The sequence below is a fragment of the Rattus rattus genome, chromosome 1, assembly GCF_011064425.1.
Source record: "Rattus rattus isolate New Zealand chromosome 1, Rrattus_CSIRO_v1, whole genome shotgun sequence".
In the NCBI taxonomy this organism is placed as follows: Eukaryota; Metazoa; Chordata; class Mammalia; order Rodentia; family Muridae; genus Rattus; species Rattus rattus.
In genome coordinates, this window is record NC_046154.1 from 94623860 (window position 1) to 94742361 (window position 118502).

Below are 118502 nucleotides of genomic sequence, written 5' to 3' on the forward strand. Positions count from 1 at the left end.
TGTGTGTGTGTGTGTGTGTGTGTGTGTGTGTGTGTGCGCGCGCGCTCGCGCGCGTGGACTCACACTATGTCAGGGGCAAGGAGTAAATTGAAACTGCGGAAAGCAATAGGAAAGGTTGAGATGACCTCATTGAAGTGGCACCTGAAGGTGGTGGGGAGCAGGTTGCAGATAGTTGTGGAAGATAGGCCTGGCAGAGGGACTTGCCAGTCCTAGGTTCCTGCACTTGGGCAAGCCTGGCATGATTAAGCAAGACTGGGGGCAGGGTAGTAGTCATGAGAAAAGCTTGAGGAGCCCAGTGACTTGAGACAGTGACAAGAGAAGAAAGAAGGGAGAACTAGAGAAACTGCCTCAAAACAGCCTCTTGGCTCTGGAGAAGTAAGGTGTTAGTGACACGGGGCAGGAATCCTCGGGGGAGACGTGCAAATGAACAGGAGAGACGGGTCGTGTCTTTTCTGGGAACAAGCAGGGCTTTTCCGGCTTTTTGTGCTCCTTTTGTGATCTGCATTTCCAGCCATGGGGGCAGGCAAGTATTTTTAGCCTTAAAGTCAGGAAAAGACTAGGCAAATCTAGGCCAAGTCAACCCTCTATTGTAGTTCTGGACAAAACACTTCTTAAATGATCAGTACGAGAAGCTAAGCAGACGCTGGGCTCAAAGATAAGTCAGTAAAGAGGAGATGACAACCTTTCCATCAGCCAGCCAGTCCCCAGTCAGATGCCTTCAGGCCCACTGAAGTCAGTGTTTCTACCAAGAGAACTTTTTGGGAGTGAGTGCGTGTGTGGTGGGGAGGCATTCCAGAGGGATAAGAGTCCATCCTGGCAGGGCAAGGCACAGCAGCAAGCAACTGTCATGGCAGCGGGAGAAGGAAGCTGAAAGCCCACGTCTTTGTCTTTAATTGGGAGCACAAGCAGAGAGAGCGAATTGGCAATAGGGTGAGAATATGTCTCACCAAGCTTGTCCCCAATAATGGTGACACACTTCCTCCAGCAAGGCTGCACTTGCTAAACCCCCTCAAACAGTGCCACCACCTGGAGACTAAGTGTGCAGTATTTGAGCCCATGGAGGACATTCTCGTTAAAACCGCGACAGCAGAGTATTCAGCAGACCTTGGGACCAAGGAGTCAAAAGCAGCCCCTCGAAGCAGCCAGTTTTTAATGCACCCGGCCTCCCTTTGCCTTTCCATCTTTCCCCTCCCCTTTATTTTACTAATTAAGCACAGCACACTCTTTGTTAAGATATCACTTTGGATATTAACCAACATACACTCTAGAAAAAATTATATAAAATAAGTTTAAAGCACAATTGAAAAGAAATCTAACACTCCCCCACCCCCAGACCACCAGATGGCTCCAGGGATAGGATCAGTTGCCAAGAAAGCCTGGTGACTTCATTTTATTCTTCAGTAGAAAGAGAGAAACAGTTCCTGAAAGCTGACCTTTGACCTTCATATGTGTATAATGGCAAAATGCATCTATGTGGATGCATTTGCTCACACTTGCACACACACTAATAATAATAACGATAATAAAGTGTATGTATATACCTATGTACGTACGTATGTATGTATGTATGTATGTATATGTGTGTGTGTATGTATGTATGTATGTATGTATGTATGTATGTATGTATGTATGTATGTAAACAGGATCTCTCTATGTAGCCCTGGCTCTCCTGGATCTCAGTACATAGACCAGGCTGGTCTCAAACTCACAGAGACCCACTTGTCCCTGATTCTCAAATGCTAGAATTAAAGGCATGTACCACCACACCTACATTTTTTTTAATTTAAAAAGCTTTTTAATCCTTTAAGAGATCTCCACACTCAGCTGTGAGATAGATGAGAGAGATAAATGACAGCAGATGAGTCCCTCAAGGCACGCCCCTGCGAGGTGGGGAGGGAAACCCCTCAGGAGCCAGACAGTTACTCTCACTGTACTGCTAGCCAATGCAGGGCATCCCAAAAGAGCCTAAGAAGGAAAGTCTAGCGTCTGCAAGATGGTGTTTAGGTTCTGTCCACACCTGCAGACACCAAGGCTTTGTCTCACTGCTTTGTTCCTTGTTTTTCAGTGCAGAGACGCTCCGGCAGGAACTGGAGAGAGAGAAGATGATGAAAAGATTGCTGATGACCGAACTGTGACACTCCACCCTTGCTGCCTGGAGATGGCATGGTGCCTTCGTCCGCTTCCTTTCCTCGGGCTCCGTGTGCTCACTGCCGCACGACATAAAGATGTGTGCTCTGTTCGCCCAGGTCTCCAGGGTTAGCGGAAGCCAGCTTCCGGCTTGACTTGGTTGGAAAAGTTATTTTACGTCTCCTGAGCATGAGAGGTTTTTCTACTGCTCAATGCAGTGGAGACAGGGTTTGGTAGGAAGTTTTCAGAAGAAAGGGGATTTCTATTCAGAGGTACCTGTGTGTATCTGTTAGTAACCCCAGGGGCTAATGCAGCACAGAATCCTCCGCTTACACTCTCAACGATGTGACTTTTTCTATGATTGACATTTGCACCAAGCTTTGGCTGTTTGTTAAATGGGTCATTTTATGAGAGAATAATTCTTTACTGCTGGTTTTCCATTTACACTGAATAATACACAGATCTTATAAAGTTATTTATTTTTATTCAGACATGAGTAGATGAATGGGGAAAAGTTACATATTATATAACTGAAAATACTTCACCTTAACCTGAAATACAATGGAATGTGTGAACTCGTTGGATACAAAACAACTTGGGATAAATGGAATTTATCTTTGAGACCCATGTAGGAAATTCTAACTTACGTTGTCTAAAAAAATCTTTACAGGGTCAAGATGATTTAATATCAGGAAGCTTCATTTGGCTTTTCTGTAAAGACAAATTATTTCTAAATTCCATCCACTCTAACCAACGTTGATAGGACCTGGCCCAGAAGAAACTTAACTCCCTTTTTATATGGTTTCAAGAAATGTGTTTTTAAATTTTTATTATGCACTTGAATAACTTTGCAGGAATTAAGGAACCCCTACCCACAGACAGCTCTAAAGTTCTTCCTGCTTCTCACAGCTACACTGTTTTTACATAGCTGTGCTCAGCGCTGACATCCTTTTGTTATATTTCTTTACCTAACACATCTCCTTACTAGACAGATACCTTCACTAACTTAAATGTCTTTATATTCACATGACGCAGTTAACCTCACTTCTCCCCATTAATAGATATTTGAGTTATATGCAAATTTTCACACTTATAAATAGTGCTGCTATGAATGTCTTTGTAAAAAAAAAATATAAATAAATAAATATATATATAAAATCCTTCTCTTGGATTATTCCCCCCTGGAATAGCTCCAAAGAGGGATTACAAGGTCAGAGAGCATGAAGTATTTTATAGCTCTTGTTTTATATTGCCAGATTGCTTTCTAGAAAGATCCAATCTTTGGATTGGAAGGACCTTAAAGGTCATCTCATTTAAACTTCCCCTCCTCTGAATGCTTGAATCCCCTCCACAATTTATAATGCCACCAGCAATGTATAAGCATTTCTATTTACCAATAGCTCTGCCAGTACTGGGTTTTGCTATTCTAATTTATTTTTTGCTAGTTTAATAGATGTGTAGACTTGTTTTTGAGAAGCTGTCTTATTTGATGAACTGCTCGCAAGGCTGAACACTTTTCCGTGGGATGAGTTACAAGCTGCATTCTCTTGTATGTAAACTGTCCCCATCCACTTCTTATGACTGCCTGTTCCATGGAACTGATCTCGTACCTTTGTATCAGAACTGTATTTTTATGTTGTATTATACTTTGCTTTTCCCCCTACCCCTACAAATGAATGGTGCCAATAATTTGATACTAATGACTATAAAAATCGCCTCACTGACTAGCGTTGAGGTATGTAAACAGGTATCCGGATAACCAAGGAGTAACCCTTTAAGTACTGACTCTTTACAATTTAATATTTTTTTGAGGGAGATCTTTATAGGATGAATGGCACATTTCCCTGCCTTAGCACACAGAGTATCCTGGAGGGTCTTCAGCCCTTTCCTGATGAATCCTGGTCGTCAGTACACATATCCGCCCCTCCTGTACCTTTGTAAGGTACAAAAAAGAAAAGGAAAAAAGTCACGGGGAGCTATCAACACGTGCCGGGCTTGCTGGGACCTCATGTAGGCCATGGCCCTCTTCTCACCAACAGCCCTTTATTGTTGTCCTGCTGTTTCCGTGGAGCTGTCCGGTGTTGGGTGGGTGCTTTCCACTCACAGAGCCCTTTGGCTGTTCTCTGTTATGTGCATGTGACATAAACCATGTTCCTATAGAACATGGGAGTTGTCACCTCCTGCCAACCCAGCAGCTGCTTCCTCTTCTGAGCTGCTCTCTGTGGTATGCACTCCCCTCACAGCTCCCCACCCCCGCTCTCGAATGGAAACCTCCAGAACACAGCAGAAGGTTTCCAGAGCGTTCAGGACACAAGTATATCCCATGTGTATGATTTGCTCTGTTTCTAAGGAGGGGTACGGGGTACATGGATGTTTTGGCTGCTGCTTTCAGGAGGCTTACAAGCTCCTTCATTGCCCTCCCACCTCTCCCTTGGGTTCACAAGAGTCTCCAACATGTGGGCGTCACTGCAAGCCTGAGCACACACATGTGGTATATTCTATTGTATATGACCACATATACGTATATATATATATATATATATATATATATATATATATATATATATATGTATGTATGTAACCCGGTACCACTGGCAGTTCACCCCAACCAGTAAAGTCCACAGCAGTGTGTTGCTGCTGTGGCCATTTTCTTTTGCCTACTTAAATGTACGGTGGTGCTTGGCATTGAGACCTACGGTGAAGCTGCCCTGGGTGAACTCACAATGACTATAAGGAGTTGTGCAATTATTACCTTCTTTGTCTACTTTAGACCCAAACAACAGCACTGGAAGGTAACACAACACCCACTGTGGATCCAAGAGGAGAGGGGAGAGTGTGCTAACATAATCAATACAGAGCTAGGACTCCAAACCGTGGCCTGAGACTCCAGGTTGGGAACTCATGGTGTGTCACTGCAGAGGTCTGGTACCCCTCAACCCATAGAGCTGACAGGTTGGGGACAGCACAAATTTTTAGGTGTGAGAAGGGAGGCATTTGGCATTCAGAAACTCCCACCAGGAAGCGTCTGGCATTTAACCCCGAAGAGCACAGGGAGGTTCTTATGCTGTCGTTATTGCTTACCATTTCAAAGATCACAGACCTTTAAAGTCTTTAAATAAAGCCCACCGTTTTAATGAGTTTAAAGTGTGCACCTCAGTGTCTTTCAGCCTGTCCATGATGCTGGGCAAACACAATCTGACTTTCGACTCTGCCCTTCCCCTAGTGACCACTACCCACCCCCTACCCCGGCCTGTAGGTTTCTGATTATGAATTTGCTTGTTCTGGACACTTCGTATATCTGGAATCATATAGTATATGGGCTTCTGTGATCAGCTTCTCTCATGTAACCATGTTTTCAAGGTTCATCTATGTTATAGCATGTATCAGAACTTCATTCTGTCTTTGTGACTGAAAAGTGGAGAAGGCGAGGATTACCATGTTTTGTTTGCAGATATCTGGGTTGCTCCCACTTTGGGGCCATTATGAACGATAATTTTATGAACATTCATGCACAACTTTTTTTTTTTGGTGTGAACATATGTTTTGGGTTCTCTTGGAATTGCCATATCATATGGCAAGTCTGTGTTTAACTTTCCGAGGGACTTCCAAGATCGCAGCTTTTATATCTTATGAAATTCGACGTGAAAAATGACACGCACCAGGCGGTCAGAGGCAGGGCACATCTGTTCCCGGTTGGATACTGAGTGGTAGCACTAATTTGGGGATGTTTTATAACAGAAAAAAAAAAAGGCCTTTTGAGAAATTATTTTGATGAGAAGAGAAATAAAGGTTGTCTGTCTTTTAAAAATGAAAATGAAATTAAATGCTTCTCCATTTGAAAATGACTAACTGGGTCTGGAAGGTTGGTTAGTGGGTGATGTGTTTGCTGCATGAACACGAAGTTTGGACCCTGGGCACCTATGTAAAAATCTGGCATAATAGTATTTCTCTATTACCCTAGTGTTGGGGTAGAGAGCAGAGGAAGGTGAGTCCTAGGGATGGACTCACTAGACAGGCAGTTCCAGCAAGCTCCAGGCTCAGGAGATTGCTCAGTTCGTAGGCTGTGCAAGCATAAGGACCTGAGCTCAAATCCCCAATGCCCACATAAAAGCCGCCTGCGGCAGCATGTGTCTATAATACCAGTGCTGGGAAGACAGAAGGATCCTAAGCTCATTGGCCAGAGTGCATAGCTGAGGTGAGCTTCAGGTTCAGTGAGAGACCCTGGCAGGATTAACATAATTAAATTCTAATTGGACAAGCTGACCTGTCAGCTATGTCCAATAATGAAGAGCTGGCCTTTGGATTTCCCAAGGCATCCCTCCTTCCAACAGCAGCTCATGTGTCTCTCAGCCACTGGGGGTAAAAACCAGTTGAAATGACTGGGTTCTCAGCATTTCATAGTTCTGTGCAATATTGTGACATCAGTGACATTGAACCCTACAAACCTTCCCCTGCATGGTCTTATTTAATATGCACTACATCCCAGGAATTATCGATCACTGGTCGTTACTGATAACCCAAGCAGTCTGACTTCCAGGTCTGCATTTGTAATATTTTTCTGCCTCAGTAGCAATTTCCTTACCTTATGCAATTATTATTATTATTTTTTAAAGAACCAGAAGAAGGGTTTACATACAAGGTTCTGAAGTAGCATCGTGAAGAGATAGTGTCGCTATTTCTCGCAGAAGACTAGTTGTCACCACCCCAACAAGGGTCATTTGAAGATAAACCTGGGATCTGTGTATGTTAATTGAGCAAATGAATGGCCAGGTAAATAATGCAAAGTGTTAAGTGGTACAAAGTGATGGAAAACGTGGAGACTCGGCGTGCTTACCAGACATGGTTGGTTCGCTTAATGTCCGCGCACTTTGCTTCTGGGGAATATGGGTAAGTCAGTTGCCTAGTTTGAAAGGCTCGGGTAATTGCTCCAGCACTTGCGACTTTTGCCAAGGGCGTAAGTTACACTTTTCTCACTGTCTCTGATCTCTGCTTGGGTACCTAGATAGTGGGATTTTGTGATTTCCTCTTCCTTCCATGATGGTCCAGAGAAATTTATGAGTCTAGTAAGTTTTTCTCTGGACGAAAAGTTGCAGGAGCAAGATGTTGGAGATAGTCATTCTAAAAAAGGTGTGAAACTGGATGCTAGGGGTTTGAGTAAGAGAGCAAAGTCCGCTTTGTGTGTCCAGAGTGGGACCTGAAGAGACACAAGCAAGCTCCCAGGTGGTGCTGATGGGCCACACTAGGCACCCAGGAACCAGGAGGGTCAGATCTGGAGGCGACCGGGCGATGGGGAGAACGGGAAGAAGGACGCGAGGAAGGATCGTCAGGCGAGGAGGGGGTGAGGCTGAGCGGACGGGGGCAGGCTGCGGGGCTGGAGCGAGGATGCGCAGAGCGAGGCAGGGAGGCGGCGGGTGCGGGCGCTCCGCGGCTGCGCGGCGCGTGCTGGCGGCGGCTCGGTCCCGGCCCGCGCCCGCGGGGTCCCCGCTGCGGCCGGAGCGGCCTGGCTGTGGGATCCGTGCGCAGCGATGGCGGGGCAATCCCTGCGGCGCCCGGCCTGGGTACCACTGCTCTTGAGGCTGCTGCTGGCGGGGATCGCTGCCTGCGAAGCCAGTCCGGCGGACGACGGCGCGGGCCCGGGGGGCCGGGGACCCCGGGGACGCGCGCGAGGGGACGCGGGCGCCGACGAGGCAGTGCCGCGCCACGACTCCTCCTACGGCACCTTCGCCGGCGAGTTCTATGACCTGCGCTACCTGTCAGAGGAGGGTGAGGCCACCATAGGGTGAGGGGCGACCTGCGGGGTGGGAGATTGAGGGGTGCAGGAGGCGTCCGCAAAGGTGTCGGTGGAGGCAGATGTGCACAGCTGAGACTAGAGTAGGGAGCCGGCGCTCTGACCAGCCTGTAGGAGAAAGTCTGGAGGAGCTGTCAGCGCCTGCTCCCCTCTTTACACGTGGGGAGACTAGGGCCGAGAGACTCAGACTCAAGTCCTGCGAGCCTGTGGATAGGAGGTGCTAAGCTTATGCTCCCCTAGCTCTCAGCGTCTGGCCTCCTCCATCCTCTTGCCACGGAGGAGGCGCCATCTGGACTGGGATTCCGGAGCCCAGGGCAGCAGGCGGGAATTAGAAAACCTAACTTAAAGAGACCCGTTGCCCAGTTACCTCCTGGTTGGTCAGGATTGACCTAAATTTGCGGGTACTGTCGCTCCATCTTTCTGTTGGTCTCATTGCCCAGGCGCCAGAGATGGATCACAGCTCCGTCCCCAGTCCAACCACATCTGCTGCCACCAACCACACTTGTAGTCTCCTAGTGTGAGCCATCATTGTTGGGACCATCTGGGCCCAGAGACTGGGGTTTCTTCGCCAGCTTCCCCGAGGAGCTGTTTCAAAGAGTACAAAAGGCAAAACCATTCTGATAAAAGGAATGGAAACTGGTCTCTTACTTCCGCAGCTTGTGGAAAGCTTGGCAAAGAGGAGCCAAGAATCAAGCTGGGGGTTAAAATGAGGTTATCTGTTCCTGGGTCTCTTAATGAGGATGAGGTTCAGCTGTGTGCAGCGTACAAATGTTAAAATCTTCGATAAGATACGATTTTCTCTCTCCTGTAAAGAGATCTAGAAACCCACCATCTGGAGCTGGCATATAGTCTCCAGTCTTAGGGACACTGGGGCTGGAGCTTCTGCTCCTGCGAAATTCTTAGCTTGTAAGTTAGCGACCCCAAGTAGATGCTTGAACCCTACTCAGTACCTTCACATTCCAGATGGTGAGAAAGACAAAGTGGGGAGAAAATGCTGACTGCCTACTTATTAAGGACGCTACTCAGATAGAAGTTCCATTGAAGGATTTTAGTTTCTTAGCCATGTGGTCACACATAGCTAGCTGTAAAGGAGTCAGGGAAGGGTAATCTTGTAGCTAAAAAAGACAGCCAGGGTTGGGGATTTAGCTCAGCGGTAGAGCGCTTGCCTAGCAAGCTCAAGGCCCTGGGTTCGGTCCCCAGCTCCGAAAAAAAGAAAAAAAAAAGATATAGCCACTTCAAAATGTAATTATTATATTAAGGAAGGTAGAGAGAATGAATTGGGGAACTATATTCATTAAATAGAGGCTGACGAACCACCGCCCCTTGCACACACACACACACACACACACACACACACACACACACACACACACACACACACACACTTAGTGACCTAGACTCTGGTTGTTCAAGGCCTGGTGAGTCAACTCTACTCCAAGTTGTCACTCAGGGACCTATGTGCCTTCCATCTTGTTGCTCTACTATCCTTTAAGACCTTGTCCTCATCTATGTAGTAGAAGATTGGTGGCTTGTATGCCTTTGTTCAAGATTGAGGGCAGGGTGCTGGAGAAATGGCTCAGTGGGTAAAGGTCTCAAATCTGAGGAGACACCTGAGTTCAGAGCATCAGAGTCTGTGTAAAGCTAGGTGCAGTAGCTCCTGTGTCTGCAATCCCAGTGCTCCTGTGGAGCGGTGGGAAATACAGACAATGGGAGCGTGTGGGCCAGCTGAGACGCAGCAGCAAACAAGAGAGCCTATCTCTGGTGGGAGGAGGGACCTGACATCTGAGGTTGTCCTCTGATCTGCACGTGCACATGCATGGCATATGCCCATCCACATCACACAGACACACAGAGACACAGACACAGACACAGACACACACACACACACACACACACACACACAATTAAGGGAACAAAAAAAGAGAAGGTTAGGATAAGTATCCTTTTGGCTGCTTGCACAGCTCATCTCTTCTCATAGTCTTTGGCTTGTTATAAGCATAATTAAGTAATGACCTAGCTGCAAGGGAGGCCAGGCACCTCTGAGCCCAGGAAGAAGGGGCAAACAGTGGGGGAAACAAGAAGCTAAACAGAATCTATCACTCTGCGAAAGAATAAATACTCCTAAGCATGTTCTTCTGAAAGCATGTAGTTCATATTTCTTCCTTACACACACAGCCTATAGTTCCAAATGACTTAAAGGTAGCTTGTGAGTGCATATATTCTCACTTAACTAATGAAGAACAAGCCAGACTTTCTGTATCTGTTTACATATGTGGAAAGAATGAACTGCTGATCGTATAAGCTGGTTTTGTGAAGACCCACATCAGATGGACAGTAGCTACCAAGGAACACTTTACAGTCACTCTGGGAAGGAGGTTTCCAGTCCAGAACATATACATTGCAAACAACAGGAGGGTAGAAAACATTGGATTATGGGTAACTACTCTACTCTGGGTATTCTTAGATGAAGAAAAGCAACAAGAAATGGAGCGTTGCCTTAGTTTCAAACCGTAAGTGAAGCCTTCTGTTCATCTGTCCTGCTGTCAGCTGGCCAGGATAGAGGATCATGAGTCTGAGGATGGTATAGTAGCTGCTTTCCCTTGGACTGATAAGGAAAACACCCGTTTAAGGTTGCTTATCTTTAAAACACAATGATCTGTTCATTTGCAATACATTCGAATCAACAAGAAGCTCACCACTGAGTTTAAGACCAGTTTTTTTTTTTTTTTTCTGTTGTGGCAAAGAGCAGGGTAGGAGGTAGAGAGGACACAAGCATGCGTGGGACATTTTTCATCAGCCCGTGTCCTTCCCATGTCAGTCAGGCACTGCATGAGTCTGGAACTTATTTAATGCCACCTATACATGTCTGACTTTTCCTCTGGGTCCTCTGTAAACATAGTCTTCCATGAATATTTATTGGAGCTATGTTCAAAGTTCTATTTATTTATTTCTACATGCAAGTACGCATGTACATGTGTGTTTGTGTGTGTTCTTATTCATGTGTGTGGAGGCCATAAAACAATCTTGGATGATGTTCCTCAGGCACTACCCACCTTATTTTTTTCTCTTGCTCTCACTGGCCTGGAGTTCATCCATCCTAGAGAGCTCAGGGAATCTGCGTGTCTCTGTCTCCTCTTGCACCGGAATTACAAACATGTATCACCAACAAGCCCAGGTTTTTCATACGACTTCTAGGAAAAAGCTCAAGTGCTCATGCTTGTGTGTCAAGCACTTCACTGATGGGGTTCTCTCCCCAGCCTTCACTGTCCTTTCCTAAGTCCCCTCTGTGTGCCAGGCAGTTCCTCACAGTACTTTATCTACACTGATTTTCATCTGCACAGTGATCCTGTGAGTTAGATACTCCCGTTTCCTCCCATCCTTTAAGAGTTAAGGGGAATTACTCACCCTTTTTTTTTCTTCTCATATCATAGCTAAGGGGCTAGAGAGATGACTCAGTGGTTAAAAGCAATAACTGCTCTTCCAGAGGTCCTGAGTTCAAATCCCAGCAACTACATGGTGGCTCACAACCATCTGGGATGTGATGCCCTCTTCTGGTGTGTCTGAAGACAGCAACAGTGTACTCATATATAATAAATAAATAAATAAATAAATAAATAAATAAATAAATAAATAAATGAATCATATCTTAGCTAAACTCACACAGCTAGAAAGTAGCAGGGAACTGTTAGATCGGTGGATTGACTCTGAAGGGTAGGTGGCACAAGGTGTCCAGCCTGCCTAGGTGTAAGGTCCATGTTGACAAGTGCTAGCAACTGGACTTGAACAGGTAGGAGTGAGGGGTTTTATGAAGGCACTTGAGATGCCGGGTTTCAGAGCGATGCACAAGGCGGTTAAAAGCTGCAGGTCCTGAAGGGGCAGAGCGCTACTGTGAAAGCGCCCGTGTAGGCACTTTACAGTCTGCCACTTCCCTTCCTCAACATCGTCTCTCCATTATATGACCCTGGTACGTAAAAGCAACCGTTCAGGTGGTTGCAGAAAGAGGCCGATGCCGTAGTTCTCAGGGGTGAAGCTGAATGGTATAACCAGCCAATCCTTCACCAAATGGAGGGCTAAATGAATACCTGAAGAATCCGATCCAACCAGTTAATTAGAAGCAATAAATAGCAAAGCAAAAAGCCATTAACCACTCAGTAGAGTATGGCAAAATGGGCTCAAGGGACTGCAGAAGAAGGACACACAGTCCACAAATTAGATGAGAATGGAAGCCACAGAGCCTCAACCAACCAAGAGCGGACAGAGGTAGAGCTCAGGGACAATGGGCTGCTTAGCGTGCACATGGCCGTGGGTTGGCCTCCAACACTGCAGACATAAACAATACATACGTAAATAAAATTAAAAGAGTGAACCAACTTCTTATAGGAATAGCTGACAGGCAGAAATGATAAAATAGAAATTAGAAGGAAAAAGTGTCTGTCGTTCATTTCCAAAACAAAATTACTAGAAAGGTTGGATCCATATGAGAAGGGAGAAAATTTTTTACAATAAAAAACCCTCTAATGTAATATTTTTCCTTTGGGTTTTGTATATCTATGCATGTACAGATGTGTAAGTATGTATATATGTAAGTAAGTATGTATATGCACACACATACCATGACCAGAGGTTAACCTTGGGTGCTGTTCCTCAGGAGTCACCCACCTTATATTTTTATTTTGCTTTGATGGGGCTGGGAGTGATTTATATATGGGAGAGGCCAGAAGAAGAGAGTAGCCATTATGTTTTCTCACTCTCTGCCTGGTTCCGTTGAGGAATGGTCTCTAGCTAATAGTCTGGTACCAGCAAACTCCAGTGATCCTCCTAGACCCCGCCCCCAGCCCATTGCTGAGTTCCAAGCCTGCGCTTGGCTTTTTACATGGGTGCCAGGGATTTGAACTCAGATCCTCTTGATTGTACACCGATTGCTTTTACTTGCTGAGCCATCTTCTCAGCACCACCTGGATTTTTTGAGACCGGGGTTCTCTTACAGGGGCGTGGGACTCACCAATTAGGCTAGCTGACTGGCCAGCTAGCTACAGAGATCTACCTGTCCGCATCTTCCCAGTGTCCCACACCGGCTTAACAACATGGTTGCTAGGGATGGAACTCAGATCCCCATGCTTGTGTGACAAGCACTTTCCCCAGGTCTTCGTTTAGGTTTTCGTTTTGGAGAAAAAGCAGTATCAAGATAGGAAATGGGGGAGAGGAATAAACCAAGTAAACAAACGGATGTAGATGAGGAAATGAATGTTACTTATTAAGAGAGGCCAGGGAGCCATATCTGAGTAGTTCAACCCCTATAGCTCATCACTGAGGGAAACAGGTCAGTATACACAGGGAGTCAGGATGCAGGGAAGGTGAAGAAGTACTTGAAAATACTATGAGAAGAGGATTTTAATTTTTTTTTAAATAGCAAGTGGAGAAGTTGGACCTGTTGTGCATTGTTAATGAGGATGTAAAATATTACAGCTCTTTGGAAAATGACTGGGCAGCTCCTCAAAAAGTAAAATGCACAGTTACCATATAATGTAGCAGTTGTATTCTAAGAGAACTGACAGTGTATCCACATAAGACCTTCTGCACAGGTGCGTGATTCAAAATAGTCCCAAAGTAGGAGCAACCAAAATGCCTACCAACTGATGAACAGATAAACAAATATGGTCTACCAGTACAGTGGGGACGGTATGCTATTACAAAGAGGAATGAGGGCTGGAGAGATGGCTCAGTGGTTAAGAGCACTGACTGCTCTTTCAGAGGTCCTGAGTTCAAATCCCAGCAACCACATGGTGGCTCACAACCATCTGTAATGGGATCCGATGTCCTCTGCTGGTGTGTCTGAAGACAGCTGCTGTGTGTGTGTGTGTGTGTGTGTGTGTGTGTGTGTGTGTGTGTGTGTATAATAAATCTTTTCGAAAGAGGAATGAAGTTCCAATGTGTGTTTCAGGGTAGATGAACCTTGGAATCATTATGCTAAATAAAAGAAACCAGAAACCAGGCCACAGGCTTCTGTCGACAGGCAATGAACAGAATAGGCAATCCATAGGAGCAGAACATAAATTAAAGGATACCAGGGGCTACACAGATGGGACAAGGGAGTGACTGCTGGCTGGCACTAGGCCTCTTTCTGGAACCATGGAAATTTCGTAGGACTAGACAGTAGTAGTAGTGCACCTTGTGGAGGTGTAAAAAGCACTGGTTTGTACTCTTTAACATGGCAAGGTTTATGGTAGGTCAGAGTTCAATAACAGTGGAAACTGAGAAAACCAGTTACTACCAGCTGGTTTCTCTAGTACTTGGGAGGCCGAGGCAGGAAGATTGCAAACTTGAAATCAGACTGGGATTCATAGCAAGACCTTGTCCAAAGTGGGGTGGGGGGATCTGACTGACGAATTAGAAAACCTGGGTAAAAGGAACTTAGATGAATGGGCTAGACCTGAGGGGTGGGTGGTGGTGGTACAGGGACTCAGAAGGTAAAGTGCTTGCCCAGCCCAGAGAAGGTGAGGACATGGACCCCCAGAGTGAGCTGGCTCACCAGACTGAGTCCAGTGAGAGACCCTGAGAAAGTCACCATAGAAAGTGGACAATCTAAGGAGACACCTGATGTCAGCTTCTGGCCTTCACATACACAGTTGTGCACATACGTGTGTGCCTGTAGACATGTGAACATGTATTCACATTCACACCACACACCACATAAGAAAGAAAAAAAGGAAGAAAGAAAAAGGATAGAGTCAACTAAAAACAATTCTTCCAAATAAGAAAGCTCAATTCTACCAAATATTCAAGTGAGAGATAGTGCATACTCTAAATATATATACATTTTTAAACTTTAAAAATCTATAGAGCTGGAGAGGTGGCTCAGCAATTAAGAGCACTGACTGTTTTTCCAGAGGACCTGGGTTCAATTCCCAGCACCTACATGGTGGCTCACAACTGTAACTCCAGACCTAGGTGACCCAATGGCCTCTTCTGGCCTCTATAAGCAATGCATACATTTGGTTTACAGACATGCATTTGGAAAGAGCATCCTTACATCCCTTACATTTAAAAAAAAAAGGTTAATTTTAAAAATTGATCATTTGTGTGTGTGTGTGTGTGTGTGTGTGTGTGTGCATGTGTGTACTTGATGTGGGGATGGGGCTGTACAAATATGAGTGTCATGGTGCAGGTGTGGAGGTGAGGGGACAATCTATAGTTTTATTTTCTCCTTCCACCTAAATTTACATAGGCTATGAGGATCAAACTCAGGCTATGCAAAAGATACCTTTACTGGTGGTGGCACCATTTTGCCAGTGCCCTGAACATATTTCAGGGGGCAGAAAAAGAGGAAACAATCCCAATTCATTTGATGTGACACCATAACTTTGTTAGTGTGGCAGAGACACGATGAGAAAGAGATATTATGGCTGAAGTTTGATCATGCATATAAATATATATTGAATATACAAACATATTGGAAGAAGTAAAAAAAAAAGTGATGTTGTAGGCGAAGATAAGTTTTAAGGGAATTGAGATAGTAACAAAACCTGACACAATATAATTGAAGTTGGACTGTTAAGGACAAATAATGTCAAACAGTGATAAAAGAAACAATAAATCAGGAACCCAGTATGTAAGTTTCCAGGGCTGAGGATGTGGCTCAGTGGTAGAGTGCTTACTCAGCATGAATGAGGTCTGGGTTCATTACTCAGTACTGCAAAAATAACTATCGATACACGATACACACACGATAGTGTGGTGTGTTTATGTATGCATATATCTATAGTAAACACATGCATGGTGTTTCCAAGTACAGGAAGCAGTAATCTGTAATTACATTAACTCTAGAGTATATGTGTATTAATAATAGATAGCAGGGAATACATTCAATATGTAGATAAATAAATGTCAAAAGAAAATGTATCCAGTTCAGCATACTACCCTTAGCATTAGAAAAAAAACAGATTTTAAAAATAAAAGATTGGGCTAGAGAGATGGCTCAGAAGTTAACAGCACTGACTGCTCTTCCAGAGGTCCTGAGTTCAATTCCCAGCAACCACATGGTGGCTCACAACCATCTGTAATGGGATCTGACAGCCTCTTCTGGTGTGTCTGATAGCGACAGTGTACTCATATACCTAAAATAAATACATTAAATTTAAAAAAGATCTATATTGTTTGACCTATATAAATAATATTATCTAAGTGAGTATATAAACAAATACAGAACCATACTTTTTTTTGAACACCCAGGATGAACCTCTAAGATTTGTCATGAAGTAGTCATAGGAAGCCAGTGGATTACTAAGACTCTATTTAGTATGCATAGACATCTTTGATTATAGCCAGATGAAATTTGGAGTCAGCAGAAGCCTGAGGAGGGGTGTTTGGGAGTGTTGCTCAGTGGCAGAGTGCCACCTGCCATATTCACAGCTCTCCGTTTAATTCCCGAGCCCTAGAAAATAAAAAGAAAAGAAAAGGATCATAGGGACAATATTGACCAAAGAGGTAAAGAGGAAATCATAAGGGAAATTATGATGGCCTTCTGTTTAGCTATCAAAATGTTGCATGGCCCACCAAACCCAGCCACTATTGCTGATGCCAAGAAGTGCTTGCTGACAGGAGCCTGATATGGGTGTCTCCTGAGAGGCATAGCCAGAGCCCTACTGATACAGATGAGGATGGTTGCAGCTAACCATTGGGCTGAACAAGGTGCCCCAATGGAGGAATTAGAGAAAAGACTGAAGAAGCTGAAGGGGTTTGCAACACCATAGGAAGAACAACAATATCAACTAACCAGACCCCACCAGAGCTCCCGGGACTAAACCACCAACCAATGAGTACACATGGACAAACCCATGGCTCCAGCCAAGATATGTAGCAGAGGATGGCATTGTCTGGCATCAATAGAGAAGAAGCCCTTGGTTCTGTGAAGGCTAAATTCCCCAGAGTAGGGGAATGCCAAGGCAGTGAGGTGGGAGTGGGTGGGTGGGAGGGGGAGCATCCTTATAGAAACAGGGGAAGGGGGGAGGAGAGGGGGAAACAGGGAAAGGGGATAACATTTGAAATGTAAATACTTAAAATATCCAATTAAAAAAAGAAAAGAAATTATGGACAAAAAGCAAAACAAAACAAAAATGTTGTATGTCAAAATATTGTTATTAAGGATGACACAGCAGCTAACAGCACTGGCCACCAAGCTTGACAACCTGAGTTTGAGCCCCCAAGCTCATGCCCAGAAGCTGTCCTCTGATCCTGGGAGGATACGGGGGCATGCATGTGTTCATGCGCCTATTTCCAGCATGACATGACGTGGTTCTGAAGTATGCTCGCAGGCTTTGTGCAGCCATCGCCAGAGTCACATTTACAACACTCTGCTCACCCTGAAAAGAAGCCATATTTCCCTAGCGCCAACACCGGGCAGGCAGGTGTTTTGTGTTTCCCCTTGGCTCAGCTCTTGGCAACCATGAAGCCTTCTGTCTCAATGTTTGTCTATTGTGGACATCTCACGCTCAGAGGATGATACATTATGTGGTCATTGTTGTTTTTGTTACTTAGTTGGACTTTTTAGGAAAGCTCTTAGAAGATGAAGTAGCTTGGGAACCCAGGCTCTTCCTCAGCAGCAGCAGTGAGCCAAAGAATGTGAAGGAAAAAGATACACCTCAAGGTAGCGACAGAGATCTACAGAGTCTGATTTTATCTATATAGAGAAAAAAAATGAACTATTAAGGGATATAAAGGGTGGGAATAAACAGACGAATCATGATCTTGAAAAGAATAATCTGACTTTATAAATATGCCAACCCTCCATCCGTTCACAGTTCATCTCAAACTTAAGACAGTTCCACACAATCCTGCAGTCCAGTTCTGTAAGGGAACTTCACACATGATTTCGATACGTTGCATGGAAGAATCAAGTCCCGAGAATCGGAGTGATAGTTTGGCCTTGCTAAGTAACTGAGGCACACTTGAAAGCTAAGTAATTAAAATAACATGGTCCTAACTTGCAAACAAATAAACAAACAAACTCAGAAAATCTAGAAATAGACCTAGGTTCATGAAAAAATCGAGGAACTGGGACGAAGGTATCATAAATTACCAGAGAAAGCATGAGTTGTCTCATAAATTATGTTGAGACAAAATTGATTTAATGTAAGGAGAGGTGGGCATGGTGCCTCATACCTCTGAGCCCAGCATTCTGCAGGCAGGAGCAATGGGATCTCTGTGAGTTCCAGGCCAGCTGGATCTGCATGGGGAGTTTCAGGTCAGCCAGGGACACACAGTGAGACTCTTGTCTTACAAAACAAAGCAAAAAGAAACCCAAACAAATCGATATAAGTAGAAAAATACAATTGATTTCTCACCTCACATAAGATAATGAGTAAATTCCCAGTGGGTCAAAGCTCTTGGTGTGTTATCAATATAGTACTACAACATTAATAAGTTAAAAATAAAATGAGAGAAACAGCTCATGCTGATGGGGGTAGAAAATTATTCCTTTAGACTCTGAGAAGCACAAACCAAAAGCGGAGAAATTCTTAGCTTAACCTCATCCAAGTTAAATATTTGGGTCTAAAAAAAAAATCATAGCAAAACAAAATAACAAGGTTGGTGGGAGGGCGGGAGGAAAAATAGCAACATCTGAAGCCAACAATCATGGAATGTGTAAAATAGACATAACCTTCCATGACAACATTTGAACAACATTTACAGAAATCGACCCCACAGATGAGGGAAGCCAAGTGCTTAATACAAATATGAAGGGACATTTGTGTCTGTCAGTGCTTAGGGAAATCCAAATTAAAATAATAATGAGATCATGTGGAGTTTGGATGTGGAGAAACTGGGGCAGTCAATCATACAGCACCCAGGGGACTGTAAGCCAGTGTTGTTCAGAATAGTAATCTGCTCGGGCTTGGCGTCGTTAGAGGGGCAGTCTGCCATGTTTCTCCTGGGTTACAAAATGAAAATCTAGATAACCACCCCCTCCACCCCCATGAAACATGGGTAAAGACATTTATGTTTTCCCAATTGGAGAAAACAAGCAGGCAGAGATGTGTCATTTACTTTTCTGTGATCTACTAGAAACAGCTTAAGGGTGGGAAGATTCATTAACTTCATGGTTTCAACCTATCGCGATAGAAAAGACAGGGTCAGACAGTTCAGCTCACGGCATCAGAAGTGAGTGGCAGAGGCTGCTCATAGCACAGTGGACCCAAATGTGATTCTTCAGAGGCCTGCTCCTGGTAACCTCCTTCTGCCAGCCAGGCCTCACTTCCTGAAAGGTTCCATAGCCTCCCTAAATAGTATCACCAACAGGGACCAAGTGTTTCAAAACAAACAGACAGACAGACAGACCAAAAAAACCCCTAAAGAACCTATGGGGACATTCCAACTCAAGCCACAGCAGGAGGCAATTTACATGTCCCAATCTTGGAGGACATTTAAAGATTTATTTATTTTATGTATGTGAGTACACTGTAGCTGTCTTCTGACAAACCAGAAAAGGGCATCAGATCCCATTACAGATAGCTGTGAGCTACCATATGGTTGCTAGGAATTGAACTCAGGTCCTCTGGAAGAGTAGTCGGTACTCTTAACCACTGAACCATCTCTCCAGCCCCCTTGGAGGACATTAAAGCAAATGTATTTATACACATCCTATCTCTTAGCACAAACTCAGGTGTTCTCTAAGGGGCTCATGATGAGTAAAGACACATCCACTACTACAATTCCAAAACTCTAGAGCAGTGGTTCTCAACCTTCCTAATGCTGCAACCTTTTAATATGGTTCCTTGTGTTGCGGTGACTCCCAATCGTAAAATTATTTTCACCGCTACTTCATAACTGTAATTTTGCCACTGTATAAATTGTGATATAAATATCTGCATGTTCCGATGGTCTTTGGTGACTCCTGAGAAAGGGTTGTTCAACCTCCAAAGGGGTTGCAACCTCCAGGTGAAGCAGGTGTTGCTCTAGAGTGTCTTTTCTAGAAACCAGGAGCCAAGCTTACAGAGCAATAAACAAACAAACAAACAAAAGACTAGGGTCTAGTGTTCTAAGACAGTGATAAAGTATATTCTAAACCTGTCTGTTCAATCCATAGCATTGGGTGGAAATGTTTTTAAATGATGTGCAAGCACGGCTCACAGAATACACATTCTTCTTTGGTTTTGTTTTAGAACACACACAATATACCAGAAAACCAACGTTAGCGAAGGCATTTGCCAACCCAATACACTAGTTCAGAACATGTGCCTAAGCTATGTTCCAAAACTTGCTCTTATTTGGCGTTCAGAAACCCATCTTTCTTAAAAAGACAGTGCTACTCAATGGTTGTTAGTTTTTAGTTAAGTTTGTAACACTTTAGTGCCCACGGATGATAATGACAGCTGGTATTTATTGGACTGGCAATCTAGAATAAGACGATATTCACCTCAGATGCTGGGAATTACGAAGAATTCTGTGATTGAAAGTGGAAGAGGGAGTCTGATGGGGGATGTTCAGTGACAGAGTTTTTTCAAGCTTTTGTGAGGTTCTGTATGTTTCATCATACACACACACACACACACACACACGCACACACATGCACACACACACACACACAGAGACAGAGAGAGGGAGAGAGAGACAGACAGACAGACACACAGAGACAGAGACAGAGAGAGACAGAGACAGAGAGAGACAGAGAGACAGAAACAGAGAGAGAGGCAGAAAGAGAGACAGAGACAGAGAGACAGAGACAGAGAGAGACAGAGGCAGAGAGAGAGAGACAGAGACAGAGAGAGACAGAGACAGAGACAGACACAGAGGCAGATCAAATGAAGAAGATGCAGAACTTGGAAGAAACTGTCACCTCCAGTGTCTTAATGACAGATAAGGAAGTAGCCATTCCACTCCTGGGTGAATACTCTGGAGGAAAAAACTTACGTCTCTTCAGTGACAAATAGAGTATGGGCATAAATGAAGATGCTTAGTTTGATGTGAAACATTGAAAAGCTGCTCAATAAATACAAAGAGAAAAATAAAAGCCCATTCAAGACAGGATGTGGTCAGTGGTAGTGAAACTAAAGTAGGTTTCAGTACAAAATAGGATAAACCTAGAATGAAAGCACTGGAGCCAGTTACTCAGGGTGTTGTTTGACCCAGTGCCCAAACTCTGGGGCATTGGAATCAGACAGAGTTGTGCCAGGAAAGCATGTCCTGGAGACCTTTGTGAGAAGTCTAAAGCTCACAACCAAATAACACTTCGCTGAAGAGAAGTACTGCAAATCAAAGGGCATGTTTCACACTGCCTAGGCCTCTCTGTGGAAGCCCGCATTTCACCATCGATCGTTCACTCGGTGTCCAGTGCCAAACCTCACGCTGGGCAGAGGCTGCAGCACGAGGCACACGTGACTGCTGCACACATGGTGTGAACACCCCAGGGGGAAATGACTTCCCTTGGAACCTGGAGGCCTCTGTGGCCTTACTCTCCAGCACCACTTAAATGCATTGGGGTATGAGCCATCTCAGAGGGACAATGCTAGCCACTGTGTGTCGGAAGGGCTTAGCATATGGGTAAGCGGTGGTCCTGAGAGATGAAATTGTAATATCCAATTCATATACGTGTGGAATCGCCCGACTACCAGGTTAAAAGCTGGGCCTTTGCCATCTGTCTTTCTTCCTGAGTGTGTGCACTGTTGTAAAGTTGAGACTTTCTAACTCCTAGGGGGGACAGTGGTAAGCCAGGGGTTCTGTAGAATGGGGTTTCTATTCAAGGTCCCTGGTTGCTTGCCAGAAAATGAAATAGGAACACACTCATTTCCATCACCCACCTGAGATGCAGTCCAAAGGCATGGATGCCCTCATGAAGGGGATAGTCTGACTTCATCAAAGACCTCTGTCAAATCCCTAAACATCGCTAGCAGCGATGGTAAAAATAGGCACTGCGTTCTTCGTAAGGATCGTGACTGGGTTTCTCTGACACCATCTGTCTTTACTGCCCAGGCTACCCTTTCCCCACTGCTCCTCCTGTGGACCCATTTGCCAAAATCAAGGTGGAAGACTGCGGAAGGACTAAGGGATGCTTCAGGTAGGTAGAGGTGGGAGTCTGACCACTGAGGCTCAGAAATGCACTGAATGTCTCCAGGTAGGATTCAAACTTACGTGCATCGTCTGTGGGCTCATGTGTCTGTCCCCGCTTTCTAACTTCATCAAGGTTCTAGAAAGCTCAAATAAGAATATCCAGTGCTCAGGGGTTTGCTATGTTTCGACAGGCCTTGCTGTCCTTGAATTCTGGGTAATCTCACTGATTCTCTGTGAAACTGGCATTGTATGCATGCACTGTCATGCTTGGTCAGAGTTCAGTTTGGGCATGCTCTTTTTTGAAGACAGTGTTTAGTCACTTTCTGTGGCTGTGATAAGGACATAACCAAGAAGGATTATCTCACTGTCCACCTCTGAGAGAAGCCACAGCATGAAGTCAAGCAAGGCAGGAATGTGGAGGCAGGAACTGAAGCAGAGGCCAGGGAGGAGTTCTTGCTTATTCAACATGCTTTCTTATACTACCTAGAATACCTGACCAGGGCTGATATCACCCATAGTGAGCTGGATCCTCTCCCATCAGCGGTTAATGAAGAAAATGCCATAATGACTTACCTATAGATAAACTGATGGAGGCATTTTCTCAATTGAGGTTTTGACAGGCAGGTTCTCCTATGGCCCAGACCTGCCTTAAATTTGTTGTGCAAACAAGGTTAACCTTAAATTTCAAATCCTGCTTTCCCCTCCCGTGTTCTGGGATGACAGGCATATGCCTGGTTCCTGCAGTGCTGAGGGTGGATCCCAGGGCTATCCCAGCACTCAGGTGGCTGAGGCAAGAGGCTGAAAGGTTTGAGGCTAACCTGGGCTACTTAGTGAAAAGACCCTGTGTCAAAGAAAAGAAGATAGGTAGAGGGGAGGGAGAGATGGAGACGGTCATGGGGAAAATGAATGCATGTGAATTGGCTCAGTAAGAAGCAGTAGTGTAGAAACGCCTCAAATAGAGGCGTTTTGATGAAGATGGCACTAAAGGGCTAATCTTGTTGGTTGCTCAGGGCTCAAGGTTTAAGGAACCAAGCATTGACTCCAGGGGTCTTGAGCTTTATTGACTTACAAGGCTTTTTTGAAGACTTGTGGAAACGTTCCAATACTGTTATCATCCAGCAAGATGATATGTGATCTGGTGGTGATGACTGAGAAGGAATTTTAATGGCCTGCTGGCTTAGTGTGGCCTGGCCTTCACACTGTTCTCTGCTCTTCTTACCTCCCTCACTTGTTAGGTTTCACCCCAGCTCCTGGTGGCCTGGTCCATGTGCCTTTTTCCTGTTAACTTGGGGAATCCCTGCTAACACATGAGCATGATCTTCTCTCTTTCCTCATTCACACTTTAGCACCCTGGGTCTTGTTCTTGCAGACATCTGCCCTCTATGCTTTTATCCTGTCACCCATTGATACAGTTCCCTTTTTCCCCTTTGCCTCCCCTTTCCTTCCTTTCCTTTCCCTCCCTTCCCCTCCCCTTCCCCACCCATCCTTTCCCCACTCCTCTCCCTTCCCCTCCCCTCTCCCTCCCTTTTCTTTCCTGTTCTCTCTTTTATGCTTAGGGTCATGTGCATTACAAACATGTGATTTACCAGTGAGATGCATCCAACTACAACAGTGTGTACCATTCTGACAATGATGGAACACAGTGTCCCTTAACTAGGTGTTTTCAATTACTGGTCCCCACTGGTAAGGGATCCAGAAGTCATTTATAAGGAATTTTGCTACAAACATTGATTGATTGATTGATTGATTATTCATGCCTAAATGTATGTGCATATGCACATATGCACATATGCACATGTAAGTGTGTACACTTATCTTGTGGGACTCATGTGGAGGTCAGAAGACAGCTTGCTGGAGTCTGCTCTTTTTCTAGCATGTAAGCCTCAGGGAGCACACTGGGGTCGCCATGCTTTGTGATGGGTGTTCTTATCTATGGTGCTGTCTCACTTGCTCCTCTGTAAGAAATTGGAAATTTCTGTTTTCTCCTTAGTGGTACCCTTCAAAAAGATGCATGTGTATATAATCTCACCATCTAGAGAACGACCTCACACTGCTATGTTTAGCGTCTGACTATGACTATGTTAACGGCAAGTCAATTTTATAAGTATATCATGTACTTGTGCGCATCAGATACTAGCTGATGTCACATATGAATTGTACAAGTGCGGCTTTTGCAGCAGACCAAAAGATTAAGTTGCAGGAGTTGGGCCATCATTCCTTGTTGGTAATAAAGATATGCTCAACTCAAAAGCCCCCCACGGTACAGTCAGAGGCGCCTCGTGCACCATCGCTGCAGAGAAATCCTTTCAGGAAAATCACACCACTTAGCATCACACAAATGCTGGGGATTTCAGGTCTTCTGCCTTTATTTCTAAGCCTGAGGTATCTTAACTGTGAAAGGTTATAGGGAAAAATAGTCAATGTACATTTTAATTAAGAAAAACTTGACAAGTTTTTAACTTGAAAAGATCCAGTCCAAAGCCTGTTGCAGGCACTGGCTTCACTGTACAACCTAGTTGACCTCCCTTCCGTCTCTGGACTTCAGTTTGCTTATAAAGTGGAGCAGGTTCTGTCAGTGGTCCCTGCCGAGGAGCCTGTGTTTCCAAGATCCCAGGAAGAACAAATGAATGTAGTCAGTAGCATTGTTCAGTGCCCTTGGGTTGCACTCCGGATGTTCTCCTTTTGTGTTTGAATCACGTAGGACTAATGACGTCTCCTTTGGCAAATCCTTTAGGTATGGAAAGCCAGGCTGTAATGCAGAAACCTGCGACTACTTCCTCAGCTACCGGATGATAGGCGCCGATGTGGAGTTTGAGCTCAGTGCAGACACAGATGGTTGGGTTGCGGTTGGATTCTCTTCAGACAAAAAGATGGTAAGGTGTACATCTTGAAGGAAGCTGCTTTCCCTCCTCGATTCCTTGTTCTTCTTTAGATTTCAGAAGCAAACATGTTAATCAAAGAAGCAGAAGCATTGTATTAGTCACAGCTCTCTAATTGCAAGTTTAAAACATTCAGAGGCTTGGGCCCGGTGGTGTCACATGTCTTTAATCCCAGCCAGCACTCGGGAGGCAGAGATGGGTGGAGCCCTGAGAAAAACAACAATAATAACAACCAAACGAACAACATCAGAGGCTGGAGAGACGGCTCGGCTGGTAAGCCCACACACTGCTCTGGAAGAGGACCAGGGATTGGTCTCCAGCACCCACATCAAATGGCCCCCAACTGCCTGTAACTCTAGTTCTAAGGATTCTGCTGCCCTCTGCCCTCTGTGGGCTCATGATGTGCACAGTGCATATAAACTCATGCACCAACACCCACAAATAAGTAAACCTCTTTTCTTTTTAATTCTAGCAAGCTTTAGTAGAAAGATTGGTTATTAGAATATAGGGCATCCATCTGGTGCTACATGTGGTGATCAGCTCTGTCCACATTGTGCTGTAAACTACACATCTTGTGCCAACTGTTGTGTCTCTTGCTCCCATGTGTGAGCATTAGTCGGTGGGCTCGTCTGGGCTTGGCTGTAGTCCATGGGTTGGGTTTGATTTCCTGTGTGTGTGTGTGTGTGTGTGTGTGTGTGTGTGTGTGTGTGTGTTAGTCAGTCTGGGAGGAGGGGACAGCTTTCAGGCAGCTCTTCATAGCATATGTGGCCAGATATCTGCTATTTTTCTCTTCTCTATTTCATTGTGCACGCACGCGTACACACACACACACACACACACACACCACACACACACACACACACACACATGCATGTGCGCATGCCCTCACGGATCAGGCAAATCTCCAATGGATGTCAGCTGGGCTGTCCTCTACCTCAAGCCATTCTGATCGAGTCTATAGGGAGAGAGTGTCAGATGCCACAAAGTAAGCGTTTAGTTCAAGAGTGTTCTACTGTAGATGCCAATGTCAAGCCCCAGGTTGCGATCAGATGAGCTGGCTACACTGGCTACCCTCTTAATGTTTCATTAATTTGCCAGAACTTGGGTAAAACTTAGATTTGCCCACTGTGTTGATCAGCTTCCTGTCACTACTACCTCGTTTTTAAAAAGGCTTCAAGGGCAGAGGATGGAGCTTAGTGAGAGAAAGCGGGGAGAGAGGAGGAACCAGAAACCCAATATCCACTTCCAGGGGCAATCACCAGTATCTAACTTACTTCTATTAGGTTCTGCCAGGGAGCAGCCATTTTTTTTTTTAACCACAAAGGCCTTTGGGAGATGCAGACCAAAGGCACCACAGTGGCCATAGTAAGGAGGGCTTAGTTCTGCAGTGTTTTAAAAGCATCACTTGGGGAAGAGGAGATTGCTCAGTGGTTCAGAGTGCTTGCTACCCTTCCAGAGGACCTGAATTTGGTTCCCAGGACCCAAGGAGGTTGATAACCTCCTTTAACTTGAGCACTGGGAGATCTGATGGCCCTCCTGGCCTTCATGGTTATCTGCATGCACAAGACATAATACACACACACACACACACACACACACACACACACACACACACACACACACTTGTTTTATGATGGTACTAGATTAAGCCTCTGAAACTAAGCCAGTGGAACCAGCACCCCTGACATATGAGCTGCCCTCACTGCATAGGAAGGACTATTTTTCCATGGACTCCCTGGGAAGCCAAGCCTGAAGTCCTCTGTTAGCACCTCAGGATATGGAGTGGCTGCCCAGGAGGCCCTGGGCTTCTCTTACTCTGCTTTGTTATTGTTGTTGTTGTGTTGGAGGTGATGGTGGTGGTGGATGTGTGTGTGTGTGTGTGTGTGTGTGTGTGTGTGTGTGTGTGTGTGTGTGTGGTGTGGGGCAACCGGGGGCCAAAGATGAAGCTGCTCTTAAGATCAGTCTGCCATTCTGGTGGCCAGGGCCTGGGGTGGGTGCTATGGTGAGGGGTGTTGTAGGCAGAGCCCAGCCCCCATCCTGTGAATCACCCCGATAAAGGGATACCCCAATAAAGGAGAGAAAAGGAAAAGAAGAAGAGGAATTCAGGACTAGCAGAGGATACACAGTGAGATCCCGTCTGAAAATAAGGAAGGTAGGGAGGGCTGATTTGAGGGCTCAGATAACAGGCCGTCTGGGGAGCCTTCACAGTGGCACTGTAATATCTGTGACGGTAGAGGCCCCTCCTTTCCTCTCTCCTCTCTCCGCTGAAGCATGCGTTAAATTACAAAACAAAAGCCTGACTTTGCAGAGCAAGAGCGATGTGCATTCCCTTTTTAATAACCTTGAATTTTTATGGCACGGTTTTCAAATTAATTTCTTTTTTAAGAGCATCTTTGGGGTCCTATCTACGTGATATGCCTCACAGGCTGCAGGAACTGCCTCCCCCAGCATCCGTATCCTCCACACAGTGGTGCAATCGGCTCATCGCTAACGCTTTTTAAAATTGTTCCAAAAGAAAAGTCAAACCGCAGACAGACCACGTAGGTAGTCCCTCAAGCCTTCCTCCCTCGTCTCTCTATCTGTGTCTTGTACCAGAGGCATCATCTGTAGCTGTTCTGATATGATAGTGTGCACCTAGAATGTATCATTTCTGGCTGTTTCCCCGTGTTTGTTTCAGTGGCGTCAACCACAATCTCTACCGTGAAGTCACTGCAGTTCCCTAGTCCAGAACTTAGAAACACAAAGAACATTTTGCTGTCCATGTGCTGTTCTCTACTGACGTTGCCTCTGCTGCTACTATGTATGGCTAACATTTTCTGGAAACTTCAATGCTACATCACCGATGTCATGATCCTTTAAACGTTAAATATTTAAGAGGGGTCTCCTAAAATCAAGGACCTTGTCCTTCATTCTAGGGTTTCCCTTTCAAATTCAGAGAGTTTGAGATCCATAGGATAGTACGGTCAACTATATTATTTCCAAATGTCAATGGTCAACACAATTCTGCCTAGAAACGCCATTGCATCATTTAGTGGTCACGTGACTTTAGTCTTCTTCACTTTGTAAGAGCTTCTGGGCCTTTTAAACGAATGGATGGATTAATTAATTGCTTTGGGAAGCTTTTCATGACTGAAGTGTTTGTTTGGCTTGCTTTGTTTTTTATGAGAGAGTCGTTCTCTGTGTAACCTTGGCCGCTGTGGAATTCATTCTGGAGACCAGGCTGGCCTCAAACACAGAGATCCACCTGCCTCTGTCTCCCGAGTCCTGGAATTAAAGGCATGCAACACCACTGCCCCGCCTTAGCTGAAGTTTTATTTTGTTTTGTTAGAATGAGCTTCAAGGGGGATTTGCCTAGCTATGCTAGTCAGGTTGCTTCATGTGGTTTCATGCGGGAATTCATGGGATATGCCCCATGATGCTGACTTTGCTCAGTTGTTTAAGACTTTTTAAAAAGAATTTTTTAAAAGATTTATTTATTTATTTTCTATGAATATACTGTAGCTGTCTTCAGACACACCAGAAGAGGACATCGGATCCCATTACAGATGGTTGTGAGCCACCATGTGGTTGCTGGGAATTGAACTCAGGACCTCTGGAAGAGCAGTCAGTGCTCTTAACCACTGAGCCGTCTCTCCAGCCCCTGAAAAGGATTTTTAAAATGCGTCTGTTTAGTTGTTTATGTGGGAGGCACGCATGCTGTTCTGCGCTTGTGGAGCTCAGAGTGAGACGTTTGCAGAAGACAAACCTTTGCCTTTCCTCTCCTCCACTTTTTTCTCTGCTAGGGTGGTGATGATGTCATGGCCTGCGTCCATGATGACAATGGCAGAGTCCGAATACAGCACTTCTATAACGTGGGACAGTGGGCAAAGGAGGTTCAGAGAAATCCTGCCCGAGATGAAGAAGGCGTTTTCGAGAACAACCGTGTCACCTGCAGGTTTAAGCGCCCTGTGAATGTTCCCAGGGATGAAACAATTGTGGATCTGCACTTGAGTTGGTACTACCTGTTTGCCTGGGGTCCGGCCATTCAGGGTAAGCCTACATTTCAGCCTCTGTTTTAAACACCAGTCCCCACCTCCCCACCGTGCTTGCGTTCACGGTTACGTGGAGTCCCACTGTGTATGCGGGAGAGTCACAACCACACCGAGTTTCTGTAAGGAGAAGAGAATGCGGATCCTCCCTTTGGAAGGTTCTGAGGAACTTACAATGCAAAGGGTCACCTGACAGAGTGCGCACAGGCATAGCCCCATGTGTCACATAGTCATGTGTGTCACAGCATGTGACACAGCATGGGATGGGCAAGCACTTCATGAAGCAGTCATACATCTGCTGTGGAGTGCAAATATTTTTTTTCTTTTTTTTTTTTTTTTTTTTTTTTTTTTTTTTTTTTTTGAGCCGGGACCAACCCAGGGCCTTGCGCTTCCTAGGCAAGCGCCTACCACTGAGCCAAGTCCCCAACCCCAGAGTGCAAATATTTCTATTCGCTCCTCACCCCGGCCTGCAGAAGTCTGGATATCATTGCCCTCGTATTAGAGAGTGTAAGAAACTCACCTGTGGTAGACAACCAGTCAATGGTAGAAATAGATTCTACCATTGACCCACAATTCTGGGTCTTTCGGACTGGAAAGTCAGTGAACAAGAGTGAACCACCATCCTTTTAATAAGAAAATACTAAAAAGAAAAGAGTTTCTAGAGATTTCTCTAGAGCTTGACAGCACGCATTAACTCCTATGGTCCCAAATCAATCAAAACACGATATATTTTAGCCCATCAATCCTCAGATATTAAGGTGGATGACAATTCCCCCAGCTATATTGGTAAGTCAAGGCTTCTGCAGGTTAGAGGTCAGGGCTGAGGCTCTGTATTCCTATCAAGTTCCCCGATGATGATGATGCTGGGCTGTGGATGATGTCACTTCCTCTGCCAAAGCTCTCTGGTCATTTCCCATCAAAGGCCCGAGGGCATCATAAGAAACCTTTCAGAAGTTGCCTAAATCAAGTCATCGTATGAGCCTGCTACCTGGGCAACCCAGTGGCCTTCCACCTAGTGGCCTGACCAAGAGTGAATGCTTCCTTGTCTTTTCTTTTCTTTTTTTTGGATAAAGGGTCTTTTCTTCTTCTTCTTCTTCTTCTTCTTCTTCTTCTTCTTCTTCTTCTTCTTCTTCTTCTTCTTCTTCTCCTCCTTCTCCTTCTCCTTCTCCTTCTCCTTCTCCTTCTCCTTCTCCTTCTTCTTCATCTTTATTAACTTGGGTATTTCTTATTTACATTTCAATTGTTATTCCCTTTCCTGGTTTCCGGGCCAACATCCCCCTAACCCTTTCCCCTCCCCTTCTAGATGGGTGTTCCCCTCCCCATCCTTCCCCCAACAATTCCATTCACTGGGGGTTCATTCTTGGCAGGACCAAGGGCTTCCCCTTCCACTGGTGATCTTACTAGGCTATTCATTGCTACCTATGAGGTTGGAGCCCAGGGTCAGTCCATGTATAGTCTTTGGGTAGTGGCTTAGTCCCTGGAAGCTCTGGTTGGTTGGCATTGTTGTTCATATGGGGTCTCAAGACCCTTCAAGCTCTTTCAGTCCTTTCTAAGATTCCTTCAATGGGGGTCCTATTCTCAGTTCAGTGGTTTGCTGCTGGCATTCACCTATGTATTTGCTGTATTCTGGCTGTGTCTCTCAGGAGAGATCTACATCCGGTTCCTGTCAGTCTGTACTTCTTTGCTTTTGCCCTTTCTTTGAGCAAACCGCCTACTCTGTTGCTCAGGCTAGAGCAATCCCTAGTGTATGGCACCACACCCAGATGACATCTGTCATCTGTGAGTTCAGCAGCTTTATCTGATCTCCCCATCCCACCCCCATTTCTTTCCATTGATTTAGAAAGTACATAATCTCCCCTTGGCCTTCTCCCCTTCCCACCCATCGCCACTGGGTAAAAGCACTGGATGCCTCTACATTGGTAGTACCTTTCCATTAATCTGCTGCTTTCCCAGAGTCACCCCACTGGGTACCTTCAAGCCCTGTTAGTGTCCTGGGAAATAAATGATATTTTAGCTTGGAGAGATGAATTCATTTCAAACAGTAAGATTGCTATCTGAAATTCTGAGTTTTTAGTACCCGTCTGCCCCATGGTAGCTGTGTAGCCTGTTAATCTAAATCTGAACTTCATTTCCTTATACCTAAAGTGGGGGTAATGATAATACCTGCCTCACACAGTTATTAGCTAGTGGGTGAAGATAAGCATAGGGGATTGCTTTAGCAAATTGAAAAATGCTGTACAGTAGTCCCATTCCATCTGTGGGAGATTTTACTGAGACTTCCAGTGTTTACATTCGCCCCTATAGGTAACGCATAAATTAGAATTCAGTGTGAGTTTTATGGTGATACTACTAATAAAGCAATCATAAATAAGAGTACACTGTAGTTAGTCATATAAAATGCCATCTTTTTCTCTTTTTAAAAATATCTTAGTAGGCCAGAGAGATGGCTTGGTGCTTAAGGGCACTGATTGCTCTTCCAGAGGCCAGGTTCAAATCCCAGCACCCACAGGACAGCTTGTGACTGTCTGTAACTCTAAGATCTGACACCTTCACAGACATGCATGCAGGCAAAACATCAAGGCACATAAAATGAAAATAGATAAATTAAAAAATATCTTGCTGTCTCAAACTACATTTTTGAACTGCAGTTGAAAAGCAGTCATTGAAAGCAGAAAGAAACCTTGGATAATGGGGACTGTTATATGTTCAGAAGGTCGTCCTCTTAGAGTCTGGCATCCGAGATTTGGAGGGATCCATGTTCGTCTGGGTTTGCTTGATAAGCTCTCTCCGGGTTCTTTTCTCACTGTTTCCAGACAAAACAGACCTATTCCCACCCACATGCTGGCCGCTGCCTCCTTGTTTCCTGAGAGTTTTAACATCTGTCAGTTCTTTTCCTGTCTCACAGAGGCATAAACTTTGGGCTAAATCTTGAAGGAATAGAAATTCTCTTTCCCTAGAGAAAGCCATGAACTGGAGGTTCATGGCATAGCCTAAGAGGCCAGTCAAGGGCCAGTGGGGAAGGTCCTTAGGCATAAGGTAAGTGGACCCTGTGGGGAGGGACCTCCCTGCCAGTTGGGAGAATTTGTGTAGGAGGAAGCTGGAGTGGATGCTCGGTACCACGTGTCTGGCAGAGCTCCCAGAGAAAGGACTGTAAATGGTGGTACAGACCTATACATTCAGCTGCTCTGGAGGCTGAGGCAGAAGGATCACAAAGTTCAAAGCTTGTTTGGGCTACAGGTGAGTTCAAGACCAGCCTGACAAGTTTATTGAGACCCTATCTCAAAATAAAAGCAAAACTAAAAGAAAGTTGGCAAGCTGGAGTTATATAGCTCAGTGGTAGGTGTTTGCCTAGCATGTTTATGGACTAGACCTGGTCCAAACATTCCAAAAACCTTAATTGAACTCTAATCCCAGGGTAACCTTTCCATTGAACTCTCATGCCTCAGTTTCCCTAACCCAGGCTTAATATGTTTTTTTCAGGAAGTCAGACATGACTAATCAACTTTGCCTCAACAAGAATTTTTTAGCATTTCTTTTTTAAACTTTAATTAATTTATTTATTTTATATCCTGATTGGAGTTTCACCTCTCTCTTCTTCTCCCAGGTCTTTCCCCCCTCCTCCCTTCCCTCAATCCCCTCTCCTTTTCTTCTCAGAGAAGGGGAGGCCTTCAGTGGATATCAACCCACCTTGGCAAATCAAGGTGCAGTAGGACTAGGCTCATCTTCCCCTATTGAGCCTAACTGGGCAAAGCAGACCAGTCCAAAAGGGGTTCAAAGGCAGTCAACAGAGTAAGAGACAGCCTCTGCTCCAGTTGTTAGGGGTCCTACATGAAGATCAAGCTGCACATCTGCTACATAAAGAAAACAAAAATTGGGCTGGAGAGATGGCTCAGCGGTTTAAGAGCACTGACTGCTCTTCCAGAGGTCCTGAGTTCAAATCCCAGCAACCACATGGTGACTCACAACCATCTGTAATGTGATCTGTTGCTCTCTCCTGGTGCATCTGAACACAACTACAGTGTACTCATATAAATACATAAATAAGAAAGAAAGAAAACAAAAATCTTGCTGGGCATGGTGGCACATGCCTTTAATCCCAGGATCAGGAAGGCAGAGGGAGGCAGATCTGAAATCCAGGCTAGCCAGAGCTACACAGAAAAACCTTGTCTCAAAAAAAAAAAAAAAGAAAAGAAAAAAAAAAGAAAAAGAACTCTTGGTTCAAGCAGTTCTCTTGCCTTAATCTTGCTGGAATCTGCAACCACAGATGTGCAGCATAGCAGATAGCTTGAAAAACTTAGCTTCTTACGATTTCTCTTCATCAGTTTACTTCTTTGGTGCTGAGGATTAAACCCTCAGATGGGAGGCGTTCTCCGTGCCTCTGACCCATGCAGTCAGTCCTTAAGCACTGTACACACAGAATCTCCTTCTTCAACTGGTGACCAGGTGGAGAAAAGCCCCGTCCAAGGACTTGTTATATTACTCATTCTTTCCAAACCGTTCTTCCCGGCTCTTCTTGAAAAATCACTGCCATCTGGCATGCCAATCTCGTTTGGTTAGGGAAGTTCCTCCCCTCCCCCCTCTTTTCCCTTCTTTACTCTCTCCCTCATCCCTGTGATTCAGTCATGTGAGTGTATAGATGAGGTCAGAGTAAGATATCAAATGTCTTCCTTTATTATGTTCTGCCTATTCCCCTATTTCTTTCTTTTATCTATCTATCTATCTATCTATCTATCTATCTATCTATCTATCTATCTATCTATCTATCTATCTTTGAGACAGGGTCTCTATACATGGAACTCCCCACTCACTATGGCTCACCTGCCTCCCAAATCCTAGGATTAAAGTGCCCTGCTCGCCTTACTTCTTGAGATAGAGTCCCTTACGGAACTGGAAGCCAGCCTTTTTGGCTACACTGGCCTGCTGGCCCATGAACTCTTAGACTCTTACCTGTCTTTGATCCCCCAATGCTCAGGTTCTGGATACATATCTTTGCTCCCCAATACTCAGGTTATGCATACATATAGCCACGCTTGGCTTCTTACATGCGTGGTGGGGATTCAAACTTAGGGCCTCCTGTCCTCATGCTCGCAGAATAACTAGTCCTCCCTATGATGCCACCTCCCTAGCCAAAGGCTGGCTCACTCATGATAGCCCACAGGCAATGAAAGATGGCTTCCACTTATGTGGGAGACGGGTGCTGTCCAGAGTTGCTGATCTGTGTCTGCAAGACTTGGGGCTGTGGAAGTAACTCAGTGATAGAGCATTTGCTTAGCATGTTTGAAGCCTTGGGTTTACCACTGCCCTAAAGATTTGAAGATGCTGAATCAATAATGTTTGCATTAAAAATATAGCCCGCCCCCTCCAAGGCTGGAGAGATTATTCAGGTTAGGAGCACATACTGCTATGGCAGAGAACACAGGTTCAGTTCTGAGTGCCCATATCAGGTCTCTGCACACACACACACACACACACACACACACACACACACACACACACACACACACAGAGAGAGAGAGAGAGAGAGAGAGAGAGAGAGAGAGAGAGAGAGAGGAGAGAGAGTTAAAACAAAATAAATCAAAAAAAATGAGAAGGTTGGGGATTTAGCTCAGCGGTAGAGCACTTGCCTAGCGAGCGCAAGGCCCTGGGTTCGGTCCCCAGCTCCGAAAAAAAAAAATCTTTTAAAAATATTTTTAAAATGTTTAAAAAAAATAAATGTTTCAAAAAATACATCTTTTTTCTTTTGAAATTGAGACGTTTGAATATATTAGAGACAAGTAGAAATCCATTCAGTTCATGCTAGAAATATTAAAACTGGCCGCCACGGAACAGAGGGAACAGTAAGTTGTCTGATCTTGGGGTGGCTGCAGATCAATAAGAACTCTCTTTGGGTGTAGAGATTTCTGTGCTCTCCGTCATATGTGTAACTGCAGAGGGTTCTGATGATGGCTCTGTACTGGAATGCAGACCTTTTAAACACCGCATATGCATTTAGTGTTTCTACCCTTCCACGCCGTGCTGCTTTTGATGGGTCCTCCCCTACTTCTGTGTTAAAGGCTCCATCACTCGTCATGACATAGACTCTCCGCCGGCCTCAGAGCGCGTTGTCAGTATTTACAAGTACGAAGACATTTTCATGCCGTCGGCTGCCTACCAGACCTTCTCCTCTCCTTTTTGTCTGCTTCTCATTGTTGCCCTGACCTTCTACCTGCTGATGGGAACCCCTTGACCTCCGCTGCAAGCCACAGGCTAGGTGGAGTGAAGCACCTTCCGTATGTGTTTTTCCGCCTGTATAATTTTAGCTTTTATGATCTAAAAACAAGTCATGATTTCAACATTTTTGGGCAAAAAAAAAAGAGCAAGTTTCTCTCCTACTCAGACAGGATTGTCAAGGCAACCCTACTTTCAGGAAGTACTGAAGACATTTGCAAACACTTCCAGATACGTTTTCTATTTGAGCTTTACAATGTCTGTGCATTGGCTTCGTAGAACTGCGAGGGCCGTCATACCAATTGGGATTTAAACCCAGACGAAGGGTGCCTTTTGTTGACCCACATGTCTCACAGCCTTGGCTGACGTGATCAGATGACATACAGGAAAGTAGAGAAAGCCTAGACGTGGAAAGCTTACCTCAAAGCAGTCTTACTTTTGAGTTGTACTGCACGAGAGGGTTACGTAGCACGTTGTCGTGGTGGACTTTATGGGACGTCGCGGTGTGTCATCAGCCTCTTGAGAACATTTCTGTGGCGCAGAAATGCTTTTAGATTGTCACACAGTTGATGGGGAATGTGGGGGAGATTCTAGTAATAAGCCAGTGGTTTGTCTTTATCTAAAATATATCCTCAATTAGTGTGTAGTTATGAGGAAAACAGTTTTATATCCCTGTTAGGAAAGATTAAAAATGTGAATGTTCCTGAAGATGTAAAATTATTTTAATGATAAAAATAGGAGAATTCTTAGTAGTTAGAATTGGCTCTCTTCTGCTACTGCATTCCACCAGCTAAGGTGTTCGTGGGTGGCTATGGCCAATGGTGTTGCTCAGATCAGCACACACTGAGTATGATTAAATATCCATTACAACAAGCAAGTCATCTTATGGAAACAAGGCAATTTAACCATAGGTCAGCATTTTTAAAGGCTGTAGACACCAGGAGCAAAAATAGGGCAGGGGACCCTAAGGTAAACTTCCCAAAAGTTTATGTGAAAAGTGTTCAATTCCACGTTTCCTTTTGTCAAATGAGCCAGATACTCTTTTGGAGGAAATACCTAAGTTAGCAGCCTTCGGAGAGGAGAGCCGCGGCGGGCGCTTACACTGCTGGGTCGGTCCCATCATGGCATTCCAGAATTCTCTGATTCGTTCCCACTGCTTCCGAGCTGGCTCCCACTTTATAGGCGAGCAATAGCAGGTTATGGTTAATAAGGTCATCTCCGAGATTCACGTCGGCGGTGAAGGTCGCCCCGTGGGAAAGTGTTCGGACTCTCCTGGGCTAGAGCCAAAATAAAGTAAGTATTGGGACCCTGCCCACACCACATTTCAAACTCAAGGTTCAAGTCGGAGGCCCCACCTCAGTACAATTATCTTTTCACCAAGCCCTCTGATCTTTGCTCAAGCATGGCGGGTACACCAGCTTCTCAGCACGCGACGCTGGTTGAGAAGCGAAGGTTGGGAGCGTATAGAGACACCTGTGTTGTAAATAAGAAGCCCGCTATTTTTATATGCCTTATGTGTACAACAGTCGACCTATAGCTAGCAGAGCCAGTAGAGACAGACTCCAGTTGCGAGGAGGAGCAGAGCGAGTGGTGTCTCCCTCCCACCTACATTTCCAGTCAAGCAACTGCTTCCCCGAGTCTTTTGACTTTGGTGACCAGTTTTGTCTATTTTTTGCTAGGAACTTTCAGAGTTATCCTTGCCCTTACAGTAACATGCAAGTGACTCTACTAAGCGTCAGTCTTCTCTGATTTAGGACTGCCACTTGTCCCAAGTCTGAGGGGCCTGGAGTTCTTCCAGCCTGCTCTCCTCTCTCAGCTGTGCTGTCTTCCTTCCTGTGGATGATGACCTCATGGAAAAGGCTCTAACTTAAACTCTCTCTTCCTCCAGTCCTCTGAACTAGTTTTAGGACATATTCAAGTGCTCCTGTAGCCCACTGGGCTTCCTCAGCACACAGGTCAAGCTTTAGTGAAATTGCAGGCTTTGGCTGCTAACCCCTCACATAGGACTTATTTCTCAATGCTCACCCTTATGACAGACACTACCTCTTAGGAGGTATACATCAAACTGATGGGCCAGGCTACAAGCCGCCTCGATGTCGTGAGTTTCTTGGAGCCAGAGGAATATCTATATATAATTTACCTGACTAGCTAATGTTTTTATGTCCCTCCTTGTGATCAAACCGTGTCTTCCAAAATCATACAGGACAGAATCCTTAGTGAATGTGTTGGTTTTGCCTTTCCGTGGATATCAGTTGGAGGAATTTTCAACAATAAATCATTTGTCCTGGAACAAGAATTTACAGACTAGGGATGTATCACAACAGTTGACCGTCCTGTCAGAGAGCTAGCCACCAACAGACCTGTTGGAGTTAAAGCCGTGTGAACTCAAACTCCTTTCACTCTTATCTAATGTAAGAGAAAGACCTTTACCCCCTCCACTCATTCCCTCTCTTCCAGCAGGGCCTCACAGGCCTCCTCCCAGCCTCCCGACTCCCAGCTGCTGTTATCTCAAGCCTACGCCACCAGATCCGACAGTTGGTTTTCCTTTCTAATATAGTGTCTGTCCTGAGGGAGACGCCTGTCAATGCTTTTTGGTAAAAATGCCCAAGTGAAATATGAGTGGCAGATAAATGTTCACTAGTTTAATGCACGTATCTTGCAAGAGGCAGCCTGGGCCCAGGGTGGGGATATGACTCCACCTCGTGCAGAGTCTTTCGAACTTTCACTAAACAGAACCTGCTATCCATTCTCAAGTCAATTGTGTGCCTTCACCCGTCTCCTAGTACTTTACAGCAAGCAGAGGACTTCTTACAGCTGTATTTGAGGAAAGGAACACAACTTTTTTTAAAAAACTTTTTCTTTTTTATATTTAAGGTTTATTTTATGCATGTGAGTGCTCTCTGTGCATGTATACCTGCGTGCCAGAAGAGGGCATCAGATCCCATTACAGATGGTTGTGAGCCACCATGTGGTTGCTGGGAATTGAACTCAGGACCTCTGGAAGAGCAGACTGTGCACTTAACCACTGAGCCATCTCTCCAGTCCCCACATTTAACTTTATTTTTTGCTTAAAAACATTTTAGTACCCCCCGACTCTCTCCCTCCCCCCACTTTCTTTTCAGCAATGGGGACATACCCAAGGCCTTGTACACTGAACTACAACCCCAGTTCGTTTTAGGACCATTAATGTTTCTCAAACTAATGTGTAGATTGGACATGATTGGAAGAATGCATTAGTTAATTTTTAAACATGACTCTCTTAAAGGCTTGGTCTATCTTACGACATGGAACCCCATATGCTTTTCTTGTCCCACTATAGTCAAACAAGCATTCAGAGAACATTTGGAAGCTGCATTCAGTTACCTTGTGTTGGTTTTTGCCCTTAAACAAATGACAAGGTTTGACGCCTGAGGGATGGATTTCCGTCCCAGCAGAGTTATACTTTCTTGCAATTCAAGTGTGCTGTCTGTATTCAGGATTTTAGCTTACGTGGCATTAGCGCTGAAGTTGAACAGCATTTTCAGTTCTAGCCCAGGATCTCTTATATCTTCTTCTAAAGGGCCAGGTTGTATAGATTTTAACCTTGAACTTGTGTCGAAGCTGTTCTACTCTGCCACAGACAGCTCCAAAAGAAACAAGCATGGCCGCACACTAGTAAAACAACTGAAATTCGAACTTCATACGCTTTGCAGGTACCAAAATGGTCTGTTAAGTTTCAAAAAGCGATTGGAAAATGTAAAAGAAAAAATGTTTTTAGTTTACAGGCTGAACAGAAACAGGAAGTAGGCTGGGCTTGTGGACTCTGGTTTTTCACAGTGGCTTTAGTCATGGGCATACTATTTATCTGGTCAGTTGTAAATCCTATCAGCAGTAACTTATTAGCTAGTTGTAAAACTATTAAAGTTGAGGAATAATTTATTTAAAAATGATTTACAGTTGGTTTTCTGCTATAAACAAACAACATCGTAGCATCCTTGTGCATTCATGCTATAATGTGTCTGCTGGAGTTGGCACGGCAGAGGAAACAGTGAAGAACCCGTCTGGGTAGGCCGCAGCTTTGTTTTGCCTGAGGTTTGACAGTCATGAACATGTCTCACTGCTGAACTACTCTTTTGGCGAGCATTTCTATGCTTTAAAGTAATGTATTTCCAAGTAGAAATTAAAAAAAAATATCATTAAGGGCACAGAGTGTTTTATACATGTGACGCCTACATCTCATACAATAAAACAATGCGTGAGAGCCAGCATACTAGGTCACGTGCTGAGGTGACTGTAGTTAACTATTGTACATCCGTACTCTACAAACAACTGCATATTTAGTAGACAGGTTGACTATTTTCAGTGTGTTTATATGTATATACACTTTGTACATATGTGACAGATGGGAGTGTATTTATACATAAACATGCACTTGAGTGTGTGCTTGTGAGTGCATGTGTGTGTACACACACACACACACACATACACACACACACACACACACACACACACACACACACCATTAAAGGTTATTGTCAGGGTTAGTTCTTTTTCTGATCTCATATACTTTAAAACCCAGAGATAAAACATTACGTGTTAAAAGCATACTTACCCGTGAATTTTTGGTAATTTAGTTTATAGAAAGAATCCCTAGGTCTTTTATTAAGCCTTGACTCACATATTTAGCATTATATAAAGTATTAGGAGCGTATGTGCATTGTTGCTTAATTTAACTTTTCTATATGAGTAACTGGCATGTTACGAGGCAGCCTAAACATGTTTTAAGTTGCATTAGTTCTCTCGTTCTATTTCATTATTCAGTAAGCAACTTGAATAGTTTCATGTTGTATTTTCTTGTGTCTTTATTTAACAGATGACTTGCATATAATTTCCTTTTCCTGAAAATAGTAGTTAGGGAAATAAGAGCTTAAATATGCCTGGCAATGGAAAAACATAGGTAAATCTAGCCTGGGGGAGGGGGGCGTGTTCTATTTAAGAATACACCAACGACTGGGTAATATTTTCAGTTTTCTCTCAAATATTTGCTATTAGGTGAGAGTGACCACTCAGTCCGATTCTTCTGGAATGTAATCATTCTCTCAGTTTGTTGAATGCTCAGTGGGTGTGGCACTCACCCAGGTCAGTAGACTCTTTGCTGCTTCATCGACTAGAATGCCCTGGCCCCTCAGCCCCGGAAGAGTGAATGCAGCTTCTCCACATGCCTTATTCCCACTGACGCATCGACATGCTGGAACAGTCTGGCCCCACAAGTACTAATGCAGTTTTTTTGAGACTGTCTACAAAATACTATTTTGTTAAAACTATGCCTTTAAATAGACACTGATGGGTTATATTTGTTTTATAAAAAGCTGTGTACCTAATGTTCAACTGTGATTGATTTTGAGATTATATATAAATGTATATTTATAAGCCTGTCTTATGTGGATTTTTACTCTAAGAAGTGTGGCGCATTACTAATAAAGATATGGGTTTCTATTTCTGTAAAGTCATTGTAGCAACACTCCTAACTGCTACCTGAATGATGATTCCACTCACTGGCCACCATACATACTTTTATCTTTAGAATATTAAGTTATACTCAGAATGTATTAACCAGGATGAAACTTTAAGAACGGAAACTCTCAACATAATTTGAAATTCTTCCTGTTGATGTAATTAAAACTAGTTTATAATTCCTTATTGCTTTGTTCTGGCGCACTTTTTAAAAAATTTTCTACTTCTTTTGTTATTTACTTGGAAAGTTTTTCTTTTCTCCGTTCTTCCTGAATCCTTATAGAACTCGGGAAAGATGGCAACCTGTCTTGTCTGACAAAGGAAAGCTGTGTTGCTGAAGTCCCCAAAACTTATGTAAAAATGGGTCTAGGGAAAGCTTCAGTTTGACACCGGATCAAGAAGTAAATGGCAGTCTAGAGTCCCATTTCAAGTCTATCAGCCGTTTTATTGCATATATCTGGCTTTAAGACTTTCGGTTAAAAGGTCCTTATTGGTCACTAAAGCTTAGTGTCACTGAAGAGCAATAGAGGGGTTGCTGAGATGGTTTAGTGGTCAGCACACTGGCTGTCACGCCTCATGACCTGAGTGTGGTCCTCAGAGGCCACCCGGTAGAAAGAGAACTGACTTCCACACGTCATCCTCTGACCTCCATGCGCTTGCCTGTGTGCACACACACTAAGTAATTAGATGTGGTTTTAAGGGGGACGAATAGGTAGAGGCCAGCGAGTCTTGAGGAGGAAGAGAAGTTGCAGTAGCTGAGCTCCTGATTCTCCTGGGACTGATGGTAGCTACGGTGATACGAGAAGCTCTTGTGTTGTTGAAACCCAGAGCAGTGGGTCCTCCCCGAGCTTGCAACCGGGAAAGCAGCCGGGGATACTGCGGTTAAGATTTCAGTGGACTGGATGTGTTCCCTTAGTATTTCCATGCTGAAACTATAAACTCCACTGTGGCAGCAGGGATTTGGCATACGAGGTATGACTGACTGGGTGGTGGCGGGGAAGCCTTTGGGATGAGATTAGTGCCTTTATAGGAAGGGATGAGGAAACCCTTGTCAGAACTTGATCATCCTGGTTTCTTGGTGCCAGACCTCCTAGCTTCTACATCTATTGCACCATCTAGTCAAAAGTTTGGGAGAGCAGCCCAAACTGACAGAGACCAAGTAAGCAGAGGATAAGGGGGATCTCCAAGAAAGGAGAGGACAAAGTAAGGAGAAAGATCAACAGGTTGTGTGCCGGCCGGCCCCACCTGCATTTGACAAGCTGCCGTGTCTGAACGGATTTCTACAAAGGCAGTCACTCTTCCGGTGGCCAGAGATCTCAGCTGAAGCAAGGTGTTGGCAGGGGCTGTTTCTTCTGGAGGTGTCATATAGGAAGCTTCGTTTTTTGTTTTGTTTTGTTTTGTTTTGTTTTTGGTTTCTCTTAGTTGTTCTTAGCTGCCAGCCTTCCTTCATCTGTCATTCCAATGGTCGTCTGAGCGCTGCCTCAATGGTATGGCACGGTGCTTCATTCTGCGTAGTTTAATCTTCTGTTCTTCCTTTGGTAGGTATACTCTGGATTCTATGTAGCCCCTCTCTATCATAATTTACAAGTGATCTCTTCATCTAAAGAGCTTTAGCTTAGCTATAATTGCAAAGTGCTTTTTGCCGTGGCGGGCCACACTCTTTCCACGTTGGAGGTAGTAGGTTCCGAATCCTAAGACTGGAAATAAAGGGCAAGGTGGAGGACAGTAGAGAGATGAGGTAGGGTGAGCTAGCGTTGGGTCACAAAGACCTTGCAAGCCGTAATGATGTGCTCAGATGCCCGTATGTAGGGTCAAGAGGCTTGGAAAGAGGTCAGTTGGGGTCTTAAGAGATGACACTGGCTGCAGCGTGTGGATCGTAGTGCATGAAGGAAGGTAGGTGGAGAGGCCTGTTAGAGGCTGAAGCGACACCATCATAGTGCTGGGTGTACAACTATGCAATCCACAGGATTGAAAGCATCAGGGTTCGAGTCACCTGTAAGTGAGCAGTTCCATTTAGCTGGGTGAGGTGACACCTATTGTCTCAGCAGGAAGGAGGCTGAAGCTGGAGGACCCTGAGTTTGAGATTAGCTGAGCCATTAACAAGACAAACAAATAAACCCACAAACAAACAAGATCGTTCAGCAACAAAAATAGATTAGTCTGGGCATTTGACATACACCCATCACCTTCTGCTTTCAGTTTTATTCAGAGCCACAGCAGAAGGCTGGGTAGCTGCCACTGGGTAGCCTCAACCTTTGGGTGTTGTAGGGCACACAGTCAAGGAAGGGATGGATGGCCCAGCGTTCAAAATCCCAACCCCTAACGTACAAATGTCAGCCATTTCAGAGAAAACTTCAGTCATTCCTCTGAAGCCAGGGGGCCACCAGGTAAGGACATTTATGGTTATTCTGTTTCTGATTGTCTAGTTTCTGACATCCAGTCCACTATTTTATTTTATTTTATTTTATTTATTTTTTTAGTTTTTCTTCTCTTTTTTTTATTTTTTATTTTTTGGAGCTGGGGACCGAACCCAGGGCCTTGCGCTTGCTAGGCAAACGCTCTACCACTGAGCTAAATCCCCAACCCCCATTTTTTTAGTTTTTCGAGACAGGGTTTCTCTGTGTAATAGCCCCAGCTGTCCTGACTTGCTTTGTAAACGAGGCTGGACTTGAACTCACAGAAATCCACCTTCCTTTGCCTCCTGAGTGCTGGGACAGTCCATCATTTTTTTTTTTTATTTTATTCTATTCTATTTTATTTTATTTTATCACTGACTTCATCCTTCAATGCTCCCCACCACCTACTTTCTCTCAATGGAAGGAGGAAAGAGAAAAGCTACATCATTTATCCTTCCCCCTGAGATTACAAAACAAAACAGGGCTGGAGATGACTCAGCAGTTAAGAGCACTTAAGTCTGTGGCTCCTCCTGGCTCATTCAGCCTGCTTTCTCAAAGCACCCCTCTTCCAAGGCCTCTGCTCTAGTTCCTGATTCCAGGCTCCTGCCCTGACTTCCCGCCATATTGGACCATCATATGCATTAAACCCTTTCTTCCCCAAGTTGCTTCTGGTCATGTGTTTGTCACAGCAATAGAGAACTACAGTAGAACAATGAGAAAGAACCCAGTGGTCGATTAGTAATGTCTGCCAGGTGCAGTATGTGCCATGTATTTAGCACTGATTTACAGTAATTGTTCTTAAAGACATTGTGGTAACTATTCTAACATCACTATTTGAATTTCTATGGTAAGGTAATCATTATAATTGGGTCATTTCATGGGAATCAGAGGCTATGGAAGGTGACAGAACCACTTTCTTGCTGTACAACCTTGGATAAGTTGACATAATTGCTGAGCGTCTTTCCTGATTTATTTAATCCAGATGGAAAGCTCCCAGGACAGGGTTTTGTGGGGTTAGAAAAAGTGTGTGTTGGGCTGGAGAGACGGCTCAGTGGTTAAGAGCACTGACTGCTCTTCCAGAGGTCCTGAGTTCAATTCCCAGCAACCACATGGTGGCTCACAACCATCTGTAATGGGATCTGTTGCCCTATTCTGATGTGTCTGAAGACAGCTACAGTGTACTTACATATATATAATAAATAAATAAATCTTAAAAAAAAAAAGAAATAGTATATGTTAGTAACTCTCATGGTACCTGGTCACAGGTTCATCATGCCTTCCCTCCCATGTTCAGAAACACGGCGTCACCTGCTCACAACCATGTAGATAGCAAGTGGTGGCTCAGGAAACTGAATGCATGTGTGATCACGTGAGCCTTCAGTCTCTCCTGCACTGAGCATATGTAGACATGAACATATAACATTCTAACAAAACCAAGTTCTGAGGATTTTCTTCCTGGTTAAGTAAGTGAACAACACCTACTCCTCTCCTTCACATTGAGGTCTCAATGACGAATCAGTTTTCCAGGTCACTAAAGTTCACTCCAGTAAGTAATACATTTATTAGACTTACTTAGCATGGGTGAGGGGTGACACTAAAACAGAGATTCTAGGAGGTCTGAACCCAAAATAAACAATGGCTGTGCAGATGAAGCCCCTCTCAATTAACCTTCCTCAGGTCTCTTGGGAGACTCCAAGCACTTTGAGCAGAATTGCGTACAAATGTCTGGGAAGCTAGACATTCAGTGACCCTTCCATCTTTCTGGGAGGGAATGTCATCAGACAACGAGCCTGGCCAGGACTGTCTCCAAGCAGGCAGAGCAGGTCTTCTGAAGATGGTGGTTGCTCTGCTCGGAGGGTAGTATTGTGCAACACAAGTACTTAGCACAGGTGGAAGGGTTTGTAGACACTCTTGGAGAACTCTATGACAGGCACATTGCTGGGTTAAGACTCTCCCTGCTACTGTTACATTTTGAAGGTTGTATTCATCCAGGGGGAGTGAGTGGGCCACAGATTGTTCAAGAAACAACTCTAGGCAGGGAATCATTTTGAGGGCTCCTGTCAGGGCCTCACCATGTCTTGTTCCCTCCCCACCAAAGTAATTACAACAGATATAAGGATGAGACAATACCTTGATTCATACAACTGGGGTGTCAGGAGTGGTATGCTCTCAGGGTCAGCTTATTGGCCTGACCTATTTTATTTCCACTGTATCCAGGGTGCCTAGGAAGCACCCCTGAGGGATTTGTACTTAGTCATGTGATGTCAACAAAGAGAATCTAAAAGCATGGCACATTAGAAGACACACTAGAGCAGATGCCCCATGAGCTTGAGATTTTCAAATTTAGTTCTTAGGTTGTTATCAACCCCAAACATGCACAGCACTCATCTCAAAAGGAGAAAGAATTGATTATGGCCTAGGACTATGCATGCATCCAGGTTGCTCTAATAGGTATACTTCAGCATGGAAGTGGTTACAAGAGGTTTTATTAAAGAACAAAGAAGGTCACTGGGCAGTGGTGGCACATGCCTTTAATCCCAGCACTCAGGAGGCAGAGGCAGATCTCTGTGAGTTTGAGGCCAGCCTGGTGTATAGTGCAGTTGGTCTTTGCTACTTTTTCGGTTCTTCTCTTTTCCACCCTTTAGCCCCCAGTTTCACACTTAAATAGGAGAGAAAGAAGAGGAGAAGAGAGAGAGAGAGAGATCTCAAAATCGTATTTCTTTCTGTTTCTTCTTTGAGCATGACTACTAACAAACCACGAATAACACCCCCTTGCTTGGATGACCAACAACTACCTGCCCCACCACCTGGGGTACTAACATTTATATACTCTCTGAAAAGTTCCCAGAATTCTAAACGTCACACAATCGCAGAAACTACCTGCAGCTGGCAAAACCATGCCTCTACTAGAGCATGAGGCAAATCATAGTCAGCTGCTGGGAAGTAGCCTCATATCCTCCACACCTGGGATTAAAACAAAAAATATTCTTATATTATTTCTATGTTTTTTTTAAAACCGAAATTCCAAAATTGTCACTAGACTACAGAGTGAGTTACAGGACAGCCAGAGCCACAGAGAGAAACACTGTCTTGGGGGGTGGGGGGTGGGGGACAAAGACATAAATTTAGGCATTAACCAAAAACGTTCATAGGGTACAAGTAGGTAAGTTATATCAAAGAAGGGAAAACTCTACAATGTACTTAGATATTCTCTGATGACATTCTTAGCTTTTAGATGGATAAGAGCTAAAAATATATAGGGTTGCTAAAAATATATTTTAAAGGTTTTACCTTATGGTCAAAGGATGTTAGGTTAGACACAGGGGTGAGTGATAAGTGGCTGTTAAGGGGACTATTAAAACAGCCCAAGTTAATTTGGCTCTGAGTCTGCAGTTCTAACTCTCCACAATTACAAAGTTGTAGTCAAGTTTTCAACTGTGCAGCATCTTCCACACAGGTGTAGACTTTTCTCACTGTGTCTCCCAGCTCCTGCCACTCAAGAGTCAGTACTTTGACGCTGCTAGCAACCAGATGCATGCTTGAAAGTCTCAGTATCATGTAGGAAGCACAAACAGGCCGTTGGGAAAGGAAAGCACACATTCATTCCCTTGCTTGCTATGTTTGGATCTCTTACTCTGGATCATGAATATCCTTTGCTGGGTCAGGTCATAGACACACAGAATGGAAGCAGTTCCAGTCCCTGCTCTCTGGGAGCTCTGTAGGGAGACAGACACATCAACCAGCAACGTTGACAGCAGCATGCTGTCTCCTAGGGGAGGTGAAGAAAAACCCAGGGTACAGGAGGCCATACAAATACTTCTCCGTTTATACTGCCTTGGTTTCTTTTCTGTTAGAGTTCTCTTCTTCAATGGAAATTCTACCCGATGCCTGCCAAACCCTTTTGAGAGGTGCAGCAAGTTCGAGTTCCATTGAGACTTGGGAACAGAGTATAGTACCATGACAGTCTCTTCCATTTGCTGAGCTGGGGCCCCAACACAATTCAGGCAACACTCAGAGAACTTGCATCCTTTGGTAAAGAGTTGCTTAATGTTTACAGGTACTTAGGTTTCATAATTGGAGAGATTTGCTGGCTTTGGGGTGGGGGGTCATTTGGATGTGCTCTGAGGCCATTTTCTTAGGGAAGCTCGAAGTGAAGTAGCCATTCACGGAGGATGCTTCACCATTGGGTACAAGTGACTGGTTCAAGGCCCGAGTGACAAAAGGCACAGGTGCTCTAAGCTGAGCAGAAAGACCTCTTCGTCCCCTCTGGTTCGGCTCTACAGGGATTAGAAATTTGGGGGGACGGAATGTCAGAAGCACTGCTCATCTTGTGACGGGCCCTAGACTCTTGAGCTTTGAGCACCAGGGTGGCATGGGTGGTGGATGCTGACTCATGGCTCTGAACATGTGTCAAGCACCTCCCACTTCCCAAAATGGTGAAGGTGACACCTTGTTATATAAAGAGCAGCTCACGTCAATGAATATGCACACTGACAGCAAATCTGACGACTATAATTTGCGATGGTGATATCAGAGGGTCTGAACAAAGTGGTTAAGTAGCTCAGTAAAACGTAAGCCCAACTGCTGCAAACATTTGCTGACTCCAACTCCAAAGACCCCAGACGCTGGAAACCAGTGGCCCCACACTTATAAGCAAGATGGAAAGGAGAGAGGAATTAATTTTTTTCTGTTTTTTTTTCTTTCTTTTTCCCCACCACTTACTGAATCCTTTTATATCCAGGACATAGTTAGCAATGTTTCTTCATGTGAAAACTACCACATTTACACTAGAACAGAAAGAGAAGACACGCTGGGAGCAATATGATGGAATCCTCTCACACTGAGCTCTCAGTAAAAGTGTAAAGGCCGGTGCCACCCCTTTTCTCCCTCTCTCCGTTTATGTGTCTTCCTTCTGTCTCTTCCTCAAATAAAAATCCTCTTCCGCGTATTTTACAGGAAGCAGGCTTGGATCCCAATACTTTTTCCTTCGGGCAGAAGAATGCTGCACTGCTCAGGGTTTGCTCTTTTCCCATAAGCATCCTGTAGTAAGAACTCTGATTTTCATTATACCTCGTCAGAGAGAACATTGCAGTGGGGAGCTTTGCTGACCTGACTCCAGGTACTAAAAGCGAAGAGTGGCTGTTTAACACTCTGGTATAGGCACTCCGAGATTTTCAGATTGCTCCCATACTGAGTTCCCACGCTGTATGAGGCACAAACGGTTAATAGCCGCGGCACATTATGGTTCTCTAAGGAACTTTACACAGACTTGAAAGGATCCCCTCGAAAGGTTTAGATCAATTAACATAGACAGAACCACAGATTAAAGGGTCCACAGTGTGAACTGGCTTCACCCACTTGATAGCTAGCTGTATGAGTCCAGGTACTCAATTTCTCTGTGGCCCTGATTTCCTGCAAAACATGACTAGGAACATCTCTATAGGGAATATTCAAATGATAAAACGAGTTGATAGGAGCAAAGCACTTAGACCAGAAACTATCAAACGGTAATAGCTATTTAAAATCCGTTCATAAACACGTGAGGACACTTTAAAAAGTATTTGAGAGGGTGTATCAGTCTTCCAAAGGACCTGAGTTCTGTTCCCAGCATCCAGGCCAGGATGCTCACAACCGCCTGTATCTGTGGAGATTAGACACTTCTGGTTTCTTTGACCACCCACACACATTAGTTACATACACACGATTAAAAATAAGTTTTTATCAAATAAATCAGTAAAGCTAAGTCTGTGCCTCAGTGTTTTTAAAAATACTTCCCAAACATAAAGAAAAGCTTGTGTTTTCCATCTCTGAAAGAGTCTCTTATGAGATCCTGTCCCCGGAAAAGTTGACATCAATCAAAGCGTCGGTCTCCCACTCCCACCCCTATTTTCTTGGATCCCCTTAAAACTTGTTACCTGGTCCCTGAGGGACCATTGGGCCCAAGGGCGGAGGCATTTGTGTTCAGCCTCTTGGGAGTTGTAGTTTCCCTGGGTTCTAACGCATGCTCCACCGCCGTCTGGAAACTACAAAACCCACAAACCCTCGCTGCACCGCCCGCCTCCGCCTCGCGTTCCTCGCCAGCTCGCAGCCCCGCCCCTCGGTCCAGGCAGAGGCGCGATGGCCGACTGTGGCGGCCCAGCCGAAGCGCCAAGCCCGCGGGGTTCTCCCCGGTCGGAATCCCGGGCCCCGCGCACGGCCGGGCCGAGCGAGACCCCGCGTACCGCGGCGCTGGCGCTGCGCTTCGATAAGCCCATCAAACAGGCTTTCTACAACACGGGCGCCGTGCTGTTCGTGTGCCTGTGCTGCGGCGCCGCGGTTCTTGTGTACTTCATCCTCGAGGCCTTTCTGCGGCCGCTGCTCTGGGCCGTGCTGTGCGGCACCTTTCTGCACCCGTTCAAGAGCTCGCTCACGCGCCTGGGCCGCCTGTGGCTGCGGCGTCTGCACCGCGCGCACACGCCCATCGTGCTGGCGGCGCTGCTGCTGCCGCTCTGCTTCGCGGACTACGGCGTGGAGGCTCTGGGCGAGCAGGCGCTGCGCCGCCGCCGCCTGTTGCTGCTGCTGGGCGCGGGCGGTCCGCTGCTCTACGGTCTCTACTGCCTCGGCAGCTACCTGGGCGTACAGGTACTGCTAGCGCACGCGGGCGCGCTCATCTGCCGCGGCCTCGACTACTTCAGCAGCTTGTGGGTGAGTGAGTGCGTGCGTGCGGGGTTGGCGGGACCCGGGATACTGCGACAAGGCGGCCAAAGGTCCTCACCCGTGCTCCAGTAAGCGAGGGTGACGGCCGCCTTCCGAGAAACTTGGCACACTTCCTTCAAGAGAGGCGGGTGTGATTTGAAATCTGCCCTCATGTAGGGAAAAGGTCCCTTGGGTGAGTTCAGTTCTTTCCCCCTAGTTGCGTGACTCTGGGTGCTTTTCGATAACTTTTTATTATGTGTGGGCCATTGCGCATCCGCCCCGGTCTACAGTAGTGGACTACGTTAAGCAGAGATAGGCTATGGTTGCATCGCCCAGGTGTCATTCTTAGGAAATCAAGGAACTTCAGAATTGGAAGGAAATTTCAAAGATAATCTTAGAGACATATTTCCCGATTCAGACCATATATCGGGTTGGTTTGACCACGTATTTATTGGGTAAGGTTAAAATGAAGTGGTTATTTAATGCTTAAGAATCTTAAGAATGTTGGTCGATAAACTACCACAGGGGCTAAGAATGCAATGCCAGGAAGAGAGCTATTCCTAGAGAACATGAGACCCAGCATACACACCTCGTACTATTTCACTTTTGTTCACTTTGTTGGTGAAAAAGTGAGTGTGCTCCGAGATTATTAAAGTTACAAAATAGTTACCTTTATTTATTAAAGCAGGTTTCAACTTGCCAAAGGGTGTTGGTAGATTGCTAATTGGTCTCAGGATCATGAGTTCACCACTTGGTTCAGGTTTAAAGTTGATTGGGCACATTGTCAAGTACTTTGTCATATGATTGTATATGAGTACTTTTGAGGGGGTGGGAGCTGCTGGGGGCTTCCTATGTGCTACTGAATTGTACCTTCAGCCTCATATATTATCATAGCCTAATGGAACAGACATATACAGAGGTAAGTGTACACTTCTCACAGTACTGTCCAATCTGTGGGTCACTTTTTAAAAGTTGTGCTGGGTACCAAACCCAGGTGTTAGTGGGCCCTAGGTAAGATAAATACTGACCTATAGATCCAGATCTGTTGTTGATTCTTAAGATGCTAAATTCAGGGACTCAGAGCTTAATCACTTGCTGCTCCTCCAGATGGCCTGAATTCTATCCCCGGCCCCCATGTTGGTTCACTGATAGTCTCCTCTACCTCCAAGGATCCCAGCATCCTCTTCTGATTTCTGCAAGCACCTGCGTACACATGGGTTGTCTCTTACATATCCTTAAATAAAAATGATAAAAATAAATATTTAAAAATAGCTTTACAAAAAGAAGCTAAAATCAGTGTCCCTTTGTTGTTAAGTAAGTCAGTTACATGGATTAAATCCCTCACAGAAAAAAAGACTATAATGTGTATATAAGAAAAGTCCTCAAAAATCCAGCCACCACTATGGATTCTGTAGCATTTTCAGCTGCTGCTAAAACTCAGGTGTTATACATTGAACTCTAGGAAATGAGAAGAGGAAGGCTTGCCTTGTATGAATAGTATTCTTTTCAGCTGGAGTAAGAGGTGGCGTTCAGAGGTACATTAGCAGGGATGGGAGGGAACGGGCCATTTCTACGAGTCCCTCAGAGAGCGAGCGGAAGGGCTTACACACTTAAGAAGCCATGTGAAGCTCAGTATATATACCTTTTAGTATCCTTTTCCTGACATCAACCATCACGTTTGTATTTACATGTGTTGAATTATATGTGACAGTCACATATAATTTTTTACCACTGATCTACACCCATAGCCTTTCAATAAATACCATCAAAGGGCTCCTGACACAGTTGTTTGGTCACAGAGATGGGAGAGAGGGAGCCGAGAAGGGAGTTAAAAAGCACAACAAACCCGTAAGAGACATTTATGAGTTAGAAGAGTGTGGTGAGAATACTAAGCTGAAGTGAGTGCCTGAAGGTTGATCTTTCCAGGAGACAAGTGTCAGGGTTGAGTTCTGCCAACGCTGATAGGGGTAGCAAGTGGATGAAGTGAGGCGTGTTAGCCTTCATCTGACACTGGTCGAAGCTACATGTAACTTCTTTCTCATAGACCACAGTGTTTGGTTTTGTGAGCCCAAGCAGGGCTGCCTGATACAAAACGTTGGCCCTTATGCTTTAAGACAACTTGTAAATGTGAGGCAGCATGGCAGAGGCAGAGAGACAAGTACCAGGTAAGCAGACGCACATTCAGACGGTTCAAGATGGAGCTTATGCGTGTGTACTTCGTGCTAGGCACTGACCTAGCTTCTTTCTTTTTTTTTTTTTTTTTTGAGCTGGGGACCGAACCCAGGGCCTTGCGCTTCCCTAGGCAAGTGCTCTACCACTGAGCTAAATCCTCAACCCCCTTTGACCTAGCTTCTAATACCGGTACAGCTGCACTGTGATAGCAGCCCTGCCCAGTAGGGGGAAGAGACTTCAGATCTGAAAAACTAGAGTAATCAGTTCATACTCTGAACCTGTTGCTGGCAGGCATAGATCTGCTGTCATCGGATCTCTGATGCCCTTCAGTAAGGGCAGAGAACCTTTGTCTAAGCACATGTGTTTAAATCTTTAGCTTAGAAAAAAACGGATTTCAGTTAAAAGGAAAAATCCAAAAGAGCATAAAAATTGGACTGATCACAGCTGTCGCCCTGGACTTAGTTCAGAGCTCATACTGTTTTCTGTTTCTCCTGCTGTCTGTGCAGGTGTGCAGGCCCTATCATTTCTCCTTCCTGTTGCTGCCTCTGTGCACTTCCATTTGTTCGCAGTCTGTCCTCATGCTTTCTTCAAACTCTGTGCCCCACTTGGGATTACTCAAGGTCTTCTTTACCCTGACTCCCTCCCAGCACTGTGTCCTGGTCCCAAGTGAAATGCTAATCTACTTCATGGTTCCAGCAGTTGTTTCGAGTGCGTTAGAATATTGTCTTCACTTAGTGATTTCAGAAGGCTTAAGAAAAAAATTCGTCTGATGCCCTTGCTCAGATTTCCATGTAACTTTCCCGGTGGTGTGTAATCATGCAAGATACATGTGAAAAATTAATAGTGCCCCTGCTTAAGGCCTTTTCTCTGCTAGGAATCTTTTGATCCCCCTTCCCTTTTGTTCAGACTTGTTAAGGAAAAAAACATTTCTAGGTTTTGCAGCAGGAGGTTTGTTTTCTCCATGGCCTGCCTCCCGTTTCTTCTGTTATGAAGAAGTAGTGTTGGAAACAGTGAGGATCAGAGGGCATTGACTTATAAACTCTGCTGTAACTTGCTTTGTGCCTGTGACGAAGGCCTCGTTCTGGGCCACTCAGCTCCCTAGCTGTGCAAATTGAAGGGCTGGCTTGAATGATGTCTAAGTCCCTTCGAGTTCTTAGTTCAGGGTCACAAGAGGCTCTTAGGAAGTTTACCCTGGCCAGCCAGCCTCTCAGAGCTACACCATTCCACTTGGAAACCTTGTGAGGTTTATTGCTGCTTACCTGGCAGCAGCTGAGAGGAAGATCTTTCAGAGTTAAGAGATTTAGCTGGAAAAATTCCTGACTCTTAAGGACCAGATGACCAAGAGAATAGTTTTCAAAATAGAAGAAAGCTGTCTTAAAGGAGAATGAAGTACTTGGAGCAGCTGCTGTCCCAGCAGTGATTAGGGATGGCTGGTGGCTCCTGTCTGAGAGAGACTTAGGAAAAGGGGCCAAGGAGATGGCTCAGCGGGCAAAGTGCTTGCGAACCTGAGTCTGGATCCTTAGAACCCAAATAGAAGCCAGGCGTGCTGGTGCCTAGAATGGGGAGACTGGTGGATCCTGGTGGCTTGCTCTCCAGCCAGTCTAGGCAAAAAGGTGAGCTCCAGGTTCAGTGAGAGACCCGCCTCAGAAAAAGAGAAGGGAACAAGAAGAAAGGAAGAAAAACTGGAGAAATGCTAAAAGGAAGACATCCCAAAGCCAGACTTTGTTCTGACATGGGCAGGTGGGCCTGCATGCACACATACACTTTAAGGCACTGAGACCTAACTGTGCCATTTAACTGAGAAGTGTGCCATGTGTGGTTAATTGTGTCTCCTGAAAGGAAAGTGAGTGCCTTACTTGGAGAGCTAACTAAACGCTGCCAAATTTTATGCCATCTTATGTAATGTCTAGCACGCTGGTGCTAAAAGATGGTTGGATTATGTATTTTGGAGAGGACAGGACATATTTAAGAGAGAATAAATGTAAGTATGTCCTCAGGTCAGAGACTTATGCCTGGAAGGAACTTCCAACGCAAGCAGGTTTGCCTGTAATGTAAGGCTGAATGGATCTGAAGTTAACATCTGGATTAGGGAGTAAAACCCTGTTGCTGGGCAGAGTAGCTCTGTAAACCTAATGCTTAGGAAACCAAGACAGAAGGATTGTGACCTTGAGGTCAGTTGACAGTGAGATCCTGTATCTAAACAAACACTCTTTGGGGTCTGAGGCTAGAAGTTAAAGGTTGGAAAGCCAGCTCAGTTGATAGAGCCTCTGCTGACTTTAATCCCCTTCCCTTCCAAACAAAACAGAGACAAGCCTGATAGAGATCACTGAGGGAGTGTAAATACTTTTCATTGCCATTTTAGAAAAGCTTACCATACTTGTTATGTAAAGAAGTTTTAAGCAGCATAGAAATTTATATGGTAAAAGTAAATTGTTCCTGTCTCTCGTCATCCCCACCCCCCAACTGCCATCGTTAACTGGCTTTGCCTTCTAAATTTTTTTAGAACCTGGGTGAACATATCAAGTATTTTTTTTTGTTTTATTTTCATGTATTTACACATATATACATACAAATGTGTGTGTATGTATGTATACATATATACATATATATATATATGATAACCACTGTACTACAGAAAGCTTTCCCTATCATACGTGTACTGTGTCATGATGATGTATATTAACATGGAATTCCGTGCATACTGCTCTCATCGGGCGGTTGCTGGCCTCCTGTGGACCCTTTGCTGTTACTGCTTGCAGCTATAGTTCTTTCCTTTTCATCCTGCTGTGGAATAAATTCTTTTATCCCGGATGCCTTTTAGGAAATGTTTATGACAGATATTTGTATATTCCAACAAATTTAGAGGTAATAAACACTTTTAACCATTGGTAATTAAGTTATCCAAAAAGTCAAGTGTTTGTAAATGGCTGTCTTATGAAGTAACAGTATTTCTGTGAGTCTCTATGAAGAACTACTTGAGAATGGTTGTAAAACTGAGTAAGACCCAAGGAAGCACATTTTAAAAGGAAACTCCTTTCCTCTTCTACTTAGGAAGGTATTAAATACCTTTAGAAGATTCTGCAAAAGCGAGTGTGAGCACGTGAAGCGCCTCTTGAGATCCAGCTGCCTGATGATGATTATTTTCATTGTTTTTATTGTTGAGTGTATTTTTACCATTATACTTCACATGCATAAATTTACACTGTGCTTCTGAATATAGTCACCACACTCCTCCAGTGCTGAATACATTTCCATTTTTGGAGCAACCGAATATTCTGTATTTATCTGCACACCATGTAGAGTTTCTGTAGAACAGTCCTGAAGGTGGAATTAGGGGAGATATTGAAGAGCTAATTGTTCTAACCTGAAGTAATAATCCATGAGCTTCATGTTTACTGGATAAAAATAACATGCTTTTCTTTAGAACAAAATTTCTTTTTAAAATATCTGAGGTGTGCAGTTGTTTTTTTTTTTTTTTTTAGCAACACAGGTTTCCTTGTAAGTAGGGATAACAGTTTCTCAGACTTCATCTGGATACACATAAGGAGGTAGAAACTTACTCTGTTTTTAGACAGCTATTGATTGCTGGAAAAATTTATACTTATTGTAGTAATATATGTTAATTCATAATTTCCACTAAGCTATTTGCCTCTTCCCAGATGCTCGTTTCCCCCACTGTCCTGGTTCTTTAGTCAACTTGATAGGCTGGAGTTAGCAGAGAAGATAATTGAACCAAGAAAATGCTTCTATCAGATTGCCTGTAGACAAAGTCTATAGTCACTTTCTTTATCAGTGATGAGAAAGGGTCCAGCTCACTGTGGGTGGTGCCACCCCTAGACAGGTGGCCCTGGGCTGTTTAAGAAAGCAAACTAAGCAAATTGATAAGTAGGCTTCCTTCAAGGCTTCAGCTCCTGGCTCCAGGTTCCTGACTTGAGCTCCTCCCCAGACTCCTTTCCGTGATAGACTTTGGTGTGGGATTGAAGACAGACAAACCTTCATCCCCAGGCTGCCTTTAGTCATTGTGTTTTATCACAGTAGCAATAGAAACCTTAAGACGCCCAGTGTCTGAAAACAGCTATCAAATGCCGATGCTCTCTCTACTTGTTCGTAAGCTAGAGTTTACCCACCTAGCCACGTCTATATCAAAGTACAAGTTTCCTTTGCTTTTTAGCCTGAATTTTATGGCTCATGTAGTTTGTTGGTGCCTAGTTGCTTTTTTTATAAATAGCCATTTCTATATCAACTGCTGAATTTAGGTGCTCTCTCTAGTGTCTGTCTGTACATGGGGTTTTGGATCTGAAAGCACAGCATTGTCTTTCTCGTCATTAAATGCAATAATCTTCCTTGAATTAGCACATTGTTCTAGCTGTGGGTTACCTTAGGTCTGTAGGTCAGCAGGTTGTCTCCGATTCTGCTAGTCCCAGTTTTGTGTATTCTGTGGGCTTCACTAGTACTTTCCCAGAGTTTTATAAACTTTCTTCACTCAAGACTTCTATTTACCTAAGAAAATATCATATGACCTTAGTTATGTAGCTATATAAGGCAGGTTCATAATCAAACATTTACTGTTAATATCATAACTATTTAATTTTTTAATTTATTTTTTACTTTGTGTATGAATGTTTTGCCTGTATGTATGTCTGTGTACCACATGTGTGTAGTGTTTGTGGAGACAGAAGAGAGGGTATTAGATCCCCTAGAACTGGAGTTATAGATGATTGTGAGCCCCTATGTGGGTGCTGGGAACTGAACCCAGATCCTCTGGAAGAGCAGCCTCTTAACCACTGAGCCATATCTTCAGTTCCATAAATATATCTTAAAACAATTATTCGGTGTATATATAATTTACTGTTTATTAAAAATTAAAGCAAATTTGCATGCTAATGAGATAAGTGTGCTCATTTTTTTTTTCTCAGAGATTTAAATCTTGGGTGAATTTTAATCCTGTAGGCACAGCATCTTCAGTATTTTTCAGCTCATTGCTAGTTTGATTTTATAATCAATGCTGAGAGCGTTGCTTTGCATAAGTATGTACACAGTACAAAATGGCAAGGCTATTTTTTAAATTTTTTTTTTTTTTTCGGAGCTGGGGACCGAACCCAGGGCCTTGCGCTTGCTAGGCAAGCACTCTACCACTGAGCTAAATCCCCAACCCCGGCAAGGCTATTTTTTAGTGCCATTTCAAAAACTGCTGGGAATTCTGTCATAGACTCAAGCCAAAAAGCACCTGAGGATTTTTTACTTTTTTTATTTTAAAGAAATTGGTCAGCAGCTCAAATAGTAATTTCAAAAATCAACAATTCTAAAAGGGTGCATGCAGACAGAATAGTTGGTACCTACATGCTGTGGAATGATGAGAAAATTCTTAAAATGTTCTTTTTCCACGTCGAGAAGAGGCTAAGTCCAAGAGCTGTGAGTGCAAAGGTTGCCCTTTAGATTAGAACCAAGGCAGTAGTGAAATTCCGTGACTTATGTGTATATGATTTTGGATTACGTTTTCATTATTGCGTGTTCAGAGACTCTACTACTGACAGACTTTTCATGCCCCTCTGATTTATACATACGTCACAGCCCACAGGTTTAGAAGCTGGGTTCTAGTCCTGTTATTGAGTGACCAGCAGGATCTGTGGACTGATGAGCAGTGTGCGGGGTAGGGCAAAGTCCAGCCCTTTCCTAAGGGCCACTGTTTCACCGCTTTGTAATTACTGAAATTGGTTGTGTCTTCCTTTGTGAAAGACTCTATTTGAGTCTCTACTATTTCTTTTCTAGCACCACTTGTTTCCCCTATGGTGAAGAAAACAGACTTTACTAGGGCTAGAATGATGGCTCAGGAGTTAAGAGGACTGACTGTTACTGCAGAGGACTTGGGTAATCACCAGCACCCACATGGCAGGTCACAACTGTCACACCACAGAGGATTCAGTGTCATCTTCTGGCTTCTGAGGGAACCAGGCATGTTCTTGGTACACAGACATATGTGGAGGCTAAATACCCATACACACAAATACAAATTGTTCTTTGTAAGTGTTCTCGTGAAGAGTTGTGCGTATGCAGGCTTGGCTGCTTTAGTGCTGCTTTAGTGAGAGTCGTTTAGCTGTAGGGTGTGGGGATGGACAGGGACCCTGGCTGGTTCTCTTTTCAACTTTTGTTATTTCTTCTTTAACACTTTTTTTCAGATACCCTTTTTAACTGGTGCACATGACTAGGTTACTTAGATTATCAACTGGCTTGTACTTTAGCTAGCTCCTCTTAGTTTAAAATAACAACTCTCCTACTAACATTTTATAGGCTAAAGTATGGGATCTTTTTAGCCTGTTTCTTTTTAGGACCCCTGCCTTTACATTAGTCAACAGAAACTTCTAGGAATTCTACAAAATCAACTGTAATTTAAATATGGTACTTATATAGTAACTATTTTATCTTTAAAAAACATGTTAAATTGGGGTATTAGAACAGTTCCCAAACTAAAAATTGCATGAGTATTTCTGGTAAAAATAAAGCTATATATATATTTGTTTTTTAAAATGTTAAGTGGATTTTGAACTTTTGTATGTCTTAAAACAATGTACTTTATTAAGTATATGAATATCACTGCCTGGGGTTTAGTTGCCGATTTAAACGTATCTAAATGAAGAGGGACGACCCAGGCAGGCCACCCTTAGCATCCGGTCTGTGCGGAGTACTTACACTGTACTGATGCTGCAGCTGTTGCAGATCATAAGCTCTTTGCTGTACTTAGTTACAACTGTGTCTTGTTTATTTAAGATCTGGACCTTGGTAGTGGGCTACGTGCTGCTGGTTTCATTCAAGTGGAATGCAAGCACTCAACACTACTTGAGAGCAGTTTCGATTCCTGTTTGGATGATACTGCTTTTTCATATAGGTGAGTCCTTTCTTCTTCAAAACCAGCCACCCAGTAACTGTAGTTTAAGGTCATCAGAGGCTGACCAGTGGAAGTGGGTCTTTGTATGTTGCACTTAAGAAGCTTTAACATACTCTAGAAAATGTTGAGCTTTGAACTCTCACTAATCTTCAGTGAAAATACTCTGTTCTCAGGTGTTGGTCTCTGAGTTCCTTGCGCATTCTTTAGTAAGTCCTTGAAGAGTTAGTGTGTCTCACACTGCAGTGGTGGTGACCTTCTAGCTCACTTTGTTTATGGAGAGCTTGGGGAGGAAATAGATAAGCACCCCAGGATGACAAGAGGCTTGGGCCATGTTGAAGGGATTGGAGACGCGTTTTGGTCTGGGTGAGAAGAAGGTCCTGGGGCAGGAATGGGGGAGGAGCTTAGACAAGAAGAAAGGATGAAATACAAAACCCTCTTCCCAAGAGGTGAAGGACTGCCTGTCCTGTGAAAGAGTGGCAGATCTGTGGTCACAGGGAGAGGTGCCAGAGCTTCAGGGAGCACCAGGAAGACCGTTCATGGCTGAGCAGATGGCACTTGTCAGGGCTGCTCAGAGCCTTGAGTTTCCCTTAGCTGGGGCGCTGCTGCTGCTGCTGCTGCTGCTGCTGCTGCTGCTGCTGCTGCTGCTGCTGCATGCCCTTGAATGGCTTTTCAGCATGACTCACGTGATTGGGCAAGACTTCTAAGTCTGAATTGATGGAAATAACAAGTTCTACTTTAAAAGAAAATAGTTGGACAACTTAGAGTAGCAGATAACCTAAAGTTGTTTTTATAAATTGCACTGCCCCACCCCCCATACCCAAGAAAGCAGCAGCCAAGTCCAGCCAACTGAAAGTGTCTCTGCCCAGGGTCTGATTTTAAGAGAAGTACTCAGCAGGCTTCTGGAGTCGGAACTATGAGGTTTATCTGCAAGGGCTCCTTATGATGTGACTCAGGCTAAATTTTCAGAAGGCAGAAGAGGACTCAGGGAAGGCGGCAGGTGCTTGGGGACTTAGCTGTGTACTGTGGGAGTTCTGCCTACAGTTTTAGGGTTTGTTGGGTCTTTTTTGAAACTTGAGTTCTACCCTAGTGATATTTCAGAGAACCAGGCTAGTTCCCTGACTTTAGGGTTTGCACCAAACTGTTCGTCGTAGTGTCAGGTGCTCCACAGGGTTGAACTTGGGTTTGGGGTAATGTGAAACCTGTGGGTGTATAGGATGCATATGAAGGACTGGAGATTGATCTCCTAAGGGTAGGTTGGCACATATCTTGATCCTTTGAGAGCAAGGGTGAAATTGTCCTTTAGTTAGCGTCTACCTGTTCAAGGGCCTTTTAAAAATGTTTCTCCCTGTGAAATAATCTCAAATTGATGTGTTAACTAAAATTATGACTTCTTAATACTTTGCAGCATCACTGGCTGGCTCATGGAGAATTCCAGTATTCCTGGTTATTGTTTTCCTGATGTCTGTGGGTACTCTTTATGAAAAACAGAATGAGAAGGAGTCGGCTGGTAAGAAAGTCTTTTATGAGTACATTATTAGCATTTTGAAAGGATAACTGTCTCTATTGCTGTGATAAACACCATGACCAAAAGTGACTTGGGCAGGAGAGGGTTTATTTCCTCTTAAAACTCTCAAGTCAAAGGTCACACTCTTATCAGAGAGAAATCAGGGTAAGAGCTCAAGACAGAAGCTGATCCAGAGGCCATAAAGGACTGGCTTGTTCTTCATGACTTGCTCAGCCAGCTTTCTTACAGCTCCTATGGCTATCTGCTCAGTGATGGCACCACTCACAATGAGCCAGGCTGCCCAATACCAATAATCAATCAGGAGAACGTGCCACAGGCCAGTCTGGTGAGGGAATTCTCTCAGTTATGCTTCTGTCTTCCCAAATGATTCTACTGTATATAACTTACACCAAGCAACTTACCAAACAAAGCATGATAACTTACCAAAAAAATGGTGAGAAGTATTTTAATGTTTAAAAACCTGAAGTGGTTTCTAAACAGAAAATTAAGCTATCTAAAATGTTTTGGGTTTCTTTGGACCATGTTCCTATTTAGTATCTTATTATAGTTAATGTAAAATTGGCTATCGGCTATTCCAAAGTGGCATTTGTATTCCTCAGTCCTGTGTGTGTGCCATCCTCACCTCTCTCATGTTTTACAGTGTTTATCACTCTGAAGGGAAAGCCTGGACATCTCTCAGCACTGTACTGTCTTTTGTTTTAATGGCTGAATAATATTCCAACACAGATATTGCACATTCTGTTAGTCTCCTTTCACAGATGTGTGGGCTGTTTTCATCTTTTGGGTCTTGTGAATAGTGCTGGTATGAAGCATTAGTGTACAAGAAGCTGTTTATTCATTTAAGATTTCAGTCTCCTCAACAGGGAGCTGTTGAGAGGCTTGAGCCCAGGGCCTGTGTGGAAGACTAGAGTGGTGCAGGGCTGGTAGCTTCCATTTGTCTGCTTGGTTTTACTGTGTTCCTTTCCCTAAGTGTCAGCAACTCGGACAGCTCTGGGTGCCCTTCCCCCTCACTCTGGCTGGCGTCCCTTTCAGCAGCTTTGTTATAGGGAAGGTCTGGGCAACCTTGCCTTTCTATAGGATTCTTGTCTGTGGATTCAACCATCTGAAAATGCAAAGTGTTTTGGGAAAATGACATCTATATTGAGCATGTAAAGACCTTTTCTTGTCATTTTCACAAATGCAGTGCAGCATTACAACCATCACGTAGCATTTGCATGTTATTCTACATGATCCAGGGAAGGTATGTGAGGATATGCATAGGTTTTGTGCAAACACTGTCATTTTCTAAGGGACTTAACTTGAACATCTGCAGATTGGTGTACACAAGAGGTAACCAACTGGTCTCTGTGATGTTGAAGGCTCTTTGTATGTGAGTAACATAGATCTCCACCAGAGAGTTTCAGGCCCCTCTTCCTACCCGGCTATGCATTCTAGTTGCCTAGTTAATGGCCTTTAAAGAACTCTTGAGAAGAATAATTTAGGACCAGGTTTTGAGCGTGGCGGGTAAAGAGACTGAGGTCAACTATTGCCAGGCACCAGCCCAGACTAGGGTGTTGCTATGCCAGCCTGTTTTCTGAAGCCTGAGTTAGTGACTCTCAAGGAAAGATGTCACAGAGTCCGAGAATAAATTCAGAGAACAGCTTTGGAAACAATGACTTTCCTGCTTTGTTCTATTTTTTTTCCTGCTTCAAAGCTGGTTACTGTTGACCTTAGACACTCTTCAGTGCTTTTCTAGAGGCCTAAATATATCTTCCTCATATTCCTACATCTTAATTTCTCTGTAAATCAGATGGGAAACCATCTCATCTGTAAGGGGGCAGTCCTCCCATGTGTTCCTTTTCCTCCTGCAGATGATGCTGTGATGTGGTACAGGAATGTTTCAGTGAGCTGCCTCAGCAGGGCCTGTTCTGATCCTTGCCTGTCCTTGAACTTGTGTGAGGTCACCTGGGTGAATGGCCTGTTTTGCATCATTTGGGCTGTCTTAGCTTTGTGATCCACAGTGAACTTACACTTGTAGAATTAAGCTTCTGGATTTCATTAGAATTCAAAGTCTAAGTTTGTTTGGTTGCTGGACCTGGAAACTTGAATTTGTTTTAAAAGTTTACTCTAAATTTAGGGGCTCAACCCTTGGGCCTTGGGAACTCTTGGGTGGTGTTTCCTGGAACTTTAAGTCACGTAGGGGAAAAATGTGTTCAAGGTTCTCCTATGAATAATAACTTTTTGGGATACTTTTAAATTTATGTATTATTATGTGTATAGGTGTTTTGCTTACACACACACACACACACACACACACACACACACACACACACACTTATTGTGCGTGCAGTGCTGAAGAGGTGTCAGATTCCCAAAACCGTAATTATAGATGGAGCTGCAGTTTGGGTGCTGAGAATTGAACCCGGGTCTTCTGGAAGAGCAGCCAGTGCCCTTAATCACTGAGCCATGGCTTCAGCTTTTTGAGGTACTTAATAGGCTGTGTTTAGAAGTCTACAAACAATAGCAAAACAAACAAGCAAAACACCCACCAAGCAAATGAAACTGAATTGATATGACCTCCAGTCACATGAGTGGAGCTATGATTTAAGCCAGGGTCCATGACCCTCAGCCCCATGTTCTTTTCCTTTCGTTGTCCCATTGAGTGAGCAGGCATTATTCATAGTGAAAGTGTCTGCACTAATGTCTTGCCCCAGTTGTAGCTGTCATTACCTTTCTTTTGTTAGCCTGGTTGACTCATCACACGTCCATCACTTCTCTGCCCACTGGATGCTGTCCCATTGGGAGAAACCTACTGTTGTCCTAGTTTATCCTCTGTGGCTAGACTACTTGTTAGTCCTTTGCACAGGCTGGCTGATGTAATTAGATGCCAACAGTGTTCTGAACGGTATGTGTATCCACATCTGGTGGCCCAGCTTCTCTTAATAGTTCCTAGAGGGGCTCTAGTCTAGCTGGAACAGCCAAAATACTACAGTTCTCCACAGGGAAGCTGGGGTAGGGCAGGCTGCTGGTGCGGTTGCAGTCCTGGAGTTAGTGGCCAGAGGTGATGTGCAGCAGGCAGCTAGAAGCTGAAGCTGCTGAGTGAGTGGCAGGATGTGGCTGTGCTTAATTGCAGCAGTGTCAAAAGCTCAATCCAGGCCTGCCGGGTGGGGGTGGGGCCAAAGTCTAGCAACAGAAACTTGAGAGAGAAAACTTCCCTAGAGTGTTACTGCTCTAGTAAATCACCGCCTTCAGACGGCTCTTTATTACTTGTACACAGGGATCCTGTAAACATTTTCCAGTGGGGCGGGATTTAGGGGTAAATGCTTCTCATTGGCTCAGCCTGAGATGTTAGGGATGGATGCTGTCTCTACATGACTAATTGTCCTGGTCCTCCTAGTGTAGGGTGTTGTGTCACATGGTCTGGGACAGTTAGACCCTGGCTAGGAGTTGGTTCTAACGCCTTTTCTCAATTATGAAAATTCCCAGGGTTTTTGAACCAACTTCAACCTTGCTAGATCTTCTGTCTGGTTGACACAGTCCACTGCCCCCCATATACAGATACTGTCTTCCTCCACAACCAAAATTGAAAGAGTAAGAAAAGGGCCTAGAGAGATGGTTCAGCACTTAAGAGCATTGGCTCTTCTTCCAGGGGATCTGAGTTCTAGTCCCAGCACCAACCATCTGTTGCATCCCAGAACTGTGGGTACTGCAGGCATGTTCAAAGACATACATTCAGCCGTAATGCCCTTAAGTGTAAAATAAAGTGAAGGAAAGATAATGTAAATCTTTTTTAAAAACTAGGAAAACTAGGCTTCATCTAGGCCAAGATGGTTGGCCTGGAGCAGTAGTGCGGCACACCTGGCAGCTGTTCTTTTGCTAGTGATGGTTAGAAATATCTTTGCTAGCTAGAAGCTAGTGCTGCACGCTTTTAATCCCACCACTTGGAAGGCAAAAGCAGGCACAACTCTTGGAGTTCAAGGCTAGCCTGTTCTACAGAGTGAGTTCCAGAACAGCCAGGGCTTCTAGTGAGACCCTGTCTCAAAAACAAACAAACCCCCTACCTCCAACAATAACATCAAAAACAAAAAAACAACCCAGGGGGGAAAAACAGAAAGAAAAAGAAAGAAAAATCCCTTTGTGGGGAAGCTCTGGTAGTTGCTTTAGTGGCTTGGGAGAGCATATGTGAAAGAACAAGCTTGGTCCAGTGAAGCCCATGTAGAAATAAATAGGAGAAACAAAGCCAGCTGTTCATCCCTGCCCTGCAGTTATCCCAGTTAGCCTCGTAGCCTAGAGGAGCCTGTTCATACCCAGGTCCTGTGCTCTACTAGAAGCTGCTGAGAGGCAGGTGTGCTTTCCGTGTCCGTGAGAGAGGCCGCCTTCTTACAGGCTAGCAGGCCTCCATGTGTGCAGCACCTTGTGTCAGCAGCAGGCGTTTTCTCTCTCTCATTGCTGCTACTCTGGGAGAACAGCATATCAAGAAGTAGCTTCTTATTTATACTCCTATCATCATGTGTTTTCTCATCAACACTGAAAAGTTAATCTGCTAACTGTGGAATTGTATTAACTCTGACTTTGTGTCTTGTCTGTGGCCTTTGGACTTGAGCAGTGCCCCCATACTGACCCCGACCCTGTGCAGATTGATACTTGAAACCTTGGGTATTCACTTCCCCACCACCAGTCCTTGAGCCCAAGGTCGTGTACCCTTGTTTATATGTCTATTTTTAGCTGCTTTTTAAATCTAGTACCATGACCTTACCTAGAATCTCATTCTTGGCATTCATCTGTTCAGACCTTGGGATTTTTGAAGTACAGAAACATAACATGTAGAATAGAGCTCATTAAAATGTGTATCTGCTTGATAAGTTACCAGGTCTTGGGTCTATAAAGTTCACGTACCTTTTGTTAATTTTCTCTGCATGCTGCTCCTTTGACTTGTCTGAAGTTTGAGGCTCTACTCACTCATGGTCACAGAATGTTACTGCATAATTTTCATTGAATATTTACTACTGCATATTTTATTGACACTGGAAAATTGACTAGTCTATATGCTATAATTTTGATTTAACTTGCTGGTTTTACTTTTCAGATCTTTTAAGTGTCTGATGTGCTGAATGTTACTTAACCCTGAGAGAAGATACAAATATGTCTGCTAGGGATAGTATGACTAGGGAATAACTACTCTTAGGTGAAGGACGGGAGCTACAGAGGAATACTGTAGACCCAGTGGCGCGTGTTTATAGCTGTGCTGCCCACACAGTACTTGTTGATAACCGCTAAGGAGTGTTCAGTATACCTTCAGAACACCAGGGAGGATGCGATTCCACCCAGCTACATCCACGCTGGAATTTATATGGAGCTCACTTTGCTGATGAGGAGACTGGGCTTGTGGTTGTCAAGGATTCTCCTACTGCCATATTAATTGAGCCCAGGTCCTCTTGTTTCCTCACCTGCATCCATCCCCAGCCCTTGAAGTAGCCTTCCTCCATGTATAGAAACTGTGGCTTTCCACTCTGGTCTCTGTCTTCCGAATACCTGAGCACTCCTCTCCTAAGCCTGTGTTCCACCTTATTGGACTGCTTGCAGCCCTTTGCAGAGGACGCCCTTTTCTTTGTGGCATCCTTTGCTTGCACTCCCCCCACCCCCTTTTGTCTTGGAACATGTTTCTGCTGCTCTCATTTAAGCTCCAATCCCTCCTTCTAACCCCAAGATAGACTTGTTCTGTTTCTTTATGTGTCTGGTGTTTAAGTGCATTAAAGAATGCCTGATCTATGATTCATAAGAGAGAAGTCCTTTGGAAACTGTCACCTAGGCTCCTGGGATGGATTAGGCTTCATCATATTGACTGTAACTGATAGTTTTAGCTTTACATTGAATTTGAGGTTAAAGTCCTGGTCGCTTATGTTACTTGTCTTAGATGAGTAAATTTAAAAATCACCATGGAAGTTGTTTTTTAGTGTGTTCCAAGTTAGTCTCCTCTTATAATTAAATTGCCTATGCAGAAGTCTGTTCAGGACTGCGCAGGCTTGCTCACTGCAGAGGAGAGAGAGTACTGGCTTATTTTACATTTTGACTGGAAGTTCCCCCACCCCTTTACTGTTCAAGGTAGGTATCCCCACTGTGATTTTGTTTGGGGCCTTTCAGATATCTCTCCTGGGCACACTCCTGAGACTCTAGTCCTGTCCTTTCTCTGCTGCAGATGGTTTGTGAAATTCCCTCCTCAAGTATCTTCACCTCAGCCCTTACTGTTCCCTGTTGGATAATCTGGAGGGGTCGGCACCTTTGGCTTTGATCTGACAGTTTGTTGTGGAGTTCCTCAGAATCCACCCACTTTCCACACTCTGCAGACCACATCCAGGTTTCCTCTCTCTGTTCCTTCTCCAGAAAAGCAAGATTGAGTTAAGTACATCTCAGAACTGGTCACTTATTTCCAGGGCAGGCGGCCACTGTGTGGATTCTGAAAGGGCAGTGGCAAGGATGTTTGTAGCAAGGACATTGCTGTGTGACTCATGTCCCTGCTACTGGCTTGACTGGAATGCTGCACTATGTTTGCAAGATGTTGCTGTTGTGAGAAACTGAGTAGAAAGCACTAGGTCACTTTTTAGAGCTGCACACAAGTCTATATGTATTGCTTTATATTTCCATAGGGAGGGAGGAGATTACTCTGTTTACAATTCCAGTGCTTTTCTGTTCCTGTTGGATAAAGACTAAAGCATGGTTTCTGCCTAATACCATTTGCTTACTGATCATAGCTGTTTCTTTGGTCCTGGTGTCCCACCAGCTTCTGTGCTCTCCACGCACTGACCTTCTTTGGCTATTGTTTGCATGTTGGCTTCTCTCCATAGCCTTCTGCTAGCTTCCTTCTATCCTAAGGCTATTTTTGGTATTTGTTTAATTCCCTCTCCTCTCTTAAAATATCAATTATATTTTCATGTTTAAAGAAAACTTCCTTTGGGCTTGGAGAAATAACTTTGAGGCTAAGAGCTCTTGCTGCTCTTACAGAGGACCTGTGTTCAATTCTCAGCACCCACATGGTGGCTTACAACCATCTGGATCTCTAGTTCCAGATCTGCACCTTCTTTTGGCCTCTGTGGGCACCGCATACGTGTGGTATACAGACATATAGTGCAGGCTAAGCACCCATGTACAATGAAAATAATCCTTTAAAGAAAGAACCCTTCCCTTATTTTCTGGTTATGTCAGGTTTCTTGTCTTAAAGCTAGTGAAACACCTGCTCCATGTAGGGCAGCTATAATTTGTCACTTACAGTTTTTGTGTTTTTTGTTGTTGCTTGTTTGTTTTTGTTTTTTAACTTATGGTTTTTATGTGCTTTTTATTGTTTGTTTTTGTTTTTAAAATTTGAGTATGTCTCTTCACTACACTCTGGGAATTGGGTTTTTGTCTTTATTCTCCAACACATGGTACCAACACATGACACTAGTGAGCACTGAGGACCTGTCAGACATAGCAGGTACCTCTTTTCTTCTCTGCTGAAGCTTGCCTTTTGCTATAGTTAAAGGGCTTGGGTGTTTATAGGCCAGGAGACCAATATCCCAGCACAGACATGCAGTTTATGTCCTCTTCCCGACTGTGAGTGACAGCTTCTCCCTCAGTGCTTCTTTCATGTGAAATTTACTGGAGCATGGATGGGACATGGTTAAGCTGGTAGCTTTGCATTTTGATGGCTAAATTGAGGCTCCAGCTTTTTATCTCAAGTAGATGACCAGTCTTTAATTCGTTAGATGTATGGGATTAATTGGAGCTGATGGAAGCATTGTAGTCAGGGGAAGTGCTCACTGTCTCCAGGAATGTTTCAGACAGAAGGCCATGGATACTCTGCTTGCCATTCACTTAGAGATCAGCCTTCAGAGACTCTGGAACTTTGAATAAGTTGCTGCAGAAAATCACAGGCCTGCAGAGTAGTGCTTGCTGTGTGGGAGCTTCATGGCTTCCAAATGACAGTGTGTCCTTCTGTTACCCAAATCTTGCACGTCTACTTGCTTGATGGAAACTGCTTCTGCACATGACACTTTGGGGAGCATTGCTAGATAAGCTCTAACTTGTAAGAAAGCCTATTAGAACCTGATGTTGTGAGCTAGTGTGCTCAGTCTGCCGTGCCGTAGCCTGTAAGAGACTGACCATCAAAGACATACCTCACACGCCAGTAGATGTTTGATTCGAATCCAGTGCAAATGAGAGTTCAGTATTTTCCAGCAGAAATTTTACAGTGACCCAAATAATGATGTTCTTTTAGATTTTCCAATGGTATATTTTCTCTTTGCTGATGTTTTATACTTTGTAGATCTGTTTTTGTACAATATCTATATATTTGCATCTTCATTTATGTAATGTTATTACTGTGAACAATAAATGTGGGCTGTCCCATATTGTATTGGAACCTAAGGATACAAGATAGTGTAGGACAGTTCAATCAGCGATCTCTCAAGACTCTATGCAATGTTTTCCAGTGGAAATGTGCATTAAAATCATCTGGTAAAGTGGTTTTCTTTCTTTCTTTCTTTTTTTTTTTTTAAAGCACAGCATTTTGAATTTATTTGCTTGGATGCAGTGTCTGGCTGCTTACCAGCATGAGGGTCTCACATGAAGACAGACTGTCCAGGGATTAGCAGCTGACATTTTGAGGTGCTCTTCCTTGGTAAAGACCCACAGTGCCTGAGAAATCACTAAATTACCATTTTGGTTTGTTGCTACTGAAAATAGTTTTGGTTTAAATTGACAGGAATTCCTGCTTATTTGCTTAAAGGATTTTAAAACTGTGTTTCTTCTCTCCTACCCTGACCCTTTACAGGGGCAGAATTACCAGGACAAGTGATCTCCATGGCTGCTTCTACACTTGCAAACTTGGCCATCTCCATCACTGGGTATGAGTCGAGCAGTGAAGACCAGCCCTCTGACCCGTCAGCAGGTGACTGACCTCATGAGAGCCATGATGAGCTAGAAGGGGAGGGGACAGAGTGAAGATCAGGCTTGCGGTCCTCCGTCACTTTCATTCTGACTGCTGTTTTATTCCACAGCCTCATGTATTTTCCTCATGCTTTCAATTGTTTACCTTCTTAGGCTTCCTGTCTTGGCCCTTTCCCTTGCTGCTTTGTCAAACATGCCCGTCTGATACTTCTCATCCCGTTCTCTTGTTTCACTCCTATTTACCATCCCTCGTTCTACCCAGCTCTGTGCTCTCCTTGTCTTGGTTTTTTATTTTCTCTTCGTTTTCCAGCAGCCAGTTCTACATTATTCTGTTTTTTTATGCTTATTCTTCCCTTCCAAACTCCCATCTGTTTTTGTTTGTTTGTTTGTTTGTTTGTTTGTTTTTCTACCTGGAAAGGTTTGATGAGAGAGTAGAAGAGGGGAGGAGTAAAAGAGGCCAGCCATGGCACATGGAGGGAAGGGGGGGATGAGGAGAGAAGAGACGAAGGGGAGAGCAGGGGAGAGGAAAGAGCGAGAGAGAACGAGAGCCAGACTCCCCATCTGTATCTGATGTTTTTCTTTTACACATTTTCTGCATTCGTTTTTTTTTCCTGAAGTTTTTTTCTGTTTAAGTAAAAGCACAGTTTGAATATATTTCCTGGCTTCCCGATGCAGACCTCTGGTTGCTCTGGGAGGTTTAGCTTCTGTGGATCCAGCTGGTAGATTCATGCCAGGTTCGGAGCCACACTGTACCGTACTCTCAGTTCAGAAGTGTGTGAGTCTGTTCTAATTTGTGCTAAGGCATCCATTAGTGCCATGGGTATTTGGAGGTGGAGAATGTTACAGAAAATGCTGTTTTAAAGTGTATATGGTTAGTATGTGTGTGTGAGTAGAGGCCAGAGGTTGATACCAGTGTTTTTCTTAGCCACTTTCTACCTTATTATTTGAAGTAACATCTTTCATGGCTAAAGCTTATCAGGTTTCCTTGGTTGCTTGCCAGTGAGCTTCAGTGATCTGTCCCTATTTTTCGAGCACTGGGATTGCAGCCCTTTCTATGTTTATGTTGGGGATCCTAACTCAGGTCTTTGTGTTTATGTACCAAATAATTTACCAGTTAAACCTTTTTTCTATCTCCCATATAGCAAGCTTTTCTTGAAGAACTGACTTAAGACATATTTAAAGAAGGAAAACTTTAGGAGAGAACCATGCAGTGAAGTAGGAACTCTTACTTTTCTTGTACATGAAAGTGTGTTTCCAAAGTGGAGCGGGATGATACTTAAGGTTACATAGAATTACTGCTCTGGCGTCTGTCGTTCCCCTGACCTGGAGTCTTCAGATCAGAGCACAGTCAAACAAAAGCATGCTATTGTCTGCTTCACTTTTAGCCTTGACCCATGTGCATAGATACATGTAGGCAAAGCATCCATATAAATAAAGATGAATCTCAGAAAATACCTAACTGTGTACAGGGAAAGGTAGAATATTTGCTGTCTCCCAGCAAACCTGATTCCTCTACACCACAGCCCTGATGGCAGGAGGTTTGTTTCCGTGCAAGCCTTCTGTCTCTTTAACCCAGTGCAGTCCTGCCTCACTTCCAGTGTGGTATGTTTTGTATTGTTGTTTTCTCATGTGAACTAAGACAGTGTGTGACTTTCTGTCTTTGCCGTTTTCTAGAGCCCACAGACAAGGGAGAACCTCCTCCAGCACTGTCTGCTTCTTCTTCCTCCTCCTCTCGTTCCTCACCCTCTTCTCCTTCACCTACTTTGGGCAGACAGAGGCCTGAGATGGGAACATTTCTCAGAAAGAAGAAAACGAGTGACATTTACTTTGTGTCTCTTGTGTGGGCCATCATTGCCGTCCAGCTCTGGCTGAACCTGTGGATCGTACAGCTGCTGCCGGTGCCCGTTGCAGGTTGTCGTTTGGTTAAGTATGGTTTTATCTTTCCCAGACTGTTTCTCTCCTCTTTTAGCAGTGGGATTTGAATATTTGGTATAATTTTATTGCCATCTTAAGGTAGTTGTATTTTTGCATTTAGGTCACAAGAAAAACATTTATTTTATGTGTATGAGTGTTTGCACACATATGTGTGTCCACAGAGGCCAAAAAAGGGTACTAGATCCTATAGAACTTGAGTTTCAGACAGTTATGAGCTGCAGAGTGTTCCAGGACAGCCAGGGATATATGAACAGACCCTGCTTCAAAGACAGACAAACAAAATCTAGTGAAGGAATTACAGAACTGCTCTATCATACTATGTTAGTTACCTTTCTATTGGTGTGAGAAAACACCATGACCAGGACATGTTATAAAAGAAGGCATTAATTAGAGGCTCACTGTCCTGTGACCATCATGGTGGGTAGCATGGCGGCAGGCAGGCAGTCATGAAACTGGAGTAGCAGCTGAGAACTTAGATGTTGATAGAACAGGTCTGAAAGAGTGGAGAAGGCCCAGACACACAGACATGCACACATGCAGGGAATGGCACGGGCTCTTGAAACCTTGGAGCTTTCCACCTAGTCTGCTTCCTCCAGGAAGGCCACACTTCCTTACTTTTCCCAGACAGTTCCACCAGTCGAGGAGCAAGAAGTTAAATCTATGGGAACCATTCTTTTCTTGCTGGTTGTTTTTTTTTTTTTTTTTTTGGGGGGGGGGTTATTTGTTTTGTTTTTGAAGACAGGACTTCTCTGTATAGCCTTGGCTGTCCTGAAACTCACTCTGTAGATCAGGCTGGCCTTCAACTCACAGAGATCCCCTGCTTCTATCTCTTGAATTCTGGGACTAAAGGCCACCACCCAGCAAGCCTATGGGAACCATTCTTACATAAACCACCACTAACATGCAGCTTATAAAGTTGGAATTAAGAATATTGGTCTCAGGAGTTAAAGAAATTCTAGTGGAAAGAAATCATTACCTAGGCCCACCCTCATTAATAAGTAAGTAGCCCTTCTTCTGGCCTCTTCCTCGTTGGCTTTAACAGCTAACTTTCTGCTGAACTCTGACCTTTATTCAGGGCACCATCTCATGAGGAAACAGGAGCACAGTTGGAAATCCTGTCGTGGTAGAAAGCCATGGGGAAGAGCAGCTGTAATGGCCAAGGAAATCAGTACATGTTGGGGCTCAGTTTTCCTTAATCAGGAAGAGGGAAGCCATTGTAGTTCATGTTTGTAGGCTGGACACTGAGCCCTGTCTCATCCTGAGATTCAGCTTCACGAAGGTGATGTTCAGCTAATGGGGCTTCCTTGAAAGTGTGCCTGGCCAGTTTCTTCTTTAGTACTTGTGGTCCTTTCGCTCCCTTCTACCATGGTCTTGTTTTAGTACTAGCTTTACTGTTTAGAATGGAAGCTAGGGAACGTTTTTATGTTCTGCCTTTCAAATCCGTGTTCCTGTGTTTGTTTGCATCTTCTTTATAGTCTGGATCATCAAAAAGCTGGTGATTCACTTTGGAGTGGTGGGCTTCCTGGAGAAACGTTGCCACGCATGGTGGCAGGTGATCGAGAGCTTCCTGAAGGAGCGGCAGGAGGCTTTAGCACCTTGGCCAATTACTGGGCTTGGAAAGTTCTTACTAAAAGTTGATAGCAAGGTATCGTATGATTGGGCTGCTCCAGTGGGGTGTTTGTATTTCGTGGCTTGAACAGTCCATTGATAATGTGCACTGTATCTGATTCTCCATGCAAATTTAAGGCTTAGAATTATGGTTCACATGAGGATAGAGTGGATTTAGATGAAATAAGTCGTTATTTTTCTTGTAAAGCAGAGAAGGTTAGGTAATGGGGTGGTGGCTGAGAGGGGAATGTTTTGGAGTGATTTTTGTTTGTTAGATACTGTGCTAAGTTACAGGGAAACTTAACCAGTCATGGACCCCCAGAGAGTGCAGCGCAGCTTAATGCCAAGGGATAGTAATTTCTGAATACTTGGTAGTTAAAGGACTTGGAATCTAAATCTGCACTCTGCTTTCAGTCCCACATCTGTTATTTACAAACCTTATGACTTGGACAGATGGCTTAACTTCTCTGTCTTAGTTTCATTATCATTAAGATGGGTATAATAGCATTTACCTCACAGTGTGGTTATGTCTGATATATTGAGTGCTAGCTGTCACTCAGTGTTTACAGAGAAGTGTCTGTCTGACCTAGTAGGAGCACTGAGTGAAAATGCCCTTGTAGCCCTGGTGACAGGAATGAGAAGCTTTGGGGAAGTGTCAGCAGAGTGACCTGAGCACAGCAGTTAGGTGGAACTGGCTGTTCAGGGCTCTGCCCTGGAGAGGATGGCGGCTGTGGATTGGGAGTTACAGTAGAGCTTGTAGTTGCCATCCTGCCATCCTGATCATAAAGCAGCATTCTGTGAAAGCTCTGTAATGCACCGTTTCTTGCCCGAGCTCTCCTGACAGCTCCTCCCTGCTCTCAGTGACTGTGCTGTTGTTGCATTCTCTAATGATATCCCACTCTTCTTATCTTCTCTCACCCTCCCTGTCCTCCAGCTCTGGCACTGGCTAAATAAGAAGGTAATAAACGTGTGGGTGTGGTTGTCACTACTGAATTTTACACCCTGCCCCAACCCCTCACTATCTCCTTTCTCATTCTGTGTTTCTGTCCATATACAGTAAACTAAGATTTGTTTTAAAAACTTTAACTATAAGCTATGGAAGGTCGCAAAATATGAGTTCTGTCAGTCATTTACTAAAACTTCCACCACGCTGCTAGGATGTGAATGGATCCCTTTGTCAGGTTTTTAAGAAGTTATATCTTGTAGTCCTTCTGTCCAGAAATGGATTTCCTTGTTTTTTCTCTAGTGTGGCAACTCTGGTCTCTTTCTTTGGGTCAGGGTCCCGCTGTGTAGCCACCTTCTATCCTCCTGCCTCAGTCTCCTGAGTGCCAGGACTACAGACATCTACCGCCAGACCCAGCTGCTGGTTCCTTTGTGTGTGAGACACATTAAGTTACACAGTAAAGAGACTCTATTGCTAGTTTTTCTATAAGCGACACAGAAAGTTTTAAAAACTGGCAAATCTGTAAAAGCACTTGTTGAATTTATCTTATTTCTTGGTTAGTAATTTTTTGCTCTTTTTTTTTTTTTTTTTTTTTTTTTTTATTTTTCTTAGCTTGGACTTCTATTGCTGTGGTAAAGCACAACTTGGGGAGGAAAGGGTTTATTTCCTCTTACATGTCTCAGTAACAGTCCATCATGAAGAGAAATCAAGGTAGGAACTGAAGCAGACATTGTGGAGGAAAATACTGCTTACTGGTTTACTCCTTCCGGCCTGCTCAGCCTGCCTTTTTATTTAACTCAGGACCACCTACCTCCTCAGGGATGGCACCACCCACAGTGGGCCCTCCCACCCCCCAGGTCAACACTAGTCATGAAAATGTTCCACAGGCTTGCCTTCAAACCAGTCCGGTAGCGACATTTTCACAATTGAGGTCCCCTCTTCTCAAATGACTTTAGCTTGTGTCAAGGTGACAAAAATTAACTAGGACTCCTGTGTCGCAGAAACATTTATTTATTTATTTATTTATTTATTTATTTATTTATTTATTTATGAATGACAACCTGTAGTCATGGCCTGCAAAATTGTGTTTCATGAGTCATGTATGAAGTTTTTCTGTAGGAACCATTTTCCATGATTGGCATGGGATTGTAAAAAGCAGATTTCATATAAATTCCTAAAGCCAGTCTATAGGTGTAAGGAATGTTGTGCCTTTGAGATTTAGTCAAGATAGAGCAATATTTGGCTTTCAGATCCTTAGGACATGGTTTGCAAGAGGTGGCATCATGTGTATGTGTTCTGTTTACACACAAGACTCAGGTTCAATAAAAACTGTAACAAACCTTAAAGATGTGGGTATAGGTGAAGGCACATAGTTCAATTTTCAGTTTTTAGTTACTTATTTGTATTTGTTTTTGTGGTACTGAGGGTCAAATTCAGGCCATGAGCATGTCAGACTGTCATACACTGCTAGATGCAGATATGACATTTAAATATGGGGATTAGAATTTACCCTCTTCTTTCCCTTCCTGGCATCACTTGAGATTTTAAACTTATTGCAAGCAAATAATGTATAAAATATACTCTACTCCCACATGTATGTGGTCGTATATGCCTGATTACTTATAAATTAGTGTTTATAGGACATGAGTGTATTTGTCTGTCATCAATCTATGTATAAATGTCGGTATGCCTCTATCATCCATGCCTACTTGTCCACCTATCTTCTATCTATATGTAGAGTCTAGATACATCTATATATCTATATATCGAGAGAGACCGACAGAGACAGAGACCGGCAGAGGGAGGCAGAGAGTCAGACACTGAGACGGAGAGCCAAACACGGGGAGACGGAGAGCCAGACACGGGGAGACGGAGAGCCAGACACGGGGAGACGGACACACTTGGAGAGAGACACACTTGGAGAGAGACACACATGGAGAGAGACACACATGGAGAGAGAGACACACATGGAGAGAGAGAGACACACATGGAGAGAGACACACATGGAGAGAGACACACATGGAGAGAGACACACATGGAGAGAGACACACATGGAGAGAGACACACATGGAGAGAGAGACACACATGGAGAGAGAGACACACATGGAGAGAGAGACACACATGGAGAGAGAGACACACATGGAGAGAGAGACACACATGGAGAGAGACACACATGGAGAGAGACACACATGGAGAGAGACACACATGGAGAGAGACACACATGGAGAGAGACACACATGGAGAGAGACACACATGGAGAGAGACACACATGGAGAGAGACACACATGGAGAGAGACACACATGGAGAGAGACACACATGGAGAGAGACACACATGGAGAGGGAGAGAGACACACACATGGAGAGGGAGAGAGACACACACATGGAGAGGGAGAGAGACACACACATGGAGAGGGAGAGAGACACACACATGGAGAGAGAGAGAGACACACACATGGAGAGAGAGAGAGACACACAGATGGAGAGAGAGAGACAGAGAGACACATGGAGAGAGAGAGACAGAGAGACACATGGAGAAAGAGACAGAGAGACACATGGAGAAAGAGACAGAGAGACACATGGAGAAAGAGACAGACACATGGAGAGAGAGACAGAGACAGAGTGTAACATACATTTTGTTAACTTTAATTGAAGTAAAGTGGTTATGTATGTTTCCCCAGTTGGGGTGTATTGAAATTTTGTGGTGTGAATTTTCTTCAAGATAAGAAAGAAATAAATTCATTAAGTTTAATATGCTCTACCTCAGTGAACTAAAAATAAGTTGGGAAACCTAATTTATGAGCCTTATGTATGCTGAAAAGCAGAGTGTGTGTTCTAGAGCAGTGCATAAGGAATTCTAGTTCCTTAAAGGCTTGATGTGCAAAGCCAGTTGGCTCAGTAGAAGTTTTAGAGTAGAGCTTAGTGTAATTAAGTTTTAAAAGTACATCATCTTTTCATATTTAAAATATTTACCACAGCATTTTAAAGCAGTTTCTTTTAAGAACAAAACCTTAAAGGTTATTAATTGGTCATGGCCTGGAAAGACTGGAGAAATTCCTAGAGACCATGTGTGTTCCACGGCCCAGCAGTATGGTGGTAGTTTGTTGCCTTTGCCCAGTGTGAGCATGGGCAGGGGAAGATCAGCTTCCTTGGAAAGAAATCGTCTCACACTCCAGAGAGACCCAGCCGCCTCTGTCCATGTCTCTCTTGCTCTTTTTCACTCACACACTCAGCAGTTGCTGCTTTTCCTTCATTCACCTCTACTGGCCTGTTTAAGTGTCTGAGTGTTTTGCCTGCATTACATATGTCTGTGTATGTATGTATGTATGCATGGTGTATACATGTGCACTATGTACATGCCTGATGCTGCCAGAAGAGAGCATTGGATTCCCTGAACTGGTTTATAGACAGTGGAGCTACCGTGTGGGTGCTGGGACTGAGCTGGGCCCTCTGCAAGAGCGCCCCCTTCATATTCAGCAGGTCGGGAAGGACAAGAGTCTCCGGAGCCTTCAGCCTCGTTTCTGACTAAGCTGGAGTCAGGAAGACTCTGCTCTAAGCTGTGAAGTCTGAGTTTGAAACTGGTGGGGCTATGAGTGGAATGCCAAGGTTTAAATGTTAATGCCACCTGGCGGGAGGTTAGGGCTCCATGCTTTCTCAGATTATTTTCATTTAAAACCATGCCATTAAGGATGCTGTTTTCTGTACTTTTACAAGCTGTTGTTCCTGGAAACAAATCTGGTTGTGACTCTGAAATAAACTTAGTGTTTATTACACAGCCCATATTCCTGGTTTGTAGAGCTTTAGAGAGGAGTGAGGTAGCCTTTCCCCAGGGACCTGCCTGCCCCAGGAGCCCCCTGATGTGCGAACCTCTCCGTTCATTGATTTTAGAACTTATCTTCACAGTAACACACCTGACCTTCCATACCTTAGAAACCTGTTGTTTGTTTCTTTGTTTTTTTAAATTCTCTGCATTGTCTCTGATGCTTTGATAGCATGCATTGATGCTTAACTTTTCTGTTTGAAGCTCTTGGATGTCAACATCACAGATTAACTTTTTGTGTCTGAGCTCACTGGTGCTAAGTGAGGACCGGTGAGCCTCAGGGGAGACTCGAAGAGTTTAACCTTTGAACAAATAAATAATAAAAGGTGCACTTTTTAAAAAAACTGTCGCTTTTAGCAATTTGACTAACTGTATAGTGAGCATAATTCAATTTAAATTAGGAATAACTTAAGCAGTATCATAGCTCATGCTTGGGTTGAAGGGCACAGTGGCACATTAGCATTGATCTCATTAAGTCTAACTTTGAATTTTAAATGGTGGCTTTGCATGGCAGGAAGTGTAGAAATTATCATTGTTACATATTCTAAAGCCAAAATGTGCTTAAGATGTAGGATTATTGGAGTTGTAAAAAAGTGAGATCTTCCAGTAAAGATAGAATGTCAGTCAAACAACATTTTAAGGAAAGCTTAAACTTAATTATTAGTTAAGGAATAGGGATTATGCTGCGGGTTATATACTTCATTGAGTTAGAATCATGTCACAGAGCCTGTGTTTCCAATAGAATAGAAGCTTCTAGTGGAATAGCAGGACTTCAACATGTATTTTACTGTGAAATATCTAAATCTAAAAGCCCTGGAACTGCAGTAATTGTTTAGCAGGTAAGGGCACCTTTGGCCAAGTGACTTGAGTTCAGTCTGGGAGAGCCACGGCGCAGGGAGAGAACCTATCTTCCGTGCCCTCTGATCCCATACCAGCAGCTGTGTGTACCCCCAAGTAAATAAACACATACACTTAGCTTTTTGAAAATTTAAAGCCTTAAACATACGTTCATTTTAAAAAACAAAACAAATACAAAAAACTACTCACTTGCCCACTATCCACCTCAGTAGAGCGCACCCACCTCCCAAGGTCTGGTGCCTGGGAGCCGTTACTCTGAATCTGCTGTTACCCCTGCCTTAGTATTACATACATCAACACTCACAGTCTTTATGACCCACTGGAATGTAGATGCTGTCTGTTGTTGCTCCTGCTCTCTGTGTCATCTAGGAGATGTTTTACAAGGAACATGCCCTCTGTCAAGCCATCTATGTTGGCTGATAAGAAGACAGCCTCATGAACAAGCTCAACTGAGGGAGTGTCTTAGTTCTGGGAATGTATTTACCAGGCCGCATGAGTTAGAGATTGAAGTGTGAGTGTAGCATAGCGGGAATTCAGGGGTACATGTGGACTGATTGAATTCTGGTTGACTCTCCTTACATAGCCATGACAGTAGTGAACTCCACACATAACAGCAGCAATTAATACTTAACTTTCTAAAGTTGCTTCTAGCTTTACTGCATTAGTCGGTATGTTGTTGCTTGTTTTGCAATGCTGAGTATACTGTATTTGTGATATTTGAGTACACACATGTGTTTATTAAGTGATACTTTGAAAATAAGTAATCCTCCTCTTTTATTTCCATGCAGATGATCATCTGGTTGGAGAAGATGTTAGATAAAATTATTAGCATTTTCATCATATTCTTGCTAGTAATAGGAACCCTTCTTTTAGCCCTTCTCCTGACTGCAAAGGTAAAGTACATTAACCAGTATTCTTTTATAACAAAGTCCTTGTTGCTGGGTTGCGTATGCAGAAGAGGCTAGCAGAAGCAAATGGAAAATATCATTTGGCTTGTCAGAAGTACCTCTGCCTACTTATTTCCATTTTGTACATTTGTAGTTTTTCTGTGAGTCTGCCTAGAATGCTTTCTTTTTAAATCTTATTTGTATACATTTTATTTGGTTATTGAGTCTTAAGCAGAAAGTGCAGTTTTTTTTTATAAAAGGATCCTGAAAATAATCCCTGCTCCCAGCCATAGAATAAGAGGTTTCTGAACTAGTGTGGTAGCTCCTGATCCAGCTAGTACAGTGCCCTTCTTTCTCCTCCCCGGGGTTCTTGTCTTGATGTCTTCTGGTAGCGCTGCAGACACTGGCCTCAGACCCCTGGGTTCAGGTGGCTCTCCCGCCCCAGTCTTCTGCACCTCCATGAAGAGGCGTACATTGCACTGACGTTAGCTCCTTCCCTGCTGCCTCACTGGTCTCCTGTGGGTGTTTAAGTCTGGTGCAGTCCAGGTACCTGCTTTTGTCTTTGCTGCTGTGCTGTGTGTCTGTTTTGAAATGCTGTCCTCTGGGCATGGTGTGGCCATTGCTCTCTCTGCATCAGGACCCAAAGGGGACTCTCAGAAAGCTGTGACCACTAACCTTCCCTCCCGAAGGGAAGGAGGTCGCACTCGGTACGTGTGGCAGCTCACATAGGGTCTTTATTTCTTCCTTTTCAGATTCAGCTGTAGTTTGTTTCCTATTTTGATGTCCTCAAGAAGCACCGCTGTATTGTACCTTTGCTCTGATGCCTTTGCCGAGTGCATCTACATTTTCAGTGCATTCTTATCCTTATTTATCTGTTTGACTCCACTTCAGATTTTGGTGTTCTGTTTCAGAGTATGGTGAAGCTTACATGAAATAATGGCCATCAAAACTTCTCTAACAGTCTTGCAGTGTCGTAGTAACGTCACCAGTAGATGACCGAGGGTAACAGTTGCTAAGGCATTGCATTGCGCTTATCATGAGCTGTCACCACTCGGAAGTTCTGTTCTTCAGTCAGGCAGTTACAGTGTATTTACTTTCTCCCCTGCAGCAGACTCCATTAGCACTTCTGTCTGTCTGTCTGTCTCATTGCTGATCCTGTCTGTTCTCCAGGTAGTAGTCACATGCAGTCACTTCGTGCAACTGCACAGACATGAGCTCTCTGTCTTTTTACCATGTTTACCTGAGGTGGCTGTTACACAGGACTTCTCAGTAATTTTGTCTATTGGCTCTCTTCCTTCTTTGTCCCTTTGTCCATCTGTTCCTTTGCATAGACCTTCTGCCCGTTTCCTCGGTTGTGCTCTTCTGTCAGGCTCCTTACTTGTTCCACGCTGCAGTGCGTTCTGCTTCCCTCAGCTTTATCTGTGGGGATTGAACCATTTCTTGTCTAGGATTTACGTGGACTGAACTTTTGAGGGAGCCCTGTTTGGTCTCTGGCTTTTCTTTTTTCCAGTAAAGGTGCCATTTTCTGGAATACAAGACAGTGTCCACTTGAGTGGCTAATAGGTTCCTCAAATGTAACATCAGAAACTGTTCTTCCCGGATTCCTCTGTTCAGTAAGTGACAGCTCTACTCTCCTGGCTCAGTGAAGAGCTTCACCCCCAGTCTGGAATACACCTTTGTCATACATTTACTTCCTCAGAAAGTCCTTTGGTTTGACCTCGTTAGGATATCCTAGGGGCAACATCAGACTGAGGTTGTCGAGTAATTTCCTCTCCACAGAAAACAAGAGTAAAACTATCAAGTTCTTACCAATGCCACTTAAAGCCATTGGAAAATGATCAGTTAGAGTCATGTTAGCTTTGAGTTATTCTGCAACAAAACTCTGCAGCTTCTTCTGAAGGAATTGTTTGCATGTTTGGTGCAGTCTCTTTTGTCTGCTTTCTCTGTGTGGCCTGTGTTCTTGGTGTGTGCTGTGGAATGCCATCCTTCAGGCGCAGTGTGGCCATTTCTGTTCTGTACTAGGCTAATGAGGCAGCTCCTCAGATGCGCTCAGAGCTCTCTGCCTGCGAATATAGGAGTTCATGACTGAGACAGGGATGCGACCTTTCATGTCGGTGCTGTAGCTGCCTTTATAGTTGCCCATGCTCTTTTAGGGGACCCTCACCCACATGTTAAACTTGCTGGTTCACTAAGCTGGACTTGAGCAGACTCATTTGTCTGTTGTCAGTGTGGAATGTTTAAAAGTCAACAGTGTCATGGTTGTAAAGTAATGGCAAAGTCTAGTTGGAGGTGACCAGAGCCTCAGAGACGCAAGCCAGTCTTCTAGTAGCATGCAGTTGGCATGCCAAGAGCTGAGAAGGGAAAGACGAAAGAAGTAGAGTCTCACAATAGCCAAAGATTTCAACAGCCCCCAGAATGAACACAGACACCCATACCGCAGCACGCTCCAGGGAAGCTGCTGAAAGCCAGAGACAAAGAGGACCCCTTGGTGGAGGTAACCGCAGCACCATGAGAACAAAACAGTTAGGACAAGTTTTCTTACTGAGCAGTCATGAAAAGACGAAGGGGTGAAGTTAAAGACGAAGAACAAGAAGCCCGACAACAGAAATTTTATGTTTAATGAATCTCTTCTTGAAAAATAAAGATTAAGGAGCTGGAAGTATGGCAGTGTTGTCCAAGACACTGGCTTCAGTTTCCATTTGATTCTCTTCCCCTTCAAAAAGTAAAGGCAAAATAAAACTATTCCAGATAAATCACAGCAGACAGAACTAACTGATGGCAGATGTGTTCTGTAGGGAGTTAAAATAAGGTAGTGGGCCCCACCAGTCACCCACCCAGAGTACATAGCCAGACCTTATCTTTAAAACAACTAGACAGACAAATGGCTTCCAGTTGAAGAGACCGAGCTGCAGATTCCTTGGTTCCATAGGAGAGAATAGGCTAATACTTGGGCATATGGAAATGTTACAGATCTTTTCCCCCGTTATTTTAGTTTTTTTTAGTTTTTATTTTATGTATATGACTGTTTTGTGTGCATGTGTATGCACAGTCTTCCTCAGAGGTCAGAGTGGGCGTTGGATCCCCTGGAACCAGCGTTATAGATAGGTATGAGTCTCCACATGAGTGCTGGGAGCTGAACTGGGTCTTCTGCAAGGCTGCATATGTTCTTAACCAGTGAGTCATCTCTCAGCGCCTCCTTTTAGTTTCTCTTTAGATTCTGTAACTATTTAAAGAAAACATGTTGTACATTGTGATAGACAGATGAACTCCTCATGTATGTTATGTGTACATGTATACCACAGCACAAAGAAAGGGCTGGAAATGAAGCTGTATTGATGAGCAGTTACTTCGTGTAAGTCAGTATTAGCTTGAAGTAAATTGTGGTCGATATGTTAAATAGCACCTCGCAGCTTCTAAGAAGTGTAAACTTTAGGAAAACTAAAGTGGTAAAAAACCCATTTTCTTGACTTGGTTTACCCGTCTGTATCCTGCTCATTTGTTAGTTACTGGGCAAGTGCCTTAGTCACTGTCTATTACTGTGAAGACACACCATGGTCATGGCGACTCTTCCAAAGGAGAGCACTTAGTTGGGGGCTTGATTCCAGTTTCAGAGGCTTAGTCCATTGTCTTTATGGTGTGGAGCATAGCTCGTCATGCAGCTGGCATAGTACTGGAGCGCAGAGCTATATCCTGATCCATGACAGCAGAGAAGAGCCTGAGCCCGGGACGGCCGGGGACGCACTTCTCTAACAAGGCCACACCTTCTGATCCTTTCCAAATAGTGCCACTCCCTGATGACTGAGCAGTCAAATCTGTGAGCCTCTGGGGAATTTGAATTCTTATTCAAACCACCAAGCCAGGCCAGCCAGTGGCGGCTTCTCTGTGTAGAACACACAGACCATGCTCTGGCTCGTTTGTCTGCGCATCTGTGGACTCGCTGTGTTTGTGCACAGGGCTGGTGCTGCATATGAAGCTGCAGCACGGACATAATCTGTACTTAGGTCTACACTGGGAACTAGTTGTCTAGGAGTTGTGTTTGGATTTTTTTGTGTTTGGAAGGCAGATTGTTGAGCTTCTTGAAAACAGTGTATAATGTTTAGCAACTTGTAAATACCTACTTCTAAATTAATAAAAGCCAGGATATATAATTATTTGATCCTATAAAAATAATAGAAAAAGACATTTTGAATGACATTTTTTTTCTCTTCATATTATAGGTACATCAAGAGAGTGTACACATGATTGAAGTCACAAGTAGTCTGATTAATGAAACTCTAGCAAATCACCCAGAGTGGGCCAAGTAAGAATACTGTTTTGGAAAAGGATACGCATGGGTGACCTAGTTCCGCATCTGTTTGTATGGACCAGTACTCATTGGTGCAGCTCCAGTAGAAGAGAAGAGTACGGTTTGCCAGAGCCTTGATAAGCTGAAGGCTGTGGTGAGGAAGTACTTAGGATACTGCTGTGAAGGCCAGGCTGACCTAAGCCAGCCTTCACTGAGCAGTGTGACTGTTTTAATCTCTAAGATAGTCTGCCTATCCCCAGCCAACATCCCAGAGATACTTGCACTTTATGGCTTTCTCTGCTCAAGCTGTTTTCTCATGGTATCTCCTGGTTTCTCTACCCATGGCTAATCCCCCACCCCACACCCCGTTTCTATCTCAATCTTCCCGCACCCCCCGTGAGGAAATCCAGCCCTATTCTTTCCCCTGCTCAGTTATTGGCTGATCAGATAGCTTTATCGACCAATCAGGGAATAATTGGGGAGCAATGTTTACACAAAATAGGAGAGTCTCAAAATAAGAATTGGCAACCAGAGGGGTTGGGGATTTAGCTCAGTGGTAGAGTGCTTGCCTAGCAAGCGCAAGGCCCTGGGTTCGGTCCCCAGCTCTGAAAAAAAGAAAAAAGAAAAAAAAAAAGAATTGCAACCAGATATGGGTGCACACAAATGGGCATTTGAAAACTACAAGGATAATCTTTACCCAGGGCATACTAACATTATTCCATAGGTATCTAACACTGATGGACAGCCTGGGGAGTATACAAAGTACTGCTGGGGTTTGGAAAGCATCGAGTATATATATGAAAAGGCTTCTTGACTGAAGTATAGGGGAGGCCTCTTACTGTAGAACAAGTGAAACTCGAAGGCTGCAGTTCTTAATATGGCCAGACTTTTGTGAAGAGACTCTATATAAAGAGATGGGTGGGAAATAGATTGAAAATAATAAGATCACCCTTTTAATTTCTGGATATTTTGGTTCTGCATTACCTTAGGTCTGTGGGTCTCAGACATCTGCAGGGTCTCTTAGGGTACACATTTCTCTTTTAGTAGGTCTGGAACTGGGCTCAAGCATTTTCATCTCTAACAGGCTTCCAGGAAGGTTAGTGCTGGTTGTCCATAACCCATACTTTGAGAATCTTGTTGGATATTGGGTATTTCAGTGTTCCAGAATCATGTCCTCTCAGCTGACTAAGCAGGTGAACTAGGAAATGTGTGACCAGAGGAACCAGACAGAATAGAATGAAAAAGAGGCTGGGAGGTAGGTTGGCAGCATAGGTCTTGATCTTAGCGGGCTATAAAGCAAAGCCGTGAGTCAGGGTCAGGATCTTCAGGCCTGGGCATCATATGTTCTCTGTGGTAGTGATCAATCAATAATTTATTATTGGTAGCTTTAATTCAAAGCATTGTTAGAAGAATATATTGAAAATGGACTCTTTGCTTTTTCTTTTTTCTTCTTTTCTGTCAGTTGGCTTCCTGAGGCTCAGGTGGTCCAAAGAGCTCTTAATTCCGCAGCAAATAATGTATATCAGTATGGACGGGAATGGATAACTCACAAGGTAAGAAATGAGCCTTTCTTGTGCCTTTCTCTGCAGGAGAACTTTTCACAGGAGCAGCTTCTTCCTTTGATAAAAGATATGCAGAGACTCCATTTTTGAGATACATTTACATCTACAGATAGGCAAGTGCCATAGTGGAACAGACTTTCAGGACAGCACTGAGCAGTCTAGAGAAGTTGACTGCTCACTTTCTTTCAAGATAGATCTCATGTATTTGTGCATTAGGATAGGATGATCACGGAACTTAAGTGGTCAGTAGGCTTTGTGGAGGAAAAGGGAGTTGTGCAAACACAGCAATGTATCTGTATCTGCTGCTCACTGTGCTTGGTTCCAGGTTGATTTAACAGCCCAGGCTTCCCTTCCTGTAGTAGTGTGAGGACGTCTCACAGTACAGTTTTATCCCTTCCAGGTGGCCATGTGGTGAATTTGCCCCACACTGGTGACTTGACTTTAAATCCTTGTTTTGCTCTGACGTAGCTTTCTCTCTGTGTATCCGGCTGGAACTAGAGAAAGTGCCTTTGGGTGGTACTTGAGATAAACATAGGAAGAATGGCAGATCAAGGAAGAGTGTATTTTTAAAAAGTTATTTGTGGGGTGAAGATACAGAGGCACGAGTGTGCTCGCGCTTGAGATGAACTTGACTAAAGGGGTGGAGCCTTGTGAAGGGAGAGTGGTAGAGGGAAGACAGTCGTTGGACTTAGAATAACTTTCTCAGTTTGGACTCGGGGTGCATCCCTCTCCTAATACTGCCAAGAGAATACAGTTAATTTTCAACCCTGTTATGATTAAGTGATAGGGTCATACAAGTGTTGACAAGATTGAAGGCTCTGAAATATGTACCCCAAAATTGCATAAGCAATTAATTTCTTGTGTAAAACTCGGAGCAGGATGTTATAGAGGTAGCCAGAGAGGGATAAGCACTTGTGCTCATGTGAGGACCCGAGTCAGGTTCCCAACCCCTGCATACTGGCTTGCAGCCGTCTGTAACTCTGGCTTCAGAAGACTTAACACCTTCTGTCCTCTGCAAGCACCAAACACTCATAAAATAAAACAGTAAAATTGCAGAGCATTGGTGGCCTTTACTCCCAACACTTGGGAGGCAGTTAACATACAAGTGGATCTGAGTTCGAGACCAGCCCGGTCTACAGAGCTAGTTCCAGGATAGCCAGGGCTATACAGAGAAACCCTGTCACACAAAACAACACAAAGTAACACCCCGAATTATGAGAAAGCGGTCATTAAGAGTTGAGAGGAGGCTTGTCAGTGTCATTATTATGTCTGTCCAAGACAGTATGATTAATTGGCACATGATGACGATAATTGGAAAAATTGATCAAGCAAGAGAGAAATGTGTATACAGATCTTTGAGCTGTCATAGGAATAAGAGTCAGCTTCTGCAGAGCTTCTTGTAGCTTTTTATAAATGTGTTATTTTGATAAAATCATAGCATTTTATTCTGATTCATTTATTTGGGAGAAATTTTTATTTTGACATTCTTGGCTTTTAGGTAAGAAGATTAAAGGAATTTTGGTAAATAAATCTTAAATTAACAAATAAATTTCAGACTATTTACAGGAAAGAAATAACTGTGTAACCTCTTGTTCAAGAGTCTAAAAAGTGAAAACATTGGTATCAAAAGTTAAATACTTTTGGTTCTGACTTAGAAGACCGAAGGATAGTATATATTATCCCTCGCATTTCATCAGCTGGTAGGAAGATACCGTCTGAGGTGGTAAATTTGCTTCTAGTGTGAAGTGTGTGAGTGGCATGTGATTGCTTCACTATGTGTGTGCTTGTGTGAAGGGGATAGAGGATAGAGATGGGGAGGGAGAGGTGTAGAGGTCATAGGACAGCTTGTGAGTTTGCCTTGAAGGTGGTAAGTTTGAAGAAATACTGATAAATGTCACAATATGTAAAAATACGTTACGTTAAAAAAAATAGTCATGGGCCGGTGGGGTGGCTCAGTAGTGAAGCTGAAGCACTTGCTGTCCAAGTCTGATGGCCTGGGTTGAGTCCCAGAAGCCCCATGATGGAAGAAGAAAACCAACTCTAAAAGTGTCTGTCATTCCCATGTGTGCGTGGCACTCCTCAGCATGCACAGTAGTGATCGAGGATCTGTCATAGAACACGTCCATATGATTCCTTTTATATGAAATACCCCGAATGGCAAGTCTCTAAACAGAATAGAGCGGTGAGTTCCAGAGACAGGTGCTCTGAGGAGTGAAAGTGATCACTAATGGGTGATGAAAACTGTAATGGCTAAATAACTATAACCATGCATACTGCTGTTGACTTGTCTGCTAAAATGAGTAGCTTGTAAGGTACGAGTTATACCTTAATGTAGTAGTTAAAAATACATTGATACCACATGTGTGACTTCAGTGAGCTTTAAACCTTAACTAGCTTGTGCTCATGAAGTGGTTTACAAGAGCTAATGTCTACAAAGGGTTGAAGGCAGGAAAAACTGCTGTGCCCACAAAGAGAATGTTTATTTTTTAAAATTATGTATGTGTGTGTCTGTCTGCATGTATGCCTGCACACCAGAAGAGGGCATTGGATCCCATTACAGATGGTTGTGAGCCACCATGTGGTTGCTAGGAATTGAATTCAGGACCTCTGGAAGAGCAGGCAGTGCTCTTAACCGCTGAGTCTTTTCAAGGATGGTGCTCTAGTTAAATGTTCAAAGCATTCTCTACAGCAGCGGCGTTTCTACCAGGACACCAAGGAGAGAGTGAAGGTCTTGGAAAGGAGCCTGTCCTGGGCAGATTCCTCCGAGGCTCTGCGTGGTAGTGAGATCGTGTGGTTGAAGGGCAGGAGAGGTAGTGTGAGGACAGGAAGGCTGTGGCAGAGCGGATGGCTCGGTGAGGCAGGGGTCAAACCGTCCTCAGGCCTCGGGGTCTGCGGAGCGGTGCTGAGCACAGGAGGCTCCCTCCAGCCGTCTGGCGTCTTGCAGTGTGTATTGGTGTTCAGCAGGAGGGTGTTCTGGGTAGTGCTTCATTGCATTCTTGGCCACTCTGGGTAATGTCTCTAGAGACTGACTGACCACTTTAGGCCTTTTCTGGTTAGGGGGATCTTAGATGTTGATGTGGAGAGTTGGTGATAGGAGGCCTGTGACATCTGACAGCCATGTGCTAAGAGACAGAAGTAACCAAGGGGAGTGTGGGTGTTTGTGCTCAGCACCTCTGTGAGGTGTTCCTCGTGTGTATCGGTCACACAGGCTATACCTGAAAGAACATCAGAGAACTTCCATTTTGTGAGACAGTCTTATTGTATAGAGTAGCCTGGCCTGAACTCATAATCCTCCTGCCTCAGCCTCCCTAATGGTAGGTTTGCTGGGATAGACTTCCATTCCCTATTTAAACAGTTTTAGTACTGACTCTGCACACTTAGCAGGGACCATAAACTTCATAGACACTTTAAAACTCCTCTTCCCATACTGACACAGTGCCTTTGAGGTACTGGTCTGAGCTGGTTCATGAACTCCATTGAGTTATACCTGCAGCCTACAAAGCCATTTTTTTCTTCACTCTTGGGTGGTTACAAAGATCACATAATGTAGGTAAAAGCCATTTAAAATTGTAAAAATGCTTTCCAGAGATAGGTGGCTTTTATATTTACTATGAATAATTTGTGTCTGGCTTATGAGACTTTAATAAGAGGGTAGATATTTGCAGCAGATATGGAAGAGATAACTAAGGCCAACATGAGGTGGGCAAAGTACCTAAATGCATATTGTAAACCAGTTTGGAGAATTAGCATTTCATCACTAAAGGAATGAAGGACAAATAATGGTCCCTATCTAAAATTCATAATGCCTTGGGGAAAGTGGTGTCCAGTAGTACTCAGACGGGTCACACAACTCCCTAGGGTGTCGGCAGTGCACAGCACCCCTGGCTGGTCTTCACTCCTTCATTTTACACTGGTTATGCGAAGTGTAAACTGTGACGATGCCGACTGCCTTAAGAATAGGACCTGTTTCTGTATCCTCCTGTGAGTGTGACCAAGTACAGTGAATTTAATAGATGAATATGACACTGTTGAATGCAAGATGGTGACAAACACTAGAGATGGAATGCTATGATTCAAAGGACACAGATTTTCTATTTCATCTTTGTAAGTGGATAGGAAGTTACAGAAGAAATGGGAGAAATGGAAACAGTTATTTTAAGGAAATGGAACTACCAACCAATGCTTGTCTTTAAAATTGTTTTGTGGGACTAGAGAGATGGTTTAGTTTGTAAAGTATTTGCCAGGCAAACCTGAAGACCTGAGTTGATCCCTAGCACCTATGTAAATGAAGCCCGACCCACACCTTTAATCCCAGTGCAGGCAGAAGCAGCTGGTCTCTGAGTTGGAGGGCAGCCTAGACTAAAACGAGAAAGATCTTGTCTCAAAATAAATGAACAAAAGGAAAAGCCAGTGCGGTCGCGTTGCAATCCCAGTGCTGAGAGATAGGGGCAGGAGCATTCCTGGGCTGCTGAAGCCAGTCCAGCTGAATCTGGTGAGCTAGCGCCAGGTTAACTGAAACTCCTGTCTCAAAAAGTGAAGTGGAGAGTGACTGGGGGCACCTGGTGTCGCCATTGAGTTACTCATTTGCGAATATGAGTGTGTCTTCCTGCACACTTAAACATACAAAAATCAAATTCTCTTAAATCCTTTTTTTTTTTTTTTTGCTTGTGCTAGGGACTGAACCAAGGTCCTGCACATGCTAGGCAAGTGATCTCCCACTCAGCTCCTTCCTCTGATCTTTAGAAATGTCTCTAATAAGGAAATAAGGTTGAGATAATACAGTGAGTGTAAGTTGCACTGGTCTGTGTCAGATTCCCAGAGTCTGTCCTGCCAGTCCTGGCCTGTTTCAGCAGACTCAGGAAGAGATTTGTGCTCGTTTGTAAGGTCCTAAATTTTACTCAAGCAGCCCTTACTACTAGGAGTAATGCAAGACTTAAACACAGGAGATGAGCTCTAGGCTTGCAGGGACAGGGTTTTCCACTGGGCAGGTAAGCTCAAGGAGGTCACTAAGTGTGTTTGCGTTTGTATTGTTCTTTGGTACCGAGACCTAGGAAGAGAAGCAGTGGGAGGGAGGATGAGAGAGAAGATGGAGGAATTGACCGGAGCTTGGAGGCATAAAAACAAACCACAAAACAAAGACCCAGCATGTATTGCTCATACTAAATCATTTAATATTTTAATCAGATTGTACCTGTATTTTTTTTTTTTTCTAGCTTCACAAAATTCTAGGAGATAAGGTGAACAATACAGCTGTGATTGAGAAGCAAGTTCTAGAGCTGTGGGACAGACTGTATCACTCTTGGTTTGTTAAGGTAAGTTCTCAGGTTGGTTTCCATAGTAATAGGAATGCCATTTTGCTCTAGGACTTTACTAACTTTGGAGTTTTACTTCACTTTCCAGTAGCAAGAACTTAAACCTTTGGTCAGTGTCGGCTTCCATTGGTGGTTAGTCTCTTTGGCAAAACCTGTTAGTCTCCGAGGCATCAGTATTCCATCCTTTGCTCATAATGTATTGTCTTCTTCTGCAGTAACTCTGGGCAATATAGATGGACAAGCCACATCTATTTATTTATGGTGATGGGAATTGAACCTGGCATCTTATGTGTTAGTAAGCACAAAGTCTATCACTGATCTGTTACACTCCAAGCTTCTACGAGCCACATATGTGGTATTTTTCTAGTAACTGCATTAAATAACTAAACACAGATAGGAATATTAAATAACCAAAAATGGATGAGATTAGTTTTAATAATATTTAATTCAGTGTTCCCGCTGTCATTTCAGGATATACCTTATAAAAACAAAATCAGTATGTAACTAAGTCTTGGAACTCTATCGTTGAGTGTGTTTTACACCAGCAGCACAGCTCAGATTTCGTGTGAGCCATATTTTAAGTGTTCAGTGGCCACTTGTGTTTAGTGGCTATTGTTCGGAACTGGTAAATTCTAGACATTGAAAACCCTTCCCTTTGAGGAGACAGAAATAGATCTAAACTTCAGAGACTTTCATTTTCAGTGTTGCTTATGCTATAAGTATGGCCTCCACTATGTATAAACAGTGTCTGGAAAACAGTGGATTCTGCTAAGCTGGTTCTGTACGCCGTGTCTGGTGAGCTGCTGAGAGCCATGTTGTATGAACAGTGGTGGCAGAGCTGCTGATTCCCCAGGGTTAACTTGAGAGGAAGAACATGCCAGGGAGGGTGGCTGAGTTTGAGTGTCTGCTTAGTGACGTGTTCTGCACGTGTGGTCTTGCCCTGCGATGAGTTGAGGGGATAATAACTTTGGTGGAGAAGACGTGAGTGTTAAAGCCAGCATTGGTATGTGAGCTAGAGTACTTCACTCCATCTGAGGAGCTGAGCAGTTAGAAAGGTTTCATTAGTTTTTTCTGCTCACTCTGGGTCTTCTTAACATGTTATAGCTTTTCTTGTCACACACGCTGTTTGAGCCCCATGTTTTTGTTGGCGTGCCAGAGTCTCGAGGACAGATCTGTACATGGGAAAGTTTGGTGTTCTCTGTACCTCCTTGTAGCAGACTGTAGAGCGCCCGTGCTCAGGTGGAAGAAAGGAAGGGCACACAAAATGTTAACTTGCCTCTGAATTTGAACCTCATTTTGTCTGTTCATTTCCATTTCAAATTTACTGTTTCCTGCCCATGTAAATTTTTTCCAGACAGACAAATTAGATACCACATTCCTTCTTGGTTTTTTGTCTCTTCTCTTTGCTCTTACGTTGTTACATTGTGTAGATAATTAAGGAAGGAGAAAGAGGCATAGGTAGGAAACCAAGAAAAGGTAGAGGTACTGAAGGAGGTGAAGGTTTACATGCGTGCTCTGGGTGCTGTGCACACAGGTATTATGAGTTCCTAACTGTTTAGGAGGGAAGCAGTTGTGTCACCCTAGACACACACAGTCCCTGGAGTGTGAATGCAGACATACCAGGCTACCAGCCTTTAGGTGGAACTCTTCCTTAGTGTCCTAAATTTGCAAGGATTTCCATAGATGAGTACTTACTGAATTATTGTAAGCAGGTGTAAAACAAAAGAGGCATTTATCCTTTAGGTGTGTTAAAACAGGAGTTTTACATGTCACCTGCCTTGTTCCATAGAACGTGACACACTCTGGAAGGCACAAAGGGCACAAGATGCACGTGAGTCGTCAGAACAGCTGGCTGGGAGATATTTTAGACTGGCAAGATATTGCCTCCTTCGTTCATGAGAACATCGAGACCTTTCTGTCGGTAAGATGCAGTGGTTACTGTTGGTTGAACTAAACTTGGAAATGAGAACAGAAGGAACCCCAGCCTTTCTTTCCTCAGTGTCTTCAGCTACCCTGCTTCTAGTAGTACCATGGGATGTGCAGGCTGTGATTAAACTAGAGAGCTGTCCAGAAGCTGAGCCTTCATGTCTGGCCCTCTGTTGTTTGCCAGTGCTGACTCCTGAGCACATGAACAAGCCTGTGGTCTCAGGGTCTTGGATGGGTGCCCGCATCCCTCAGGGTCAGCAGAGTGCCCTAGCTGGACATTACGGACAGACCACATTTGCTGGTTTCCACATATCATCCCTTGATACGTGGAAGTAGGGGTGGAGTTACACTAGAGGGACAAGTGTAAAGGCTAGGACCACTCGCTTTCTACCGACTCCATCTGCCTTGCATCCTTACCCCACTGTTGAACCTTAATCACCACCATCATTTCCCAGAGCCACTTTGTCAGGTGTCTTGGCATGTGACTTCACAGAAGATTTTTCTTATGAATAAACATGTGACTCTCATTGAATTAAAATGAGTAGAGACTCACAGTAGTAAGGTTTAAGGAATTGCAGCTGAGCAGAGTGATCCAGGAACATAGTTGAAAGCCGCCCATGTGAGGCTTGGGACTGGCTGTCTGCTGCTGGACGGCCTTCTCGGGTGTTTCCTTCTGGGTTGCCAAAGTGATGTTTATCATGCTCTTTCTTGTTTTGCCATTTTAGATATTATCTTTTGGCTTCCAAATATGGAAGATGAAGGTAAAGACGTGACTTTCTTCCAAGAGTGCTCTCCGACACTCTCTTGGGTTTCTCACCTCTCCCTCAGCCTCTGCCCTGCACTCACGTGCTTCCTTTCCTCTCAGCTGAGGTGCTGCCACAATCTGAGATGAAATCTTAAAAGTGATGTCTTTTCATTTTTTATGTTCTGATTAACAGCTTACTAATTAATAGGGACTCACTATGTTTCCCAGCTGTCTGTGAACTTGAGGCTTCGAGCAATCCTCCTGCCTTAGTCTCCCAAGTACTCCATATTACAGGCACTCGACAGTGTGCCCAACTGTTTTGATAATCCCTTCCCTCTGCTTTTATTAGCCCAAAGTTCTCAAGGATTTTAACATGTATGTTTATCTAGGCACTAAAAAATTTTTATAACATGAACATACTTAAATGTGTTAAAAATACTATTTTCGGGGGCTGAGGAAAATGGCTTAGTTGAAAAAGTCTTTGCTGTACAATCACGAGGACCTACACTCTCAACACTTATGTAAAAGGCAGAGGTGGCAGCATATACCTATAACATACCTGTAACCTCAGTGCTGAGTGGGGGTGGGGTGGGATGCAGAGACTGACAGCTTATCTGGCTGTGCTGGACAACCAGTCTGTCTGATGGATGCGCTCCAGTGCAGTAAGAGGCCTTGTCTTTAAAAATGACGGAGAGAGTGAATGAGGAAGACACCTCTGGCCTCCATTCTCCTGCATACACAGGCACAGGTGTTCCACACATGTATGTCCACACACAAATACCTAGTTTATATCGTGCTAGATGTTTTATAAATATTTTCTAATTTAACTCTCCTCAAGTTCTGTAGAGAAGCAATAAAATTGCTCTTGTTGTAGTTATAAACTCAATGTATTAAAGCAATTAACACTTAGTTTCCTTGTTTGTTTGAGGAACCGGGTTCTTATAGAGCATGCATTATCTTCTAGAACGTGTTTTCCTCCTCAGGAGAGCTCTGGATTTCTTTGTTTCACACTTTTCTTTGTTTCTTTCCTTTGCTTTATTTGTCTCTTATGCTTACTTTTTGAGGCCTGGGTGTTTTTTGTAGCCCTGGCTAGCCTCAATTTCATGGAGATGTACCTGCCTATTGCTCCACACATCTCAGCTCTCCCCAGGGTTCTTCAGAAGACATGGAGGTTTCCCTAGATTCCTCAGATTCCTCCTAGGTCAATGTTTTCACCCTTATTTGCTACTTGAATAGATTTTACCTTTTCCAAGATTGATGTTCAGTCTTTCTAAATGAATGTAATTTTAAAGATTTATTTTTATTGTACTTAGAGTTTTCTCTGCATGCATGTATACAGTGCCTGTGGTGGCCAGAAGAGGGCATCAGATCCTTTGGAGCTGTAGTTATAGGTGCTTGTGAGCCACTTGTGGATGCCGTGAATGGAATCTGGGTCCTGTGTAAGAACACCCAGTGCTCTTAACTGTTGAGCTGTGTCTCCATGTTCTCTGACTAGATTTTAAGTTCTTTATTACTACTTTAGAATACAGCCTAGTGTTAGATTGCCAACTGAACTAATACAAAGAGGTACATTAAAAGCTTCGCTTCACTATTTCTGAACTTAAAGAACAGCGGCAGAGCTGCAGTAGCATCCTGAGACATCTTGTGCAGTCCCCTTTTTATAAGGCTAGAGCAGGAAAATGAACCAGAAAGGATCAGAGCTTGTAGCCAGTGCCTCTAGGCTCCTAGTCTGATAGGAGGTACCCCCATCTTTAGAGGAGAGAGGTGTATTCCTTTGACCCCTGCATCCATGCAGTGTTGTGTTTTTGTGCTTCTTGGGTTCCATAAATCAAGGCTCAGAAGTACCCGAGAGGACAAGTGGGTGAGCAAGGGTGAGTGGATGGTAGTGGACTCGGAAGGGAAGCAGCAAAGCAGGAGGATGCCGAGGCCCCTTGTTCGCTCTAACCGCCATCTGTGGCCAAGTCGCTTAATGCGTGTGAGTCTCTCTGGGCTTACATTTCATGGCCAGGGACTCTGTTCTAGGCATCTTTTGGTTATGTTGCCACTGTTGATTAAACTGATGCCAGCCCTAACTAATGTTTTAGCCTACTTTGCCATTTTTGAGTTGGGAAGCATTTTTACCTCTACAAATCTGTTTTTAAGTTTTCTTACTGATCCTGCCTTTGCTGATGCCCTCCTTTCTAAGCCTGGTGATTAAATTAAAACTCGACTTTGATGATTGAGTTAACATTCCAGAACTGTCCTCTCTGTTGTCTCTAGTTGATTTCTTCAGATAAAAAAGGTTACTTGGTGGTTGTTGGAGCCTCCCGGCCTACAATTGCTGTATTATGGTGGTTTATTAAGAGTTTCAGAAGGGTGTTTTCTATTTGTGTGACTCAGAAACTATGTAAATTTTTTTATTATAAATTCCAGAGTGACTGAGGCCCCAAAAATATGCTTGCCAAATTACAAATACAGGCATTGTCTCTAGAATCAGTGGCTTTGTTCATTCATTCTTTATCCCACAAGGTCAAACAGTTAATCGTGCATATTTTTGTAGGCATAGTGAAGCATTTTCAAGATTTTTTTGTAAGGAGTTTTTGTAAATGAAGCCCGCCTGTTGAATTCTCTTTTAAAGACTGAGCTGAGGCTTGCAAGACATTCTGAAGGCAATAGAATGTCCCTTATAAATGGTGCATTTGAGGTGGGGAAGGAATGGCCAGCCCTTGCATAGACTGCATGTCATAATGTGAGCATGTGACTGGACCAGAGCTGCTGTCTTAAGAAAGGCACCAAAGAGAACTGCAGATGTTAGGGTTCTGGTCCTAGCTGCAGCAGCCCTGTATGACTGAGCTCCTCTGTCTGTAAAGCTGTCCACATCGCTTCCTTCACAGCACTGCTCATGGGACATTCAATAGCTGGGGCAGAACACATCCTCCTGATCCTTTTGCTTTGTGTTTTCATTAGGAGGAAGCACCCACATGCTCAATAATCTTCTGAAGACATACATGTATATTCTATTTTTATAGTTAAAATTCATAGAATATATAATAACTCTGTTTTAAAAATAGCACAATAGAAGCTGGGCGTGGTTGTGCACACCTTTAACCCCAGCATGTGGGAAGCAGAGGCAGAGGCAGGTAGATCGCTATAAGTTCAAGGCCAGCCTGGTCTATAAAGGGAGTCCCAAGGTAGCCAGGACTGCTACACAGAGAAACTCTGTTTTGAGAAACCAAACTAACCAAATAAAACTAGCATAATAGATTGAAATAGAATGAAATGTTTGGTAGTTGCGGTACTATTTTAAGTGTTATTTGGAGTAAATTCATTATAACTACTTAGTCATTTTCTTTACTATTGAACATAAATGTTTGTGGATGTTTTTTCTGTCTTTAAAGTTTTTACCTTTTCCATGGCTAGTAAGACAGTGCACTGAAAGCCGTGGCTGTAGCTGTCCCCTATATGAGGATTAGTGTTGACCCTGCTCTCCCTCTCCATCAGATCCTGGAGTCTCTGTGGATTGTTATGAGCCGGAACGTGAGCCTGCTGTTTACCACAGTCACCACCCTGCTGACCATCCTCTTCTACAGTGGCACTGCTCTTCTCAACTTCGTGCTTTCTCTGGTATGTGTGTTTAGAGACCACACATTGTATTTCACATTGTATATTGCAGCATTTTCTGGGCTCTGCTTTTGCGCATGTATATCTTCTATAGGTTTATAAAAGTGATTTTCAGGAGATCTGTCCTTTGTTTTGCAGATAATTTTCCTGACCACACTGTTTTATCTGTTAAGTTCCAGTGATGAGTACTACAAGCCAGTGAAGTGGGTGATAAGCCTGACACCACTCTCTCAGCCAGGCCCTTCTTCTAACATTATCGGCCAGTCTGTGGAAGAGGCCATCAGGTAGGGACAAGGGTTATGCTGCTCTTACTACCTTCCAGTGGCATCCAGTTACCTTCCTTGTAGTTCATAGACACATTCAGTGTTGCACTAGCGAAGGATGTCGGTGTTTTCAAGACCTTTATCTTTAAGAGGTCCTAGAAGCAGAGCACATGCTTTGAGGAAAACTTGCCAGGAGTTTGCCACTCCATGCTGCAGCTGTGCTGTACAGAGACGTGATATGTGCCTACAGATTGGCTTTCAGTCAGGTGTCCATCACCTTGGCATTTGCTCAGGAGAACTTCCCCTTTCACAAAACTGTCTTTACCTCCTCAGGGCCCTTCTCTGGTTTCAGGAGCTCCAGCCTGGATCTGGGCTGGGAGTAGATGACTTTCCTGTTTCTTCTCTCCTGTTGTGTTCAAGCTGTCCTCTGCAGGGATAAGATATTGGAAAATACAGTGGAAATACTGTGTTATTGGAAATACAATGTTTAGTTATCTCCAAGTCTGTTCATTGTTATCTGGTCAGAATTTTCCATGAAGCAATCTCTTGAGCTGGTGTATCGCAGACTTGGTTTCTGACTGAGATTCTTCTACTTTTACATCTCTTGAGCATCTTGGCCCTTCTCTTTTCTTCTTTCTGGAAGGGTTTGCCATTTGCAGCCTGGGCCCTTTAGCGCCTTCTTGTCCTATGTCTCATTGCCTAGTAAGAGGATGCTGTAGTCTTATTTTTATGGATACCTGACTATTCAAAGTAAATAGTTGTGGCACCCGTTAGACTCTTTCTACTAGGAGTAGACCGACAATCGTGAAAACTGCTGTATATTGAGAAAATGTTCAAAGACGTCAAGTGGTTAGCTGAGTGGTCTTAAACTCAGTTACATAGTGCAATCTTCGGTATCAGTGGTATCATTGTTTGGAACTAGGCATCCACAGACACCTTGAACTGACCTGACAGTTGTTCCTGAGTTCTCCTAGCTACCTTTCACTGTATTTATGTAACAGCTAAGGAGATGACCACTTTGATCTTTGGAACCCCCTGTTACATTTCAGACATGCATGTGTTCTGTGTGTGTGTGTGTGTGTGTGTGTGAGAGAGAGAGAGAGAGAGAGAGAGAGAGAATATGAATGTGTGTGTATGTATATATGTTATATATTAATATATACATATATGGAATATACATATAGAATATATACATGTAATATAGCTAGAATATATGTATATATTATATACATACATACATACATACATACATACATACATACTGCTTGGAAATGCTGTTAGCTTTTTTCCTCACTCCTGCTCAGGAAGCTTGGAGAAAGTCTTTATCAATAATTTCCCTCTTTGATTGAATTGGGTGTCATTTGGCATTTGAAAAATTGTTCTGGGTATGTTTGTGGAGCCATCATATAAAGATTCTAGGTTGGGATTGTATTATCTAACACAGCAACTTCCAAAGTGATCGTTGTTGAGAAATCGTTTTAACATCCCTTCCATTCTTACTGGATAAATAAAACGATGAAAATTGCATCAATAGTTCTCTTTTGTTCATCTGCTTTTAAAAACATCTTTTGTAATTACTGTTCCCCTAAAAAGAAATGCAAAACAAAACAAAGCAGATAAAACCCCTCTCTTCCCAACAGCATAAAAATAACCTTTGAGAGGCTGGCAGCAATCCTCCTGTCAGTTTGGCTGAGGCCATGCTGTACTGGACGACAGGTGCATTGCCTGGGAAGAGCCTTTAAAGGGCAGCGGTGCTCCAGCTTTCCACCATAACCCCTTCCTTTCTCATAGAAGCTTCACCTGTTATTACAGTTCTGGAATGTTCCACCGTGCTTCCTAGACAGAGCAACTGTCTGACTGACATTGAGGTGCTTTTGTACAAGATACTTCTGCACCCTCCCTCCCTCAATATCTATCCATGCATCCATCCCCAACCCTCCCGGAGACTGAATCTTGCTTTGTCACCCAGGCTGGCTTTGGACTGGCTATCTCCTGTCTTTGTTTCCTGAATACTGGGATTAAAAATGCTTCATCATCTAATACAGGGGGAAAAGTTTAGTACTGGCACTATAGTCCTGTTGGATCTGAAAGCTAATGGTTGGGTTTGGATGACCATTTTCAACTGTGACGGGCTTGTGCACTCTGCAGCCCTGAGTACCTTCCTTTATAAGTTTATAATAAAACTAAATATGTTTGAGTTTGCATGGGCTCCTTTCAGGAGGAAAATGACAGTGGGCTGTGTTTAAGAGCCTAAGTAAGGATTTTCATTCTGAAAGATTATGTTCAAGGAGGAATATAATTCTTTGTGGGTGACGATTAACAGAAGAGTAGACAAACTGTTACAGAAACTGCAGTTTTATAAATAAGTCATATGCATCAGTATATGGTCAAGTGGAAAACCATTAAATGAATTTCCTATGATACTCTAATGAGTTACAAGTGAGAGTGGGAGTCAGCTGCATGGCAGTGCAGAAGTGTGTGCTCCTGAGCATTGCCTCTGAGCTGTGAGCTTCCCTTGTCTTCACCGTGGCCTTGAAACCTAAGTCCGTGTTCTTCTAAATGGAGTACATTTGTCTGTGAGTTTTCATTTCATCTCAGGATTGTGAGTTAGTGGCATGCATCCTGGATCCCCAGACATTGTCCTCCCTAGCCGCATGCTGCCTCCTGAATGCACACATCACACCCTCTCCCCAGGCTCCCATCCCGCTTGCTCTGGTGGGGATATTGCACATTACTAAGTTGCATGTTGTCACGGCCTCAATGCAATTTAGTGTGTGTGATATTCTCACATGAGTGCATGCACACGGTCTGGCTCTTGCTTGCTGGGATTACAGCTTTTCCGTGCTGGAGGGTAGAACTGGTGCCGAGTTACATGTGAGAGTGTTCTGTAAGATTTGATTCAGAGAATGGTCATGTTCTACCTCCCCCAATTCTGAAGAAAATAAAAGTGTTGTATTTTTAAAAGTTGCCTCTTAAGTAAACTAATGCTTCAATTTCAAATTTGAGTGAATTATTGACTGAACAAAATTCTTAGAGATTTAAAGGTGTAAGTATTACTTGTCTAAAGTAAAATGTGCAATAATGAACATGAAGATCTCTATGTCTTTTTGAGACAGGGTTTCTCTGTGCAGCCCTGGCTGTCCTTGAACTCCCTTTGTAGAACAGGCTGTTAATGCTATTAATATAAATTAAGTAATAAATTAATACAGTAGCTGAATTTCTTTATCTTAGCTAGTTCCTAATAACACAGAGACACCGAGACTTATTTTTGAGCTTCACCTCAATCTCTGGGCAATTTGTCTTACTCCCTTCCTCTAAGCTAATCTGGCTACCCTAGCCAAGAATTTCAATAATACTTGTAATTGACCTTCTCATGTTTTTGCTGGACTCTAAACAACTCTCTTCCTTCTCCAAATATACCCCACACTCCCACGTGTACACGTGTGTGTGTGTGTGTGTGTATGTGTGTGTCTTTCTCTCCCCCCTCCCCCACCCCTCTCTCCCTCCCTGGATAGTAGAATTTCTGCCCTATTCTGTCTTATGCCCTGTATTGGGTGATCAACATTTATTTACAAGGAGGAGAATACAGTAGATTCTTGACCCGAGCTTTACAATGCTGTGTCTATATTGCTCAGGATTTGAGGGAAGAGAAAACACCATTTGAATAACACAAGGTGTGATTTGAATATGCTTGGCTCAGGCAAAGCCTCTATTAGGAGGTATAGTCTTGTTGTAGGTGTGGCCTTGTTGAGGTGGTCTTTGAGACCCTCCTAGACACATGAGAGACTGTCTTCTGTTTGCTTTTGGAATAAGATGTAAAACTCCTCCAGTGCCTTGCCTGCCTTGACACTGCCATGCTCCCCACCATGATGATAATGGACTGAACCTCTGAACCTGTAAGCCATCCCCAATTAAATATTTTGCTTTGTAAGAGTTGCTTTGGTCATGGTGTCTTTTCACAGCAATGGAAACCCTAAGATACAAGGATAATCTTTACATAATACATAAAAACATGCCTATAGCAGGCTGACCTTGAACTCACAGACTCATCTGCTCTGCTTCCCAAGTGCTGGGATGAAAGACGTGTGCCGCCACCGTTCAGCATAAGTTGTTTTTTTTTTTTTTTTTTTTTTTTTTCTTTCTTCATGTTTGTGAGCTAGATGTAGTGGCACATGGCCTGTAATGTTAGCATTTGGGAGGCTGAGGCAGGAGGATTGCTATAAATTCTAGGCTAGGTTGAACTACATAGAGAGTTTAAGGTTGGTTTGAGCTATCTATTAAGACCCCAGAAAAGTCACATAGGAAAAAATAGGTGATGGGATATTGTTTTTATTTGTTTTGAGATGTCCTAGTATTGTAGTAAAAAGAATTTCTTACGCATACTTTGGAAAATTATCTGGAGTAAATAATGCCTTTTAACTGAGTGATTAGAGGTTAGTGTAATATACTTGAATGTTTATTTTATGTTTAAAGGGAAATAGCCTTAAAATCTTTGTCTTATATGTGGTTTTTCATCGTGATACTTTTGCTACACGATGTTCTTATTGAACTTAAGTTTTTGGAACAGATGTTTACTATTATATGTAGTTGAAGCCCTTTAAATTTCTAAGCTTCTATCACTCATGACCAGTAAACATTGTTAAGGACACAATGTATATTAATAAGTATTAGTGATCTAAAAGTTGAGAGTGAATGAACGTCACTTCTGCCAGAGTGTGGTGGTACAAGGTATTCCTCAGGTGGTACCCAGAGTTGGCTGCTCCTGTCTGAGTGGCAGCTGTCCCTGTGTAAGCTCTACTTCCTGTACTGCTCAGCAGCGTCTCGGTACGAATGCATAGCCATGACCTTGCCTCTTATACTAGAAACCTGTTGTTACCAGATTTCTGTGCATTGACTGTGCAGCTGAGGCCGGTGAGCAGGAGGGAGTAAAGGAGATGTGATGTAAGAGGCGTTAAGTGTATGAGTGACACTAGACGGTACTGGGCATTTGCTTCCAAACTGTTGTCCCAGAGTAGATACTACAATACAGCAAGACATAGGATGTTTCTGATTTCCCTCCTACTGAGAAAGTATATGTTTATCTTGTAATTTATTAAGTATGCAATAGCATTGTCTCAAATATAATTGTATATATTCACATTAAAATATTTTACTTGAATATATTAATAAACATCTGAGTTGTTGGAAAAAGGAGTCTGATAGACTGCTTACATTCAGGGTTGACTCAAACCTTCAGTTTGCTGAAACTAGAGTTTCTGCTGCACAGTATATGGATTTGAAGGAACAGTGGTGCACCTGTGATGAAGGGAGCTGGCCCTGTCCCTAGTCTGAATGTTACACACTATCTGCTCTCGGTCCCTCTCCTTTGTCTCCTGGGGAAAGGAGAGTCTGGTACTCATCCTCTTTGGTTTTTAGAGAGGAAGGGTAGAAGTAATGTACACAAATGTGAGGTAGGTGGGGTTTGGTTTTGGACGATTCATTTTGTGTTTCTTTTCTTCCTTAGACTTAATGCTTCCTACCTGTCTGTGGCTTGTGGTGCTCTGTCGTTCAAGTGCACAGCCTTTCTGAGCTGTAGCTTGTTCTTCTCTACAACTTGCTTCTGGTTTCTTTTCATCCAAAGCAAGTTGAAGAGTCCCAGTTGATCAGGAATGGGAGAGGGCTCACAGCAGATACATGGATGTGTGAGCGAGGCATAAGCACACTCCTTTAGTGCCACTCACTACAGATACTCTTAGGGTTATTAGGGGGAAAGATGCAGAGGAAAGGCTGGCTGTGCACAGCTTTTGGAACTTTTATTCCACAGTGATGTGTATGTGTGTCCATGGAACATAGCTGCACTATAGCCTGTTTTTGAGGAGAAAGGTAGATAGAGGAGGCTGGGCTGTAGTGTCTGTGTGCATGTCGGGGGGTGGGGCAGGGTTCTCTGTTAAGTCTATAGTGATTGAAAGTCTGAGGGAGGGGCATGGTCTTTTAGGAAGGGCACCTCAGTGGCTGGCATCAGTTTTTTCTTCCTTCTGTAGATGAACTATCAGAAGAGAGGAAGAAGATCTTCCAGCATTTTCTGAACTTGACTCTTGTCAATTGCTGAGTGCCAGGAAAGCCTAGAGACACGAAGAATTAACTACCATAATGTCTGAAAAATAACCAGGGATAAAAATGATCCTAGAAGGTTGAGCACAAGTAATAGTTCTCCCCTCAAATGGAAGTGGGTCAAGTCTGAAGGGAAACTGGTGGCCCATGACTATTAGGGTAGTGACTGCAATGCAGACGTTGCTTCCACTTCTACAAGGCTGTGTTTGGTCATGTGAGCAGTGTAGAAGGGATTAGCTGTTAGTACTGTGACATTAGAGTACAGATGCTCCATAGGCGAGGTTAAGAAATGCCACAGTCTGAGTCTAGCGACTTTTGAAAGAGATTGGATGAGGTATAGCATTCTCTTTCCTTGGTAGCAATGCAGGCATGTGCACACTGTTTGGCTATTAATTGTCACTATCGAGAGAATGAAATGGTTTTATGGAAACTTTTGCTCGTGCAATGATAATACTAATTTCTGCCAGACCATTTAACTGTATTGTGCACGGTTGTGTACAGTTCATTATTTAGTGCCAGATAAACTCTTCCTTGATTAGCAGTGCAAATTATTATCAGCAATCTCTGTCAGCCTGTCTGTCTGTCTGTGTTGCCTTCGCGTGCTCTTCACAAGTTCTACATTCCCTTTTGTTTATGGAACATGCTTTATCATATGGTAACTGTTCATGCGCAGCTCAGGTCTGTGCATGTTTTCTGGACTGTGGTCTTGGTTGCTGGGTGTTGTAACAGTTTAATTAGATGTGCACTGTGACTACTTTCAAATGCTGGTGATTGCACAGGGCTTCCTGTGCTAGATGAGTGTCCTGCCCCTGTGCTTCATGCGCAGCTGTCAGTTTCTGAGTCTGGGAGATGACTGAATAAGTCCAGCATACAGGATCTTGTTCATATAACCTATACGTTACAATTTAAATTATAAATTTGTATTGGCTTTCTGTTAGTAGTATGTTAACGTATCATGAACTCAGTACTTTAAAAGGCACCTTTCCTAGCTTGAGAGGTCAGAAGTCCTAACATGAAGCTACGAGCAGGGCTGTGGTCTTTTTGGGTGCTGTTGGGGAGATGCAAGGGCATTCAGGCCTCCTCTTGTCTGGTACACTTTAGAAGGTGCTGCTCTGTGTTTGCTGATGCTCATAGCTGGGTCACGAGCAGTGCAGTCCAGGCTGTAGGTCATCATCTTATCCCTTAGTGGGTTGTGTGAATATTCTTGGTAAGTGTGAACAATGTGTACTGTCAATACTCAGGGGCCACCAGTTACCTGAAAGTTGCTGTAATGACTGTCTTATACACAACCCCAGTTCACAGTAGAAAACAAGAGGCAGTCCCCATCCCATGAGTGGTCTGTTTTGGGTGAGCTGGTGTTTAAGTCATCTGCAGGGAGCCTCACTTGAGTTACTTTACTGTATCCTTGGTGCCAACTTATTTTTACTATGGAAAACTTGTAAATAAGTTCAGGCTAATGCAAGCCACTTTTTCACACTAGACAAATTCCGTGACCTGCTTCTCACCCTAGTTCTTAATGTGGTTATTTCTCCTGCCCAGCTTCCATGTCCAGTGCTCTCTGAGGAGGCTGCACTCTGGTAGTGGATGTAGACAGGATTCCATACCTTCCTTGGCTGATGTGGTGTTGTCCTCAGGTCCCAGCCTCCCCTTCCTTTCCATGCTTGCCCTTTGAGGGTGTCCTGTCTGTCCCCTCCTCTGATTAGACTGCTGCACCTTATGCCTACTAAGCCTTACCTCTTGACTTAGCCTCCTCCCCAATGTTCCCACTTTTCTTTTACTTACGTTTTCCAGGCCAGACATTCTCCCTTTCTTTATTCTCTGCTCATCCATGTTTCCTATCATCTGTTTTTCTTAGACTTGTCAGTTCTTTTGTTTCCTATGGGGTATCTCTTTTCCTTTCTGTCTTTTTGATGTATTTAAATCTGGGTCCATGTGAGAATCACATGACACCTTCTGGAGTGACACCATTGGTAAAGGTGGCAAAGGTTTGGCAGATGGGAGGTACACATTAACACCAGGTGTCAGTACTATTGCATGACAGTCACCCGACTACAGATCTAGCTTTGCTCTGGGATCCTCCCTCCTGGGAATCTGCGGAAAGCCTGTGTGAGCTGTGTACAGTGTCACCTTAGCTGCCACTGTTTTCTTTTTTAGTGACAGCTTTACCTTGTGACTGTCTGCCCCCACATAGCCCTGGCCTCTGTGCTTCCGTGGCTCTTGGGGTTACTTGGGGCCTTTTCCACACAGGGACGCCTTAATCTCTTTGAACAGAGAAGTGCCATAGCAAGACATAGCCTGGTTTTACTCCTTGTATTTTTCCTGCCTGGTTAGTAATCATGCATCTACTCAGATTATTTGATACCAAAAGTTACTTTATAGTCTTGGTTGCATAAAGAAATGTATGAAAATCTTGTTAAAAGAACAATTGACAGAGGATAAGCTAGATTATTCCTCACTTTTCTCTGCCTCTTCCTTTCCCTTCTGTTTCCTTTCGTACTTTCTCTTCCCCTTCCTCCTCCTCCTCCTCTTGTTCCTCTTTCCCTTCCGTGCTGGGGCTTGAACCCAGGACTTAGAGTGTGCCACTAAACCTTGCTCTACCGCTGAGCTATACGCCATGCCTCACTTACTCTTTTTAATATGGACTGGATGCAGGCTAGGTTTCTTAGAACTTCATTCATTCTTTAGACATATGCTATTTAGATGTAGAGAATAGGACTCTTATCCAGGAAATACCTACTTTAGAAGTGGAAAGTTGGGGTGTAGCTCAGTTAAGTACTTCCATATGCACAAGGCCCTGAATATGATTCTCCCAGCCCCCCTCAAAGAGGATAAATTGGTGGGTGAGCTCAGTGATAGGCTTTTTCAGGATGTTTTGAGTTACTGTCTCATCAGAGAGAAGTATAATTTGCAGCTTAGTATATGGGCTTTAGTATCTTAAATAGGGTAAGTAGCATTCTCAGAGAAATGAGGCCTGTTGCCAGATTTGGAAGAAAGTGACTAGAACCCAAAGGTGATAACTTTTCTGAACCATATTATGATGCTGGGATCATTTACCTTTTCTTTTCTCTCTGGGTTTTCTAGAGGGGTATTTGATGCTTCCCTCAAAATGGCTGGCTTCTATGGATTGTACACCTGGCTGACTCACACTGTATTTGGCATCAATATTGTCTTCATACCATCAGGTAACAACCATATACAGAACTTCCTGGCTGTCTAGTGAAGGAAAGTTAGACCTTCCATACATTAGCCGCCTTCTTCCTCAGAATAAGGCCCTAGATCAGCATGTCTACAATGTGCTTGTATTTTGCTGTAGCCTCAGTGCTAGAACCACACCCATCACATAGAATGTTCTATGGTTATATTTATGGGATGAGATTTTAATCATAGGGCAATCGGATTTAACACTTAAAAATAACATAGAACAGGGACTGGAGAGATGTCTCTGCATTTAAGAGCATTGGCTGCTCTTGGAGAGGACCCATTTAGCAGCTTACAACTGTCTGGAACTCTAGTTGTAGGGATCCGACACCCTCACACATATATAACAACAATGCACAAAATAAATAATAATAAACATTTAAAAGATAAAATGCAAACTCATAATCCAGGCATAGTAGAGAAGTTTTAATAGCAATTTTTAAGATGGTGAGCGGTTATTTAACTAGAAAGCTCAGTTAAGCAGCTCTCGCAGTTCCCCAAAACTGAAGCTTGTGTTTGCCTACTTGTTTGGACTTCTAAGAAGATTATTTTATGTGTGTGTGTGTGTGTGTGTGTGTGTGTGTGTGTGTGTGTGTGTGTGTGTAATCAAACCAGTGCTCTCCCACTGACTGGAGCCATCTCTCCAGCTGCAGTAGCTAGGTGACTTAAAGAGGGAGGGGCAGTGCTTGCATTCTGCAGCTTTGTTCCTGTTACCAGGGACTTTGATTGCTTTTCTTTTACTCTTCCATTAGCTTTGGCAGCTATCCTTGGAGCAGTGCCATTCCTGGGGACATATTGGGCAGCAGTACCTGCAGTTCTAGACCTGTGGCTGACACAAGGCTTAGGCTGTAAGGCCATCTTACTCCTGGTCTTTCATCTCTTGCCAACGTACTTCGTAGATACTGCGATCTACTCGGATATATCAGGGTAAGTGTTCTCCAGTGCTTGCTCACTCTTAGGGTGTTTGGTTTGGGGAAGGGGTGGGGAAGCAGTGATGGCAAAATGTTCCAGTCTGGTAGCCTTTTGTGATCCTTGTGACAGTGAAATTGAGATGTAGAATTACATTGTCATGGTAAGGTTATGATTATTATGTCAGTATAAAATCCAAATGCATAATTCTGTTCTGAGTTTCGTGGCGTTTAGCCTAGGAAAGAAGTATTATTAGGTATACCTAAAATATTTTAAGTACAATAAAGAGGTAGTGGCTATTTTGTGATTGGAGGAAATGGTTATGCGATTGTGTCTATAGATTCCAGTGTGAGGTAAACCTCAGCAAGCAGTGATGTCCGCCCTCTGCAGGTAATGTGTGTGGGTCAGAGTGAATAGTTTAAAGTTTAAGTAATTATACTTTAAAGATCTCTTTTTCCTGGGTTAAAATCTCTACACGGGTTCTCAATCTATTGTCTTCATTATTGTGATCATTATCGTTTATTATGATTAGTGTATTTGTCACTGTGTAGCTCAGATAAGACCTCCCAATTCATAGTCCTCCTGTTTCAGCTTCCTAAGTGCTGTAATTCCAGATAGGACTCACATGTGACCTCATTCAGTATGCTGTCAGTAAATAAAAGGTACAGTGCGGTGAGGGCCTGCGGGTTAGGGCATGGGAGGAGGATTTAAAGACATACCAGGCATGGAGGTTCACACCTGTCTGTGTCTAAGCTCTAGGAAGCAGAAGCTGGTGGATGATCTCTGAGTTCAAAGCCAGTCGGGGCCATATAGGCAGTTTTTAGCCAGCCTGGACTGCATAGTGATTTGACATTCTACTTAAATAACAAAAAACAAACAACAACAACAATAAAAACCCCCTCAAACCTAAAGGCCCCAAGGCAGGACCTCTCTAGAAACAGCTGTCTTCAGTTTTTTTAAGTTTTCTAAAATTAAGTTGTATGTGATTTATTTCCTCTCAATTGAGTTAAAGTTATAAAATACTGTAGAACAGCACAGAAGCCCCATTGAACCAGAATATAGACAAACAGGCAACTTCCAGTCCATCCTGTAGGGGAATTCATATGCCTTCAGCTGAGAGGGAAAGTACGAGTCAAGAGGATTGCCAGTTGGAGGTCCACTTGAACACACAGCAGCATCCCGACTCAACAGATGGAGCATGGGAGCTCATAACTGTCTGTAACTGTAGTTCCAGAGAATTCCAGCAAGTCTTCTGGCATGGAGTCATACAGACACGTATGCACATACACAAAAATAAAAATCAAACTTAAATCATCCCCCTCCAAAACAAAACAAAACCCAAAGCCTGACTGAGTGATGAGCACTGTAATCCCAGCACTTGGGCAGGCATAGGCAGAGGACTAACCTAGTTCAAAGAGTGGGCTTTACATAACAAGCTGCAGGCCAGTTAGGGCAACAGAACAGCCAGCCACAGAACGGGTACTGTGATCGGTTACTGAGGTTTTACAAACTGGGGTTTAAACAGTATATGATTTACACTTAAGAGCTCCATGTATTTAAACTTTGCTGTAAATTTTTTATATTAAGGGTTATAGTTATAATTAAGACTTATGTGATTTTTCTCATAGTAAATACTTTATTTGATCAATGTTATTCAAAATGAAAAGTTTGGTGTCAATTATATTTTTAATTAAGCTTTTATTTAAAAGTCCTCCTTCCACCACTTTAAGGCTTAAGAATTTCTGGTAACAATTTTCTCCAAACACATCACTTAGGGAAAGTACTTCACTGCTATAATATAAGTCTTTTTGGAAGAAGAGAACTGAATTGTGAACATCATGTTTTTGTTTCCTGAAGGCTGGCTCACCGCTGTGTTTGTAAACTGCTATATATTCCAAAATCCTTTTTGTGTATTTAATTATTTACCTTGATTAAAGCCTTCCACTCATCTGTGTTATTTAAAAACTAGAAGCAAACAGATTGACTGTCCCTCTTGCGTCAGTGGTGCGGGCTCATCTATACTGTGTTGCTCTGTCTGTCTCACTCCATCCCGGTTGTGACGCATTGCCGTCATAGCCTGTGCGGCAGTCATAACTCTTGGCAAATAGAAGTCTTGTGCTTTGTTGACAGATGTCTTCCGTATATACCCTGTGGTAGTTACATTTTAGCAGGCTGCCAAAGTTCAAAACTGAACAAAAGGAGCACTGCTGTTACCATTTTATAAAACTGTGGTTGTTGCTTTATTAAATCAACCCTGCCTGCTAAATCGCACTCATTATCATCGATGAAGAGTAAGCCTAGCAGGTATCTTAGGAAACCAGTCTTCAGCCAGCAGTAGTCTTCAGGAAGCCATGAGGGATGGGACAGACTGCCTGATAACAGCATGTTTTTATTTCAGTTGCTGGGCCTGTAAAAAGAGGCAGAGGCCACTTGTTGGTACATATGTGAGAAAATCTTTTTCTCAATATTATTATACGTTCTTGATTCTACATTGATGTAATCTGAAGAAAGCTAGTAGTGGAGTAAAGCCTGAAATATCAGAGAAGCAGCATTGTGTTAGAAAGTATTTGGGATTTATCCAAAGCTGGTATTGATTAGAAATCATATGTGCACTGGTGTGCTTTTCGTTCCAGAGGAGGCCACCCCTACCTGACTGGCTTAGCAGTGGCTGGTGGAGCCTACTACCTGGGCCTGGAAGGAGCCATCATTGGGCCGATTCTTCTCTGCATACTTGTCGTAGCTTCCAATATCTACAGTGCCATGCTAGTGAGCCCTACGAATTCAATGCCCACACCAAGTCAGACCCCGTGGCCTGCTCAGACTCAGAGGTGAGTTCAGCAGCATGACGGTGGCCATGATGGTGGCCCTGTGGAGACACAGACCGCACTTTCTGTTTTCTATGAATAGCTGCATCTGGGACCTGTCAGGTTGAATGTCTCAAGTGCTCACTATCCTGCAAATTATTTCCACTAGTCCTCAAAGTTTCCAGTACTTCTCTCCATGAGATGTTCTGCCTATTGATATCCTGACTACAGTCATTTCAGAATAGCTGTAAACATGGTCTAAAGTGTCCTGCCTCCTGAGGACTCTTCTTTTCATTGTTGTCTCAATATACCAGCCTCATTTTTCAGTGTAGTATTAAAAGGCATCAGGTAGTTGCTATTTTATGGCTATTAAGAGACAGGATTCTGTTATCTGGTGTGCACATCCTGGTGGTTGTGAATTATATTTCACTTACTTAAATATTTAGAAGTGGAATATTTTCTGTGTATCAGATGTATTAGTTAAAAGCTTGCAAAATAAGGTAAGTATGTTGCTTCATGCCTATAACTCCAACATTTGGGAGGCAGAGGCAGGAGAATCAACAGCTTGGGCAATGTAGACCATCACAGAATTAAACAATAAAAACCTTACAAAATGGGTTTTCTGTGTAAATTATGCAGATGTACATACTGCCTAGCAACAGAATAAGCAGCAACAGTTTCAGAATAAATGGGTTTAACCTTCTGGAGACTTTATTATGTCCCCAGCGTGTGTCAGTGGGAAAGCACTGCGTTCTGTGCCATTATACATTCTTGTGTACTGAGTCACTGAGAATTTGGTCTGACCGTCTATTTACACTACTGTACTTCTGTCTGTTTGTCTCTGTCTGTCATCTAGCTAGCTATCAGATATATCTCAAATGCAGTTTCCCTTTCCACACATCTGTCCTTCTTGGTGAAATTTTAACATGTGGTGCTGTTCATTTTGTAATATCATGTCTTTTGAATTGATCAAAGTAGCTTCTAAGTTTAAGAGTCAGTTGCTCAGAAGTCCACTGGTACTACTAATACCTTTATATTTTGTTTATTTACTTATATTTTTATAGTGACAGGATCCCAGTGCCATTGTGTAGCTCTAGCTGGCCTGGAATTTGGAGACCCACCTTCCTCTGCCTCCAAATGCGAGAACCAGAGCTGTGTGTCCGCACATTCATTTAGCGATGGCTAAGAAGAGTCAGTTTTCTCAGGAAGGATAGAGCAGAGGGTTGTATGCCAGCTGGAGCTGTTAACACAAGAACTAGATCTTCCCCTCCCTTCCCTCCTTCCTTTTCTTGAGGCAGTCCTGTGTAGCCCGGGCCCGCTGAATTCACAGTCCACTCAGCTTCCTGAGTATGGTGTGTACTATTACCATATCCCTTTGCTTCTCCTCTCCGCAGCAGGAGTGTGGGTACCTGCACAGTGAAAGGATACTTTCTTCAGGCCACTAGAGAGAATGACAGTTTCTTAATGTTTTGTTGTTGGGCGGGGTGGGGGGTTCTAATGATTTTTAAGATATAAAATAAGATTCACTGAAAGATGAAGCAAGGGAAACCAATGTCTAGAGACAAGAAGACAAGAGTGGGAAGTTGTGCCATCAGTTGGGGGTGCTGGGAAAGGAGCTGTCAGGGCCGCTAGGCACCCAGCATTGTTTCTGTCCATCATTCGTGCATGTGGGCAGCTTTTGCCATGCCTATTGTGAAAAACAAAGACTTTGACTCTTGATATCCATGAAGGTTTTTGTTTTTTGGCTTATGTTAAAAATAAGACCCTGAGGTTGTAGATGGGCTGTTATATGTGAGACTTTAACACAATCTGACAAGTCCACTACCCTGTGCAGCCCTGGGTGGCTGTGATCTTTGGTCTCTTTTGTGTGCTGATAATTCCTCACAGGAAGATCTTCAGGTCTCTTAGCCTGGAGGCTGCAAGTGCAGCTGCAGGCAGGAGCAGGGAAGCAGCGATGAGTTGAAGATACAGAGACCTGCTGTAGGCATAGTGCCCTGTGTTAGCACACAGCCACATCTGCATCTCTGCCTGTTGTTCCTAGTGCGAAACCTCATTCCCTTCTCCAGAGAAAAGCAATTAATTTCTGCCAAGGAGTGAGAAAGAAGGATCAGCGGCTTGGTCTGGTGGAAGTTGGTGAGGAGGGTGGAGGGAGAGGCGGTGGTGGGGCTTTCTTAGCAGGTGAGCAGCAGGTTTCTGCTCAGGTCCACCCTCCACTCTCACAGCGTGGCCTGCCTCTGAACCTTTTGGGTGTTTTGCTGAGTGAATTGGGTTGTTTTAGACTCCTCCTAATAAGTTGGAGTTCCTACTTGCAGAGATGGCTAAGTCCGAGTGGTTGCGTGTTGGATTCACCCCACCGACCCCCAGCTGGGGCATCCTGGCCTAAAGGAAATGTGTGTCTAGTAGGATGTTTAAGTAGTAACACAAACAACACTTCTAACATTTGTTGAGACTTACTGTGTGCTGAATCCCATAATAAAATCTTTGCGTGCTATCTTTGTTTTTTTTGTTTTTTTTTTGTTTTTTTTTGAGACATGGTCTTTCTGTAGCCTTGACTCTCCTGAACCTCACTGACGTTCACTTCTCTCAACCTCCAGAGTTCTGGGAGTAAAAGCACGTAGCAAGCCTGTCTCTGCTGGTGTTCATTATTGTTCCAACATAGGCTCAGACAGCACTGAGAAAAGTTACATAAATGGACATTTGCAGTCTCTTGCCCCCAGCTCCCATGAACGCATGTACTCAGGTTTGGCCATGACCAGATGCATCGTTAGAACAGTAAGGGAGAGAGGCTGGGGCTCTGCCAAGTACAGTGCTCAGAAATGGGGACAGTGTCACTGTTGGGAAATGACAGACACATAGATGAACATATTTCTTCAGTGTTTATTTAATTTTTTAAAAAGATAGCACAAGTATTTAAGGAAACTTGGGTTTCATTGTTCGGGTCTGTCAGCGTGTGTTTTTATATTCATGGGGTATTCAGTCAGGTAACACAAAAACCCTTTCAGAGTTGAAAGTAGAACCTTACTAGTCCTATTGTTTTGAGGCCCAGGAGGAGGCTTTGGTTGCTATCTCTGAGACAGCCTCCAGACAAGTGAGCTATGCGAGTGCTGTATCTCGTCTATAACATTTGCCTGTGTTCCTCTTGACCTTGAAGGACTCTGTACATTGTGCTATAAGGTTAGGCTTCAGTTTATTTCTGTTTTTTTCTCATCCTGTGTGTGTGCGCGAGTGGACTGAAAGTGCCCGAGACAATCGGAGTGGAGGAGGAGGTGGCAGGCTTTTGGGATTGCTTTTAAAGTTAGAGTTGCCTTATGAGCTGTTAGGGGAAAAGCCTGTGCTGTGAATGTTTGTTTGCACTGCTCCCTGAACTTACCACACTAACCCCTTGTTGTCTTTTAGCTGTTTCTAGTGAAAATGTTGACCATTTTATTGTAACTGATGGTTGACTGTGCTATAAAAACATTAATTTTATTCAACTTGGATGAAAATGATATAATAAGGACCAGTGATATAACGTCCTGTACTTATGTTCACAGACTAAATATAAATTGAAAATTGCTCTTGAGGACGTGGAGAGATGGCTTAGTAGTGGTTAGGATGAGTTGTTGCGCTTTCAGAGGATGCTGGGTTAGGTCCATATCGTTGCCTCATTCTAGGGGGTTGGCTACTTGTCTTCTAGGCACCAGACATACACTCGTGTAGGCAAAGCTCTCAAACACACTAAATCTCAACAATTTTTGAGTTTTGAAAAATGCCAGTGTTCCGAAGTCAGATGTCTTTTGTATTCCTCCCAGATGATTCTGTTAGAGTTGTATGTTTTCTCTAAATGGATCCTAATAAACGGCCCATGTACGCTTCACTTTAGATGTTTGATTACTAGTAGTAATGCTAAAAGTGAAAAGCCTGTATATCAAATGAACTCAAGACAGCCTAGTGAAAATAGGTTATTTTTTAACTTGTTGAAGAAGTCCAGGGGCATTCCGGGTCTAGTGTGTTAAACAAATACCTGAGCCTAGCCTCTTCCCATCAGAATGCTGTGCCAACCTTGACTTGTGGCTTTCTAAGGTATTAGATGCTAGAGCACATGTCCATTGACAGCCTCTGACCCTGGCCCCTTGGCTGTCTATGAGCATCTTAACTTTACCAGGTGACACTGACAGGCCTGTCAGCTGTATCAAAGGTTATTTAGTCCAAGGGATTAGGTAGATCCCTTGTAAGGGCATCAGACCTTTCTATCTAGTCCTCATCCCAGGTGGCACTTGGCAGTGTTCACTTAGCTTCTCTGATATGGGACAAGTCAGCTGATGAAAACACCTTTTCGAATCTGTCTGGCACCCCGCCCTGCAGGGCTTGGGTTCTGTGTAGCAACAAGGTCCCTCCTTCTAACAGGACTTTATCAGCAATTAGTCTGATCAGCAAGACTTACTCTCTTTAACATTGTATCTATTTTCCAGTTAGTTAGAAGTTCCAAGAGCCAAGAAACTGCCCCAAAGTTGCACAGCACTTCTTTGTAACAGCTCGCTAGCTAAAATCCAGTCACATAGCCATTTGTGCTTCAAGGAAGACTGAGGAAGTCTCAGATAAGAGATAATGGACTCAGCCCCAAACTGGGCTCGCGTTTATACAAAATGAGGGCTAAGAGATTTTGAAACAGTCTTGGGAAATACTAAAAATAGAGACTATAATCTCTTCTACTCTCTTAAAGGTTATGAAAGAATACAATGTTGTAAGGTAACTGGTTCTAGGCTCGCCCCTCCCTCCTCGTAGTTTTACTAACCCTACTCCTTTTCCTTTCCAAAGCAAAACCAACCATTCTCTCTTCCTTTTTTTAGGACTTTCCGTGACATCTCTGAAGATCTGAAATCTTCAGTAGATTGACATGGCCTCACTGCAATGACTTCTCTGGGGAGTTTCACCTTGAGAGTGAGTCCTCTGAGCTTTGGCCTCTGTTCTGTCAGCTGTGCCTGGCAGGCAGGAGTACCCACAAAAGAAGCAGAAGCCTCCCAGCCTTACATGCAGAACACCAAGTGAGAAAGAACTTGCTCTAGGCTGCTTCGCATTTTAAAACACAGCTTGAGAGTTGAGACCTGTGTCTGCTCACAGCTCATGCTAAGTTGGCTTGAAAAGTTGCAGTTCATGCACTGGTACCAAGACTTGAAATTGCCCTCTTTGGTTATCTGCTGCAGTGTTTATTTATAAGTTATTTTAAGGATTCTGAATTACCTGCTATTAAACATGTATTCAGTGTAATTTTTCTCCCGCTGTAGGAGTTTAGCCCTTTTCAGTGACAAGGCTGTCCCTGTGGAGTATGGTTCAGTAAGCAGAAAAAGGGAGTCTGATACCCTTTAGGGTAAAGATGGATCCGTGTGCTGTGAGGAGGAGTGGAGCTCTTCCTCTCATCCACCCTTTCAAGGTTGCCAGATTTCTACAACTTTTCTGACCACACTGAAGATCCCTACTGAGCTGCTATGAATAGTGACGCTGTGATAGAATCCGTGCTGTCCGCGTTCCTCTTGCCTGCTTTACAAGCACAGACTCTGAGGTGCAGGGGTTCTCTGGTTTGTTACGTGTACCTGCAGTTCTTTACTGGGAACTCTATCCGTTAGTTTGCTTAGGAGCAGAATTTCCTATTCCTGCCACTTAGCACAGTGCCTTGCACACAGGAGTCTAGACGAATGCTTGCTGAGTTGGAGTATAACTGTACGTTTCTCAGAGATGACACAACCAGCACAGTGCTTTACATTCTATACTGCCTTTGTGCACATTACTTCACTCGCACTTCACATCAGCTCTCAACGCTTTCAGGACAGAGGCCCATGCAAAGCCACCCAGTGTTGTAACTTGTCTCCTGTCTTCTGAGGCTACATCTGCAGACTCTGTCATAACGCATCTCTTATGGCTTCGGCAGTTTCCCAGTCCTGTTACCTGAGGTTGTCATTTCACTCGTTATGTGTGAAAGAGTTGTCCTGTTTCATGACACATGACACAGCTGGAACTTAAGCCCAACACGTAGTGTTATGCCCTTTCGAGGGAATGTGTAACAGAAGGGATTTTGATTTATTTGAAAGCACTGAAGACTAAAATTAATTTCTCTTAAAACTTCTAAGTTTATAACTTGATTGATCTCACGATTAATAAAACCCACGAACCTGCAGTCATTTGACTTGCTGTGTATGGTGTAGCTCATACAGGTTTCCTGGTTGTATCATGAAGCCTTTAACATTATGACCTATTAATCCATCATCTGTTACCTGACCACTACTAAACCTCATACTCTGTTCTTAATAAGTTGGTCATATTTGCTCATTAACACGCATTTTCTTGAGCATTGGTAAATTCTAGGCACCATGCCAAGGACTAGAGGGTGCAGTGGGTGGTAACTCCTAAGATGGCTTCTCTCACCTTAAAAGCCAGCCAGACCATATAAATCATACTAACTCTAAAATTCTTCACTAAAGTGGTTGAGGAGAGAAACCAAGTTTTTGTTTACTATACTGTGATAAGTATAGCTATAATTAGCACATGCTCATAAGAAGCAGATATACACAGCAAGTTTGTGTGCATATACAAATTATGTTGCTCCAATGCGCTTTTAGCCATGTAAAAGCAAGCAAATTTGAAAAAACTAAGTTTGAGCTAATTTATAATTGTTGGTAGGATAGTTCTCAATTTGAATGTGAAGTTCTTCTAGGGGAATTCTGAGCTCTAAATTTAGAGCTTCTTAAATTAGTGGCAATGGTATAAGTTTGTCCTGAAATTTTAAGAGCAGAAGTCTCTTACAGTGGCCTGATCAGGAAACTCAAACCACTCCATTGCTCCAGTGAAACCAGGAAGGCTACCGTACCTGTTGAAAAAACACCCTCGCATGTGTCAGGCACAGGGAAGTTTGACAGAATTTTCCTAGGACACAGAGAATAGTTAAGTCCCTAACCTTGAGTTTGCATAGAATTTGACGAACAGAAAGGAGGGTATATATGCCTGGCTTGTTTTTTGGAGAGAGAGTGAGAGTGAGAGTGTGAGTGTGTGTTCATATACATGTATAGGTGGACCTTTTGGCTACTTTATTGGGTTCTTTTACCTGCCACTCTTCTCCACCCTAATCCCTAGGTCAGTGAGAAAGAAAGTTAGGTCTCTTAGACGACTTCCTCCTGATAGGGACATCAAATTCCAAAAGGAAAGTCCTGTCTTCGTTGTCAGGATATCTTCAACCAGCAAACCAGCAACACAATACAGCAGCAGCATGGGGAGCAGCAACCACCACCCCCTCTTGGGGCTCTGGCATTTATATACATACTCTCCCAACAGACTTTGGAGTTCAGCGGGCAGAACCACGTCCCTGCCAGAGCACGAGACCAATCATAGTCAGCTGTTACGGGAGATCTGAAGCAGCCCCATATCCTACACCTGGGATTAAAACAAACATATTCCCATAACATAACTGGGGTTTCTCCCTTTTTGGATTTTTCTTTTAAGAAAATAAAAAGTTAGCAAAGCACTGTTTAGTCTGTCCTTGCAGGGTCTTTGCTCTTCTTTTTGTTTTATAAGCATTTCTTTTAAAATGCAACTAGACCTTTCTACAAGTGCTTGTCTTGTAGGATCGTGTAGTATATCTGTAATAGGCATTGTATTATAATATGCAAAGGATTGCTTCCTCTTACTGAGACATGGGAGAGGGCATTATCAGTATTAATTTGTGCAGGTATCCCCAAAACTTGTTATTTCCAATATATGTGTCATTCAGAACCAGCTTTTTCAGAGCTCAAAGCAACTGCCCATTGGAACTGAATATGTATCAGTGGAATGGTGTGCATACTTCAGTTTTCCAAATTCTGCAAAACGAAGCACATCACCCCTCTGCCATATTTCATTTCTTTTGGCACTCTTGGGGCTATTTCTGGCAAGTGACGAAGCTTGGTTATACAGAGAATAAGGAGGGAATTTTCTTATAATCTCCTTGGCTTGTTGCCAAGTCATAGAAAAAAAAGGTATGCCTTTATTGTTAACATGGTGTTTTTCATGAAATTTTGAGGCTTCTAATACATTTCCCATTGATAATTGGTCAGTTTCCTCATTTCCTTGTCAATAGATGTTAAACCTGTATGAGACTGAATATGAGTAATACACAGTAGATGGTGTCTTATTTCTGATTGCCAGTTGCAGTTGCACAAATAAGATTCATTCTGAACCATCTGGAACAAATTCAGCTGTTTGTCTATACAAAATAACTGCACATTGAGAGTCAGTAATTAAGAGATTCAGGAAAAATCTAACAATACCAGAAGGATTACATACAACTCTGACTTTTGATCTGAAGTACGTGGTCTTTGATCACTTTGCTTACTTTATCTGACTTATAGTCTGCCATTCTCAACTTAACGTGCATCAGGATAGAACGTAGGTACTTCAGGAATTGGCATTCCCCTCACAAAATGTGGGCGAATCCAACTAGTTCTTTTTATGAACTGAAGATGCTTGCTTTGGAGATATTTGTTGTTAATTTCTCCCAAATAGTTGCTACTTGCTCTTCGCAAGTCTTCATTGATTATGCATAGTGACTTAATCTCAGCACTAGAAAAAGGCACTGTAATTTCTGCTGTGTCTGTTACTGATAATTGATAGGGTCTTATTCTACCTTTTATAATCAA

General features: G+C 43.6%; 3 protein-coding genes across 5 annotated transcripts in view; all 3 read left to right on the plus strand.

Moving 5' to 3' along the window:
• The window catches only part of Epb41l4b (erythrocyte membrane protein band 4.1 like 4B), a 155125-nt gene extending 151274 nt beyond the window's left edge, over nucleotides 1-3851 (plus strand). Inside the window, 1 exon segment of the mRNA XM_032903782.1 lies at nucleotides 2066-3851. Coding sequence (XP_032759673.1) covers nucleotides 2066-2135 — 70 coding nt within the window. The 3' untranslated portion in view covers nucleotides 2136-3851.
• Nucleotides 3852-7591: 3740 nt separating this feature from the next.
• Nucleotides 7592-35218, plus strand: Frrs1l (ferric chelate reductase 1 like). Its single transcript, XM_032903793.1, has 5 exons — nucleotides 7592-7890; nucleotides 21881-21965; nucleotides 24693-24831; nucleotides 28620-28866; nucleotides 34919-35218. Exons 1-5 carry the CDS (start codon nucleotides 7653-7655, stop codon nucleotides 35089-35091), a joined length of 882 nt encoding a protein of 293 aa, XP_032759684.1. The 5' UTR covers nucleotides 7592-7652; the 3' UTR covers nucleotides 35092-35218.
• A 13844-nt stretch (nucleotides 35219-49062) lies between these two features.
• On the plus strand, nucleotides 49063-115107 carry Tmem245 (transmembrane protein 245). Of its 3 annotated transcripts, none has more exons than XM_032903839.1 (18): nucleotides 49063-49645; nucleotides 58574-58691; nucleotides 60097-60198; nucleotides 69002-69118; nucleotides 70792-71028; nucleotides 72528-72697; nucleotides 73595-73618; nucleotides 79068-79172; nucleotides 83384-83466; nucleotides 84914-85004; nucleotides 90227-90325; nucleotides 92115-92246; nucleotides 96477-96599; nucleotides 96735-96880; nucleotides 106031-106131; nucleotides 106900-107074; nucleotides 109690-109884; nucleotides 114690-115107. In XM_032903839.1, exons 1-18 carry the CDS (start codon nucleotides 49079-49081, stop codon nucleotides 114733-114735), a joined length of 2631 nt encoding a protein of 876 aa, XP_032759730.1. In that variant the 5' UTR covers nucleotides 49063-49078; the 3' UTR covers nucleotides 114736-115107. The 3 variants fall into 3 exon arrangements, with proteins under 3 accessions (XP_032759730.1, XP_032759722.1, XP_032759736.1); XM_032903831.1 differs by lacking the exon at nucleotides 73595-73618 and adding an exon at nucleotides 92977-93012; XM_032903845.1 differs by lacking the exon at nucleotides 73595-73618.
• Nucleotides 115108-118502: the final 3395 nt, after the last annotated feature.

Coding starts and splice junctions, on each gene's coding strand:
- Tmem245 (XM_032903831.1), top strand. CDS start 49,079: ATGGCCGACTGTGGCGGCCCAGCCGAAGCGCCAAGCCCGCGGGGTTCT. Junction 60,199..69,001: donor GAATGAGAAGGAGTCGGCTG/GTAAGAAAGTCT, acceptor GACCCTTTACAG/GGGCAGAATTACCAGGACAA. Junction 71,029..72,527: donor GCTGCCGGTGCCCGTTGCAG/GTTGTCGTTTGG, acceptor TCTTCTTTATAG/TCTGGATCATCAAAAAGCTG.
- Frrs1l (XM_032903793.1), top strand. CDS start 7,653: ATGGCGGGGCAATCCCTGCGGCGCCCGGCCTGGGTACCACTGCTCTTG. Junction 7,891..21,880: donor GCGCTACCTGTCAGAGGAGG/GTGAGGCCACCA, acceptor TTTACTGCCCAG/GCTACCCTTTCCCCACTGCT. Junction 24,832..28,619: donor TCTCTTCAGACAAAAAGATG/GTAAGGTGTACA, acceptor TTTCTCTGCTAG/GGTGGTGATGATGTCATGGC.